Source organism: Coregonus clupeaformis, chromosome 29 (assembly GCF_020615455.1).
Source record: "Coregonus clupeaformis isolate EN_2021a chromosome 29, ASM2061545v1, whole genome shotgun sequence".
In the NCBI taxonomy this organism is placed as follows: Eukaryota; Metazoa; Chordata; class Actinopteri; order Salmoniformes; family Salmonidae; genus Coregonus; species Coregonus clupeaformis.
Window position 1 is genome coordinate 20,908,815 of NC_059220.1, and position 144,179 is coordinate 21,052,993.

At 45.4% G+C, this 144,179-nt stretch overlaps 2 protein-coding genes across 4 annotated transcripts; one reads left to right on the forward strand and one right to left on the reverse strand.

Annotated features, from left to right (window-relative positions):
* Positions 1-3,097: 3,097 nt before the first annotated feature.
* LOC121544829 (transcription factor IIIB 90 kDa subunit) lies at positions 3,098-59,059 on the forward strand. The gene is made up of 19 exons (XM_041855017.1): positions 3,098-3,373; positions 4,023-4,232; positions 9,947-10,027; positions 11,552-11,725; positions 15,858-15,889; positions 16,812-16,884; positions 25,312-25,461; positions 26,391-26,484; positions 26,602-26,728; positions 26,871-26,910; positions 27,025-27,117; positions 27,869-28,141; positions 35,365-35,426; positions 35,556-35,637; positions 37,418-37,473; positions 38,563-38,837; positions 54,571-54,622; positions 57,882-58,032; positions 58,206-59,059. Exons 2-19 carry the CDS (start codon positions 4,049-4,051, stop codon positions 58,235-58,237), a joined length of 2,031 nt encoding a protein of 676 aa, XP_041710951.1. The 5' UTR covers positions 3,098-3,373; positions 4,023-4,048; the 3' UTR covers positions 58,238-59,059.
* On the reverse strand, positions 17,187-23,069 carry LOC121544830 (BTB/POZ domain-containing protein 6-B-like). 3 transcript variants are annotated; one of them, XM_041855021.2, is made up of 5 exons: positions 22,982-23,069; positions 21,232-21,505; positions 19,216-19,306; positions 19,001-19,119; positions 17,187-18,556 (listed from the first exon to the last, which is right to left on the reverse strand). In XM_041855021.2, exons 2-5 carry the CDS (start codon positions 21,414-21,416, stop codon positions 17,524-17,526), a joined length of 1,428 nt encoding a protein of 475 aa, XP_041710955.1. In that variant the 5' UTR covers positions 21,417-21,505; positions 22,982-23,069; the 3' UTR covers positions 17,187-17,523. The 3 variants fall into 3 exon arrangements, with proteins under 3 accessions (XP_041710955.1, XP_041710954.1, XP_041710952.1); XM_041855020.2 differs by lacking the exon at positions 22,982-23,069 and adding an exon at positions 21,728-22,159; XM_041855018.2 differs by lacking the exon at positions 22,982-23,069 and having other exon boundaries at positions 21,232-22,161.
* Positions 59,060-144,179: the final 85,120 nt, after the last annotated feature.

Below are 144,179 nucleotides of genomic sequence, written 5' to 3' on the forward strand. Positions count from 1 at the left end.
ACAAAGTATTGAGAAACTTTTGTTATTGACCAAATACTTATTTTCCACCATAATTTGCAAATAAATTCATTAAAAATCCTACAATGTGATTTTCTGGATTTTTTTCTTCTCATTTTGTCTGTCATAGTTGACGTGTACCTATGATGAAAATTACAGGCCTCTCTCATCTTTTTAAGTGGGAGAACTTGCACAATTGGTGGCTGACTAAATACTTTTTTTCCCCACTGTATATATTTTTGTGACTGCTCACAAGTAGGCTATACTCTTTAATCAATTGTATTAATTTGGTAACAGGCATGTTGAAATGGTGTTTGCTGGATGTGTTTGTATGAGGAATTGTGTCCAAAAATGGCATGTTATGGCTATTCACTTTGAAGACCTTTGATAGTCCTTGCTTTAGTTCACAAGGATGTCCAATGCCCGATGTCCACCAGACGCATAGGCATATTAGTTTTTTCGCAAATTTTTTTTTTTGTGGTAGGTTCTACCCCTTTTTCTCCCCAATTTCGTGATTATCCAATTGGTAGTTACAGTCTTGTCCCATCGCTGCAAGTCCCGTACGGACTCGGGAGAGGCGAAGGTCGAGAGCTATGCTCCCGCCGAAACACGACCCCGCCAAGCCGCACTGCTTCTTGACACACTGCTCGCTTAACCCGGAAGCCAGCCACACCAACATGTCGTAGGAAACACCGTACAGCTGGCGATCAATGTCAGCGTGCATGCACCCGGCCGCCACAAGGAGTCGCTAGAGCGCGATGGGACAAGGACATCCCAGCCTGCCAAACCCTCTCCTAACCCGGACGATGCTGGGCCAATTGTGTGCCGCCTCATGGGTCGCGGCCAGCTGCGACACAGCCCGGGATCGAACCCGGATCTGTAGTGACACCCCACAGGGGGCCAGTATAAAAAATTAAAATAAATGTATGCACTCACTAACTGTAAGTCGCTCTGGTTAAGAGCGTCTGCTAAATGACAAAAATGTAAAATGTAGTACTACTGGTCTCACACCAGTGAGTTTAACATTCTTCATCAACAATATGGGCAAAGTGGAATTATTGACAATGATAAAGGTGGTACTGTTGTTCCCTTGTCATATAGGGGTCCCCTGTAGCTCAGCTGGTAGAGCATGGCGCTTGCAACGCCAGGGTTGTGGGTTTGTTTCCCACGGGGGGCCAGTATGAAAATGTATGCACTCACTAACTGTAAGTCGCTCTGGTTAAGAGCGTCTGCTAAATGACAAAAATGTAAAATGTAGTACTGCGATGCAGTGCATGCGTTTTTTTTGCCGCAATTACTGTTTTTGACGCACATGTACTTTGCTTTTCAGCTAGATAAAAGCTAGCTAGTTGGAGTCTGTGTACTTCCGTTTGTTCCACCGCACTGTAAAGCCACACACGAGTTGAAAATATTAAACGCATGCGGTACACGGAACGCACCGCAGCCTTGTGCAGCCTGCTCCATTGACAATGAATTACTTCTGCCGGATCTCAGTGGACATGAGGCGTAAGATGCATTACTATTTGAATTCATGCAATTTTGTATACATCCTTGCCCTACGATTCTGAAGTGATCTACAGGCTTATTTTAATGCCCTGATGCTGTACATAGAAACTGTTTCTGCATGATGCAGCAGTATTTGAGATGGCTAGACTCAATTATTTCTGTTATCTACATTCAGTGTTCACTCAAGTTGAAATTGGGAGTTTTGCACTAGATTTCTTTGTCAAATTTACACATTTAGCAGTTATGGTAAGTACCACTGCACTTTATGGTCTCCTTTATTACAGTCACTGTCCTAATAGTAATCCTATAACAATTTATAATTGTATGTGTCAAGAAATGTCCATTATTTTAACTCAATAAATGAAATAGTTTGTAACTGTCTTTTCTCATAAATTGTTTATTTACAAATCATGGAAACCATGACAATGAACATTGCATTATTAAATGAAAGGTCAATAATAATTTTAAAACGCCAATTTAAACAGCCCACAGGTAATTTGGACTACAGGTTAAAAGGTCAGAGCAATAAAGAAATGTAAACCACCCGTTGGACAAATACATTTGAGATTTTTTAGGATCCCCATTAGCCGATGAAAAAGACTACAGACAAAATACTTTACAATTTACATATATTTAAAAACATTAACATGTGTGTGTGTGTACATCTATCAGTTACACATACATGTCAGTACATACACACAACAAGTAGGTCACATGGGGGAGAGGCTTTCTGTCATGAGGTGTTGCTTTATTTGTTTTTTGAAACCAGGTTTGCTGTTCATTTGCCTGTATAAGATGGAAGGGAGGTCCATGCACTCATGGCTCTGTATAATACTGTACGTTTCCTTGAATTTGTTCTGGACCCGGGGACTGAAAAGACCCCTGGTGGCATGTCTGGTGGGGTAAGTGTGTGTGTCAGTGCTGTGTGTAAGTTGACTATGCAAACAATTCTGAATTTCCAAAACAATGTTTCTTATAAAAACAAAAAGTGACGCAGTCAGACTTTCCTCAACTCTTAGCCAAGAGAGACTGAAAAGCATAGTATTAATATTAGCCCTCTGATTACAATGAAGAGCAAGACTTGCGGCTCTGTTCTGGGCCAACTGCAGCTTAACTAGGACTATTCTTTGCAGCACTTGACCATATGACCGGACAATAATCAAGATAAGATAAAACTGGAGCCTGCAGGACTTGCTTTGTGGATTGTGGTGTCAAAAAAGTATATAATATGTTTAGAATTAGATTATGATGACACTGAAAAGCAAGATCACAAGACAATGATTTAGGGTCGTGTCTCTTTAAAAAGGTCAGTACATTGCATTCAGTGATATAACTGTGTATTAGGGGTCGCTATCATGTGGAGCTGAAAGCAGGGGTTTGCAGTAGCAGAGTTTTGTATCTTTTAGATTTGAGCATAACGAGTTTTTTTTTTGTTAATATACTGGGTCAACAAATATCTTGCCAATCACGTATAAGGTAGGAAGTACATTCTCTCGTGACATATTTATGTAATAAAGAGATAGAGAATTATCACTACTGGCCGTATCACCCTAGAAAATCAGTGGACCAATCCATTTCCCAAGCATGAAAACGCACATGTTGGCTGGGCAATGAGGTTAGAACAAGGATTACATGCATGGTAATCACTAACTAGCTACCTCATTACAGTTAATAACGTGTGGTTTAGAACCCAATTAACAGTACATTTAGACTAGATACATTATGTCCAGTCACTACAAAACATTTAAATAGATTTAGAGGACTTAAATAGATTTCGCTGACGCGCTGGCTTGGAAATCTGCTCGGGAAACTTGCTAGCTAAAGCTTGCTAGCCATATCGCTGTCAGCAGCATCGCCTCTGAATTGGCTGGTGCGTATTCATTATCCAGTATTTTCTCAACAATTCATCACCACCCTTTGGAAACCATGTTACCCATTATGCTACACATATGTATTTTTAGTACTAAAGCCTAACCTAGTGGATTCTAGCAAGTTTGCTGTCAGCTGTTCCAACCCTCACGGCTAGTGAAGACTTAAGACGGGGTTGTTTGTTTATTCAGCATCTAGGTAAGAAATTAAACTTGCGGTACAGTCATTGACGGAAATGGCAAGATCATTGGACCACTACCAGCGCATCCTATAGAAATGACACTTAAATGTACAGCAAGCTAGTTAGATAAATTACCACCAGGCTTTGCCACGTAACGTTAGCTAGGGGTGTAGTGCCGAAATTATGTCCCCCAAGCGCTCCAGGGTCAGGTGACAGAGGATTTAAGAAAGTGTTAGGCTAGCTTCTTCGGCATCATATTATTGTGATAGTAATTATTTCCAAACGTGATATGCAGTCACTCATGCAGTTTCAGTTTATGTAACTGTTGTGGCAGTAGGTTATGCCTGCTAGGCCACCACCTTTTGCCTGGAAGAATCAATGACATAATGTGTAATTGCAACCGTTTCATATGATGTCTACAAAATGTGTCATTCACAAAAATGTGGCCTGTCTCTTCTCTGTTGCCCAGGCTGAGCCGTGTGAGCAGACTTCACCATGAGTTCAAGAGTGTGTAAGAACTGTGGGGGCACGGACATCGATGTGGACCAGGCCAGGGGCGATGCCGTGTGCGTGGGCTGTGGCTCGGTCCTGGAGGACAACATTATCGTATCCGAGGTCCAGTTCATGGAGACAGGAGGGGGCGGCTCCTCTGCTGTGGGACAGTTTGTAGCTGGAGATGGTAGGTGCAGATGCACTGTAGTTCGGTTATAATGACAAGAGCTACGTTATTCTAAGAGAGACGTAGCCCATTCGTAGATGGTAACTACCTTTAGCGCCTATTGATGAAGGTATTTTATTTTGTTAAGAGCCCCGACGCTTGCTCTAAACGTTAACACGCATCGCTCGCGGTACGTTTTCAAATCAAATCAAATCAAAATTTGGAAACATATGGAACGTATCTTTCATATCGGCGCAAAATAATTACTTCATACCTCCATGGCCATATCTCCATGTTACAGCGCTTGTTTACGGAAAACAGGCAGTTACCACCTGTGCTAATGCTCTGAACACCTGTGTGTTAGCTTAACTCTGGGGGAAGTGTAGTTCGTCAATTGGAGGCACACATAGTGTATGGATCTGTGCAAATCAGATACAGTAAGCATATATTTTTGATTTAAAATATTATTTCTCGCAGATATGAAAGATAAGGGCCATATGTTTCGAAAAGCGTTTAGCAAGCGATTATTTAAGTTTCTAAATGTTGAAACATCGTTGGAATTGTAGTTAACACAGAGCCAGCCGTGGGCGAAGCTAACCGCTGAAAGGGTTTTCGAGAGCTAAGAGACATTGCTTATAAGAAGTATAACAAACTTTTATATCCCTTTATTCCTGCACATTTTCATGACATAATTAAGTTAGTCACTTTGATTCCAGAATGGTATATTTGCAGAGTGCATGGCCCTGGCTAGCCTTTTCAGTAGCGGTGCGTGGGTAATATCACTGAGGAAGCCAAGCCAGTAAGAAAGCCATATTACAACCTATGTTGTGATATTTGCATTGTTTGCGCTATAACCGATTAGTTCATACACCACGTGATATACAATAAGGCCGTGACAACAAAAAGACAATAGTCACATAGTGGTGGAATACATTTGTTTGTTTCCTCACAAGACCGAAGAGCAACATCTGTCCAGTGAAGTCCACAAAGCAAATATTGCATGTAACAAACAGTTATATGACCTGCAGCATGTTCAAGCAAGTTAATGTTTTTGACAGTTTACTAAACAACTACTGATTTAGAACCGCTGAGTTGGCTACTGCAAGTCAGCACAAAGACAACAGGAGCACTGCCTCCGCTATTCCAGCACCATTTCAACTTAAACATTTAAACATCATCAAATCAACAAGGCTATATATACACTGCTCAAAAAAATAAAGGGAACACTTAAACAACACAATGTAACTCCAAGTCAATCACACTTCTGTGAAATCAAACTGTCCACTTAGGAAGCAACACTGATTGACAATACATTTCACATGCTGTTGTGCAAATGGAATAGACAACAGGTGGAAATTATAGGCAATTAGCAAGACACCCCCAATAAAGGACTGGTTTTGCAGGTGGTGACCACAGACCACTTCTCAGTTCCTATGCTTCCTGGCTGATGTTTTGGTCACTTTTGAATGCTGGCGGTGCTTTCACTCTAGTGGTAGCATGAGACAGAGTCTACAACCCACACAAGTGGCTCAGGTAGTGCAGCTCATCCAGGATGGCACATCAATGCGAGCTGTGGCAAGAAGGTTTGCTGTGTCTGTCAGCGTAGTGTCCAGAGCATGGAGGCGCTACCAGGAGACAGGCCAGTACATCAGGAGACGTGGAGGAGGCCGTAGGAGGGCAACAACCCAGCAGCAGGACTGCTACCTCCGCCTTTGTGCAAGGAGGAGCAGGAGGAGCACTGCCAGAGCCCTGCAAAATGACCTCCAGCAGGCCACAAATGTGCATGTGTCTGCTCAAACGGTCAGAAACAGACTCCATGAGGGTGGTATGAGGGGCCCGACGTCCACAGGTGGGGGTTGTGCTTACAGCCCAACACCGTGCAGGATGTTTGGCATTTGCCAGAGAACACCAAGATTGGCAAATTCGCCACTGGCGCCCTGTGCTCTTCACAGATGAAAGCAGGTTCACACTGAGCACATGTGACCGACGTGACAGAGTCTGGAGACGCCGTGGAGAACGTTCTGCTGCCTGCAACATCCTCCAGCATGACCGGTTTGGCGGTGGGTCAGTCATGGTGTGGGGTGGCATTTCTTTGGGAGGCCGCACAGCCCTCCATGTGCTCGCCAGAGGTAGCCTGACTGCCATTAGGTACCGAGATGAGATCCTCAGACCCCTTGTGAGACCATATGCTGGTGCGGTTGGCCCTGGGTTCCTCCTAATGCAAGACAATGCTAGACCTCATGTGGCTGGAGTGTGTCAGCAGTTCCTGCAAGAGGAAGGCATTGATGCTATGGACTGGCCCGCCCGTTCCCCAGACCTGAATCCAATTGAGCACATCTGGGACATCATGTCTCGCTCCATCCACCAACGCCACATTGCACCACAGACTGTCCAGGAGTTGGCGGATGCTTTAGTCCAGGTCTGGGAGGAGATCCCTCAGGAGACCATCCGCCACCTCATCAGGAGCATGCCCAGGCGTTGTAGGGAGGTCATACAGGCACGTGGAGGCCACACACACTACTGAGCCTCATTTTGACTTGTTTTAAGGACATTACATAAAAGTTCGATCAGCCTGTAGTGTGGTTTTCCACTTTAATTTTGAGGGTGACTCCAAATCCAGACCTCCATGGGTTGATAAACTTGATTTCCATTGATCATTTTTGTGTGATTTTGTTATCAGCACATTCAACTATGTAAAGAAAAAAGTATTTAATAAGATTATTTCAGTCATTCAGATCTAGGATGTGTTATTTTAGTGTTCCCTTTATTTTCTTGAGCAGTGTACTTAGTTTAAAATACTGAAAACAAACTTAAACATGCCAATTACCAAAAACAGTTTAGTCCAATTAATTTAGCTAAATATCATGTGGCTGTCCATGGTACTTATTTCTGTGTGTGCGCAAGTAAAAATATTTTTTTCACTCACCCTACACCAATGCCATCCTCTTTCTTGTTGGCAAAAAGGTATATGGTTCTGTCATACAGTCCACTTTTAGTTTTTGTCATAGGCTACCTAGCTAAAATGCTTGCTAGCCTAACTTCCTCGCATGGGCAACAATGGACCAGCTGAGTTAGCTAGCTATACTGAACATAAATATAAACGCAACATGTAATGTTGGTCCCATGTTTCATGCGCTGAAATAAAAGATCCCAGAAATGTTCTCTACCATAAGCTGCCTCCAATGTCATTTTAGAGAATTTGGCAGTACGTCCAACCGGCCTCACAACCGCAGACCACGTGTAACCATGCCAGCCCAGGACCTCTACATCCGGCTTCTTAACCTGCAGGATCGTCTGTGGGGGACCTATGCCCTCCTAGACCCACCCATGGCTGCGCCCATGCCCAATCGTATGAAATCCATAAATTAGGGCCTAATGAATTTATTTCAATTGACTGATTTCCTTCTATGAACTGTAACTCAGAAAAATCTTTGAATTTGTTGGGTTTATATTTTTGTTCAGTATAGTTAACGTGAGCCTACTAGGCTACATCTAGGCTACATATTGAACTTCAATCTTCTCAGGTCAGTGGCGCAATATATGAATTTATGGTTAGATCAGAATCGTTGTCATAGTCATTGGCCTGTACAGAGACCACAAGTCCAAATCCTCATCTCCATCCATGACTTAGAAAAGGGCTGATTTAGCCAGCTAGATACTGCAGGACATCAACACAAGCAGACATGTTTTTCTGTCCATGATGATGTTTTGCTTAGGATGTGATTTGATTGGTGTGAAGCCAAATCCAAACTGGCCTCCCTTGGGGGTGATTGGCTAATTATTTTATTTAAAAAATGAATCAAGGGAGGACAAATGCAACAGCGGCAACATGTCATACTCTTTTGTTCCAGACATCATCAGATACATGGGCTACACATACTGAGACATTTGTGAATAGATGGAAAATTATGGAAAGATAAATATTTGTTATAATTGAAAATGTTTTATTGGTTAAATATTTGGGAAAGCCTGGCTTCCCTTGGCATCCATGAATACATGCCACTGAGCCTTTCAGCTGACTGTGCAGAAGGGACAATCGGCTGTAGACTGGCATTGTGGTTTGGTGGAATTTTTCCTGCACATCTGTTTAGTTCCCCTGTCTCCCCACTAGAGTGCAGTGTTGTATTAACGTGATTTTGAGGTGAGCGCCCTTGGTGAACGATTTGCTGTCACGCGAGGAAACAACACTCACATGTGCTAGCATTGTGTCCGCATTATATTATCTATCCTATATTTTATTACAGCAGCATTTGCCATTTTAGTAATTGAAACTATAGCAGACTTACCCCATTTGCTTAAAAATGTCCACCATTGTTCCTGTACCCAAGAAAGCGAAGGGAACTGACCTAAATGACTATTCCCCCCATTGATCTCACTTTTGTCATCATGAAGTGCTTTGAGAGGCTAGTTAATGATCATATCACCTCCACCTTACCTGACACCCTAGACCCACTACAATTTGCACACCGCCCCAACAGATCAACGGACGACACAATCGCCATTGCACTGCACACTGCGCTATCCCACCTGAACAAGAGGATGTAAGAATGCTGTTCATTGACTACAGCTCAGCCTTCAACACCATAGTGCCCTCCATCGCTAAGCTCAGGACCCTGGGTCTGAACCCTTCCCTGTGCAACTGGGTCCTAGACTTCCTGACGGGCCGACCCCAGGTGGTGAAGGTAGGCAACAACACCTCTGCCACGCTGATTCTCAACCCGGAGGCCCCACAAGGGTGTGTGCTGAGCCCCTTCCTGTAAACCCATGACTGCGTGGCCACGCACGTCTCCGACTAAATCATCAAGATTTTCTGACGGCACAACTGTAAATCGCTCTGGATAAGAGCGTCTGCTAAATGACTAAAATGTAAATGTAAACAGTGGTAGGCCTGATTACCAACAACAACGAGACAGCCTACAGGGAGGACATTAGAGCCCTGGTGGAGTGGTGCCAGGAAAATAACCTCTCCCTCAACATCAGCAAGACAAAGGAGCTGACCGTGGACTTCAGAAAATGTAGGGCCGAGCACGCCCCCTTCACATCGACGGTGCTGTAGTGGCGCGGGTCGAGCGCTTCAAGTTCCTCGGTGTCCACATCCCTAAGGATCTATCATGGTCCAAACACACCAACACAGTTGTGAAGAGGGCTCGACAATGCCTCTTCCCCCTCAGGAGGCTGAAAAGATTTGGCATGGGCCCTCAGATCCTCAAAAAGTTGTACAGCTGTACCATTGAGAGCATCTTGACTGGCTGCACACCGCTTGGTATGGCAACTGCTTGGCATCTGACCGCAAAGCGCTACAGAGGGTAGTGCTGACGGCCCAATAAATCACTGGGGACGAGCTCCCTGCCATCCAAAACCTTGATACCAGGCGGTGTCCGAGGAAAGTCATAAAAATGGTTGAAGACGCCAGTAACCCAAGTCATAGACTATTCTCTCTGCTACTGCACGGCAAGCGGTACCGATGCACCAAGTCTGGAACCAACAGGACCCTGAACAGCTTCTACCCCCAAGACATAAGACTGCTAAATAAAAGGCCACTCTAAAATGTGCAGTTTTGTCACACAACACAATGCCACAGATATCTCAGGTTTTGAGGGAGTGCGCAATTGGCATGCTGACTGCAGGAATGTCCACCAGAGCTTTTGTCAGAGAATTGAATGTTAATTTCTCTACAAAAAGCCACGTGATGTGTCATGTGATGTAACACTTCTCTTTTTCTCCTGTATTTATAGCCTCAGGAAGGAACCCCACTTTTGGGGATGGGTTCTGTACAGGCGTTGGAAGGGAGTCCCAGGCCCAGACCCTGCAGAACGGTGAGTCAACATTAGGGGTCACCACTTGCGTTCCTAAAGCATGGGTGTGCATGCATCATAAGAACTCATTACACTTACAGCAGGCCTAATCCTCAATAAATGTGGGTGCGCTAGGATATTAACCTTTGTTTTGAATGCTGTCTTTCATGATGTCTTGAAAGTAAAGCATTTTGCCTTATACTAGACAAACTAAACTGATACCATCTGCTTTACATGGTCCTCTTCCCCTGTTAAAGTGGCATCTGTATCGCCACCTTATTTCAGAAGCACAACAAACTTGGTAGGGACAACCCATTTCCTTTAATGTCCAATGAGAGATTAACAGGGTGTGTCTACAGCAGAGCTTGGTTGGCAAAGGCAAACATCCATCGCATGCTTGAATGCCTCAGGAAAGGGCTAACGTCATTCATTTCCTTTGTCTGGTCGGACACATTCAGTCAGTCTGTGTTGCCTAGTTTTGATGATTTCCTGTTTGTTTAGTCACGTTTATTTGGAAGTTACTTTTACTCAGCCATAACATTTCTTGTACTCAGTTATCTCCCAGTAACCTAATGTGAGTAATCGTCTGCTGCTCCCATGGTACTGATGATCAATACAGTGCTGGCTAACTGCTAAGCAGTAGAGTGTGTGTGGGGCTTGCAAACACAGCGCTGTCAGAGTGTGTGTGTAGAGGCGAGACAGACGTTAGTCAGACTTTGTGGACGATGACTAATATGTGTGTAAGAGGAACAGAGAGACATGGATACAGCTGTGTGTGAGTTTGTATGGGGTAATAGGTCTGTCATGCTGTGGGGAGATTTATAGTGTCTATGGCGCTCTGAGAGAGAGTGTGCTGTGAGGGAACTCTCTCCTCCATAAACATCCCAAGTGTCTGGCCAGGCCACCCTCTGCTCACCCACCCACCCACACTCTGATTAATGCCTGGAATCATTGGCACGCCCGTCCCCACCCCCGCCTTAACTCATCACGTCTCCTCACAATGTCCAACAGGGTGGTTAGATTTTATCCAGCTGTCACAAATGTACCAGTTGATAATGCTGGTTGGGGTTTGGAAGATGAATAGACAAGGCTGTATAGAAATCAGGATCTTTAGTTTGTCAGACAACTTGAGGAGGAGAGGGGAATGAGGAGGGAGTGGTATGAGTAATGCTGGTGATGTTCAGATGCCCTATAATCTGAAGACATCTGTTCAGCAAAGCAGGGGGGATATTTAATCACTGTAAGATGTTGCATTACCTCAGCAGCAGTAGTTTGCCACACACATCTCACGAGTACCTGTGTGTATTCACTGGGACATCTAATTGTGTGTAATGTCTGAGTGTTTTCATGCAAAGTTCATCAGGCGATCAAAGGACACACTGATCTCGAAACACCTGAACTGAACCTCAGGGTAATTACAATCTCTTTCAATAGTGTGGGTCTTTGTCTACTCTGTTTATTATATACCCTAAGTGCATATGAGGGTGCGTTTGAGTGTGTACGACTTCGACGTGTGTGTAATAACATGCCTGTGTTTGTCTCCAGGGAGACGTCAGATCAACACAGTGGGCCACCAGTTGCAGCTGAACCAGCACTGCATGGACACGGCATTCAACTTCTACAAGATGGCTGTGTGTAAACGCCTGACACGGGGCCGAAGGGTGACCCACGTGGTGGCTGCATGCCTCTACCTGGTCTGCAGGACGGAAGGGACACCTCGTATCCTTTCACACTGCAGAGAGCGGTGGGAGAGTAACAGAGGAAGGAGGGAAGGGGACGATTTAAAAAAAGGGGAATGGAGAATGCAAAATGTTTACGCTACAACCAAATAGTTTTTACCATAATACACTACATGATCAAAAATATGTGGACACCTGCTCGTCGAACATCACATTCCAAAATCATGGGCATTAATATGGAGTTGGTCCCCCCTTTGCTGGTATAGCAGCCTCCACTCTTCTGGGAAGGCTTTCCACTAGATGTTGGAACATTGCTGTGGAGACTTGCTTCTATTCAGCCACGAGCATTAGTGAGGTCGAGCACTGATGTTGGGCGATTAGGCCTGGCTGGTAGTTGCCGTTCCAATTCATCACAAAGGTGTTCGATGGGGTTGAGGTCAGGGCTCTGTGAGGCCAGTCAAGTTCTTCCACACCGATCTCAACAATCCATTTCTGTATGGACCTCGCTTTGTGCACAGGGGCATTGTCATGCTGAAACAGGAAATGGCCTTCCCCAAACTGTTGCCACCAAGTTGGAAGCACAGAATTGTCTAGAATGTCATTGTATGCTGTTGCGTTAATATTTCCCTTCACTGGAACTAAGGGGCCTAGCCCGAACCATGAAAAACAGCCCCAGACCATTATTCCTCCTCCACTAAACTTTACAGTTGGCACTATGCATTTGAGCAGGTAGCGTTCTCCTGGCATCCGCCAAACCCAGATTAATCTGTCTGACTCCCAGATGGTGAAGCGTGATTCATCACTCCAGAGAACACGTTTCCATAGCTCCAGAGTCCAATGGCGTCAAACTTTACGCTACTCCAGCCGACGCTTGACATTACGCATGGTGATCTTAGGCTTGTGTGCGGCTGCTTGGCCATGGAAACCCATTTCATGAAGCTCCCGACTAACAGTTATTGTGCTGACATTGCTTCCAGAGGCAGTTTGGAACTCGGTAGTGAGTGTTGCAACCGAGAACAGACAATTTTTACGTGCTATGTGCTTTAGCACTCAGTGGTCCCATTTTGTGAGCTTGTGTGGCCTACCACTTAGCAGCTGAGCCGTTGTTGCTCCTAGACGTAACCACTTCACAATAACAGCACTTACAGTTGACCGGGGCAGCTCTAGCAGGGCAGAAATTTCACGAACTGACTTGTTGGCAAGGTGGCGTCCTATGACGGTGCCACGTTGAATGTCACTGAGCTCTTCAGTAAGCCCATTCTCTGCCAATATTTGTCTATGGCGATTGCATGGATGTGTGCTCAATTTTATACACCTGTCAGCAACAGGTGTGGCTGAAATAGCCGAATCCACTAATTTGAAGGGGTGTCCACATACGTTTGTGTATATACAGTGCATTCAGACCCCTTCCCCTTTTCCACATTTTGTTACGTTACAGCCTTATTCCCCCCCAAAAAATGTCTCCTGATATTGCTTTGTCATTATGGGGTGTTGTGTGTACATTGATAAAGGAAAAAAACAATTGAATCAATTTTAGAATAAGGCTGTAACGTAACAAAATGTGGAAAAAGTAAAGGGGTCTGAAAACTTTCCGAATGCGCTAGGTAGGGCTGACCCCATTTAGTTGACTAGTCAACTGTTTGGTCGATAGGCTGTCGGTCGACTGAGATTTCTTTAGTCGAGCAGGAGCAAAAAATAATAATACAAAAATAAATCTATCTCATGGTGTACAAGACATCTGTCTGATCCGTGCTGCGTGGACTGAACCATTGTGGAGGCCGTGGGGATGGAACAGTCCATCAGTCTAAGATGGGCTACTGAAATTGTATATGGTTATATTACATAAGAACAATGGTGCAACACTAATAAAAATTATATTATTTTATAACATGCGCTTTTTCCCTCGTTTGATAGCGGTCGCTGTTCATGGTTCTGAAACACCTCAGTGCGCTGTTGAATTGGCGTCTAGACCATGTTGCTATGTGCATAATAGCAAAGTAAACCAGCTTATTGGAGTTGAGAACAATGCTGGAGGCAGCAGCAGAATGAGGAGATGGTGTGGTATGGTTTAGAAACTTGGGAACCAAGCTCGAGTTATCAGTGTGGCCCTATCACCTGGACATGTTGAAATACTATATCTTCACACCTAGAATAAAAACCTCCAGGCTTGTGTCATAACTGTCAATTTATTGGGAAGAAAATAAAGAATTACAGGGGCAGTTTGGAAAAAATGAATCCCGTCCAAATCATCCTCTGGAATAACTGACATTCTGGAGTAGTAATGACATAACCAACGTTCTCTAGTAATACTAGTCCCGTGCGAATAGGTCTTTGGTCACGTGCATGCGATGCATACATGTGTCACGTAAAGAGAGCAAGGGTTGAGGGAATAGGGAGTTTTTCCTAAACAAATAAGGGATTTCGTTAACAGAACCTTTCAGTCAGAAATGGCTGTAATTATGTTGCAGCTTCAGCAACACGGACAGCGCGATAAACACTTTGATGTTCTGTGGTGGTCGCTGCAGCAGGGAGGAGAGCGAGACAACGGGTGCTAGTCAGTCACTCGCTGTCTTTTTTTCTAACACAGCGCAGCAAGTCTGAGCCCGGCCCTGCACAATCAAATCAATTGAAGGTCGGACTCACTAGTCATTTGTGTCTTAATTATTTAATCAAACTTAAAGCATAAGACAAGCTCGGTGAATATAGTTGATTTGATTAAAACACATAGGATGTGTCAATATATGGAAAGATACACGTTTAAAAGTGTCAACCAATCAATTGGTCAAAAGAACAGACGACTCTTGATCTACCAATATTTTTTTTAGTCGGGGACAGCCCTAGAATGCACTGTACAGTGTATATGTAGCTGTAGCATCAATCTCCAGGAGTTGTAGTAGTTTTAGACATGAATTGTGTTAATGCCTGGTTGCGTTTCGCTCAATACCCCTTTCTGTACTGTCTTAATGTTAAGCAGATCAGCTTTTTATATCCCATCATTTTGCGGCTGTTGGTTTATCGTGACGTGGGTATGTAACAGCCAGTGGTTTCACAGGAAAGGCAGGGGACAGTTTTATCTGCTAGAAGAAGAGGGTGGAGGGAGCAGAGCAAAGCCTTTCCCATTACATTGTTTACGTGAGTGGGTCGGTGGGTGAGGGTTGGATAAAGTAAAAATGGCTCCACTCCACTTCCTTTTCCACAACTGGGGAAAACAATCTAGAACTGTCACAGAGGACTGGCATTATGAGGAGAGAACAAGGAAACGAGGCAAACCTTGTTCAGTGTATAGCAGCTGAAATGGCATGTAGCTCAGTAGAGGGACATCTGGATATTTGCAATGATTGCTCAGGGGACCCTCAATTAAATGCTAGTTAGTTAATACATTTAATGGGATCATTCTCACAGGTGCTATTGTTGGGAAGGGCCAGGTTATGGCCACATCCATGACCTTGATGAATGACAGCCAAGTATTCACGTCAAAATGAAACCTCCACACGTTTTACAGGCAGGGCTTGGAAGTAAGCTCCCTCCCTCCCCATACTACTGAAATGGCAAAACAGGATGCTTGTAGCAACCATTATTATCTCTTAGAAAATCAGCTGCACAGAGGGACTTGTTTTTATTATTATGATGACTTGTCTGTAATCTCATCTCCAGACTGTGGGATTATTTTTTCCATTTCAGTGGTGACCATAATCCCATTGTGAGGCTTTTTAAAAAGGGTTGTCGCTAATCCGCTTTGGCCGCCCGTGGACACATGCACCTGTCACCACGGAGACTGATGCAAGGGCTGTGTTGGTCGCCAGGAGACAGGTGTCTCCAGAGGCTGATGATTTGGGGGGGGTGGTTCAGAGGTCAAAGGGGGTGGCTGATCCCCCAGAAGCTGTTGCTCAGTAGAAATGCTGCTGGCCTGAGATCACATGACATTTTCAGATCACATTCAATTCATGTACACTGTTGGCTGCAAAAGAAATGATTCTGAAAATGTATTTGATATTCTAACATCTAATGTAATATTGTATTAATGAATGCTGGTTAGGAAGTGCGAAATACTTTTTCTTGAAAATAACAATCACACTTGGCTGTACCATTTGCGGAGAAAGGAAACCCAAATGATGCAATTGTGTACAGTGTACTATCCTGTGGTTTTATTGATTTAACCCACCCCTTTACAGACATGCTGCTTGACCTCAGTGACCTCTTGCAGGTGAGTTTCCAATGAGTAGGCCTACACTGTCATTTTTCTCCATCTTTCTTCAACTCTGTGATCGAGTGTTTGCGCTTCGCGACATTGACATTTATCCCTTTTTTCGAGAAATAAAAAGCTCTTCTGAATATAATTGAACAGTTGGATACATCAAGGATGTTTTTTTGTTTTGTTTAAGTATACATGATCCCATGCCCACACTGGCCATGATATAACAACCAACAAGATGGATGTTGGCCCATGCAGTATGTTGAGCTTTGTAACTAAAGCCAAGGACTGTATAAATATAGGCAGACATTGTTTATGCGTATATAGTTAGGGTGGAGGGACATTTCTCAGAGACACAGCTGGTCACTTTTATTTTTATGCTCCCAGCTGTCCTTGGGAGGGTCAGCTCTTCCACCCCCCGGTATTTGAAGGGTAGGAGTGGAGTGGGGTCTGTCCAGTATAGGATCAGTGTGCTATGGGTAGATACTCACCCAATCCCCAGTTTGTGGCGCCCCACCCAGGCCAGTGATCACTGCCCCCCTCTCCCATGGGAAGGCATTGTGACCCACCTCCCATCAAGCTTTGATTATTTGAATCAGCTGTGTAGTGCTAGGGCAAAAAACTAAACATGCACCCAGGGTGGGCTCCAGGACCTAGTTTGGGAAACACTGCCCTAAGGGAATGAGATGCTCGGAGATCATGGGCTAGAAACTAGAGCTTTAGTCTGCCCCTGTTCTGGAGAATCTATGGGCTTTCTAAATAGTACGCCAACTTAGCATTGAGTAACACTTACTAGACCAGATTTGATCATGGGCTACTCAAATGTTATGTAACTGGATCATGTTATGAGGACATTGTGGACTTGACAGGTTGGGTGTCAGTGGAAGTTGCACTACCCTCCTGTATTTCTGCTCTTCATTCTCTTTTCCCTCAGGTAAATGTTTACGTCCTGGGTAGAACCTTCCTGGTCCTGGCCAGAGAGCTCTGCATCAATGCCCCTGCCATAGGTACCTACCGTCTCCCTGCAATACTCCCTGTGTTGCTATTGTTAACAAAGAACCATACCGTTGAATGAGTCTTTTTTGGAGAAATGCTGTTGGTTTAAGTGTTGTCTTGCTACTGAGAATCCAACCTATTTACCACTCTTTGCTCCAACAAAGGTTGAAGTTTTGACCAACCTGCCTGTAGCACTCCTCGGTGTACCTAGAGGGTGCTCTAACACCAAAATAATCCCTCCAATAATAATCCCACCAAAACAAATTTCACACGTGCAAGCAAGTTATATAATGATGAGCAGCAACATATGTGGTTTATCTTGCATAACTTTTATGATTTTCTGCAGGTTCATAAGCTCTCGCACAGAACGTCAGGATTGATCAGCATCAAGCTGCAAACCATATAACCGTACTTTATGTACAAAAACAACAACGGTGCAATACGACTTTTTACAAGGGTGCTTTTTGCAGAGTTAACAATTAAAATAACCGTTTAAAAAATAAATAAGAAAACAACATTCCTTCACTTAAAAATAGTATTTTGTTTAGTGTGACATACCGTAGTGTCTTAATGCTACATTATTTATAAGGCTTGAACATATGGATGTACAGTCCATATGTCCTCTACTTGTCCTATATGACCAGTCCAGTTTATGCATAGAACACCAGCTCTGGGATCTGTCCCCCCTGCACCCCAGTCCCGTTGGTACTGTCCGAGGAGCACTGGAACTGAAATGTCACTTTTCCACACTGCACCTCTGTCATGCCCTCCTGGCCGAAATAGCTCAGCTCATTCCCGTCCAGCACGGCACTCACCGTATAGAAGACATCCTGCTCCACCTGAACCGGGTTTTCAAACCATACAGAAAATGTACTGCTTGATCCGTCCGATACAAACTTGGTCAGGTTCTGTGCTAGGGTCACCCGTTGACGCTTCAGTTCAATCTTGACACTGTACTCTGCCTTCCTGCCACTTGACCCGTACAGGCCCAGTCCAGCGATAAAGATCCGCTTGTCCACTGCAAACTGGATGCTGTCACAGCGGCCCCTGTAGCGCCACTGGTTGCTCCGGTAGGCTGATGACTGGAAGCGGTGGCACCTCTGGGGCGCCAGGCCCTGCCTCTGTGCCAGTGGGAAGACCAGTTTCGGCTTGGTGGCCGCTGTGTACCACAGGAAGACGTCATGCGTCTCCTCCAGTGTCAGGATGTCTGACTGGGCTGCACCATCGGCGAACTCTTCCAGGGTCATAGTGGGGATGCGCACCAGGTAGAGTGCCTTGCCCAGGACAGATCTCTTGTTGCGGGTGGTTGCCCCCAGTCCTTGCCTCTTACACTCTGCTGTGGCCCAACTCATGACAGCATCAAAGACCACCACCTCCTTGGTGTTGAGGGTCTCTCTCTGCAGGATGATATCCAGGGTCTGCAGGTCGATCTCACAGAAGCCCTCGGCGCCCAGGGCCAGCTTGGCCTGCGCGTCAATCACCTCCCAGCAGCGCCGCATCAGCTCAGGCTCCTCAAACAGACGGCTCTGGGACAGCAGCACACAGGCATTCTTGGCCTCCAGGCTGGTCTCCAGGAAGGTGACGCAGGCCTTTGCCAGTGCTGGTACAATGTACTTCTTGGCAGCGTACAGGGTGGCCAGCACGGTGTCTGCCTCCAGGTCTATCGCATCACTGTACATGTACCTGAAGGGGACAAAATGGAGGAGTAGAATGAGATTCTGGTTTAGTAAAGAAGGCAAATCAGCACGTGGAGAATTCATTCTGAGACGTTGCTATTCCTTCTAGGAAAATAGGATGAGGACTTGGCACAGCTTCCACTATTCTCCCAGGTGGATAAAAAGTAGCAACGTCTCATTGCATTTGCGTCGGATGACGATTGTTATAGTATCAACAAAAATAGTAATTATCCTCTAGACTGCCTATACCCTCTGGGTAAATCATTGGCTTTGAATTAGACATTTTTCAAGATGAACAAAGAAACCAGCAAATACAGTTCTCTACACTGCTCCCCGTGCCCTTTGGTGATCTAGCATTTTGTCACTTGTCTTGCTTTGGATGAGTAATAATTTATTTTGGCGTGACATTGTGCTGGTCATGGTTAATATGAGGAGTGAGTGAGTGGCTTACTTCAGCAGAATTAGAAAAGCAGCAGGTTCTACATCTGGGATATGGATTTCGGACTCCTCCTCTGCAAGATCCCCGTAAAACATGGCACAGAAGACCGAGCTACCCACTGCCAGCACATACTGGAGGGAAGGACAAACGGACACATGATTAGTCACTCATCATAGGCGTGATGTTTCCGAAAAGTCAACTTAATTCTCCTAATAGAGGGAGCTTACCTTGTGCGCTGGCACTTTCTGAGATTCACCAGAGGGACCAACAATGAAATGGATATCGGCCATGAGTTCATTGTTGAACATCAAGGCATTCCTAGAAGGGAGGAGATTTGTCAATTACAGTGCCTTCGGAAAATATTCAGACCCCTTGACTTTTTCCACATTTTGTTACGTTACAGCCTTATTCAAACATGGATTAAATGTTTTTTCCCTCACTAATCTACACACAATGCCCCATAATGACAGAGCGAAAACAGGTTTTTAGAAATGTTTGCAAATGTATTAAAAATAAATAAGATACCTTATTTACGTAAGTATTCAGACCCTTTGCTATGAGACTCGAAATTGAGCTCAGGTGCATCCTGTTTCCATTGATCATCCTTGATGTTTCTACAACTTGATTTACCTGTGGTAAATTCAATTGATTGGACATGATTTGGAAAGGCACACACCTGTCTATATAAGGTCCCACAGTTGACAGTGCATGTCAGAGCAAAACCCAAGCCATGAGGTCGAAGAAATTGTCCATAGAGCTCCGAGACAGGATTGTGTTGAGGCACAGATCTGGAGAAGGGTACCAAAAAAAGTATTCAGCATTGAAGGTCCCCAAGAACACAGTGGCCTCCATCATTCTTAAATGGAAGAAGGTCTTGGAACCACCAAGACTCTTCCTAGAGTTGGCAGCCGAGCCAAACTGAGTAATCGGGGGAGAAGGGCCTTGGTCAGGGAGGTGTCCAAGAACCCGATGGTCACTCTTGACAGAGCTCTAGAGTTCCTCTGTGGAGATGGGAGAACCTTCCAGAAGGACAACCATCTCTGCAGCACTCCACCAATCAGGCCTTTTTATGGTAGTGGCCAGACAGAAGCCACTCCTCAGTAAAAGGCACATGACAGCCCGCTTGGAGTTTGCCAAAAGGCACCTAAAGACTCTGACCATAAGAAACAAGATTCTCTGGTCTGATGAAACCAAGATTGAAATCTTTGGCCTGAATGCCAAGCGTCACGTCTGGAGGAAACCTGGCACCATCCCTACGGTGAAGCATGGTGGTGGCAGCATCATGCTATGGGGATGTTTTTCAGCGGCAGGGACTGGGAGACTAGTCAGGATTGAGGGAAAGATGAACAGAGCAAAGTACAGAGAGATCTTTGATGAAAACCTGCTCCAGAGCGCTCAGGACCTCAGACTGGGGCAGAGGTTCACCTTCCAACAGCACAAGAACCCTAAGCACACAGCCAAGACAACGCAGGAGTGGCTTCAGGACAAGTCTCTGAATGTCCTTGAGTGGCCCAGCCAGAGCCCGGACTTCAACCTGATCGAACATCTCTGGAGAGACCTGAAAATGACTGTGCAGCAACGCTCCTCATCCAACCTGGCAGAGCTTGAGAGGATCTGCAGAGAACAATGGGAGAAACTCCCGAAATACAGGTGTGCCAAGATTGTAGTGTCATACCCAAGATTCAATGCTGTAATCGCTGCCAAAGGTGCTTCAACAAAGTACTAAGTAAAGCAGGGTTCTTCAATTCCGGTCCTGGAGGGCCGAAACACCTCTGTTTTTCATCCTCTCCTTCTAATCAGGGGCTAATTCAGACCTGGGACACCAGGTGAGTGCAATTAACTACCAGGTAGAAATAAAAAACAGAAGTATTTCGGCCCTCCAGGACCGGAATTGAAGAACCCTGAAGTAAAGGGTCTGAATACTTATGTAAATGTGATATTTCTGTTTTTGCTTTGTCATTATGGGGTATTGGGGGGGGACAATTTAATCCATTTTAGAATAAGGCTGTAAGGTAACAAAATGTGGAAAAAGTCAAGGGGTCTGAATACTTTCCCGAAAGCACTGTAGATATGACAACTTTGGCTATTCCATAAAGGGCTTTTGCCAGACAATATTATAGCCTGCCCTACACAATGCAGCATTGTAAATTGTTATTCCAATTATGGACATTAGCTATTGTAAACCAAGTCAATCTTTTCACCAAATCGAAATAATGAAATACAAGTAAAGAATTAAAGACTACCTCTCCCGTAGCGTGGGGTGAGAGGACTGCCACCTCGGAGGATCGACGTTGTTGTTGTTTATGTTTTGCTGGGTGGTCGGTGTTGTTGCAGTGGTTTTTGACTGGGTGACCTGCACATTGCTTTTCTTGTCAGTACTGGTCACCGTAGTACTGTTGGTGGTCGCAGGGTACAGTTCTGCAGCCATATTCTTCTTAATGGTCAGGGTTAGAATATCATAGCATACTGGTAACCTGCTTGTGTGTTTCCCAGTTGTTTTAGACTTTTTCAGTGTTTCTGGAAGTAAGAGTAAAAAAGTCAGACACTTCATGATCCGACCATGATGGAGCAACCTGCAATCTGCCGTTGGCATTGGCACACAAAGCGTTGGTCCTTTCCCTATAAATAAACCACGAACTCCAGGATCTACTATTAATCTGCGTTGACAATTGATACACAAATCGTGTCCTTTATATGCAAATTGTGTATAAATTCAGCGATTATATGAAGTCTACGAACCCCGAATCAATTGTAAGAGCAACATAAAAAATATCCGTCCAGTGAGGGAGGTTGTATTCCAAATTCAAGCAGAATACTTTTTTCTCTTTCTCATGTTATCCTCTGTTGCCACTGAGCTCTCCCCGAAACGTATTGGGTTTCCCTTTTTTGTGCGGATGGTAAATACAGAAAGTCGTTGCTCGCTTGGAGTCCGCTGTTTTCCTGAGCAAATCCTGGCAGATGTTTATCTCCAAAAGCTACTTATCAACGAGGACAAGGCGCGGGTTCCTCCGTAGCTGTGTGTGGGTACGATGTGAATTGTAATTTGTCGGGTCTAGGGTTTTAGTTGCAGTCTATTTTTTTTAGTTGGTGTAATCCTCTCGGAAGCCCAGCTCGCTGCGGACAACAAATCAGATTTACGCATACGTCAACGTCAGAAGCGCCTCCCCCAAGCTCTGACCAGCTCTCTCTCTCTCTCTCTCTCTAATGCTGCGTTTGTAACTAAGTGGGAGGTGGAAATTTACCATTTGTGAAGTCGTAAATACCAGTTGGATGCATTCACGTGCTTTGAAGTAATTGATTAACGCTAATGGCCAACAAGCAATGTAAACTATAAACTAAAAGTACACATATCGTGCTTGTAAACAACTTATAGAGTTAAAATACCATATTAATAGATTGCTTTTTATAAATGTTTTGTTGTATTTAACCACCGAAAATGCTGTCATCAAGCTCATTTCCTTAGTAGGTGACGTCAGAGGTCAGCATGTAGGAGAAGTGGGAACTAGTTTCCCACTAGTAATTATCAGTTGGAGGGTGGTTCAAGTGAATTTTTCCTAGTCCTATATGGTCAATTCCCACTTGGTTACGAACGCCGCGTTAATTCAATGCGACATCCGAATATGGGCATTAAGAGTCCGACTGAGATCGCACAAACTCACAGTGAAAATATTGTTTCCATTTCCAACTCAAAATAATGATATCCACGTCCTTGTTTCAGATGTAATGATACATTTATTTAAATGACCGAGTATAGCCTATGCGTAATCACTGCGTAATTTGGATTTAAACCATTCATAATTTAATCTCCGATTGGTTTAGTTGTGTAATAGCTCCTCTCGTCAGAAGTGAGAAAGTTTGATGATGCTGAATTAGTTGAGCTTTGTTTGGTCCTGTTTTGCAGAGTTTAAGTAACATCAACTGCACCACTTTATTTCCACTGGATGCAAGCCACGTGCAAAAGCTTTGACAGCAGAAGACCACACTTCTGTTTACCTTGGCTGAATGTCGGCGCGTTAGATTAGAGAGGGGACCGTTCCTGAAGTTTGCTTCGTAGAGACTTGACTAGAGCCAGCCCAGGAGCCATGGTAGATTTGGAGATGGTGGTTAGGGACGGGGGTTGGGCTCTGGCCATATCCTATTACCAGCAGTCTGCTCTACCGGGGCGTGTTCAGCAGGATGCAACGTTTTGGAACGTTCAGATAACCTATATCTATGTAGAGAAAAAATAAAATAAAAAATAAAAAAAACATCCCTCTCTGACATGTAGAATAAGGAATCGCATCAGCTCTATTCATGGCATTTCTATATGCAACTGAATGTGGCCCAGCTTTCCAACAGAGGGCTCTGCCACTGCCAAGTGGGTCATTTTGATCCTACAGTCATAACTTAATAATAATAATTTAACTTGTATAGTGCTTTTCACTACAGAAAATAATCTCAAAGCGCACAAAAAGGAGACAAACAACACATTTAAATTGAGATGATTAAGATTGAATGTCTCTAGTTTGCTTTGGGTGATTGAAAGGCAGAGTTGGAGATATCCAATATTATTGACATTTTCATTAAAGAAGACCTAACACTTTCTGATCAATGTCTACAGTACAGTGTACACACACAGTTGTAAACAGTACCCTGCTGTATACCATTGAGACATCTGCAATTCATACAGTGGGGAAAAAAAGTATTTAGTCAGCCACCAATTGTGCAAGTTCTCCCACTTAAAAAGATGAGAGGCCTGTAATTTTCATCATAGGTACACGTCAACTATGACAGACAAATTGAGAAAAAAAAATCCAGAAAATCCCATTGTAGGATTTTTAATTAATTTATTTGCAAATTATGGTGGAAAATAAGTATTTGGTCACCTACAAACAAGCAAGATTTCTGGCTCTCACAGACCTGTAACTTCTTCTTTAAGAGGCTCCTCTGTCCTCCACTCGTTACCTGTATTAATGGCACCTGTTTGAACTTGTTATCAGTATAAAAGACACCTGTCCACAACCTCAAACAGTCACACTCCAAACTTCACAATGGCCAAGACCAAAGAGCTGTCAAAGGACACCAAAAACAAAATTGTAGACCTGCACCAGGCTGGGAAGACGGAATCTGCAATAGGTAAGCAGCTTGGTTTGAAGAAATCAACTGTGTGAGCAATTATTAGGAAATGGAAGACATACAAGACCACTGATAATCTCCCTCGATCTGGGGCTCCACGCAAGATCTCACCCCGTGGGGTCAAAATGATCACAAGAACGGTGAGCAAAAATCCCAGAACCACACGGGGGGGACCTAGTGAATGACCTGCAGAGAGCTGGGACCAAAGTAACAAAGCCAACCATCAGTAACACACTACGCCGCCAGGGACTCAAATCCTGCAGTGCGAGACGTGTCCCCCTGCTTAAGCCAGTACATGTCCAGGCCCGTCTGAAGTGCATTTGGATGATCCAGAAGAGGATTGGGAGAATGTCATATGGTCAGATGAAACCAAAATATAACTTTTTGGTAAAAACTCAACTCGTCATGTTTGGAGGACAAAGAATGCTGAGTTGCATCCAAAGAACACCATACCTACTGTGAAGCATGGGGTTGGAAACATCATGCTTTGGGGCTGTTTTTCTGCAAAGGGACCAGGACGACTGATCCGTGTAAAGGAAAGAATGAATGGGGCCATGTATCGTGAGATTTTGAGTGAAACCCTCCTTCCATCAGCAAGGGCATTGAAGATGAAACGTGGCTGGGTCTTTCAGCATGACAATGATCCCAAACACACCGCCCGGGCAACGAAGGAGTGGCTTCGTAAGAAGCATTTCAAGGTCCTGGAGTGGCCTAGCCAGTCTCCAGATCTCAACCCCATAGAAAATCTTTGGAGGGAGTTGAAAGTCTGTGTTGCCCAGCGACAGCCCCAAAACATCACTGCTCTAGAGGAGATCTGCATGGAGGAATGGGCCAAAATACCAGAAACAGTGTGTGAAAACCTTGTGAAGACTTACAGAAAACGTTTGACCTGTGTCATTGCCAACAAAGGGTATATAACAAAGTATTGAGAAACTTTTGTTATTGACCAAATACTTATTTTCCACCATCATATGCCAATAAATTCATTAAAAATCCTACAATGTGATTTTCTGGAATTTTTTTTCTCATTTTGTCTGTCATAGTTTACGTGTACCTATGATGAAAATTACAGGCCTCTGTCATCTTTTTAAGTGGGAGAACTTGCACAATTGGTGGCTGACTAAATACTTTTTTTCCCCACTGTATATTAGCACAATAATGTTGCTTGTCTGGGTTGGATCTCAAAGTTTCTCAATCTTTCATTCCAGACCCCTGCCTGTACATCCCTCGCTTTGCCCACATGCTGGAGTTTGGGGAGAAGAACCACGAGGTGTCCATGACAGCACTGAGACTGCTGCAGAGGATGAAAAGAGACTGGATGCACACAGGACGGAGACCCTCAGGACTGTGTGGTGCAGGTAACAATGAGCTCAGGTAAACCACACCACAGGTTACCACCACAATCACAGGTAGGCTAATCCTTATCATAAATAACAGAAACTGCAGGGGAACCATGTCCACTGGTATCGCTCACCACAGGGAGCTGTAATCATAGGTCAGATCAGGTGACCTTCGATCATAGGTGACCCCTAATCACAGGTAACACTCATAAGTAACCACATAGGCTCCAATCAGTGATATTGTACTGCAGTCTGTTCCCTACTTACTGGACTTGGAACAGAACACTCCCTGCTTAGATGTATTACTGGCAAGACATCCTGAAACTGAAGAACCAACTTCCCCAGGCATGTGGACATTTATGATCCTGGTTTCACTATTCTGCCTTTCTTGCTCTTCCTCAGCTGCAATATCAGAATAATTAATTGCTTATCATTAATCATTGAGAGGATTCACTTACATAGAGGAAAGAAAAGTTTAGATGAGCTTGTTACCCAATATGAAGTGAATGTGTGAGATCGACCATGGGATTTCTAAAAGTAGGCTACTAGAACAACGAAGGCGATTCAAACTATTTGCGTAAGAACTGAACCTTACATCCATCTTTAAACAGACCTTGTGTTATGTAACTGACTGCATGCACAGTAGCATGGGTTACTATACTACTGAATTGATAATTTATCTAGTGACTTAGAATATTTACATTTTAGTCATTTAGAAGACGCTCATCCAGAGCAACTTACATTTTCGCACTGTTCCCCCGATGGGAATTGAAACAACAAACCTGGCAATGCAAGCGCTACATGCTCTACCAACATTAACAGATTATTATAACTTGAATATTACAACATTTGGTGGGTAAATTGGAAAATATAAGTGGATATTAAACTTGTCGGCAAGGTGTGTGTGATGGCGTGTGTTTCACCTGTGCGTTTGTTTGTGTTCTCAGCCCTGTTGGTCGCTGCGCGCATGCACGAGTTCCGCCGGACCATCAAAGAAATCATTAGTGTAGTGAAGGTGTGCGAGGCCACACTAAGAAAGAGGTGAGCGCTGCTTGAAAAGCACATTACAGCATCCTCCAAATGAAATATAATTAGCCTTGCATGTTCTCAGTAATCTCTATGAGGAGTATGCTGACGCTTTTCTTTCTCATGGTTCAGGTTGAATGAGTTTGAGGACACGCCCACCAGCCAGCTGACCATTGAGGAATTCATGAAAGTGGATCTCGACCAGGAGTGTGACCCGCCCTCTTTCATTGCTGGCCAGAGGAAGAAAAGAATGAAGCTGGTGAGGAGGAACTGAAGAAAGGATACAACCGTACCAACCTTATTTATTTATCTTGTCCTATGTTTTAGCCAGTGTTTTGTCTCAATATGGTACTGCTGTTTTTTTCATTCACACCCTGGTCTTTTGTGTTTTTTCCTTCTAGCTTGAGGAAGAGTTGGAGAAGAAGATTGGCGATGTTCAAGGTACGGTTATGAAAAATGTCTAGTCAAGTGCTAACCAAAAAACTCTTCAAAAATATACAAAGATTGTAAAGTCAGAGTGGAGTCGTCAGAGTTGTCTGGGTTTTATCTCAACAGGTGAAATCCATGAGTACCAAGATGAGATTGAGATGGAGCTGGAGCAGAGCCGGCCCAAGTTGAGAGGGATGTACGCCTCCTGTTCAAAAGCCGGTACGACACAGAGGGGTCCTGCTGCGCTCAGCAGCCATGCAAGTTCTCTAGTTAGGACCCTCTGGGGAGGGGGAATTTCTCACTATGCTGCCAATCTACTGTCGCTAGAGCCTGAAACTCCTGTGGTTTGTCTAAATATACAGGGGGGAATGTGTTCACTCAGTGCAAATGAGAATGTGATGATGACGCACATTTGCAGTCCAACTGTGATGAGCTAAACCCCCTCCAACCATATGTGCCCCCCTAGCTGGTTGTGTTGCATTTCATTCTTCATCTCTGCACGGCCTCAGTAGAGGGGCCGCTGGCAGGCTGTCAGCGTCATGTAGGCCTGTTGCTCCTCTGCCTGGGCTGGGAAGCACAATTATAACACACACACTGGGCTTTTATCAACACTAAGAGGGCTGTCATCATGACGATACTTTGACAGCTTGATGGTACCGTATAATTAAACCAAGTGCTCCTTTTATAAGGTACGTTGTCTCAATAGCCAGGTTGATAGATTCACCCATAACTACATGAAGGACTCGATTGTAAACCCAGATGTCATAGAGTTTTAATTAGTTTCATAATGACCCACAACAACGACCTAAATGAATCTGCCTTGAAATGTAATGTCAGTCTCTTTACTTATTATCTGCATCATTTACTTTTTATCAGTTTCATGAAGAAATGTAATTGCATGTAGGATTTATAGGATTTTATTGGATCCCAGGGGTCCACATGTCTTGCTCTTTCTCTCCACCTCTCCTAGGCCCCCAGGAGGAAGAGGATGATGAAATATCTCTTCCTGATGGGGAGGAGAGGGAGGACGAAGAGCTGAAGGCTGTGGCCCAGCACCTCAATAAGGACCTGTGTGACCAGGTGATCTCTGGAGAGGAGGAGGAGGAGGATGGAGAGGGGCAGGAGGAGAGACCTCCACGCAGAGGCCCATCGCTGGCCTCCCTCCTGGGGCCCATGCCCACCGCAGCCAGCCTGGGCCTCCCAGAGTCTATCAGCAAGTGCATCGGAGAGGAGAAGGAGAACGGTTAGCAAACCTGTCGCTTACTCTAGATGCTTTTTTTTTTCTACTGTTGAATTGGAAATATTCCTTACTGCTCCTTCGTCATTTTGATATTCCACTGTCACTCACTTCTCCCTCTACTCCATATCTAGAAATGTCAAGGTGTGGGGGTTTTCAAAGGTGTGAGAGATGGGGAGTATGTTGACTGTGTCCTGATGTGGTGAAGGGGATTGGTCTTCATGGTAGTGGGCATCTAGGGAGTGTAGAGAGAAGGTGAAAGGTGAAGTTCTAGTCAAAGAAGGGAATGAGTTTCAAAACAAACCAAAAGTCAATCTCTATGGAAGGATTAGTGTGGCCACTAATATAATCACACAAAACATAATCGTGACCTTTTATTGTTAGAAGAATAGATTATTAGATGGGGTTGGTTTTAAAATTCCTACCATTCCGTGATTTAAAATGAGTCATCGGCTTGAATCCTATAATGCTTTCAAATTAATGGATCAAAAGGTTTTATTGACTGACGTGAGTTTGAGTTACCTCTATGTACATTTGTCATGTGGATCTCATCCTCCATGTCCGTGAAATGGAAAAATCTATATTGGCCTACATTTTGACTCATTCTAATAGAAGGCTTTTAATATGCTGCTCTTTTAACATGTGGCTGATCTCCTAGTGAGAGAGGATGATTAAACCAAGCCAGTGTTGGTGTGCGTGTACCTCTTGGGGCTGCTTTCATGGAGCTGTGTCTCTGCAATGGTTGTCATGGATGCAGGCTGCCAGTGGTCTCTCAGGCCTGGCTAATTGCAGTGTTGGGGAGTAGGGAACTACCTGTAGTTCAACTAGTAATTTAATTACATATTACAGTAACTTGGTGTGGTACAGCACACTTACTGTTGACGTTGAGACTGGTGTTTTGCGGGTACTATTTAATGAAGCTGCCAGTTGGGGACCTGTGAGGCGTCTGTTTCTCAAACTAGACACTCTAATGTATTTGTCCTCTTGCTCAGTTGTGCACCGGGGCCTCCCACTCCGCTTTCTATTCTGGATAGAGCCAGTTTGCGCTGTTCTGTGAAGGGAGTAGTACACAGCATTGGAAGAGATCTTCAGTTTCTTGGCAATTTCTCGCATGGAATAGCCTTCATTTCTCAGAACAAGAATAGACTGACGAGTTTCAGAAGAAAGTTATTTGTGTCTGGCCATTTTGAGCCTGTAATCGAACCCACAATTGCTGATGCTCCAGATACTCAACTAGTCTCAAGAAGGCCAGTTTTATTGCTTCTTTAATCAGCACAACAGTTTTCAGCTGTGCTAACATAATTGCAAAATGTTTTTCTAATGATCAATTAGCCTTTTAAAATGATAAACTTCGATTAGCAAACACAGCGTGCCATTGGAACACAGGACTGATGGTTGCTGATAATGGGCCTCTGTACACCTATGTAGATATTCCATTAAAAATCAGCCGTTTTCCAGCTACAATAGCCATTTACAACATTAACAATGTCTACACTGTATTTCTGATCAATGTGATGTTATTTTAATGGACGAAAAATGGCTTTTCTTTCGAATACAAGGACATTTCTAAGTGAGCCCAAACTTTTGAACGGTAGTGTAGCTTTAGTGTAGCTTAACTTCTTCCAGTGTGAAGTAATTGGGAGCTTGGTAAACTATATTTTCAGAGTAGCTTCCCCAACACTGGCTAATTATGGTGGGTTTGGGAAGGGCGGAGGTTCAAGGGTCCCCTGCTCAATCTTTGAAGCATTAAGTGGACAGAGTAGGACCTTGTCATTAGTACGGTGTCTTTCATCTGTGTGTGTGTTAGCAGTTATGTTTTCGTGCACTGTTGGTTTTGGCATGGCTTAGGAGGAAAGGGAGGAGGGGTCCTTTTTAGAGTCTGTTCATGTGTTTAAGACACTAAAGATGGAATTGGGTGGACTAAAACAATCTGTCATCCATCCGTAAAGCCTGTATTGAAGGTAGAGGTCTTCACGAGTCCAAAAAGTTGGACCTGTTCCGAAATGGACCTGGGTCTTTCCCACCCGGACCCGATATGCATAAATTCATTCTTAAAATATAGAGACCTGTTCCGAACAGACCTGAGGACAACAACACCAGTTCCGTATAGACCTGGCCGGATCTAGACCCGATCCGAGTGAGGTAAGTGGCAGAACATTTATTTTTGAAGCTACTTTATTAACTGGAGCTGATAAAGCGCGAGAGGGAGAGATAGGTGCCACTCTAGCAGGCGGGGAGGGGCCATACTGTGGACAGGTGACACAGAGAGTAGAGACCGCAACCAAACAAGCAGACTCACGCTATAGGAGACTAATAGATGCCATAGCTAGGTTATTTATCATCCAATATGATTATATAGTACCTGTCTTGACTGCATCAAACTGGGAGTTAACAAGCTAGGCTAATTGAGGCTGTAGTGCATGCGCTTTTTCATCCTACAGTTACGAATAACAACACCTCCATTCAGAATATTAAGTAGCAGCCTACCTGTTGGCTCTTGGTCATTGTAGCCTATCCTTCTCCTTTAACTTTTTAATTCTGTCATTTTAATTTCATCTTCCATTGATTAGATATCTCCTAACTTTTGCCACACACAGAGGCTCTATGACTGTAGCCTGTAGCCTATTGCCTCTTTGATTTATGATTGGCCAACAAGCTACTCGCTCCACTCTCGTGAAAAGCAAGAGCAGCAGCATGAATTATCAAATGTCTCTCTCTCTACTGCAGCAGTCGATCTGTACGGTAAGTCAGTTAAAATTGCACATACCTGAGACCCGTGACAGTCATATCGGATCCGACCCAGACCCGTGGCGTTATTTAGAATTCTGGATCGGGACCCGCTCTGGTCCCAGATTGGGTCTCTGGTACAGATTACCTCTAATTGAAGGGGGGAAACCAGAGACATGACTAGAGATTGTTACAGTAAGTGTGCTGTAGTTTAGATGCTTTAGTCTGAGTAATTGCATATTCATTTACACTTGATTCAGGGAGAGCGCAGCCAGCCTTGGCAAAGCTTTGTGACTCGGCAACCACAGGATGACTCTGTCACAAACGTCTATATAGTTTTGTCTTAAGGGAACATTCGCCTTTACCATTAGAGCAGGCATTGATTGAAGGCCAGTGTTTTCATCCAGGCACTTAGTCCAATCAATGACTTTGGGCCTGACCTTAACAGCCTCACTGAGCACAGTCAGCCTCTGGCACTTTTTAAACGGCTCTGCTTTTATGGGCTGAGAATGTCAGCACTCAGCAAGGGCCGTTTAAAGGTGTTGGGCTGCTGGATTTAGGTGAATCTTGGCACTTCCCTGAACCATTTCAGATGTTTGCCCAGAAAACAAACTTGTGCCTCATTTTCCACTACATACTGTATGTCAGGTGTTGATTTAAAAGGCAATCAATCATTGGACACCCAAGCTCTCAAGGACTGGAGTTGTCCACTGCCAGTACTTAAAGCCATTGGACTTTGCTCACCCAAGCAGCACAATTCTAAGACTACAGCTACTACTCTGGACACTTACAGCTAAACGTACCAATATAATTCAGAGAGCATAACGACCTCTGGTGTGTGAATGTCTTACGGCAGATCCAAGTGAACAGTGAAAGCAACTCTAGTTGCTAGTTTTGGACTGTTAAAAGGTCTATTTAGAAGCTATTCAAGGTGGAATAGAATCAAATGTTCCCTGCGTCAGCAGCAGCACCACTCTACCCATCTGACCTACCTACCTGGGCTAGCCTTTAAAAAATGTAATCTATTATAAACACCACAGTTTTTCTATCCTCCTTCCCATTTAACAAAAAGGCAATCATAGAGAGGTCAGATGGAGCTAACCACGTACGCACGCACATCACACACACCACACCAGTCCTCCAATCCGTCATTTACACTCTCTGCCTGACATCTGGAGATGCCTCAATTCCACAGTGAGGAGGCAGAGATGTGGGGTGTTTAACAATGCCTAGGGGCGGTACAGTCTGTAGGGCCGGGGCCAGCCTGACAGATGGCTGGATGGCCAGTCCCTTGGAGGAAGGTGGGGTAATGTGACTACTGATGACAACATAGAGATATGCATCTGCTGAAAGAGGTAAGAGGAAGATAAAAACATTGTTGTATTTATTTGAAGCCCATCTCTGCAAGCCTATTACACATTGTCAGGAAGTCTCACAAAGCCCATTTGTGATTCTGAATGTGAAACGAGGCTGATTGTGTGTTTCTCAAGAGCTGCAATAGTGTCCCCTAGGCTTGGTGAGATGCTGCATCATAGTCTGTGACACATGTCAGATGAGCGAGTCCTGACTGGACATGATCCGTCTCCGTGGACTGGGGAGGGAAGGGAGACTGTCTGCAGCTCCCAGCCTGAGTGGAGATGACAGCTGCCGTTTACCACGCAGGAGCAGGAAGTCCTGTGCCTCAGGCTGTTACGTCACACACACACACAGGGTTTTAACTCATTGTACGTGCATCAGAGCTTAAACCCGTTTATCGATTTAGCATGGTGGAAACCAGGCAGCAAAAACATAGGATTATGTCATAAGGACTCTGTCAAGGCACCAGATTGGTGGTTTTCAAGACATTCACCACAGGATAAACTTGATGCAGTCAAGTATCTAAAAAAAGTCACTCTTATCATGATAATATATCTGAATACTGTTTGCCATATGTGGTTATGTTAAAGGCTTGGAAAAGTTACAATCTATCTGCAATATTAAAGCTGATCTACCCCCTAAAAAAAAAAATATATATATATATATAATCTTTTATTTTTTTAACATAATGAAGTGGGCTGTAATGCCTGGTGGGTCCCTGTCTCCCAAGGTTGAGTGCTAGAGATGTGCTCAACATGGTGAACCAGCACAAAGCCCTGACCCCAGCAGCACTATGAAATCTCTCACCATCAATCTCTCGCTTACTCTCTTTCTATCCATCTGTCTCTTGCTTTCTCTCTCTCTCTCTCTCGCTCGCTTCCTCGCGCTCTCTCTCTCGCTCAGGACATGGGCCCAGGCATGAGGAGCAGGTGGCTGAGTGGGAGTAGGCTCTGTCTGGGCTCTGTCAAGGTTAGGGAGGTCATATTTTAATGGGCTCTCCTTGCCTCAGCCTGGCCTTGTCAGTCGGGGAGAATATTACTTTATTTATTTCCTCTGCTCTGTTTGGTTGTCTTCAGCGCAGAGCTGCCATGTAGTCTGTTTGATACCACTGGGCTGGTTTTGCGTGATGAGGCTTGTCATGTTCTCAGGTTAAGGGAAAGCCTTATGTTTGGAGCAGCTGCGTTGTTGGGGACATCAAGGGAGTCTTGAAGTTTGGGTAATAGTGATCCACCGTGAGCAGCACCATGTCACTAGCTGATTCATCCTGACGATCACACAAACTATTGAGAGTGTTTTCTGGGAAGAGAGCAGAGAGGGGAGGAGGACGCCGATGCTCCCTTCTAATTTGCTGAACCATACTTTTTTCTTTCTCCCCTGTCTTTTTCTCGCTCTCCTCTGAAGACTGAAATGAAATATGGGCTCAAGGAGATCAGCGAGTCTCTCTCTTGCTCTCGCTCGCTCTCTCTCTCTCTGGCTGTCTCCACCTGCTAGGGTTTGTTCCTGGGAGCACTTTTCTTTATTTATAAAAGTGAAGCTCTACGGTGTAGCATCTAATCTCTGACCACATCACAGGCAGGCCACCTGAGACCGAGCCATGCGGGGATGGGAAGAGCCTGGGCCAGGTAACCCATCTGAGGGTCTGGGCAGAATTGAGTGTTTTTTAGCTTGTGGACAGCCCACACAGTTGATGATCTGACAGTGGTCTACCCTCCATTCCTCCTCTCCGCCCTCATTCCTCCCCTCTGTGGCGGATTTGGAGGGCGTTCTAGAGTGCTCCAGGGGAGGGGAGGGGGATCTACTGGAAAATAAATTTTCCATGGGAAAGGAAAGGCCTAAGGAATCCTGGGGCTCATGGCATCGATACGCAGGGTGTGTGAACAAAAACGTTAGAAACCCATCTCCCACAGTGATGTCATTTTAGGAGGGTTTTATCAAAGGAGAATAGAATGTAAATTGCACTGCCTGTATACTGCTGCAATCAACTGTAATGTTTTGATAAAAGCAATATAATAGTTCTCATAGTTTAAGGAAATTCATTTAACTTGTCACCACCCCTGTTCTCATGCTCCTCTGGATGAATAGTGTGTTATCTCTCAGACACACACTGAGACACACACTGAGACGCACACTGTCTGTCTCCTTCTATCTATGGCCGTGTCTGTCTTCCCCTCAAACTTCACTGAAGGGAAGTTTTGAGAGGGCTGGTCCAGACAGATTGGGACCTGCTGAACACGACTGACTGACTGGATTGCACCTTCTGTAATATTGCAGGTGTGTCCTGTGCACCTGTCTCTCCTTAATTAACTGGGAAGCCTGCCTGTGGACACTTGTGGCACGGCTTTGACGTGTGCTCCTGTGGGGAGTGTGTTAACCTAGGGAAGCATGGCTCTCTAAACACGTCAGACAGAGGTGACAGAAGTTAAACGACTCCCATAAACCTGTCACGTATTGCCTCTTAAGACGTGACTCTCCTCTTCCCTTTGACTGAGACTGTGTCTGATGTCTTTAGGCAGGCGAAGGAGACTCCCCTTTATTGGATAATGGCTAATCAAGGAGAGGAAGCTGTGTGTGGAAGCTGTTGTATTTCTTTTTTTCTTGCCGAAGTCAAACCCTCAATCCTTTTGTCTCCGTTATCAAAGGTAATCAGATTTTTCCTTTGTGAGGAATCTTTTTTTCCAGTCCATCATTGAAGTGTTGAGTGCCCTGGGATTTGCGAACACTCTCCTGTCTTGTCTCGGCATAAAGGTGGCTATTGTTTCTTCTCTAACAACCTGAGCAATCACCAGAGGAAGGAGGGTAAAAATGGAAATGCGGCTCAGGCATCCATTGTCTCGCATCAAAATGCAAATTGACGTTTCAGCAACTCCATGAAAATAAAGCGTACCACAATCTTGAAAGCGTATTGTAATTGAAAAGAAACTCTATACAGGCAGATCTGCTTAAATCAGGGTTAAACATATCATTGTTTTTAGAATTTATGGCGCTTATTATTTACTGATAAACTCCAGGCACTATTTTTTTTTTTTACATAAACACAATTGCTGAATTTTGTAAAGTGTAATTGATCTCTCTTTCTCCCAGAGTGAGTTGGCGTACCTGAAAACCTACAATACATTTATAATAATAATGTTGAATTTCTTTTTCAGATGGGGATAATGAAAATGGAGAGCTGGACCTGAGTGGTATTGATGATGATGAGATTGAGATGGTATGTACTGTATTTTAATTTACATTGCGCTTCATATTGCACCATCTACTCATTCTGACTTTACAGGATTGCCAGCAAATAAAACCTGGAAATGTATAACTAAGGTAATTTATGTACTATTCTCTGCAGTATCTCTTGAATGACAAAGAGGTGAAAATCAAGACTGCGCTTTGGATGAAACAGAATGAAGACTACTTGAAAGAGCAGAAAGGTACAGTCACACCCAGGGGGTCTCTGTATTGCAAAATGAATGTGCCTAATAATAGACGTCATTTGAACTATACAAATTAATTACCTTTTAATGTGGCATGAATACAACCAGTCATGATGTTTTCATCTGATTGTCAAAGAAATCACTTCAAAAAGTAGGCTACCTGTGCATGTTCGTCAACTCCAAAATAATTCCAGCATCCAAACTGCATGTATAGCCTTCTCACGCTATTTGATTAATGGAAATAGACATCTGTTACAAAACACCAAAATGTGTGCCTAATGACATTCAGTGATTGCCATTGATTTGGCCTACATTAATTGCTGTGTCTTGCTGACAAATTGACCTTTTTTGTAGCCTGAAAAGTTGGGACACCTGAAATCGGGCTGAAACTGTCCCGGGAAAGATGGGATGGTCATCCTAACACACAGTGAACTTACTAGACTAGGCTACAATGTGTATTACAATTAACTTCAAATAGCCTTACCTGTAGCCAGTGTGTAGTTGTAAAATAAATAGGTGGGTAAACGGTGAAAAAAGTTAAGCCCCCTATACTTTCAATGCATTTTTCTGAAAAAGGTGGGTAAACAGTGTTTACTTGCCTTTACCTGCCACTAGGCCTACACCACTGCTGGTAGCCTACCCTCTCAGCCGAGGCAATTTTAAATGCATTAACACACGCAGAATAGGTAGCATTCAATATAATATATGCGTTGGTCAAAACATGTTTTACACCCTAGTTCGTGAGTTGTCCATAATTCATGAGTTAATGCTTGGAGTCTTCACAGATCGTGTGACATAAAACACTACCCTTTCTAACATTAATGACACAAGTTATTTGTCATTATTAAGCATTTAACAATTTAATTAGAACATTGAACTTAAACCCTGTATGAATCATGGATCTTGGAGATCTCGGGAAATGCACCGTAAGTGTAACTATGCCTACATAACTGTTCATAATGTTTCGCCGTGAAAACCGTTCTCATGGGCACACAAATCCCAGACAATGTAGACCTATGCCATTGCAAAATTGAATGCTTCTAACCAAATCTATAGGCATAGGGTCATTAACGTATACTTATTGGATGTGCATTGGTGTCTAGCTCTAGGCTAGTTGTCTAGTGATATTGTCGAACTTCATCAGCTGATCCAGGAAAGAAAACAAATATTGATAGATAATAATAAAGCTAAATAAATGGTCTACTACTTCTGGCCCTGGATGGCATGGAGAACACCAGCATCTGCACGCACCTGAAAAACAAAGCAATGTGCGCTCTAAACAGCTGACTGACAAAAGCAAACAATGAGAAATCAACGGATAAATCGAATGCATTGGAATAAAGGCAATTTTTATCACGAACGCATGGTGAAAATGAGGAAGTACAAAGGAAAATCTATGCGTGAAGGAGCTCAGCTGAGGCCGAAATTCAGCACCACTGAGTGGACAGCGCCACCACATAGAAATAAACCATGACAGAGAGGTGGGGGTGTTCGTTTCCTTGAAAGCTTTTATTTTCATATTTACCACTGCATTTGAAACAAATAAGAATGGTTAAATTAACATTATTTAGAGACCCCCCTCCAAAGTTTGACTTTTGTTGCATTTATGGGAGCTAACGTCTCATTCAGGGGAGCTGAGCCCCCCCTGGCTCCCCCGTAATTCGCACCATGGCCACACCACACCAGGCACATATTGTAATAAACTGTTTTGTCTTGACTCTCCTTACAAATAACTACATTTCTAATTGAATTCCCAATCCACATTTTATACTTTCAGAAAAGGAAGAGCGGATAGCGAAAGAGAAGGAGCTGGGGATTTACAAGGAAAAGAAGGTACATCCTGATAATCTAAAGCAGCAATTCTCAACTGAGTGTCTGAATAAAAACAGTACTGTATTTTTCTGTCTAAAGATACTCCAGTCTGAACTTAAACAACTAAAATCAGGTAGAAAGTGTGTATAAATGATAACAAACCTATTTTTCTTCAATCACAGTATTTTCAATATAGAATTATTAGCAGCGCTATTTAGTGGATTCGGTTGATTTTTGTGGTCTCACACCAGTGAGCTTAACATTCTTCATCAACAATATGGGCAAAGTGGAATTATTGACAATGATAAAGGTGGTACTGTTGTTCCCTTGTCATATAGGGGTCCCCTGTAGCTCAGCTGGTAGAGCATGGCGCTTGCAACGCCAGGGTTGTGGGTTTGTTTCCCACGTGGGGCCAGTATGAAAATGTATGCACTCACTAACTGTAAGTCGCTCTGGATAAGAGCGTCTGCTAAATGACTAAAATGTAAATGTATATATTTGGTACATTTACTGTCAATATAGCATTAAACATATTTTTCCAGATTGCATTTTGGCAACAACAAAAAATTGTGACACGATTATTGGATCGCGACTGAGACAACGTGGTTCAATTTGGGTCCCGAGGCTAAACCAGTTGAGAACCACTGGTCTAAAGAAGCAGTGAGCTTGGGGTGGCCTGGGTATGTTAAAGCCCTCTGAGCACTCTCATTGCTGAGAAGACAGACAGACACACTAAGCTCTGGTGTGTCAATGTGTGTGTGCATATTTTCCACTCTGGTGGGTTTCTCATTTCACGTCAGTATTTGGCAAGGCCCAGGCTCTTTGTTAGGTCCAACATCTGCTCTGTGGTTTTAACTAGCTGGATTAACTGCAGCGCAACAGATACCTAATGAGGTGTGGAGTCTTTGACAGCACTGATCCAACCACCTTATGCCATGCTGTCCAACTTCACAATCAGCCCCCTCCCATAATACTGCAGCATAGCTAGAGCATCCCTTTGTTATGCAAAGTATAGTTACAAATGTATATTAAGCTAAATCACCATTTTGCACAAGTAATTGCATTTGACTAGATACTGAGTGATTTGAAACCCCACTGTGTGCCCTGTAGCCCAAGAGCTCGGGCTCCAAGAAGCGGGCTCCGATCCATGCCAGCACGGCCAACGAGGCCATAGAGAAGATGCTGGAGCAGAAGAAGATCTCCACTAAGATCAACTACGACATCCTGAAGGAGCTGAACATCAAGCCCAGCGCCAGTCCAGCCCGCCAGACAGCAGAGTCCCCGAAAGGAGCCACCCCTGGAGCCCAGAGGCTGACTGGACGATACCGTAAACCTACCAACGTCCCTCTGAGCCTGGGCACACCACTCAGCACCCTGGGCAAGAGGTAGGTGGAGCAGAACCACAGTGTGACTCAGTCTATCTAATAATACCACTGCTGTTCACTGTCATATATTGTTCAATATATTCAATATTGGCTGATTTAAGCTTCAGGACTGACTGATGGCAGCAGTGTAGAATAAATGGGAGATGAATGGAAATGTGAGTGATGCAACAGTATTTTTGTCCTTCTCCGAGCCTCCTGTCTGTCACTAGGGGCAACATGCCCACTTCCCAGCCTGTTGAAGCGATGTTGCTGCTCTTCTCAATAATGATGAGGCTGCACTTTTCCCTAGCCTGGAATAATCACCAGCGACAAGCAGACAGATGCTTGAATTCCTTTCCCTTTTTCTCTGGAATGCTGTGGACTCTCTCAGCCCGCAACTCACTCCCACGGGACTCTGCTTCCGTGAGATTTACCTTCTCTCTCTGCCAGGATTTGCTTGATCTCATTCTCTCTTTTTTCTCTCCCTCTTTCTGTTATGATCCACTGTGAGGCTTTCTGCTGAATTTAATCAATTTCTTCAGTTTTGAGAAGTCGTTTGACTTTTCTGTTTGCTTGGTATTACTGAAATTGGTTTCCCAACTTTCCCTCTTAAACCCCCCCAAAAAAAACCCTCAATAAATCAAATTTGTGTGGAACCTTCTTGCAGGTGTTAGACCCAGCTCAGCCTAGACCCAGCCCTTTAGTGACATCCAGGGGAGGCTCCCCCCTCCCGTCCTGGTGCGGTCAATGTTACTGGGGTGATCTGGTTGCAGCTCCAATCGACCAGCCCAACCCTCTCAACCCATGTTTCATGAGCTGAAATAAAAGATCCCAGAAATGTTCCATACACACAAAAAGCTTATTTCTCAAATTTTGTGCACATATTTGTTTACATCCCTGTTAGTGAGCATTTCTCCTTTGCCAAGAGCTGTTGGCAGATAATTTTATATTAATTTCTCTACCATAAGCCACCTCATCGTCGTTTTAGAGAATTTGTCAGTACATCCAACCGGCCTCACTACCGCAGACCACGTGTAACCACACCAGCCCAGGACCTCCACATCCGGCTTCTTCACCTGTGGGATAATAATAAATAATAATATGCCATTTAGCAGACGCTTTTATCCAAAGCGACTTACAGTCATGCGTGCATACATTTTTTTGTGTATGGGTGGTCCCGGCGATCGAACCCACTACCTTGGCGTTACAAGCGCCGTGCTCTACCAGAGGACCAGCCACCTGGACAGCTGATGAGTATTTCTGTCTGTAATAAAGCCCTTTTGTGGGGAAATACTCATTTTGATTGGCTGGGCCTGACTCCTCAGTGGTTGGCCCTATGCCCACCCATGGCTGTGCCCCTGCGCCCACCCATGGCTGTGCCCCTGCCCAGTCATGTGAAATCCATAGATTAGGGCCTAATGAACTCATTTGAATTAACTGATTTCCTTATATGAACTGAAACTCAGTAGAATCGTTGAAATTATTGCATGTTGCGTTTAATATTTTTGTTCAGTATACAGTGGGGAAAAAAAGTATTTAGTCAGCCACCAATTGTGCAAGTTCTCCCACTTAAAAAGATGAGAGGCCTGTAATTTTCATCATAGGTACACGTCAACTATGACAGACAAATTGAGAATTTTTTTTCCAGAAAATCACATTGTAGGATTTTTAATGAATTTATTTGCAAATTATGGTGGAAAATAAGTATTTGGTCACCTACAAACAAGCAAGATTTCTGGCTCTCAAAGACCTGTAACTTCTTCTTTAAGAGGCTCCTCCGTCCTCCACTCGTTACCTATATTAATGGCACCTGTTTGAACTTGTTATCAGTATAAAAGACACCTGTCCACAACCTCAAACAGTCACACTCCAAACTCCACTATGGCCAAGACCAAAGAGCTGTCAAAGGACACCAGAAACAAAATTGTAGACCTGCACCAGGCTGGGAAGACTGAATCTGCAATAGGTAAGCAGCTTGGTTTGAAGAAATCAACTGTGGGAGCAATTATTAGGAAATGGAAGACATACAAGACCACTGATAATCTCCCTCGATCTGGGGCTCCACGCAAGATCTTACCCCGTGGGGTCAAAATGATCACAAGAACGGTGAGCAAAAATCCCAGAACCACACGGGGGGACCTAGTGAATGACCTGCAGAGAGCTGGGACCAAAGTAACAAAGCCTACCATCAGTAACACACTACGCCGCCAGGGACTCAAATCCTGCAGTGCGAGACGTGTCCCCCTGCTTAAGCCAGTACATGTCCAGGCCCGTCTGAAGTTTGCTAGAGTGCATTTGGATGATCCAGAAGAGGATTGGGAGAATGTCGTATGGTCAGATGAAACCAAAATAGAACTTTTTGGTAAAAACTCAACTCGTCGTGTTTGGAGGACAAAGAATGTTGAGTTGCATCCAAAGAACACCATACCTACTGTGAAGCATGGGGGTGGAAACATCATGCTTTAGGGCTGTTTTCTGCAAAGGGACCAGGACGACTGATCCGTGTAAAGGAAAGAATGAATGGGGCCATGTATTGTGAGATTTTGAGTGAAAACCTCCTTCCATCAGCAAGGGCATTGAAGATGAAACGTGGCTGGGTCTTTCAGCATGACAATGATCCCAAACACACCGCCCGGGCAACGAAGGAGTGGCTTCGTAAGAAGCATTTCAAGGTCCTGGAGTGGCCTAGCCAGTCTCCAGATCTCAACCCCATAGAAAATCTTTGGAGGGAGTTGAAAGTCTGTGTTGCCCAGCGACAGCCCCAAAACATCACTGCTCTAGAGGAGATCTGCATGGAGGAATGGGCCAAAATACCAGCAACAGTGTGTGAAAACCTTGTGTAGACTTACAGAAAACGTTTGACCTGTGTCATTGCCAACAAAGGGTATATAACAAAGTATTGAGAAACTTTTGTTATTGACCAAATACTTATTTTCCACCATAATTGCAAATAAATTCATTAAAAATCCTACAATGTGATTTTCTGGAAAAAAAATTCTCATTTTGTCTGTCATAGTTGACGTGTACCTATGATGAAAATTACAGGCCTCTCATCTTTTTAAGTGGGAGAACTTGCACAATTGGTGGCTGACTAAATACTTTTTTTCCCCACTGTAGTTGCTCCAGTCAGAGTAACCTAGCACTTCCTTGGAAAGCTGACGTTTACTGTAGGCCTACACTTTCAAGACATCTCCAGTTACGTGTTTTTTCTGCTATTAAAGAGGGCTTCATGGAAGAACCTTTTCCCCCTTTAAGAATGACAATTTTCCGTCCAACTGTCCGCCCGTAAAAGTTTTTAAAATGCATTCATGTCAAATGATTCATGTACGTTATGGTTATTGAATCATTCATTGTACACTTTCAACACTTGTTTTTCCTGAATGAAACAGTGCTTTTGCTAGCAGGTAGCTTTTAAGACTCACATCCACTTGCTGAGAAAAAGCAGAGCTTTGCACTTTAGTTTTGCTTGCTCAACAAAAAGTGTTTTAACCACAGGACGGGATCACACCATGGTTTATCCAAACAGCTACTTTTTCTATATCACTATGTTGATAATTTGACATCTTTGCTCACATTGTACCTCAGAAATTGTGACATTTAAATTAAAACATGACTTGACCATTGACTGCAGAAAGAGTCCTTTTCACTGTTTGTTTGATGAGGTGACTGTTACTGGAGGTCTGAAAAGGTTGCTGTGTGGTTATTTAAAAGGGGAGACATGGTGTCAGGGAGAACTAGGGAAGTGGAGGAGAGCGGTGGCTGACAATAAGTCCATTGTGCTGCCTGCTTCCAGGCCTTACTGACTGCTACACTGAAGCATTGTGCTCCTTCTCACCTTCCTCCAACCACAGCTCTGCTCCCCCACACCACTCCACTTAAGGGCTCTCCCCTGTAGGAACCGGTCCCTGACCCTGCACAGTCTCAGGCCTGCTTTGTACAGTGTCTCCCCTCCTCAGTCACGGCCAGCCTGGCCTCCAGGGAAGGCCCCTGAGCTCCCCCTTTCCCAGAGTCCTTCACCCAGTCACAAGCCTGTACTTTACAGGACCCCCACTCCCACCCACCAATCCTTCCATCCCTCTCCCTTCATATCGCTCCACGCCTCTCCAGCCAGCTGCCAAACAGGGCCTCCCAGTTCCCTTCATTCCGTCTGGAGGATGGAAAAGCACTCTTCCAGATAATTGCCCTCCAGTGCTTTTTTTTTCTTCCCTCTCCTCCTGCCTTAATCTGTTCCCCTCTTTTCCCATTCAAAGCTGGTTTTCTTTCTTCTCTCTTTTTAAAGCCCTTTTCCCATTCCATACTTTTTGGGGGGGAATTCTTGACTGCATATTTCACCAAGGGAGGGGGGTGGGTTGTATGGTTTCGGTCTGAGTTGGGTTTCAGAAGTGTAAATCTGACCCTAAAGTTCTAGTGGAAGCTCTGATCCACAGTCTGGTCTAATGGAGAGGGCTGTGGCAAGAGTTTCTGACTATCGATTTTTATCTCTGCTGCCTGTGTAGAATTAATACTTTTCTCTGCATTCCTATTCAGCCTCTCAGAGCAGGTGTCATCATCAGAGTAGAGACATTAGATCACCCCCACATGGACCACTACGCTTCACACTTTATTTCCAGTCCACTCAAAATAAGTGTTTTTCTAGGAATAGTAGCAGCTCTATTGGGAGAGTATAATCTCCTTCTGGTTTCCAGCCCCTCCCTGGACTCTCTCTGATCTCCCCCACTGCCCTGCAACCCCTGACTGACTGTGACCACTAAATGTTTCCTTGGGACGCCTCTTGATTTGCTTCTCACAGGAACCAACTCTTTGGGTGCCACTGCCAGGCAGGCTCCATCTGTTAAAATGCTACAGACTAGAGGGCATCCCATCCTACGTGAGGCATACGTTGGGCTGGACAGGAGGACTATAGACTGCTGGGAAATGGCATCTTTTTTTCTGTGGACATCCGGCTCCGCTATCAGCAGCTTTCTCTCCTCTCGGTTTTTCAAACCGTTGTCAACAGCCAAACCTTTGTTCTTCTAAAGCTTTCCCACAACTAATGGTACAATGAAGGTTGGAATTTTTCAGAAGAGAGCTCCAAAGTGGGCCGTTTGGACTCTATCCCACGGTATATCCATCCACAGCCCAAGAAGCACCATGGGAACCGTTGAGATGGGCAGAGTTGATATTACAGTCATAGTTCATTGCTCCGCAGCCTGAACCAGTCAAATAGTCTCTCTTGAGTAGTAACACAGGGACTGACTGATGCTCTTACAGTGCCTTTCTCACTGTACATTGTTTTATACTCACCACTCATGTATAAGCATCTGCCTTTGTGACAAAGCACTCAGACAATTATTCTTTCAGCTCTGTGAGCCCAGGGACATACTACACTGTGGAAGTGTCTGAACCAGAGTGGTCTGTCTGGAGATCCCAGAGGAGAAGGACTGTGACTGTTGGCACCAGCCAAATCCTTTTCTCGCTACTGCTGGTTTCTCACCCTTTGCCAGTGTGAAGTGCTCATCATCACATAGTGACAGAATTGGTTCAAATCAAATTGTATTTGTCACATGCACCGAATACAACAGGTGTAGACCTTACCGTGAAACGCTTAGAAGCCCTTAACCAACAATGCAGTTTTAAGAAAATAAGTTGTTTTACTAAATAAACTAAAGTAAAAAATAAGAGCAACAATAAAATAACAATAACGAGGCTATATACAGGGGGTACCGGTACCGAGTCAATGTGCGGTGGTCGAGGTTAGTAGAGGTAATTGAGATAATATGTACATGTAGGTAGGGGTCAAGTGACTATGCATAGATAATAAACAGTGAGTAGCAGCAGCATAAAAAAAAAGGGTGGGGGTCAATGCAAATAGTCTGGGTAGCCATTTGATTAGCTGTTCAGCAGTCTTATGGCTTGGGGGTAGAAGCTGTTCAGAAGCCTTTTGGACCTAGACTTGGAGCTCCGGTACCACTTGCCATGCGGTAGCAGAGAGAACAGTCTGACTTGGGTGGCTGGAGTCTTTGGCAATTTTTAGGGCCTTCCTCTGACACCGCCTGGTATAGAGGTCCTGGATGGTAGGAAGCTTGGCCCCAACGATGTACTGGGCCATACGCAAAAATCTCAGATTATACTTTCATATGTAGGGTAAATGCTTTCTCTTTGTTTCTCATTCACAGTAATCGTCTCCCCATTTCATTTGTTATATTACTGATTTAATGGAACCTTATCTTAACATTCCATCTCTTTTACACCTACATGGCGTCTTTTAGTCTCGCTCCTCTCACTCTTGGCTTGAAAGATTTTCTTATAATTTCATAGTTGCCATCCCCCAGCTCTAACCAGTTGCCAGCCTCTGGCTAAACACTCTCCGTCAATCGCCTTTTCAGCTCCGGCTTAGTCTCATTGGCAGTAAGCTGATTAGAAATGTGTTAAGCCCAGCAGAGACTAATAGTCTAACAGAGAGAGAGTTGGACAGCAGTGGTCGGGGGAAGTAAGAAAGAGAGGGGGAGTGAAAATGGGACAGGCAGAGTGATGGAGTCTCCCCAAGTGTCTCCTGTCTGACCTTTTAGAGAGGTGGAGGAGGCAGGCAGCATGTGGAGGGAGGCGTCACGCCAATAGAGGAGTGCTTCAGAAGTCCCATTGTCTTGGGAGAGGTGATTTATACACGTCACGTCTCCTCTATCCAAGGAGCCACTCCCCACTGCTGCTAACAATGTCCAGAGGGAAAGGGCTCCCTAGGAGGCTGTCGTCATTGGCTGCCGGCTCAATTTTGAACACCAGTTTGACCTCTGAACTTTAAGGCAATATCTGTCCCCTTGCAAGGACGAGGAGGATCTAGGATAGTGCTTGGATATTTTGGGTTAGTGAGGATTAAAAGTGATCAATGCTTAATCAGAATGAAGCTGCTTTATTTGGGATGTAGAATAATTACAGACTGCTACTATGGAAATATTGACACACTGGGGACCAACAAGAGTCGATAAGTAGTTTTTCTTTGGACATAAGCTTTTATGGAACATCTGTAGCCTTAGATTTGAGCGAGACAGATTTATTTTTCTGGTAAGTTTAGAAGCCACGACTACTATGTATAGTTTGTCCCTGTGACATCTGACAGTATGGAGGTGTGTGGTGGTGTGTTACAGCTCCCTAATGAAAGAGCAGTGTTACTGTGTGTCTCTCCCCAAAATGAGCTGAGCTGTGTTCATGCCTACTCCAGTCCAAGGTATGAGCTCATGGGGGACGAGGTGTGAGAGGGGACATGCCGTGGGAGGAAGGATGGAGCGGGACGGGACTGGTCTGGGCTGGCATCTCTGTCACTCCTGTCACACCTACACCACCCCTGCCCTCATTAGAGAGGAGACGTGTCAGACGTGTTTTCTTCTGCGAGGGAGAAGTTGACTTTTAGAACACGTCCACTGTTCTAGCTGAAGGGGTGTCGCAATAATGAGTAGTTGTCACGATACCAGAATTTTGACTTTGTTACCAGGTTGAGTATCATGATACTCGATACCCGATAACAAAACGATCCCACGGCAAAAAAAGAAGGCATATTAGCCAAAGTCACAGCATGGGACTTGATCCAGATATAAACTCAGCTACTGCTCTGTTCAATCGATGGGCATCTTTTGAGTTAAATATTATTACATTATTTTTTTTACGTCAAACATTTTCAGAGAGCCTGCATTAATGAATCAATTATACAATAATACAATCAATTTGACTTTGTTTTTACCAATCTAACTACATTTGAATGGTAGTCCCCTGTAGCTCAGTTGGTAGAGCATGGCCCTTGCAACGCCAGGGTTGTGGGTTCGTTTCCCACGGAGGACCAGTATGAAAAATGTATGCACTCACTTAACTGTATGTCGCTCTGGATAAGAGCGTCTGCTAAATGACTAAAATGTAAATGTAAATCTCTATTGATAAACTGGGTAAATCTAGATGTAGCCAAGGCCTATTCACAGTACAGGTGAATGCATATTCAATAGTGTGTGCATGCATTGAGTTATTGAGCTTGTTTGGCTGATTTCATGGGGCAAAAAAAAAAGGGTTTTAGAAATGTTTATTACAAATAAAATACTGAAATATCACATTTATATAAGTCTTCAGACACTTTACTCAGTACTTTGTTGAAGCACCTTTGGCAGCGTTTACAGCCTCAATTCTTCTTGGGTATGACACTACAAGCTTGGCACACCTGCATTTGGGGAGTTTCTCCCATTCTCTGCAGATCCTCTCAAGCTCTGTCAGGTTGGATAGGGAGCGTCGCTGCACAGCTATTTTCAGGTCTCTCCAGAGATGTTTAATCGGGTTCAAGTCTGGGCTCTGGCTGGGCCACTCAAGGACATTCAGTGACTTGTCCCGAAGCCACTCCTGCGTTGTCTTGGCTGTGTGCTTAGGGTCGTTGTCCTGTTGGAAGGTGAACCTCTTTCCCAGTCTGAGGTCCTGAGTGCTCTGGAGCAGGTTTTCATCAAGGATCTTTCTGTACTTTGTTCCGTTCATCTTTGCCTCGATCCTGATTAGTCTCCCAGTCCCTGCCGCTGAAAGACATCCCCACAGCATGATGCTGCCACCACCATGCTTCACCGTAGGGATGGTGCCTAGTTTCCTCCAGACGAGAAGCTTGGCATTCATGCCAAAGAGTTCAATCTAGGTTTCATCAGACCAGAGAATCTTGTTTTTCATGGTCTGAGAGTCCTTTAGGTGCGTTCTGGCAAACTCCAAGCGAGCTGTCATATGCCTTTTACTGAGGTGTGGCTTCCGTCTGGCCACTCTACCATAAAGGCCTGATTGGTGGAGTGCTGCAGAGATGGTTGTCTTTCTGGAAGGTTCTCCCATCTCCACAGGAACTCTGGAGCTCTGTCAGAGTGACCATCGAGTTCTTGGTCACCTCCCTGACCAAGGCCCTTCTCCCCCTATTGCTCAGTTTGGCCGGGCGGCCAGCTCTAGGAAGAGTCTTGGTGGTTCCAAACTTCTTGCATTTAAGAATGATGGAGGCCACTGTGTTCTTGGGGACCTTCAATGCTGCAGAAATGTTTTGGTACCCTTCCCCAGATCTGTGCCTCGACACAATCCTGTTTCTGAGCTCTACGAACAATTCCTTCGATCTCATGGCATGGTTTTTGCTCTGACATGCACTGTCAACTGTGGGACCTTTTTATAGACAGGTGTGTGCCTTTCCAAATCATGTCCAATCAATTGAATTTACCACAGGGGGACTCCAAGTTGTAGAAACATCTCAAGGATGATCAATGGAAACCAGATGCACCTGAGCTCAATTTCGAGTCTCATAGCAAAGGGTCTGAATACTTATGTAAATACATTTGCAAAAATGTATAACCTGTTTTTGCTTTGTCATTATAGGGTGTTGTGTATAGATAGATGAGGAAAAATAAATAATTTAATCAATTTTAGAATAAGGCTGTAACGTAACAATGTGGAAAAAGTCAAGGGGTCTGAATACTTTCCGAATGCACTCCATTTTATTGTACTGATCAACACTTGCATTGAAGTAGCTTATTTTATAAAGGTGTGCGCTGTCTCTTTAACCAGTAATGATGTCATTCACGAGGTTAGACTGGGGCAGCCCGTCGTCAGTTTGCTGCAATAATGTCCATCTTCAGACTGCGTTTTACTCCATGCCGCGCCCATTACGCGTCACTTATTACATGCTGTGCCCACTGCCATTGAGGCTGCTAGCGCTGTCTCTGGCCCACACTCCAGCACAGTAGGTGGAGGTAATGCACCAATAACGTTGGAAGACAACCACCAAAAACCCCCTCAATGAAGGAGGCTACTAGCTAGCTAGGGGACACCGTCCGGTATACAGTATCCTTCGCCCCTGCCTGTCGAGCACTGCTTTCCCGCAGTTCTGTTAACGTTACGGCAAGGGCTAGCTAGCTAGTGTAGCCAACCCAACTCTCGCATGGCACTACCTCAATGGCAGTGGGCGCAGCATATAGTGGGCGAGGCATGTAGTAATCATGGTCTGCAGATAGACCCTACACACACACACACACACATTGCACACACTTGTGCACACAAACACGTACACAGGCGCACACACACATACCCACAGGTCACACATTGAGAACCATTGGATTAGGCAAAATCACATTTTTATGACCTCATATTAGGCTACCCACTGTTTCATGTTATCTTTTTCTTAGCCTATCAGTCACTATAGTATAACCCTACCTGAAGACACTCTGAAATCTCCTGCTCTACCGCTGGACTCATCAATGTGCATCAATGCTCAGCTGCTCCTTCACTCTCTGCCTCAACGGCTTCCTGTCTACTCCATAATGTTTTGCCAGAAATGAGAGATTTTGCATTGTTCCCTCCCTGTAAAGACGGCATGCTTCTATCATGCGTGGGCATGAACTGTAGTTTTTTTTTGTTGTGTTTTAGTCATCTCATCCCAAAGTAGGCCTAAAGATAAAACAATTATTGTTAATGTTCGGATAGAATATAGGCCTATCCAGAATGAATTGACCTATGCAATATGACTGATATTTAAATATGGGTATTATCTGAATTATGGAGCTGATTTATCAGGTGAGGTCAAAATTAGGGAGGAAAATGGTTCAAAGGTCAAAAGGTAGAAAATCCTAATTGAAACACAGTCAAGTGGGCTTAATGGGAGCAGGTGGGCTTAAAGGGAACATCAGTGAATTTATGGTTAAAAGACAGAATATTTTATTCTACACACATGACATTAAGAAAAACAACTATATGAAATAAATCTATATATGGTGCACTAACATAACATGAAAAGTATAAATGTATCATGCAGGGAAGTGATTAGCTATAATCATTTACATCCACCCCAGACAGTGTGATATTTTTGCTAGCATCCCCTTTAAGCCCACCAGGTAAAAATGTTGATACAAAAATTAATAATATAAACATACACATGTATTGTCTATTTAACAGTATAATAATATAAACTGCATACAAAAATGTAAACTATACCTGCTTATCATGCTGTTTACTATGCAGCTACTGTATTGATGCAGCATGTGGTCTGTTTGCTAGCATGCTAAAACTCATTTTTTGATTTCAAAAGAAACAATATAATTCAAGTAATATTCTAACATATGTCTTATTCAAAACACGAATCACTTAAATTTTGATAGCAAATGAGTACTTACCAAAAACAGGAGTAGAAATATGCAAAAAATGTTATCTTCTGAGGGTACCAAAATCACAGCAGGCACATGTCACACATGCTTTGATAACGCAATATTGACATATCTGATTGGCTTACAATAATAAGTGTAATTTATGTAACAAGCAGTTTCATTGGAAGAAATATCACACAGCAAAATGATGTCGTTTTATTTTATTTGGCTCAGAAGTTGCAAGTGGGCTTATATGGATGTTTACCCTACATGGACTGTTCGTCAGAAATACCAAAGTGTCTCTGCCTGCCTTTTGTTGTGTGAGAGTCTGCTCATCTTTTTTGACCGCATTGTCTGTCTGCTTGTGTGATCCTCCATGTCAGGGTGGTATTAGTATGATATTAATGCGGAGGTAGTTTGTGTGATCCTCCCAGTCTTTGTGTGATCAGACTGAGCCTGTGATACTCCCATGCAGGGTGGTAGTAGTGAACCTGTAGTATAATGGTAGGACAGTAGTAGTAGTCTGATCCTCCCTGTCTGTGTGATCACCCTGTGATCCTCCCCCTGGTGGGCATGGTGTCAGACAGATGCTGTCAGTCTCCCGGCTAACGCCACCATCCTGAGCCCTGATAGACGGCATGTCGCCGGCCACACCACACCACACCACCCCAGCCCTCTGATGTGTGTCAGTCTAGCCCAGACCCAGAGGCATATGGGAACGCAGGGCCAATCTCAGGCCACATATGACTGACGTCTCCAAAATCCTCTTTAGAGGTCAGAGTTCCCAAGGGCCAGGCAGCATGATCTCCCTAGCCTTTCATAAAGCCCTGAAACACATCCTCATTGTCAAATGCCATGTCTGTTTTGTAACAAACAAGGCTAGTCCTCTAGCCTAAACAATCATAAACATTGGACCCTCATACACTGTAGGAGTTTGTTCTTACTCAAGCAGGTACTTTTGTGTGTGGGAGAGGTTTCTCTTTGAGTGTGTTGTAGTGAGATGCTATAGTAGAGTATGAATGGTGTCAGTGCCATGTGGAGCTCCTTTTGGCCCTATCAGTGTCTCACGCTGCCAAGCTCTGCCCTGTCTGTCCCAGAATGCACTGCAGGGTGAATGGAGCCCTGCCAAAGGAGAATCTGGATGAATAAGTGTGTGTGTACTGGAAACGAGCGAGTGGCCACCACAGTTTTGGTGGGTGGTTTATCTTTATGCATAGTTTGATTGTGAGGAGGGAGGAACTTTGCCTCAGACTTCAGGCCCAGCCTGGAAAATGTAGTTTGAAGCCCTGATTTATTATCATAATCATATATTTATACCATAACTTCCTCATACAACTAATTTAATTAAAATTTCATTTGCATTTTCCATCTCACAACAGTGAATAGATTACTGTATGTGTATAACTGTATGTGCTGGTGCCTCTAAGATCCTGTGTTTGTGATTGGAAACTAAAGTGAAAGGGACCCATTAGGGAACCCTGCTCCCCCAGTCCTGTCTAGTACAAGGTCTGTGGGCCAGCCCCACTAAGCCCAGAATAGGCTGGAGCTGCTGGATGCTTTTCTAATAAGCTCTGACAAAGAGAGTGAAGATGCCATGCTTGCTGAACAGTGAACACACACACCCTCTCCTCCTCCCTCCTCCTTGAAAAGCAGATTAATTAAAAGTGCTCTCTTTCCACTCTTATCAGTGTGAGTAAGGCACTTACAGTAAGCCCCCAGGGGAGCGCCTCTCACCAGGGCTGGCGGGCGGGCGGGCGGGGCAGAGAGCCTCCAGGAGAGATTCTAATTTCATCCACTGGAGATCTTCTTCCCCAGGAATTACTGCTGCTGTTGGTACCCTTCTGTCTGTCTGTTAGTCTCTTGCTCTCTCTCAATTCAATTCATAGGGCTTTATTGGCATGGGAAACATATGTTTACATTGCCAAAGCAAGTGAAATAGATAATAAACAAAAGTGAAATAAACAATAGAAAATGAACAGTAAACATTACAAAATTTCCAAAGGAATAGAGACATTTCAAATGTCATGTTATGGCTATGTACAGTGTTGTAAATATGTAAAAAAGGGAAAATAAATAAACATACAGTGGGGAAAAAAAGTATTTAGTCAGCCACCAATTGTGCAAGTTCTCCCACTTAAAAAGATGAGAGAGGCCTGTCATTTTCATCATAGGTACACGTCAACTATGACAGACAAAATTAGGAAAAAAAATCCAGAAAATCACATTGTAGGATTTTTAATGAATTTATTTGCAAATTATGGTGGAAAATAAGTATTTGGTCAATAACAAAAGTTTCTCAATACTTTGTTATATACCCTTTGTTGGCAATGACACAGGTCAAACGTTTTCTGTAAGTCTTCACAAGGTTTTCACACACTGTTGCTGGTATTTTGGCCCATTCCTCCATGCAGATCTCCTCTAGAGCAGTGATGTTTTGGGGCTGTCGCTGGGCAACACAGACTTTCAACTCCCTCCAAAGATTTTCTATAAGGTTGAGATCTGGAGACTGGCTAGGCCACTCCAGGACCTTGAAATGCTTCTTACGAAGCCACTCCTTCGTTGCCCGGGCGGTGTGTTTGGGATCATTGTCATGCTGAAAGACCCAGCCACGTTTCATCTTCAATGCCCTTGCTGATGGAAGGAGGTTTTCACTCAAAATCTCACGATACATGGCCCCATTCATTCTTTCCTTTACACGGATCAGTCGTCCTGGTCCCTTTGCAGAAAAACAGCCCCAAAGCATGATGTTTCCACCCCCATGCTTCACAGTAGGTATGGTGTTCTTTGGATGCAACTCAGCATTCTTTGTCCTCCAAACACGACGAGTTGAGTTTTTACCAAAGAGTTCTATTTTGGTTTCATCTGACCATATGACATTCTCCCAATCCTCTTCTGGATCATCCAAATGCACTCTAGCAAACTTCAGACGGGCCTGGACATGTACTGGCTTAAGCAGGGGGACACGTCTCGCACTGCAGGATTTGAGTCCCTGGCGGCGTAGTGTGTTACTGATGGTAGGCTTTGTTACTTTGGTCCCAGCTCTCTGCAGGTCATTCACTAGGTCCCCCCGTGTGGTTCTGGGATTTTTGCTCACCGTTCTTGTGATCATTTTGACCCCACAGGGTGAGATCTTGCGTGGAGCCCCAGATCGAGGGAGATTATCAGTGGTCTTGTATGTCTTCCATTTCCTAATAATTGCTCCCACAGTTGATTTCTTCAAACCAAGCTGCTTACCTATTGCAGATTCAGTCTTCCCAGCCTGGTGCAGTTCTACAATTTTGTTTCTGGTGTCCTTTGACAGCTCTTTGGTCTTGGCCATAGTGGAGTTTGGAGTGTGACTGTTTGAGGTTGTGGACAGGTGTCTTTTATACTGATAACAAGTTCAAACAGGTGCCATTAATACAGGTAACGAGTGGAGGACAGAGGAGCCTCTTAAAGAAGAAGTTACAGGTCTGTGAGAGCCAGAAATCTTGCTTGTTTGTAGGTGACCAAATACTTATTTTCCACCATAATTTGCAAATAAATTCATAAAAAATCCTACAATGTGATTTTCTGGATTTCTTTTTCTCAATTTGTCTGTGATAGTTGACGTGTATCTATGATGAAAATTACAGGCCTCTCTCATCTTTTTAAGTGGGAGAACTTGCACAATTGGTGGCTGACTAAATACTTTTTTTCCCCACTGTAAATATGGGTTGTATTTACAATGGTGTTTGTCCTTCACTGGTTGCCCTTTTCTTGTGGCAACAGGTCACAAATCTTGCTGCTGTGATCGCACACTGTCGTATTTCACCCAATAGATATGGATTGTTTTCTAATTCTTTGTGGGTCTGTGTAATCTGAGGGAAATATATCTCTAATATGGTCATACATTTGGCAGGAGGTTAGGAAGTGCAGCTCAGTTTCCACCTCATTTTGTGGGTAGTGTGCACATAGCCTGTCTTTTCTTGAGAGCCAGGTCTGCCTACGGCGGCCTCTCTCAATAGCAAGGCTATGGTCACGGAGTCTGTACATAGTCAAAGCTTTCCTTAATTTTGGGTCAGTCAGTGGTCAGGTATTCTGCCACTGTGTACTCTCTGTTTAGGGCCAAATAGCATTCTAGTTTGCCAGTTTTTTGTAATTTTTTTCCAATGTGTCAAGTAATTCTGCATGCATTATTTGGTGTTTTATGGATATTTTTGCAGGATTCTGCATGCAGAGTCTCAATTTGGTGTTTGTCCCATTTTGTGAATTCTTGGTTGGTGAGCAGACCCCAGACCTCACAATCATAAAGGGCAATGGGTTCTATAACTGATTTCAAGTATTTTTTAGCCAGATCCTAATTGGTATGTTGAATTTTATGTTCCTTTTGATGGCATAGAAGGCCCTTCTTGCCTTGTCTCTCAAATCGTTCACGGCTTTGTGGAAGTTACCTGTGGCTCTGATGTTTAGGGCAAGTTTTTTTTGTTAATTCTTTCCAATGTGTCGAGTAATAATATTTTTTCTGTCTGTGTTTTGTGTCTGTCTGTCTGTTAGAATATCTTTCTCTCTCTCTTTGTGTGCATGATGATATGTAGCTCCAGCCTTTGTGTCCTTGTTCTCAACGGCCATCTCTGCCATTCATTGCAGTTATGCCACGTGGTCTATTCTTCAAAGTTTTTTTTGTCTCTCAGGTTATGGCCCTTCATATCAGCACAGCCCCCTAAGAAGCTGGCTCTAGACCAGGTAAGATGTTACACCTGCTTCTGTCTCTTACTTACACACACACACACACGCACACTTTTACGATCGCTTAGGGTATCCAGATTTCCATACCTTCATACCGTGCCTGTGCCATCCAGGGATATACGGTATTACCGGTAGTGCACACAAGGGGCGCTTCTTTAAAAATGTTTTATTGTAAAAATAAACCTAACCCAAAAAACGTAACTTACCAGAATGCTAACAAAATGCTAACAAGTAATAAGAAATTCTCATAGCGGATGCTAGGTAAATGGTAACAAGTGCATGCAAACATTTACTACTAGGACAGACAACCCAGCTCATAAAGCCGGCCATTCCCTCCCCTACCCTGGACGACGCTGGGCCAATTGTGCGCCGCCCCATGGGTCTCCCGGTCGCGGCCGGCTACGACAGAGCCTGGATTCGAACCAGGATCTCTAGTGGCACAGCTAGCACTGCGATGCAGTGCCTTAGACCACTGCGCCAGTTTGCAGCACGCACAAAACAAATATTAGGCAGCAGGGATCTTAATCCAGGAGGGGATTGCCTCTGCTGCTGTTACCAAGAAGCTTGATCTTGCAAGCTTAGCTAACATTAGCAAGTTAGCAACATTAGCAAGTTAGCAAAACCCAGCTGGAGAGAATTTATTTGGCACATCTTAGCTAGATAGATAGTTAACTTAATAGGTATATAGCTGGCAAACATTAGTGAATTTCATACAAGTGTAACTTGATCACCTCACTTAGGTTGCGCTGCAGGAGTGACACCTTATGAAGCTCCCATTTTTGCTTGTTGTGCTTCTTTGTAAACAAACACGTGACTGGCTCAAACCGCTGTTTTGGGAAACTAGTACTGGTAAGCTTCATAATGAAAAATTATCTAACGGGTGAAATGATGAACACGATCTGCTTTATCTATTACCTAGTGCACAAGTTGACTGCAGGTATTTATTAAAAAAGTTATTATATTCAAAGGCCCAAAAAATGTCACTTACCAGAATGCTAACAAGTACTAAGGAATCCTCATAGAGAATGCTAACTAAGTGCTTACAAGCGCATTGCAAACATTTCGTACAGTTTCTGACCTAAACTATACAAGTAACTCAAAAACGCTACTAGGTTTGTTGCATGCACAAAACGATTATTAGCCAGCAAGACTCTTGATCCAGGAGGGGATTCTCTGCTGTTACCAAGCGGATGCTTGATTTTGGAAGAAGCTAACCACTTAGCTAGATGGCTACCAAGCTACTAAATTAGCAAACCACATACACAACTGCAGAGCATTTAGCACATTTTAGACAGTTAACTTAATAGTTATAAGATATCTAGATGGCAAACATTTTAGTTGTGAATTCCATACTGTAATTAGATCACCTGGCGCATGTTGCACTACAGTGAGTGACTCACAAGGCTCCGATCTCTCATTGTGTGCTTGTAAACAAACACCATGTGACTGGGGACTACCGCAAGCTACATAATAATGTGACAGGTGAAATGAAGAACGCAATGTTCTTTATCTCCTAACGTATTGCACAAGTTGACTGCAGGTATTTACTTAAAGTAGCTACAAATATTCAAATATATATTTTTAAAAACTTCAAATAAATAGTTTTGACTGTATTGAAAAACCATCCCGTGGCTTTTTCCAAATACCCTGGTATAGGTTGTATATACGGTATACCGCCCAAGCCTACTATCGCTAACAGACTATATCTTGAGAAAATAAGAATTAAGAAATCATGATTCTTTGTCACTACGTATGGTTTTCACCCATTTTGAATGTTATATCCTCATATGATGCAAAACCCATCATACAGGCTGTATTTCTGCCTGCTTGCACGGTGATTGCTCAGAAACACATGAAAACATGAAATGACCCCGGGTATCAATAGAACATCGCTCACAGATGCACAAATACGATATAATATTCAAATTGGGTGAGTATTTTCTTTAACCAACCCTTTAGTCTCCCAAGGACCAGGTGGGAGAGAGTGATTCTCCAGCAGCAGGCTCACTAATGGGAGAGGACTGCGGCCATGTCCCGCTGAGTTGTTCACATGCACTCAAGCGGTGTGGGCTGGAACGTACAGGAGGGAGCCTCTCTTTCTCCTGCACTCTTTCTCTCACCCACTCTTCATCCCTCTGCTGCTGTCACGCTCCACTCCCGCTTGCTCGCTCTCTCTCTCACTCATGTGGTGTTGGCAGCCATGAATGGAATCTCCCAGTGCAGGCTACAGCAACCAGGAAGAAAACATTGCCACGAGGGGCCGGGTCAACAAGGCTTGTTACTAAGCAACTCCTCACCACCCTCTGGGAACTGGCAACAAATGGCTTCTCTGATTGGTTGGGGCCGGGTTTGCTTGGAATTCATGTTATGTAATGTTGTCGTTCATTCCTGCAAGGAGCACAGGAGAGAGAAAGGAGATGTGTGCTTTGCTGTTGCCTGGCATCTTTTCTGGTTCTCTTTGTATTTCCAAAACAGATGTCCTAGGAGTAAATGGTACTTTGAGTTACCCAGCGCAGTGCAGTGCTTCCGCCTGACAGTTTTGGCAATAAATGTCTGTTTAAATGTCAAGCTCAGAGAAACTGGCAGGCTCCTGTGATAAACCTCTCTGCAATAGAATAGAGACTAGCCTAATTTCACTGTTCCAGGCTTTAAAGCTGAGTGACTAGTCGAGTTCATCCAGCCCTTCCCCCAGTGTAAGCTATGGCAGAGAACCACTGACTCATCACACTGTTATGACTGACCTGATTCCACCAATTAAAACTGTGTGATTGTTGAATGAGTATGTCTTCAACACTCCCTGCCTCCCATATCTCCTTCACAGGACTCACAGACCCTTCCTCACCATACAGTGACCAGGCAGTCACCCACCCTCTAATTAGTCTGGAGAATAATTGTATTATATTTTTTCTCCCTCCTTTTCATGGTAATTAATGAGACTTCCGGCTCCTATTATGTGGAGACATTTTCCGCACTGGGAGGCTGGGCCCAGCAGGGCGTCCATGGAGGGAGGGTATAGAGAGCCTAGCAGGGGCTCAGACATGCTGCTGCAGTGGGAGCTGAAATGTCTCTCCATCACACTGTGGATCCCCCACCTGCCTCATCCCCATACCCACATGCAGTAGGACCTGGATGGGAGATCAGGCTAGCTATAACCTCTGTATTGAGCATGTATTCAGGCTCAGGTTGCAGATAGTGTGCAGAATCAGATTACCAGTTGGGGACTGACTTGGTGGATTTTTCCTTATTGGTTCCTCAGAAAGCCAACCCCCTGCCGGTGGCCTCTGAGGTGGTGCCCCACTCTGTGCTGGTTGAGAGTGGGCCTGTGGTCTATGATGATGTGGCAGATGAGGAAGAGGAGGATGAGGAGGAGCCCTGCGTCAGCGCCATGGAGCTGCTGGGAGGCAACGGTCAGTAAGATACTTCAAATTAGCCTGGTAGCCAGATCTCTTGATCGGCTTTAGCCAACTCCTCTTGCATTGGTTGTCTTGCCATGTTGTCTGGCTACCAGGCTGTCTACATATGTTTGAAGACATGTATTTTGAGAGCAGTTGAGTAATCATTCTGTCTTCTTTTACTCCAGAGTATGGATGTGATGACGATGATGGATTCTAGCACTACTGGGTTTGGCCTGTTTGTCTGGACTGTTGTGCTACTCCAACCCCCTGTCCCATTTGGAGAGATTGACTCATTGATAGAGACGGTGGGGTCAACACACAGCTTTCATGCTCTCAGGATGGAGATTATGACAGGATCCATTTCTTCTCAGGATATCTCCTTTAACTAGGAAAGAGGTTATGGGTAGTATTGAGCTGGATCAAACAGAGACTAACCGTAATGTCTCATATCCTACTTTTCACGTCACTCAAGTATATGTGGTCTTTGCCTTAGCCTGTTAACCCCCCTCTCTATCATAGATAAGTCTGTGTCTGTAATCACATGAAAGTGAAGTACACTACCTAATGTGTTAGGAACAGTCATGACAGGTATTAGTCCAATCAGTATTTCAAAAATCATGACTACACATGAACAAAGAATGAAAGCTGCTGTTTGCGAGCTTGCGTCTGAAGCCAAAGTATTGCTATAATCATGCCTTGAATATGTAAAATCATATGGAGTGTGTTTCAGTTGAAATGCTCATGTTAATCGAGGTGATGATGTTACATTCAGCCAATTACATTAAGTCTTGAGACCTGTGTTATTGGATTATGTAAATTTGAACTGGTAGCATTTTGATTGAGTTTTGGGTTTATTTTTCAACAACTGTTATTTATTTCATTATGTGGTATGATTTCTCATTTGTTTTATGGAGGAAAATTCTGCAAACTATTTTGGACAGGATAATCACTAAAGTGTTAAAACTGGAATCCATAGCGGTGAAACTGCCATGTCCATTTGAGATATTACAACAACAAAGACGTTACTTCAAACAACGAACATTGTTTTGTTTTTTTCTACTTGGAGATCATTGCACATCATTGCACGTGCGATAGAACAGCATAGTATGTACTATGATTGATTTTTATTTATTTTTTACCACGATGCTGGATGCGCGTTATGCCTACTGCACGTTTCGCCTTTAATTAATTGTACATAAAGCTGCCAAATATATGAATTATTGTTGATGATGAGCTATGCAATGTTATCCATTCCAAATGAATGACATAATTGGGTTCTGGATTTATTTTGTAAATTAGCTTTTATGATTTTATTTGGGAAATTTTGACTGGGCGGATTACTGGTGGTTTGTTCAGTGTTGACACCACTTTTTTTGAGGTGGTGATGTTAGGATGTGGCTAATATTCACATCCCTCTCCCTCCACTTTGCTGCTACTGTATATAGATGGGTTGGTTGATTAGCAACAAAACCGACGTGTGCGCAACTATGGGGAAAAACAAGGTTGGCTTAGATTGTTGACATAAACTATATTTGGTCTCCAATGTTTATTGAAAACATAAATACATTTGCACAATGAGCACTTGTCTCTCAAATACATCATTACAGTTGTTGGTTAGCTAGCTAGCAAATGTTTTGCCATATTAGCATAGATGTGACATCAGTGAAAACACCTAAAAACAAGACATGGTATGAAGAACGAAATATAACTAGCTGAACAAGCCACCGTCGATTCCCCACATGGCAGCAGTCATTGTTGCTAGCTATATGGCCATTCAGAATCACAACACACGGACTTCTGCCAAGTGTGCATCGTTTTCGTGTCTTCAGCTAACCCGTCTGTTGGTGTTGAAGGTTACTTGTTTTGCATTGGCTGTCTCAGTAAAGCTCCTACCAACAGGAAACTTTTGTTCTTGTTCTCTTTTCTAATTGATTGGTTACTATCATCTTTCCGTCTTGGGTTGATTATAAGTGTTAACAGCTTTTGACATGAATACATAAAACAACAGGGTTTAGTCACCAGGCTTTTATTAGGGGAGAACAGTCACATCAGCAGAGGTAAGTGTTACAGTAACTTAGCTGCTGGCTAAAAGCCATCCTCAACCTAGCATCTCCAATTGGATAAAGCAAGGTTTAGAGAAGGTAAGGTGTCTTTTATTACATTTTTTCTATGAGCTTTTATGGTGGAGGTGTTGGTTTTCAATGCTATCAGATATCACCCTTGGCAGAGGTTTGTGTGTGTGGAGTTAACTCTATGGAGAGGTCTGGGTCTCCTCGCCCCCGCACATCAAACCCTGACACTGAGAGGGTCAGTCTGTCTGGGCTGCCATGTTAGAACATTACCACACCTCACCTCAGAGCCACGTCATCCTCCTCTTCTCTCTTCATTGCCAGCTGAACCCAGCCTCCCACTCGGATGGGGGCTTTACAACACCATTGTGTGAAGATATATCACATTTTACTCCTCCAGAGCCATCAAAGCCTGTAGCATAGGCTATTTTTCAGCTTTTTGCAGATGAATTTTAAGACCTCATCTGATATACCATTTTATGATATGTAAAATGACCGCCCTGTCAAATAATCTTTGTAAAACAGGTTTAGGATTAATATCACCCACTCCCCTTCTTACAGTGGCCCAAAGAGGCAAACCAGCTTTCAAAAGAATAGGCTACAAAGTTAGGTAAAAGGCTTCGAAATATGTCAGGCTCTGAAGTTTGGTCTGAAATAGGCCAAGGTCAAGTCATTGTTTTTTAAATTCATATGGTTGTTTTTCCCCCCATTTGATAAAGTTTTCACGCAAACACTTTGCTAGAAACTATAATTGCTCAACAAACTGGACTCAATGTATCGTGATAATAAAAAATACAAAAAAGTCCTGGATATCGCCCTGAAATGGTGTACATTTTAACGTAAACTTTGATCGCCTTAAATGGTTAAAGCATTTATTACAAATACATGTTACGGAACTCTGTGCTTTTTATTGAAGCGCTACCCGCATAGCTTCAACGTGGGCTGTGGTGGGTTTTACTTCCCCACTAAATTCCAACACCGGGCCAATGTGTGGTCATGTTTGCAATTATGCCAGCTTCATAATGTATATGACATTAACACATTTGCCTAGCTAACGATGTAGCGAACCAGCTAGCGCTGCTAACACCGTACCTAACTAGCTTGCGTTGCTAATGACCTAGCTAACTAGATAGTGCTGCTAACGTCGTAGCTAACTTTTTAGCACTGCTAACGATTAAACTAAGTAGCTAGCGCTGCTAGTGTTCCTAACGACGTAGCATTTTAACAAACTTCGAAGGCAAAAATATTTCTCAGTTTTTTTATGAACTTTGCAGCCTGAAATATTTTGATGGCCATTGTAATATTTTGCAGGTCTTTGACATTTTTTTATCGTCTTTGAAATATTTTCATTGCTTTTGAAATATTTTTATGGCCTTTTAAATATTTTGCAGGTCTTTGAAATATTCTGCTGGTTTTTACCAAACTTCACAACCTGAAATATTTCGCAGCCTATTATTTTGAAAGCTGATTTGCCCCTTAGAGCCACCGTACCTTCTTCCCATGTCATCTAAATCTTAATCTTCTACACAAAACTTTGACATTGGCATTTTCCTGTAAGTTACTGTAGAGAAGTTCAACATTAATCATTCTTTCAGTCTGGTAACTCCATTCACCTTTACTGTCTGTTGAAGGAAAAATGTGTTGGTTGTGTAGTTTTGTAGTATTATGTGACCTTAATGCGCTTTCACAGTGCTAACAGGCAAGAAGGCCGTGTGGATTCATTCTTCAGCATGTTTTTATGCTAGTTGACTAAACTGCAATTTTTCTAATGCCGATGAGAATTTTGGAGAGGGCCTCTGGCAGTGCTGTGAGGTAGATTCAGAGATGAAGAGAGAAAGCCCTCTCCTCCTTTCCTCCCCCTCTTGTTTCCTGCTCTCCATACTCATAGCCCAGGCAGATGAACATACAGTACATGAAGGCAGCTGCAGCATGACCCCCTCTCCTACTTCCCAGTTGGTTCCCTCTCTTTGACAGCTGCAGTTTAGCCGCAGCGCTAACTTTATCCCATGGCAGCCAGCTCAAAGGCACCTTGCTGGGCTCGGCCCTCCCCATCCCTCCCCTGCCTGCCTGCTCAGACTCTGCTGCTGCTCTGCCAGAATAATTTCCCTAATAATCCCACTTGCCTTGAACTCCCTCCACTCCACTCTAGCTTTCTCTGCATCAGCACTTTGATTCTCCCTCCTGGCTCCCTCACCCCAATTATTTCCTAGGACCTTAGCTTAAAGGGATTCCTTTACCCTCTCTCTTTGTAATCTCATTGTACACCAACCTCCATACTGTAGGCTATGCTGTCCGCTGTGGAATATAGATGTGGGTGTATTATGTTGCTCTGAATACCTATTATAGGCATCATTTTAGAAGATAAAGATTGTCATGGACAGATGCTGTCAGGTTTTTGCTGACATCTTCATACAGGTACAGTGGGGGAAAAAAGTATTTAGTCAGCCACCAATTGTGCAAGTTATCCCACTTAAAAAGATGAGAGAGGCCTGTAATTTTCATCATAGGTACACGTCAACTATGACAGACAAAATGAGAAATAAAATCCAGAAAATCACATTGTAGGATTTTTTATGAATTTATTTGCAAATTATGGTGGAAAATAAGTATTTGGTCAATAACAAAAGTTTCTCAATACTTTGTTATATACCCTTTGTTGGCAATGACACAGGTCAAACGTTTTCTGTAAGTCTTCACAAGGTTTTCACACACTGTTGCTGGTATTTTGGCCCATTCCTCCATGCAGATCTCCTCTAGAGCAGTGATGTTTTGGGGCTGTTGCTGGGCAACACAGACTTTCAACTCCCTCCAAAGATTTTCTATGGGGTTGAGATCTGGAGACTGGCTAGGCCACTCCAGGACCTTGAAATGCTTCTTACGAAGCCACTCCTTCGTTGCCCGGGCGGTGTGTTTGGGATCATTGTCATGCTGAAAGACCCAGCCATGTTTCATCTTCAATGCCCTTGCTGATGGAAGGAGGTTTCACTCAAAATCTCACGATACATGGCCCCATTCATTCTTTCCTTTACACGGATCAGTCGTCCTGGTCCCTTTGCAGAAAAACTGCCCCAAAGCATGATGTTTCCACCCCCATGCTTCACAGTAGGTATGGTGTTCTTTGGATGCAACTCAGCATTCTTTGTCCTCCAAACACGACGAGTTGAGTTTTTACCAAAAAGTTATATTTTGGTTTCATCTGACCATATGACATTCTCCCAATCCTCTTCTGGATCATCCAAATGCACTCTAGCAAACTTCAGACGGGCTGGACATGTACTGGCTTAAGCAGGGGGACACGTCTGGCACTGCAGGATTTGAGTCCCTGGCGGCGTAGTGTGTTACTGATGGTAGGCTTTGTTACTTTGGTCCCAGCTCTCTGCAGGTCATTCACTAGGTCCCCCCGTGTGGTTCTGGGATTTTTGCTCACGGTTCTTGTGATCATTTTGACCCCACGGGGTGAGATCTTGCGTGGAGCCCCAGATCGAGGGAGATTATCAGTGGTCTTGTATGTCTTCCATTTCCTAATAATTGCTCCCACAGTTGATTTCTTCAAACCAAGCTGCTTACCAATTGCAGATTCAGTCTTCCCAGCCTGGTGCAGGTCTACAATTTTGTTTCTGGTGTCCTTTACAGCTCTTTGGTCTTGGCCATAGTGGAGTTTGGAGTGTGACTCTTTGAAGTTGTGGACAGGTGTCTTTTATACTGATAACAAGTTCAAACAGGTGCCATTAATACAGGTAACGAGTGGAGGACAGAGGAGCCTCTTAAAGAAGAAGTTACAGGTCTGTGAGAGCCAGAAATCTTGCTTGTTTGTAGGTGACCAAATACTTATTTTCCAGCATAATTGAAAGTCCGAGTTGAAAGTCCGTGTTGCCCAGCGATAGCCCCAAAACATCACTGCTCTAGAGGAGATCTGCATGGAGGAATGGGCCAAAATACCAGCAACAGTGTGTGAAAACCTTGTGAAGACTTACAGAAAACGTTTGACCTGTGTCATTGCCAACAAAGGGTATATAACAAAGTATTGAGAAACTTTTGTTATTGACCAAATACTTATTTTCCACCATAATTTGCAAATACATTCATAAAAAATTCTACAATGTGATTTTCTGGAATTTTTTCCTCATTTTGTCTGTCATAGTTGACGTGTACCTATGATGCAAATTACAGGCCTCTCATCTTTTTAAGTGGGAGAACTTGCACAATTGGTGGCTGACTAAATAAAAAAATTTCCCCACTGTATGACTGTGACATATTGGATGGGAGTGACCTTTGAAGGACAGGAACGTGTTAAGAGTAGCCTTACATTTACATTTTAGTCATTTAGCAGACGCTCTTATCCAGAGCGACTTACAGTTAGTAATGTGCATACTTTTTTTATTATTTATTATACTGGCCCCCCCATGGGAATCGAACCCACAACCCTGGCGTTACAAACGCCATGCTCTAGCAACTGAGCTACATCCCTGCCGGCCATTCCCTCCCCTACCCTGGACGACGCTGGGCCAATTGTGCGCCGCCCCATGGGTCTCCTGGTCGCGGCCGGCTACGACAGAGCCTGGATTCAAACCAGGATCTCTAGTGGCACAGCTAGCACTGCAATGCAGTGCCTTAGACCACTGCGCCACTCGGGAGAAAACATTATGTAATGAGTTTAACACCAAGTTATGTTTTATTTTTGCATAACACATACAGGTCTTGTTTCACTTCTATAATACCAGTGGAATAGTTAAGGGAGTAGAGAACTGCTGCTTGGCTTTGGGAAGTATAGCAGAGTCCAAGCAACAGCTACAGCAAGAGTGTCTAATTCACAACCATAAATCAACCTTTTGGCCTCATCTCTGTAAACAACATGTGGAGCAGGAGGAGGAGGGCTAAATTGTTTCTCTGAGGCAACAGATGAGTTTGCCTTCAGCTCTGGGCTCAGTTTTGATTTATGGTCCCATCTTTGTAATTGAATTCATTAAGGGATTACTGAACCCCATCTGTGGAGACTACTCCCATGGCAGCCCCTCGCTATCACACACACACACCAAACTCCTCCGTCAGATACCCCCCATCACAGAGAGAAATTAGATCTAACACCCTCCCTAGACCTCCAGCTGTGTGTGTACGTGCATATATGAGTGTGTGTACCTGTCTGTTCCAACATACAGCTCCCTCTGATCTGTGAGCCCACTAATGCCTCCACCTCCCCCTGAGTGCACCCACACAACAGGGTCTCAGTGTGGGGTCAGAGCCTGGTGCCCTGGGGCTTATTGACTCCCCTGTGTTCCTCTGTTCTGTTTTGTTGCAGCTAGCCTAGCAGCCTTACAATGATCTCAAGTCAGATCTGATTCGATAGCGCAGGTGGATGACACTGTTTAATTACAGTGTTGGAGCCATGCACAAACCCACCTGTGAGAGGGAGGGATGGGAGGAGGAGAGACACAAATATGCTGAGACAGATTGAAAGAGACAGAGGGGTAGACAGAGAGGGGGTGAGGGAACTGACTAGCGCATGTTGAACACCTGGCTCTTGATTAGAGGGTTGGAACAGAGGGAGGGAGGGAGAGAGAGAGAGAGGGATGATTCTGATTAAACAGACCATGTGGGCTCTGTCCTCTCTCGGTAGGGGCTTCATCAATCTCTCTCTCTCGTCCGCTCGTGGGTGCAGAGGGGTCTATATAACCCAGTTATTTCCAGAGGTAGTGTCGCATCTTGTCTACAGAGCATCCCCATTTATATACTGTGTGCAGTGTTATCTTCGACTGAGTCCCGGACACTGGTACATGGGCAGGTGTTGACTGTGGATCATTCAGCAGGGTTTGGCTCATGAGACTGCAGTGTGAGGGCTAGAGATAGACCAACCTCTGTACAGCTGCCAGACTCCATCCCCCTCTCCTCTCCTCTCCTCCCTCCATCCAGGCCAGACCAGGCTTCATCAGGGTGCCCTTGGGAACCAAGCCAGAAAACATCCAGCCTCACACAGCTGCATGTCCACACACTCTAATACAAGCACACACACACATTGTCTGGCGGATCTGGGCTGAGAGCCACCCAGACAGACAGGCCCTGAGACCTCGGACGAGGATAGGAGCTGAGAGCCCTGGTCCCTGCCAGACCACAGGTTCTCCTCATCACAGCTGCATCCAGACTCCATCAGACACGCGCCCGCCCATCCCCGACATCCTCAGCAGATAAATCATTTATCCCAGACCAGGCGGTGAACAACAACAATCTATCATTTGTATGACTGTTCACACATAACATTATATTACACAGAATATTCACTGACTATGTGTATGAATGTATCCATATTACCTTATTTTTCCTGTCTTTTGTGGGGCATTTAGTTTTTCCACTCTGAATGGCTACACGGATAACATCACGTAACTGCATGTATATTGCTATGATGATACCTGATGTTCCGTTACTTTGACATCCAGCGAGGATCTCAGTTCCCTGGATAATTTCTTGTCATCTGGGCCACCTGTTATGTGAAGTACTGGGATTTGTCCTCTGGCACGGTGCCTACAGGCGCAGAGTGAGAAAGTGGACATTAGCCAACCAGCTGTGGTCTTGTCTCAGCCAGCTCTGCTCTGCCTTGGCTGGTCAGTGTATCTCCTGCCCAGTATCCTGTGTCTGTGTCTGACCAGCCTCATCTCCATCCACCATCTAACCACCTCTCCCACCAGTCCCCAGTCCTCTCTTAGGACACTGTTACCCTGCTCGGGGGGGGGGTTGTTGTTGTTGTTTTGCTACCCTGCAGTGGAGATCAGGTGCCTATTCAGCCCTCTGATTCTCTGCTCCACAAGCCCCTGCCTTGTCACGGCATGTCCCTGAGTGGAGGGAGGAAGATGAGATGAGGAGGTTGTAGGAGGACGTTTGTGCCTGTGGTCTTTACTCTAATTGCCTATGAGGGTGTGTGTTTATTAAGTGTTATCCTACAGACAGGCAGGCACTGGGATGCGCTCATGCTGTAACAGCCAGTACAGAAGAACAGAGGAGTCAGAGGAGAGAGTAACGATTAGCCTTTTCAAAACCTCACCCCCCCCCAAATCACACCTCTAAGTGGCAATCAGGGAAGATGAGTCATCTGTGAAACAAAGAGAAAAGGACTCTCACTGGAGACACTAAGGGCCCAGAATGCACCAGAAGAACGCCCATGCTCCAGTTGACATGATAATGATATCCATCCAGGGAGCGTGGTGATTAGCCATGGAGAGCGATACAGCATTGCACTAGCGTTTTTATATCTCCCAACTACAGTCCTGTTGTAAGCACTTTATGTTAATTTAGTTGATTATGGCTCCTTTCAGTGAAAAAACACCACAGCAAGTCACTCTAAATGAATTCCCATTCCTTGCACAAATATTGCTTTCTCACACACTCATCTATACACTCACAACAAGACCAACCAACTACACCAGCCAAGACAACAATAGAAACCTCCTTCAGAGGAATGTAGCATGTAAGACAATCTTCTAAATCCTCCATGTTCTGCTTTGCAATTTAAAGAACGTGAGGAAATCAGAACACCATGAACACCTCTGGCTCCCACTGTGTTGTGTGCGTGTTTGTTCTATGTTTGGTGTTATCGACTGGTGAGCGGGTTTGTCCTCCCTGCGTGGAGGTTATGTAAAATTTTTTTTTTACGAGTAAAGTACGTTGTCTACTAGCTCTGTGTCCTGTGCCTGACTCCGTCCTACCGCTACACACTGACGCCTGACAGAAACACACACCTCAAATGGAGTCAGCAGGTACATTCATTCCTTCCGGATCAGTGGAGGAACGCGTCCAACAGCAGGCGACCATGATACAGACTCTCGGCACAGCCATGGAGCGCGTGTTGAACACCATGGAGCGATGGAAAAGAAGGGGGTTTTCCTACACCACCTCCAACTACACAGCAACCCACACCGCTGTCCACCCCTTCGTCACCTGGGTCCAGTGGGATTCGGCTCTCGCTCCCGAGGGCATATGACAGTACAGCTGCCGGGTGCCAGGGTTTTCTGCTCCAGGTAGAGCTCTACCTGGCTACCATCCACCCGGCTCCATCGGGATACGAGAGCGTGTCCGCCCTCATCTCCTGTCTGTCGGGGAGAGCGCTCGAGTGGGCCAATGCCGAGTGGGGCGGAATAGACGCGGCGTCGGTGCGCTATGAAGATTTCACCCGTCTGTTCCACCTCAGACAGGGGAAGAGGAGCACACAGGACTTCGCACTGGACTTCAGGACCCTGGCTGCCAGCGCGGGATGGAATGAGAGGGCCCTGATTGACCACTACAGATGCAGCCTACGGGAGGACGTTCGTCGGGAGCTGGCCTGCAGGGACACCACCCTTAACCTGGACCAGCTGATGGATATGTCGATCAGGCTGGATAACCTGTTGGCGACCCTCGGACGTTGGATCAGGGTCCGTCCATTCCGTCCCCCAGCACCTCCGACCCTACACCGATGGAGCTCGGAGGTGCTGCTCTCAGGGAGACCGGAACCAACTGTGGCCGCAGAGGACACACTACTGGTCGGTGCTGGGGAGGTTTCTCAGGGAGTCGAGGCAGCAGGCAGAGCACTGGTAGATCGTCCCAGGTGAGTAGGCTACCGACTCACCCAGAGCTCCCTGTTGCGCACATGTGTATTGACATCGAATTTCCGGAGTTTTCCCCGCATTCCCAGCATAAGGTGCTCGTAGATTCAGGCGCAGCTGGGCTCTCAAGGGATGGTCACGTCAGTGCTCAGGGAGGTGTGTAGGTGTTTCCATAGGTGCAACTACGGTGGAAAGTCCAAACCAGGTCTCCACTATGCACATTCCCCCCGACTATGCCGATTTGGCTCTCGCCTTCTGTAAAAAGAAGGCGGCTCAATTACCACCCCATCGACAGGGGGATTGTGCGATAAACCTCCAGGTAGGCGCTGCACTTCCCCGGAGTCACGTGTATCCTCTGTCACAGGAAGAGACGGTTGCTATGGAAACATATGTCTCAGAATCTCTGAGACAGGGATACATTCGGCCTTCCACTTCACCTGTCTCCTCAAGTTTCTTTTTTGTGAAGAAGAAGGATGGAGGTTTACGCCCGTGCATTGACTACCGTGGTCTCAATCAGATCACTGTTAAGTACAGTTATTCACTACCTCTCATTGCTAATATGACGGAGTCATTGCACGGGGCGCGCTTCTTCACTAAATTGGATCTCAGGAGCGTGTACAACCTGGTGCGTATCCGGGAGGGAGATGAGTGGAAGACGGCATTTAGCACCACATCTGGGCACTATGTGTACCTCGTCATGCCGTACGGGTTGATGAATGCTCCATCAGTCTTCCAATCCTTTGTTGATGAGATTTTCAGGGACCTGCACGGACAGGGTGTAGTGGTGTACATAGATGACATTCTCATATACTCTGCTACACGAGCCGAACATGTGTCCCTGGTGCGCAAGGTGCTTGGTCGACTGTTGGAACATGACCTGTACGTCAAGGCGGAGAAATGCATGTTCTTTCAAAAGTCCTTCCTAGGGCACCACCTGTCCGCGTCAGGGGTGGAGATGGAGATTGACCGCATTTCGTCCGTGCATTATTGGCCGACTCCAACCACGGTCAAGGAGGCGCAGCGATTCTTAGGGTTTGCCAACTACTACTGGAGGTGTATCAGGGGCTTTGGTCAGGTAGCGGCTCCCATTACCTCCTTGCTGAGGCGGACAGGGCTTTTGGTCACCTGAAGGACCTGTTTACCTCGGCTCCAGTGCTGGCTCATCCGGATCCCTCCTTGGCATTCACAGTAGAGGTGGACGCGTCCGAGGCTGGGATAGGAGCTGTACTGTCTCAGCGCTCGGGTACGCCACCAAAGCTCCACCCCTGTGCTTTCTTTTCGAAGAAGCTCAGCCCGGCGGAGCGCAACTATGATGTGGGGGACCGGGAGCTGCTAGCTGTGGTTAAGGCTCTGAAAGCATGGAGGCATTGGGGGGGCTAAACACCCTTTCCTCATTTTGACTGACCACCACAATCTGGAGTACATCCGGGCGGCGAGGAGACTGAACCCTCGCCAGGCAAGGTGGGCCATGTTTTTCACCCGTTTTGTGTTCACCCTTTTTTACAGACCAGGTTCCCAGAACGCTAAGGCAGACGCTCTGTCCCGACTGTATGACACAGAGGAGAGGTCTATGGAGCCCACTCCCATACTTCCGGCTTCGTGTCTGGTGGCACCAGTGGTGTGGGAGGTTTACGCGGACATCGAGCGGGCGTTACATACAGAGCCCACTCCCCCCAGTGTCCAGAGGGTCGTATGTACGTGCCGTTAGATGTCCGCGATCTATTGGGCTCACACGTCACCCTCCTCTGGTCATCCTGGCATCGGTCGGACAGTGCACTGTCTTAGTGGGAAGTACTGGTGGCCCACTTTAGCTAAGGACGTGAGGGTTTATGTTTCCTCCTGCTCGGTGTGAGCCTAGTGTAAGGCACCTAGACACCTGCCCAGAGGGAAATTACAACCCCTCCCCGTTCCACAACGGTCGTGGTCCAACCTATCGGTGGATTTCGTTACGGACCTTCCCCCGTCACAAGGGAACACCACAATCCTGGTCGTTGTGGATCGGTTTTCTAAGTCCTGCCGTCTCATTCCTCTGCCCGGTCTCCATACGGCCCTACAGACTGCTGAGGCCCTATTTACACACGTCTTCCGACACTACGGGGTACCTGAGGATATAGTGTCTGATCGGGGTTCACCTCAAGGGTCTGGAGGGCGTTCATGGAACGTCTGGGGGTCTCGGTCAGCCTGACCTCAGGGTTTCACCCCATGAGTAATGGGAAGGTGGAAAGAGTAAACCAGGATGTGGGTAGGTTTCTGCGGTCCTATTGCCAGGATCGGCCGGGGGAGTGGTCGGTTTTCATCCCCTGGGAAGAGATGGCCCAAAACTCCCTCCGCCACTCCTCCACTAACCTGTCTCCGATTCAGTGTGTATTAGGTTATCAGCCGGTCCTGGCACCGTGGCATCAGAGCCAGATCGAGGCACCTGCGGTGGATGAATGGTTTCGGCGCTCGGAGGAGACCTGGAACGCTGCCCATGTACGCCTGCAACGGGCCATCAGGCGACAAAAGGCGAGCGCCGACCGCAACCGCAGTGAGGCCCCGGTGTATGCACCAGGGGACCGGGTCTGGCTCTCAACCCGAAAACCTGACCCTTCGCCTGCCCTGTCGGAAGTTGGGTCGGCGGTTTGTGGGGCCATTTAAAGTCCTGAGGAGATTGAACAAGGTTTGTTATAGGTTACAGCTTCCTCCTGTGTATCGTATTAACCCCTCGTTCCATGTGTCTCTCCTCAGGCCGGTGGTAGCTGGTCCACTCCAGGAGTCTGAGATACGGGAGGTTCCTCCGCCCCCACTTGACATCGAGGGGGCACCGGCGTACTCGGTCCGTTCCATCCTGGATTCGAGGCGTCGGGTGGGGGGCCTGCAGTATCTCGTGGAGTGGGAGGGGTACGGTCCGGAGGAACGGTGCTGGGTCCCTAGGAGGGACATCCTCGATCCCTCCATGTTGAGGGATTTCCACCGTCGTCATCCGACTCGCCCTGCGCCGCGTCCTCCTGGCCGTCCCTGAGGCCGGTGTCGGCGCATGTCAAGGGGGGGGTACTGTCACGGATTCAGCCAAGGCTGCTCCTCCTCCTTGCTCAGGCAGGCTTCGGCGTTCGTCGTCACCGGAGTAGTAGCTGCCACTGATCTATGTTTCTGTGTTCTACTTGTTTTGTCTTCATTGTACACACCTGGTTCCCATTATGTCTATGATTTGTTTCCTATTTAACCCTCTGGCTCCCACTGTGTGCGTGTTTGTTCTATGTTTGGTGTTATCGACTGGTGAGCGGGTTTGTCCTCCCTGCGTGGAGGTTATGTTTATTTATTATTTACGAGTAAAGTACGTTGTCTACTAGCTCTGTGTCCTGCGCCTGACTCCATCCTACCGCTACACACTGACGCCTGACAGATCCAAATTCTGAATATTTCAATATTGACAGGCTGGAAATACTGTAGCAGAGATCCGATACTCCATTATTGGTTTATGTGCTACTGGAATACAGTTAGTTTGATAGGCTACAGTAATCATTTTCATCTGCTTGTAGGATGGGCTTTTCCTCAAGGACGTGCTCATAAACCCACACTCAGCGCAACAGCATATTAATCCATATCAGCTATAATAACTAATGATATTTATTTTTAGCATCTAATTAGCAGGTATCCCATGTCGGTCCCACACACTGCTAGAATTATGGTAATATTTAAATGAGACTTATTGTGGATAATGCCACACGCCCTATTTGATTTGAATGTTTGCATTCTGTATACGCAGTCACTGTGCCGCTTATTGCATTTCATACCATTAATCAAGCTCTTCTGTAGGGGCCAATCAAATGGTTTCGAATCATCAAAGTGTGGATATGTTTACAATGCCTTCAGAGTATTCACACCCCTTGACATTTTCCACATTTTGTCGTGTTACAGCCTGAATTTAAACAGATTAAATTTAGATTTTGTGAAACTGATCTACACACATGTCAAAGTGGAATTATATTTTCTGAAATGTTTACAAATTAATTAAAAATGAAAAGCTGAAATGTCTTGAGTCAATAAGTATTCAACCCTTTTCTTGTGGCAAGCCTAAATAAGTTCAGGAGTAAAAATGTCACATAAGTTGCATGGACTCACTCTGTGTGCAATAATAGTGTTTAACGTGATTTTTGAATGACTACCTCATCTCTGTACCCCACACATACAATTATCTATAAGGTCCCTCAGTCGAGCAGTGAATTTCAAACACAGATTCAACCACAAAGACCAGGGAGGTTCTCAAATGCCTTACAAAGAAGGGCACCTATTGGTAGATGGGTATAAAACAAACATGAGGCCAACAGTGATTTTTTAAAACAGTTACAGAGCGTAATGGCTGTGATAGGAGATAACTGAGGATGGATCAACAACATTGTAGTTACTCCACAATACCAACATAAATGACAGAGTGAAAAGGAGGAAGCCTGTACAAAATATAAATAAACATGCATGCTGTTGCAAAATGTGGCAAAGAAATTAACTTTTTGTCCTGAATACAAACGTTATGTTTGGGGCAAATCAAACACAACACATCACTAAGTACCACTCTTTTCAATCATGGTGGTGTGCTTGTCATCGGTAAGGATTTGTTTTAGGATAAAAATAAACGGAATAAAGCTAAGCACGGGTTCAGTCTGCTTTCCAACACACACTGGGAGAAACATTAACCTTTCAGCAGGACAATTACCTAAAACACAAGGCCAAATATTCACTATAGTTGCTTACCAAGACGACGTTGAATGTTCCTGAGTGGCCTAGTTATAGTTTTGACTTAAATCAGTTTGAAAATCTATGGCAAGATGTGAATATGGCTGTCTAGCAATGATCAACAACCAACTTGACAGAGCTTGAAGGATTTTTAAAAGAATAATGGGCAAATACTGTACAATCCAGGTGTGCAAAGCTTTTAGAGACTTTTAGAGAGGCTTTTAGAAAGACGGCTGTAATTAATAAAAAATAGAAAAAGTTCGAATTTTTCTTCCATTATGACATTGCAGAGTATTTTGTGTAGATCGTTGAATAACAAAAGACAATTAAATCAATTTTAATCCCACTTTGTAACACAACAAAATGTGGAAAAAGTCAAGGGGTGTGAATACTTTCTGATGGCACTGTACGCCTGTGGGAAGGGTGTGTGGGTATGCCTGTGGGAATGCCCGTTCAGTCTCTGCAGTGAGGGACTAGGTAAGGGTTGACCCTGTCCTAACATCACTGCCGTCCACTTTCTGCTGTTCCCCCATCAGCTCAGCTCGCTTTCATTATTAACACCATTAATGTGGAGACAGTCATGCAGGCATCTTCTCATTTTGTTGGGAACACTGTGGAAGTAAACACATTTGCTGGTGACCATCTGTCAAAGCTCAGATCTGCATGGGAGCTGGCATACATAACATTGCAGAGAGAAAGAGGAAGACAGAAAGCAGAGGGATAGATAAACAAAAAGAGGAAAGACTGAGATGGGAGAGAATAATGGGAGCTGGGCGACACACACAGAGCCTGTCCAACACAATGTCTGCCAGGGCTGTATTGCCTAGTAGTTGTCTGTTTATATAATCTGTCTGTCTGTCTGTCTGCCTGCATACTCGTTTATGTGATTGTTTATTTGTTCGTTCTAGCCATGCGCTGGCATGTGAGGATGTGAGTCTGAGCTGAATCATGGTCTCTCTGTGGTTGGATCAAACTCAGTAGTCCCAGCCCCAGCTGTAGCTCTCCTCAGTGAATCCAGGCAGCAGCCTGCAGCACCATGCTTTACCGTGGGAGGGGCATGCACAAACAGCTCTCTTGTAAATACGCAGGTACTCTTTTTTTCTCTTCATTGGAAGAGGCAGTAATTAATTAGAACACGCTGGATTTGGCTGGGTAAATGTTATTCTCTGTGTGCACAGCTGCTGGAACCGGGAGGGTGGGTGTCTGCACACGCTACTCCCCTGAGATGGAACGTCTGATTTCTGAATCTGTCGGCTTGGTCGGGTCTCTGTCAGGCTCACATGTTCAGTTCCAGTCAACCCAACACCTCTCAACCACTGTGATGTATGTCATAGTAGAATGAAAACCTTACACAATCCTCACCAAATGTAATACAGTATCTCTGCTTCGCTGTTTTGGAAAGAGATTGTGGTCTTGTTCTATTTCCAGGTGAAATCCTCCCCTCCAACTACTCCTTATAGTCAGCTTCCACGACTGTTCAGGGAATCTCAACATACCTCATCCTTCGTCCTCACACACAGCATCCTGGGAGCTGAGGGAGGAGGGTGAATAAAGGTAAGTATAGGGGAAGGGGTTCATCATGTTTCTGTAGATAGCATGTGCCAGAGGCTGTTTGGGCCAGGCTTCTCTCTGCTCTCCCTACAGACAGGACCCAGAGACAAGACCCCACGCCCACTCAGCCCTCCCACATCTGTCTGTCTATTGGCAGGGAGTTCTGGATCACCTGGACTGGAGGGGATAGCCAAATGTTTAAAAACACAACGGCTGGAAATGTGTTTGTTTCTTTAATGTGGCTTGTGGATTAAATTCAGCTGGAAGCTACTTTCATCAACATTCCCTCTACTAAGTGTTTTCCCAGCTAACTAGCGCATTAGTCAGTTATGCCCTGGGCACAGTATCTTACTGTACATTACTGGTCATAATCTAGATGTATTTCACAGTTATTAGGCAGGTAGGATGTATTCTCTGAAGTTATGTTTATGTGACAGGGTAGGAAACAATGTTTTGATCAGTGTTTCTCAGGGAACCCTAAATAGTGTGGGACATGTATAAACAGAGAGAAAGAGGCAAAGCGAGAGGCTCCACTCCCGTCAATCTGTCCAAGCAGACCAAGTGAGTATTTTTTTGTATGGAGGTTGTGATGTCACGAGAGGCTACACAGCTTTCAGCGGGATTGCTCAAGTAGTGCAAGGAGACCAGGTTCAACCAAAACAAGGATTTTATTAAAGGTCTTGGGAAACTAACGAAAGTATAACACAATTCTGTTCTCTGGTGGCTCTTAAGGGTTAACAGTTCAGGGATGTCTCTTCCACATCCAAAATCATAACTCTCCCTTGCTCAAATAACTTTTCCCCAGTCTTACTGTCTTCCACGTTGCAGCTTAGTGGCCAACCCAGCAAAACGTCCTTCCAAATGTCCCACACGTATTTCCACAGGTGCATATATCCAAAGGTGAGTATTTCCCAAAGGTAAGTATCTCCAAATCCTTATATTCCTCATGGAAGTGGACGTGCAGCACTCTTGTCCTCCAGAGAGCCCAGCTTGAGACTGTGTCTCTTCACCCCCCACACACTTCCAGCTCATCAGCTCCTCATTTGTTTCAGCTGCGTGGGAAGATTGGCCAGAGGGGTGGAGTTCCCGACCATACCAGCAGATGGAGCCATAGCTGTCTGGGTTTGCAGCCACCTCAGGGGATGTAACGTCCCTCCAGGACACAGCCTCTCGTGACATCACACATCCCCTCCTCGGGACCGACGTCCTCGCTGGGTAAAGGCAGCGAAGAAGGCATCACGCCGGGAGAGGGCGTCCGCATTGCCGTGGTGCTTGCCAGACTGCTCTCTCTTCAACTCCTCCAACTCTAGGACCAGGGACTCAGCCTCCTGTTGTCTCTCCTTGAGTTTCTTACTGAACGCATCAGCCTTGGTTTTAGCAGAGTTTAGCTTCTGTTGAGCAGCTTTCAGTTCCTTCTCTCTCTCTGCCTCCGCATTCTTCATCTTGTTCTCCAACACCTTGTACTTCTCCTCTGCCTTCTTCTGGACCTCCTTACTACTGCGCAGGATCTCCTCACACTCCTCGATGGTCCTGCGCAGCCTCTCCAGCTCCTCCTGTTGCTTAGGGAAGGAGCTCTGTTGGAGTTTAGCCTGGAGGATATCTAACTCTTCTGTCTTCATGTCTAACTGTTGCTTTAACAAACGATACCTCTCAGCGGTCCCCTTCAGACCAGACAGTTCTTTGTCCAGATTCTGTAGCTCCGTCTCTGTGTCGGTCTGAACACCTGCCATCCCTATCAGCGCCCGGGCGGGAGTGAGTAACTCGGAGGATTGCACCGGAGCCTTCCCAGGATGAGTCTTGCCTCTCCGTTTCCGAGGTACTCGGGTTATCCTCTCTCCTGAGACTCTCTCCAGAGTGGGTAAAAGGCTGGGGCAGTCTCGTCCAATTAGGACAGGGACGGGGAGGGAATCAACCACCCCCGTGCCGTGTGTATGGTTCCCGTGGTGCTGGTCATTGTAAGTTCAGTAATGGGGTATTCTCTGGTGTCCCCATGGACACAGGAAACTGGGAGGACTTTCCCCGGGGTCAGACACGTTGGGCCCACCAAATCCTTACGCACCAGGGTGGCCCGGCTACCAGAATCCAGTAAGGCCTCCACATCATGGTGATTCACAGTTACCGGGCAGGTGGGGGGGTCGATCTGGGCCGCCATCTCGACTCCCAAGAGCGAGGCAAAACGGTGTGTGGGTGCTGAGCTGGAGGACTCCGCAGTGGGCATAGGTTCCTGGCTGGTTTCCCACACTGCCAGGAGATATGTCCCATCTCCCCACACCGGTAACACTGTCGAGGGTTCCCCCTCCTGGTGTACTCTTCTTGGACCCGCCTGGTTTCTGGCTCCCCCTGGAGCCGGGATAAGTCCTGACGTGGCTGGGTTCGAGACCTCGGGGTCCTTTGGACGGGTTCTTCCCATTTGTGGTGGGGCCGCACTCCTGGGGTCTTTTCGGGAAGCATTCAGCATCTCCGCTGTGGCCTGGTACTTTTCCACAGCTTCCCACGGTCAGATCAGCCGTGGTCAAGGCCTGTTGACTGATGAACCGTTTTGCCTCATAAGGCAGGGCGCGTAGGTAACGATCCACCACAACGGCCTCCACCACCGCCGCTGCTGTATTCCTCTGCGGATCCAGCCATTTCCTTGCGATTCGGACAAGTTCATGCATCTGCGCCCGAGGAGGTTGGTCTAGTTGGAAGGTCCAGCTGTGAAAGCGCTGGGCCATACCAAACTTTGTGAGTCCATATCTGCTGAGGATCTCAGACTTCAGGGCATCATAGTCAGTAACCTGGTCAGGGCCCAGGTCCCGACAGCATTCAGCGCTCCCCGGTTAGAAAGGGGGGCTAACAGACCAACCCACTGTTGCTTGGGCCAGGCTTCCCTAGTGGCCGTGGCCTCAAATGCATGCAGGTATGCCTCAATGTCATCGGTAGCTCCCATCTTAGATATAAAGTCACTTGCCTTTATTGGGCGGGTATTTTGGACCACCCTCTGTCTCTGCAACTGCAATTCCTCTGCCTTCAGAAGGTTGGCTTTCTTTTGCTCCTCCAAGAGAGCCACGTTTGCTTGCATCTGGGCTTGCTGGCCAGCAACAAGGGCTTTCAATATGTCCTCCATTTCAGTCGGGCGGGGAGCCTACGGCCAACTTGGAAAACTGGGTGATCAAACCTTCGGTATCCTCCTCTGACATGCACTATTAACGCTTGAGCGTGCCCGTATTCTCCACCATCTGTGATGTCACGAGAGGCTACACAGCTTTCAGCGGGATTGCTCAAGTAGTGCAAGGAGACCAGGTTCAACCAAAACAAGGATTTTATTAAAGGTCTTGGGAAACTAACGAAAGTATAACACAATTCTGTTCTCTGGTGGCTCTTAAGGGTTAACAGTTCAGGGATGTCTCTTCCACATCCAAAATCATAACTCTCCCTTGCTCAAATAACTTTTCCCCAGTCTTACTGTCTTCCACGTTGCAGCTAGTGGCCAACCCAGCAAAACGTCCTTCCAAATGTCCCACACGTATTTCCACAGGTGCATATATCCAAAGGTGAGTATTTCCCAAAGGTAAGTATCTCCAAATCCTTATATTCCTCATGGAAGTGGACGTGCAGCACTCTTGTCCTCCAGAGAGCCCAGCTTGGAGACTGTGTCTCTTCACCCCCCACACACTTCAGCTCATCAGCTCCTCATTTGTTTCAGCTGCGTGGGAAGATTGGCCATAGAGGGGTGGAGTTCCCGACCATACCAGCAGATGGAGCCATAGCTGTCTGGGTTTGCAGCCACCTCAGGGGGATGTAACGTCCCTCCAGGACACAGCCTCTCGTGACATCACAAGGTCTATGAGAGAGTGTCGGATTTGGTCAACACGTAATTTTATTGCTAATTTGCTAAGATAGGCTTATTTGATCTAATAGAAGTTCCGTAGTGTTTAGGTTGTTACGAATGTATTGACATAAGTGGACGCACGTGGCATCTTGGCAACTTTAAGAAAAACGATTTTATATCGGAGTTGTCTGTCGTTCACGCGCGTATCTGCCCTCTCATTGGCTAGAATGTTCCCCCCTGATCTCGCTTCCTCCCGCCTGCCTTTATGCCTTTGCTACAACAACTCCCATTGTTAGTGCGGAGACAAGACCAGTCATTACATAGAGTATTTCTGGTATAAAGCACCCCTCAATTCTCTTCAGGTGAGAGCTTTTGTACGTGTAGAGATTATGTGGCATTGTTTCTGTGCACTCTGTTTGTTTGAGGACAACCATTATAGGGAACAAGCTGTCTTGAGCAGTTGTTTGGGGTGTGGTCAAATCTGTTCAGGAGGTATGTTTGTTTCACTGTATCAGTGTTTGTTTATTCAAATTTGACAGAATATTTATAGCTGGTTGGAACATTGGTTCCTACCCTGTCACATTTATCTGTATAATGTAGGATAGGGGGTATTCTCTTCAGTTATGTTTGGTTTGATGAATGGTTTGTACTCTGTACAGGCAGGGAGAATGATGGAAGTTGCCTCTGTAACAGTAATGTGATGGCCAGTCTGTCTGGTACAGTTTGGAGAGAGGGATGTAAGGGAGGGATGTGAAGAGAGGGATGTGGGGGGGTGATCCAGCCTCCGGGGGACATCTGGGAGTGGGGCTGCGCTCCACACTGATCAGCCCGGCTTCCCAGAGCTCCCAGGGATCGTGAGAAAGGTGGCGTGGCTTGAGCTCAACCATCCAGAGTGTGGGCTAATTGATTTGAGCTGTTTCTGTGGGGGATTTACCTTTGTACTAATTAGCCATGATTCCTACAGTGTTCCAGCTCTGTAGTCTAAGCTGCTATCAGAGCAGACAGGAGCAGGTTGACTGTGAATACACACAGCCAGGCTTCGGTGAGAGGGAGGCTATTGTGGTGCCACTCAGCTACCTACAGTAGAATGCCACTGTTATCCATGTTAATAGCATGTGGATAACTCTGGTGGCCAAATTTCCAGTTACAGCGCTGCTAAATGAAGCTTGTTACTTTCTCAACAGGTGGATTAATGTGTCGGTGTGGATGTGTGGGAAAGTAATGGCTTGGTATTAACTGTGGCGCAGGCTGTCAGTGTTGTCAGCTGTTAAATGGCGCTCTCAAAAGCATCTGTGTCACAGTCACCCTTTCCTCCTCTCACCCTCCAGTACCACGATCAGTGTTGGCATGCCATACCAGCCTGGGGCTGCATGCATAGGCTCACACGCTTTCCCATGAATACAAGATGATATGTTAAATCCACCCACCTCTAATGTCCATGACCTCTGACCTCTTATAGAACAGACAGTGAAATATAATAAGTGACAATAAGTTAATTCAGTTGAGGGTTAAGTGTAATTCAGTCCACAGACGCAGAGACGCGGTAGTCCAGTGTCCCATTGTGACATACCTACGCTGCTCTGAGACCACCATCTGCGGGGGAAGCACAGCCTGAATGCGCACTTCGCGAAAATTCCCAACCAACGCGGCTCCTAGTATGCAACCTCTATTAATTTGACTGTGTTGACAGTTGGAGAAATTGCTTGAGTATGAAAGCCAACGTTCCGATATTCTAGAACACTGCTGTGCGTACGCATACACATTTAAGACTATAGACTACAGACGATTTATGTGAGGATTTTACTTAATGTAGGTGTTTAGGACAGCTCTTTCAACTAGATGACAATCTATCGCAGCAGCCTGGTCTCATAGACTAGACATAACATAGTTAACATAAATCCGGGACACTCAAATGTGTATATGTTAGGTTTGGTTTGGTTACATAAGACAGAAGGTTACTTAACCTCTAAAAGTCTAAGCTGTTGGGGTGGGCAAAACTTTCTATAGAGTGGTCATATTAGTTTGTAGGCCAAACTGTTCAGACGCTACAGAAGTTTTCGGGAGAACCGATTTTCGGGACGTCTCATGGTCTGACAAACACCGCTGTAGCTCGGCCACCTTCCACCGCAGATCAAGAAGGCCGACATAGGTAGATGTAGTGGATTGAGACACAGCCCATGCAAAAAACCGACAGATTTCGATGGGGATTTTTTTGGTACTTAGATTGATGCAAAAAGAAAGGAGGTTGGTTGGTCGAGGTGGATCGTGGGCATATAATGCGAATGTCTAGCAACCCAAACGTTGCGTGTTCGAATCTCATCACAGAGAACTTTAGCATTTTAGCTCATTAGCAACTTTTCAACTACTTACTACTTTTTTAGCTACTTTGCAACTACTTAACATGTTAGCTAACCTTTCCCCTAACCTTAACCCTTTTAGCTAACCCTAACCTTAACCCTTTAACCTAACTCCTACCTTAAACCTAACCTTAGCCCTAACCCCTAGCCTAGCTAACGTTAGGCACCAAGCTTACGGAATTCATAATATATAATACGTTTCGCAAATTCTTAACATATTATACATTTTGCAAATTCGTAACATATTGTTTGTTTTTCAGATTCGTAACATATCATACGAATTGTAATTCGTAAACAATCATACAAAATGGATGTTGGACATCCACAAATTAATACATACCATATGGAACACAACATATCATACGAAATGAGGTGTCTCGAATTTACATAAAGAAAAATACGAAATGCTCTGAGACCAGGTTGATCCCAGAGGCATCATGTCCATAGGAGGCACAGGGGCACGTACCCCCTCAGATTTGTCCTGTTTAAAAAAATATATAATAAAAAAAAACAATGGTTGTTTCTCTGTAATACTACTAGCCAAATGCAATTGTATGAAGTTAGCTTTAGCTAGCCCAGATAGGTTCCCAACCTCATAACTAGCTAACAAGAAGCCATTTCAGGCTATCAATCAAGTAGCTAGCTTGTCTAATTATCTTAGCTGGCATGCCTGCTGGCAAGGTCGGTAGACTTTAAAAAAGAAAGCTATAACTAAATGTACTGAATAAGACTCACATTCCTTTCAATCTTTTACCCAGATTTTAGCAGAGATGCAGAAAAGCATATTTCCTTTCTTTAAAAAAAAGAACAACCAATCAGGAGGATACAGACAGCTCAGGAGGTATGCTTAGATATGCAGAAAAATATACATATTTTTTTTACATAGAATTAAGCATAATGATTATACCACAACAAGAAAATAGCTTCAAGGGTTTTGTCTAAATTCTGGTGGAGTCAACTAATACAATAATGGACGACCTGACCAGAGAGGTCCAGGACCTGAAGAACAGTTTGCACTTCTCCCAGGGTCAGCTCGGTGAGTTCAAACAGGAGAACAGCAAGATGACAGCAATCTGTAAGTCATTGAGAGAGGACAAAAATTCTGTATGTGAATTCATGATAACAATGAAGGAGGGACAATCAAGGCAGAACAACATGGTTGTGAATGGAATTTCAGAATCTTCACATGAGACTGAGGACAAAGTGAGGAAGGTAGATTGAGGTTGAGTGCGCCCACATTGCTTACATCCGCTATGACAAGCTCATTGTCCACCCAAGAGTGGTAAAGCGGCCTTTACGGGTTCTAACAGCAGACCTATCAGCTTGCTGCCAGCTCTTAGCAAACTGTTGGAAAAAAGTGTTTGACCAAATACAATGCTATTTCTCTGTAAACAAATTAATAAGACTTTCAGCATGCCTGTAGAGAAGGGCACTGAACATGTACTGCACTGACACAAATGACTGTTGATTGATTGAAATAAATTGATAGTAAGAAGATTGTGGGAGCTGTACTGTTAGATTTCAGTGAAGCCTTTGATATGACTTTTCAACCTCTGCCATATTGTGGATTCAGAGCTATCTATCTAATAGAACTCAAAGGGTTTTCTTTAATGGAAGCTTCTCTAATGTCAAACATGTAAAGTGTGGTGTACTGCAGGGGAGCTTTCTAGGTCCTCTACTATTTTCTATTTTTTATCAATGACCTGCCACTGGCATTAAATCAAGTACCTGCCACCAGTGGCTACCTGCCGCCAGTAGCTTAGTGGTTAAGAGTGTTGTGCTAGTAACCGAAAGGTCGCTGGTTCTAATCCCCGAGCCGACTAGGTGAAAAATCTGTCGATGTGCCCTTGAGCAAGGCACTTAACCCTAATTGCTCCTGTAAGTCGCTCTGGATAAGAGCGTCTGCTAAATGACAAAAAAAAAAAACACACACGCATCAGCAACCACAGCTAATGAAGTCACTGAAACCCTTAAAGAGTTGCAGTCTGTTTTGGAATGGGTGGCCAGTAATAAACTGGTCCTGAACATCTCTAAAACTAAGAGCATTGTATTTGGTACAAATCATTCGCTAAGTTCTAGATCTCAGCTGAATCTGGTAATGAATGGTGTGGCTGTTGAACAAGTTGAGGAGACTAAATTACTTGGTGTTACCTTAGATGGTAAACTGTTATGGTCAAAACATATAGATTCAATGGTTGTCAAGATGGGGAGAGGTTTGTCCGTAATAAAGAGATGCTCTACTTTTTTGACACCGCACTCCAAAAAGCAAGTCCTGCAGGCTCTAGTTTTGTCTTATGTTGATTATTGGCCAGTCTCGTGGTCAAGTGCTGCAAGGCAAGACCTAGTTAAGCTGCAGCTGGCCCAGAACCGAGCGGCAATATAAATACTACTTGAGGAGAGACTGACTGTATCACTTGTTCTTTTTACAAGAAACATTATTTTGTTGAAAATTCCAAATTGTTTGCATAGTCAACTTACACACAGCTCTGACACACACATTTATCCCACCAGACATTCCACCAGGGGTCTTTTCACAGTCTCCAAATCCAGAACAAATTCAAGAAAGCGTACAGTATTATATAGAGCCATTATTGCATGGAACTCCTTTCCATCTCTATTGCTGAAATGAACAGCAAAGTTTCAAAAACCAGATAAAGCAACACCTCATGGCACAACGCCTCTCCCGTATTTGACCTAGATAGTTTGTGTGTATGTATTGATAAGTAGGCTACGTGTGCCTTTTTAAAATTGTAGTTCTGTCCTTGGGCTGTTCTTGTCTATTAATGTTCTGTATTATGTAATGTTTCATGTTTTGTGTTGACCCCAGGAAGAGTAGCTGCTGCTTTCGCAACAGCTAATGGGGATCCTAATAAAATACCAAATACCAAAATCTATCCCACAGCAGGAGAGTGAGAACATTGTCTGTTTGGAAAGATCGCTGGCAAAAAGCTAATTTAACCACCCAAACCAGACTGCTTAGTTCTAAAGCTCTCCATCCCCCCGTCGTTGATATGAAATATTCATATCAGGCTTATTTGAATGTAAATGTGTGTAGAGAAAGCTTTTGAATATCCCCCATTACGGCAAAACAAAACACATAAACTCCCCTCCTGGTTCACATAAGACAAAGAATATATTCAGTAAAAGTTCCTGCTGAATTTTGCCAATCGCTGAGCAGATTCAGACTCTCCCATGTGTGCTGTCTTCATGAATACCCTGATGGGATTCAATATCCATCTTGTCTTTTTCCTGTCTGTTATGGGTGACAAACTACCAATCCGGGCTCATATTGCAATGTAGCAAACGTCGGAGTTGTGCTGCAGACAGCGCTTCGGGATGATGTTTCTGACATGTTCATTTGTCTCGGCCCGCTCACTCTCACACCCCTGAGGGGGACTACTTCTCAGTACGCCCCGTTCCCTGTGTGCAGTAGTGCCCTGAGGTTCTGAGAACCCCAGTCTCTGTGTGAACGATGCAGCTGCAGCATTTCTGCAGACAGTGCACAACGATCCAAAAGTTCACACTCAGAATGTGTGAACAATTAAAGATGGCGGATGTTCATTTCTCCCCTTCCGATCTCCTTTCTCCCTCTTTCCCTCTTTCTGCATTGTTACCTTTCTCCTAAATTGGAGGTGCCCTCATGCTGGGTGACTACAGGAAGTTGCATCCAATATTTCCTGTGGATGTCATGACTCACACAAACAACAACCATGCTGAAAAACACATTGAGTGGCTTCCTGTGGGTCCAGTGTCTCTGTGAGAGGAAGTAATGATGATCTATTCTACACACTGACTTGTCTCTGGAGACACACTAGGTAAACTGCTGCACATATACCTGCATTGTCTCGCTCCCCCAGGGGACGGCACATTGGGACTATCTGATGTTGTGCCAATGCTGCGTTGATGTCTTCTCCATCCTCCTGCTTGTTTCTCCCTCAGCCCAGTTACAGGAAGTCTCCAGGAGAACCATGATGAAGACGGGGGATATAGGTCTTCAATTGTCACAGCCACCTGGGACACAGTCATTGTGTTTGATTGATTCTTCTATAATAACACAACCTGTTTCTGTCCCATAGCTGTCATAGCAGCTATTCTAATGTTAATGTGATCTGAGGTTGTCTGCTCTCATGGGGGTTGCAGCATTATTCTGAGATGTGATTTTGCTGCTGAATAACACATTGAAACAAAATACATTCTGACACAGATTCACAGGGATAAAATAACCCATGTTATGGAATGTGTGTGTTGAAGTCTTGCAGTGCAGTGCTTCCGGCTGATGAGAGCTGGAGTGGGAGCCGGGCATCCTCCGTGTACCTGCCTTGGATCAGTGCAGTATGATCCTCTTCCGGGGCCTGTAGATCAGAGAAGTGGCACTAATGCCTACTAGCTAACAAGCATACACTCTCTCAAATACAGTCTCCCCATTCAAAAATAAACAATATTTTCCCCTAATAATTAAGACATTGGCACTGGGGAAATTGAGAACTCTGAAAATGTCTTAATTCTTATTCTGTGTGCAAATGTTTCCTGTAGAGAAACAAGACATACAGTAGATGGGCAGCAAGCAAATACACGCCCCTGTCAGGTTTAACACTAGCTGTGCTACAGGGCGAGTGATATCATGCAAGAGAGACGGCATTAATTATTAATGTGTGTTACTTCACCAGGCTGGATAAATAATTCAGAGGGTGTGGAGAGTACAGAGAGCATGGTGATCAGGCTGGATGACTGTAGGCCTACTGTATATTACACATTATTGTCATTGTAAATAGTGTTCTCAATGACCTACCTGGCTAAATAGAGGTTAGATGAAACACACAGACACAGAGATACTGTGTACAGCCCACTGTTTTAGGACATACACCACAGAACTGGTGGGCCAAAGGTTGGATGATCAGACATGTCCGATATTAAATGAGTAGGTGTTGAGCATTGCAAATATGCATGTAAGAACGTTATGATGTTGCTTCAGACAATTATCTCTAATCGGATGACTAAATCCCACAGTGAGAGTCTGGACCAGTGTGTGTTTAGGATTTGAAAGGATGAAATCTAATTTTGACAGTGGAACATCCCACTCAGTTAAGTCAGAAGTCGTGGGAATTTCACCCTTCCTTTGATTGCACATGCCCAAATCACAAATATTCTCCCCCCTTCCAACAGCCCCATACTAATCCCTAACCCCCCAACCAAAATACCCAGCCTGGTCGTAATATCATACACACTTTAATTCGTAACATATCATACTAAATGGATGATGGACATCCACAAATTAATACATACCATACGAAATGTAACATATCATCCTAATTGTAGTGTCCCGGATGTACATTTACTATGTTATGTCTACCCCTGAGTCCAGGTTGAAATACCCTCTAACAGGGCTTACAATCAAGACAAAACACTGAATGACCAACTCATCTGCTTCATTTGAGCTGTTTTGGAATCCCCCCAATTGGTTGAAGAAAATTATAGATGCGTCTCTAATCTATTCTCTTTTGTGCTAGGCCAAAGACTCTTTATATTTTGAACATGGCCACTAAACTCTCTCCTATCACCCTTCTCCAATTCTACCTCTAATTGTCTTCTACCTCAAAGCTTCTTCTCTCTTTCTCCTTCTCACCCCTTTCACATCGCTGTTTTTCTGTCTCTCTTTTCCTAACCAAGCGTTGTATCATTGATAATCTGACATGTTTCCCACTTCAGTACGTTGAAGATACTCTCCATCCCTTCCCTAGTCTAACTTCCTCCAGCCGTTTGTCTGTCAGGGTTGATACGAGGTTTCATGAATTGCTGAAGGACTTTTAACCTGGGATACCTACAAGAGAGGGGTTTTATGTGGTTTAGCTTTGTTTTCTCAGCTACTTCACTACTTCTATGTCTAATAATAATAATTAGTTGGATTTATACTGAACAAAAATATAAGTGGAACATGTAAAGTGTTGGTCCCATTTTTCTTGAGCTGAAATAAAAGATCCCAGAAATGTTCCTTATGCACAAAACGCTTATTTCTCTCAGATTTTGTGCATACATTTGTTTACATCCCTGTTAGTGAGAATTTCTCCTTTGCGAAGATAATCCATCCACCTGACAAGTGCGGCATATCAAGAAGCTGATTTTAAAAGCATGATCATTACACAGGTGCACCTTGTGCTGAGGACAATAAAAGGCCACTCTAAAATTTGCAGTTTTATCACACAACACAATGCCACAGATGTCTCAAGTTTAGGGAGCGTGCAATTGGCATGCTGACTGCAGTAATGTCCACCAGAGCTGTTGCCAGAGAATTGATTGTTCATTTCTCTACCATAAGCCGCCTCCAACGTCATTTTAGAGAATTTGGCAGTACGTCTAACCGGCCTCACAACCGCAGACCACATATAACCATGCCAGCTCAGGACCTCCACATCTGGCTTCTTCACTTCTGAGACCAGCCACCTGGACAGCTGATGAAACTGTGGGTTTGCACAACAGAAGAATTTCTGCACCAACTGTCAGAAACCGTCTCAGGGAAGCCCATCTGCATGCTCGTCATCCTCACCAGGGTCTTGAACTGACTGCAGTTCGGCGTCGTGACCGACTTCAGTGGGCAAATGCTAACCTTCGATAGCCACTGGCACGCTGGAGAAGTGTGCTCTTCACGGATTAATCCCGGATGAATATGGCGTTGTGTGGGCGAGCGGTTTGCTGATGTCAACATTGTGAACAGAGTGCCCCATGGTAGTGGTGGAGTTATGGTAAAGGCAGGCATAAGCTATGGACAACGAGCACAATTGCATTTTATCGATGGCAATTTGAATGCACAGAGATACTGTGACGAGATCCTGAGGCCCATTGTCGTGCCATTCATCCGCTGCCATCACCTCATGTTTCAGCATGATAATATACGGCCCCAATGTCGCACGGATCTGTACACAATTCCTGGAATCTGAAAATGTCCCAGCTCTTCCATGGCCTACATACTCACCAGACCAATTGAGCATGTTTGGGATGCTCTGGATCGACGTGTAAGACAGCTTGTTCCAGTTCCTGCCAATATCCAGCAACTTCGCACAGCCATTGAAGAGGAGTGGGACAACATTCCACAGGCCACAATCAACAGCCTGATCAACTCTATGCGAAGGAGATGTCGCTCTGCATGAGGCTAATGGTGGTCACACCAGATACTGACTGGTTCTCTGATCCATGCCCCTACCTTTTTTGTAAAGGTATCTGTAACCAACAGATGCATATCTTTATTCCCAGTCATGTGAAATTAATAGATTAGGGCCTAATTTATTTATTTCAATTGACTGATTTCCTTATATGAACTGTAACTCAGTAAAATCTTAAAAATTGTTGCATTTTTATATTTTTGTTCAGTATATGTAGTGCTTTTCTACCAACTGAGGTACTCAAAGCACTTTACATAGTAGGGGGAAACTCACCTCATCCACCACCAATGTGTAGCACCCACCTCGGTGATGCACGGCAACCATTTCTGTGCCAGACCGCTCACCACACAATTAGGGGGATGATTAGGTAGCCATGATGGAATGGGGCCAGGTTGGGAATTTAGCCATGACACCGGGGTTAACACCCCTACTCTTACAATAAGTGCCATGGGTTTTTTAATGACCACAGAGAGTCACGCCACCCGTTTAACGTCCATCTGCAAGACAGAACCCTACACAGGGAAATGTCCCCTGGTTTCCCATCCAGGGACCGACCAGGACCGACCCTGCTTAGCTTCAGAGGCAAGCCAGCAGTGGGATGCAGGGTGGTATGCTGCTGCCGCTATGAAACAGCTGTCTCCCATCATTGTCAACTGGGAGGGAATTTAATCTCCATACAACACCCTCATCCTTCAAACCTGTCCACAAAAACACTCATCAGCACATCCTGATATTACACCTCTTTGTTTTTCTCTCTCTCTCATCCTCTCATCCATGAAGGTCATGTGAAGATTAACGAGCAGATCCACACAGGGAAATGTGTCTGACACACCATGTTCCTCCTCACCCACTCTTCACCAGACACCTTCAGTAATGACCAGACTGTTGTTATCTACAGATCCCATCCCAGAGTGGCTATCTCAGCCTGGAGGAGAAGAACACTTTATTCCCATGTAACCCTCTTCTTTCCTCCTCCTCTTCTCCTCTTTCCTCCTCTCTTGCTCTGGGTCTCACTGAGATGGCTGATTAATTAGCCACAGATTTCCTTTGAATTCCACATAAAATATATCTCTCTGAGCTTTTTTTTTTTGAATCTGCAAATTAGCATTCTGCACCCAGAGGTGGGGGCTCGGTCATGTTGTTGTGTATGTTTGGGTTAGGATGGGGAGAGGTGCTGTGTTGTGGGGTGAGATGGAAGAGTTGAACTGTAACAGCATTCTGTATTGTCCTGGTCCAAGTCCACAGCCCACACTAGAGGTTGACACGGGAGTAAAAATTAATTAATTCCTGTCCCGTCTTGTCCTGTTAATTTTTGTTGTGTACTGTCCCAATCCTACAACAGTTCTATAACCCTGACAACTTTCCTGTCCTATCCCAATAAAAATCACTCCGGTAGGAGTCCTGTTCCCATGTCAACCTCTAACCCACACTCTGTCAAACTTCCTAATGTCTCCCACAGACACAGATGCAGACAGACACAAAAACAGATGCGTAAACACACAAACACATGTGCAGAAACACATACACACACACACAAACAGAGAGAGAACAACACCTACAACAACAACATCGCTGCAGGTAACATTTCATGTCCCCAGATCATTAGTGACTTGTGAGTTTGCATCACACATGGTTATCATGTTGAAATCCTCCCATCTGCTCTGATCTGATCTGCCTCCATCCAGCCCATCCTCATTATCTTGGGTTCCCGTTGATAACAGTCTGCTTTTTAAAAGCTGAATAAATTATTCAGTAATTTAAGTTTATTTGCTGGGTGTATGTGGGACACTGTGCTGGGAAACAAACCCAGCCACCTCCTCTGTAGACTAGAGTCTACATGCATTTGGAAAAGACTGCGGTCCTCCATGGACAGCATTGCTGCAAAGGAGATGTACAAATGTAAAACAGATACATATGTAAAAAATATTGGTGACGCTTGGCCTCAGCTTGGCCTCATTGAGCTCTCCATTCCCCCTCCACTGGCTCTCCATCTCTATCCCTCTGTGCACTGCAGCAGCAATCACTGACATAAATATGACTGAGCTTCTCTCTCTCCCCCTCTCTTTCTCCTCTGTTTTAGGGCAGTATTCTCTCTCCCTCTCCCCCTCTCACCCCACCGTAGCTGTGATCAGTACTGACAGTGATAGCTGAGCTGGGGTTAGCCTCTAAGCAGAGGTTTCTCCCCTAGTGGGGAGTGGGGAGAGAGCTTTAACCCCTGTGACAGAGCCTGGTCATCACCCTGCCTGCTGCCGTGCACTTGGGTCAGGATGAGGCGAGAGGTGTGGAGGGGGAGGAGAGGGTTGTTCCCTAGAGTGGATGTTATGTAACCCGTTTGTGCAGTCAGTGATGTGATGCATGGTGAAGTGTTTAGACCACCATGCTGCTAAGCCTAGCCCCCTCTGAGACTGAGGAGAGGCAGCTTGTGTTATTACACACATGCATACATACACATGGGCGCATGCATGCACACACGCACTAACACACGCACACACACATATTTGTGGGGGGCGACTTAAACTTGTATGAGTAGGACCGCAATTACAATCTCTTATTGGAATGAAGAGATGCTAGACATGAAAAGGGGGTGCCAGACAGCCCCCTCCCACCCTCCCTCCCTGCCAAAGAGCAAACATTGTAAACCATGACTGTGTCTGCTCTGGTACCATACGCCTGTTCTCCACCAGTAATGAGCCTATTAGTTATGTAGAAACAGATTGTGAGTGATTACCAGCAACTCAACTGTACAGACCTCTCTGGAAAAGGAGGTGGGGTGGAGAGGAGGGGGGGGGGGTGGCTGAGGTGGGTCCCAGAAGTGTTCTAATTGGTCTGTTGAGAAAGGTTAATTAAGTCATTAAGACAGAACAAACTGACAGCACAATGTATCTCAGCCTGCCAATACATAATCTAAATACAATCAGCTCAATGTATGTATTTATAAAGGGACAATGCTGATCGTCTGTTAGGGGCGACGGGTAAAGAACCTAATTTGTCAACATCAGAGCAACACAGGAAAGTAGATCCATCTTACACACAGAGGGAATAGAGTGGGTTATCCCTGCTATGGATACCTTATCAAAATAAGGTATCCATAGCAACTGTGTGTGTGTGCACCTGCAGCTGTTCCTGGGGTACGATGGAGACTCTTGAGGTCGTTGATTCTCCTTAATGAGTTAATTATCCTTGATGAAAATATTTTCTCCTTCAGAAAGGTCAAAGTTGTGGGCCTCCCGAGTGGCGCAGCAGTCTAAGGCACTGCATAGCAGTGCTAGGGACGTTACTACAGACCCGGGTTAATTCCCGGGCTGTGCCACAACCGGCCGTGAACGGTAGTCCAATAGGACGGCGCACAATTGGTCCAGCATCGTCCGGGTTAAGGGAGGGTTTGGCCGGGGGGGGCTTTACTTGGCTCATCGCGCTCTAGCGACTCCTTGTGGCGGGCCGGGTGCCTGCAGTCTGACCCCGGTCGGCAGTTGAATGGTGTTTCCTCCGACACATTTGTGCGGCTGGCTTCCGGGTTAAGCTGGCGGGTGTTAAGGAGCGTGGTTAGGCGGGTCATGTTTCGGAGGATGCATAACTTCGGCTGTTGGGTAGTTGCAGCGATCAGACAAGATCAAAATTGGGGAGAAAAAAAAAAGAAACAATTGGTAAAAGTTAACTAGGTAGACACAGTGCCGCAAAGTCTATTAATTTTACTGTCTTTCCTTTTCTGTCTTTCTTTTAGATACATTTTATCTCATCTTCGGTCACCATATAGTGGTTCATATTACATTTAAATAAAAATGTGTATTATCCATTATCTAGTCAAAGATCCTTTATCCCTTAATATATTTTTGCCCTCAATCTAAAATGTGGCATTTCAAATGAATTTCCAAATGGCAACATGACAGAGAAATGTGCAGTTTCATACTGAGGCAATAAGCGAGAGAGGTCTGATAAACATAATGATAATTCCCTGTCTAGAGCCTCCTGTTTGTTTTCTGATCCCTTTTCACAGGACTCATTTGGTTTAATGGGCAACATTAAAACAAACCTCCTGTGTGTTCTCTCTCTCTCTCTCTCTCTCTCTCTCTCTCTCTCTCTCTCTCTCTAATACTAAAAGGGGATAATATAAGTGGTTGTTAGAGTGTATAAAAGCCCCATTAAGGGGAAAGAGGGTAATTGAGTGGTCGAGATTAGAGCGTCATCTGTCTCAGTCACACTATTTACACTTTGAATAATCATAATTATGATAATGCTCATCCTTTCCCGTCTGTTTTGATTTATTTTTGCATGAACACTTAGAAGATTCAATTTCTGCTAAATATCACGTGGCTACTACATGTTGCAAGTTCTACATAGGCCAAGCTACTGCGCTGTTATCTCAATGTGTGAAATGCATAATGCGGTGCAGGGAACAGGCAGAAATCTGTGCTGTTTTGCTCAAAGTGGTCCATTAATGACGGGCAATTTGCAGTCAGGGTCCTGCTGGACAAGTTTACTTTTGTATCAGAGTTGACTTGACCAAGTGTGATTTGATAAATTAAGGTCAACCAGTTTATAACCATATAATCCCCCAACAAATAGATCCTTGGTGTCTGAGACTCTGAGCTGGCCCACGGAGGCCAGTGGTCTGGCAGCATGATTCACTCCTGCCTCTGGAGGAAAGCCACCTCTGTCTAATTGAATCCTCCCTCATAATTTGTTTATCTTCCTCTTTATCTCTCTCTGTGTGTTTTGCTGAGCCTGCAATACACCCTGGGCCTCAGTCTTGCCATGGGAACTGCAAAAATGGCACAGCTTTGTCACAAACGGAATAGCGGGCACATCTGAGAACATCATGGTCTACTGAGGAAGCGGAAAATTGAATTTTCTGAGGGAAAACAGGTGCTTTGTGGGAAATTGTGCATCAGAATCGCCTGGGCTTCAATCGGTTACACACACAGACAAAGCTAAACCAAAGACAGTACAGTATGAAGATAGACAGACACTTCTCCAATAGAAATCCCTGATCACACTTGTAGGCGATGTCATGGCGACGGTTGGCTAGCTTACACGCAGAAACAAGTCATCGGGTCTAACGGTCGTCTGGCGCCGAACTGCGCATGTGCAGGCCGTCAAATCAAATGCACTCCTTCGATATAAAGTAGTTTTTGACTTCTTTCTTATCTCATTCTCGTTGGCACCAAAAGTTTAAAAAGTGTTGATAGGGGACAGAATGCAGTCGGACCATCATATAATTGGCATATACAGTGAGGGGAAAAAAGTATTTGATCCCCTGCTGATTTTGTACGTTTGCCCACTGACAAAGACATGATCAGTCTATAATTTTAATGGTAGGTTTATTTGAACAGTGAGAGACAGAATAACAACAAAAAAATCCAGAAAAACGCATGTCAAAAATATTATAAATTGATTTGCATTTTAATGAGGGAAATAAGTATTTGACCCCTCTGCAAAACATGACTTAGTACTTGGTGGCAAAACTCTTATTGGCAATCACAGAGGTCAGACGTTTCTTGTAGTTGGCCACCAGGTTTGCACACATCTCAGGAGGGATTTTGTTCCACTCCTCTTTGCAGATCTTCTCCAAGTCATTAAGGTTTCGAGGCTGATGTTTGGCAACTCGAACCTTCAGCTCCCTCCACAGATTTTCTATGGGATTAAGGTCTGGAGACTGGCTAGGCCACTCCAGGACCTTAATGTGCTTCTTCTTGAGCCACTCCTTTGTTGCCTTGGCCGTGTGTTTTGGGTCATTGTCATGCTGGAATACCCATCCACGACCCATTTTCAATGCCCTGGCTGAGGGAAGGAGGTTCTCATCCAAGATTTGACGGTACATGGCTCCGTCCATCGTCCCTTTGATGCGGTGAAGTTGTCCTGTCCTCTTAGCAAAAAAACACCCCCAAAGCATAATGTTTCCACCTCCATGTTTGACGGTGGGGATGGTGTTCTTGGGGTCATAAGCAGCATTCCTCCTCCTCCAAACCCGGTGAGTTGAGTTGATGCCAAAGAGCTCGATTTTGGTCTCATCTGACCACAACACTTTCATCCAGTTCTCCTCTGAATCATTCAGATGTTCATTGGCAAATTTCAGACGGCCCTGTATATGTGCTTTCTTGAGCAGGGGGACCTTGCGGGCGCTGCAGGATTTCAGTCCTTCACGGCGTAGTGTGTTACCAATTGTTTTCTTTGTGACTATGGTCCCAGCTGCCTTGAGATCATTGACAAGATCCTCCTGTCACACTCTGGCTCCAAGGACTGTGTGTTAGAGCCAGGGTGTATTTCATTTGGTGGTGTTGGGTTGGGTGAGTTTCATTTGTTTGTGTTTTTGGTGATTGGTTAATGACTCCCAATCGGAGGTAACGAGTGTCAGCTGTCGGCTCGTTATCTCTGATTGGGAGCCATATATATTCTGTGTGTTTTCTCCTGTGTTTTGTGGGTTATTGTTCCATGTTCCGTGTTCAGTCGTGTCACTGAGGACTTCATTTTCGTCATTTGTTGTTTTGTCGTGGTTGCTTTATAAATAAAGTCATCATGTTCACTCCACGCGCTGCGTATTGGTCCGCTCCTTTCGACGATCGTGACAGAAAAACCCACCACAACGAGACCAAGCAGCAGTTGGATAACGAGTGGTGGAGCCAGAAGAGCGAAGGTTGGGAGAGGACTATGGAGGCCTGGTCCACCGAGAGGAGAGACCCCCAGAAATTTTTTAGGGGGGCTCACGACGTCGGGGCAGAAGGTGTACGGCCCGGAGGAGTGCAAGAGGTTGGCAGATATGGCCGCCAGTTTAAAGGGGCCACTGGTTACGAAGGGGATGGAAAGTGTGGAGGCACGGCGAGAGGTACTGGGGGGTGTTTCCAGTCCGGTCCGGCCCGTTCCTGATCCCCGTGTAGGGCCAGGGGTGTGTGTCCCCAGTGTGGTTCTGTCTGTCCCTGCTCAACGCACCAAGCCTACGGGGTGCGTCGCCAGCCCAGCTCGGCCTGTTCCTGCGCCCCGCACCAAGTCTGTGGTGCGTTTTGCCAGCCCAGCCCGGCCTGTCCCTGCTCCACGCACCAAGGATACGGTGTGCGTCGACAGCCCAGCCCGGCCTGTCCCTGCTCCACGCACCAAGGATACGGTGTGCGTCGACAGCCCTGCCCGGCCTGTTCCTGCCATACGCACCAAGTGTACGGTGCGCGTCGCCAGCTCAGCCCGGCCTGTTCCTACTCCACGCACCAGGGATACGGTGCGCTTCGCCAGCCCAGCCCGGCCTGTTCCTACTCCACGCACCAGGGATACGGTGCGCTTCGCCAGCCCAGCCCGGCCTGTTCCTACTCCACGCACCAGGGATACGGTGCGCTCGCCAGCCCGGCCCGGCCTGTTCCGGCCACTCGCACCAGGGATACGGTGCGCGTCGCCAGCCCCGCCCGGCCTGTCCCTGCTCTCCGCACTAGGGCGTGAGGTGAGTCCCCAGGGTCCAACATGCTCTGTTCCGGCTCCCCGCACTAGGAGTTATGGGAGTCCCCAGGGTCCAGCATGCCCTGTTCCGACTCCCGCACTAGCCCTGAGATGCGTGTCCTCAGCCCGGTACCTCCAGTTCCGGCACCACGCATCAGGCCTACGGTGCGTCCCCAGGGCCAAGCATGCCCTGTTGCTGCTTCCCGCACTAGCCCTGAGATGCGTGTCCTCAGCCCGGTACCTCCAGTTCCGGCACCACGCATCAGGCCTACGGTGCGTCCCCAGGGTCCAGCATGCCCTGTTGCTTCTCCCCGCACTAGCCCTGAGATGCGTGTCCTCAGCCCGGTACCTCCTGTTCCGGCACCACGCACCAGGCCTACGATGCGCCTCAGACGGCCAGAGTCTGCCGTCTGCCCAACGGGGCCTGAACTGTCCGTCTGCCCAACGCCCGTCTGAACTGCCCGTCTGCCCAACGCCGTCAGAGCCTTCCGCCAGACAGGATCAGCCAGAGCCGTCTGCCAGACAGGATCAGCCAGAGCCTTCCGCCAGACAGGATCAGCCAGAGCCTTCCGCCAGACAGGATCAGCCAGAGCCTTCTGCCAGACAGGATCAGCCAGAGCCTTCTGCCAGACAGGATCAGCCAGAGCCTTCTGCCAGACAGGATCAGCCAGAGCCTTCTGCCAGACAGGATCAGCCAGATCCGTCAGTCGGCCATGAGCAGCCAGATCCGTCAGCCAGCCATGAGCAGCCAGATCCGTCAGCCAGCCATGAGCAGCCAGATCCGTCCAGCCAGCCATGAGCCAGCCAGCCAGGATCCACCATTTAGTCAGGTGCTGCCCCTTAGCTCGGTGTTGCTCCTTATCCTGGTGCTGTCCCTTATCATGGTGCTGTCCCTTAGCCTGGTACTGCCCCTTAGTCCGGTACTGCCCCTTAGTCCGGTACTGCCCCGTAGTCCGGTACTGCCCCTTAGTCCGATGCTACCCCTTAGTCCGGTGTTGCCCCTTAGTCCAGGTGGGGTTAGTTGGAGGGTGGTCATTGGGAGGAGGCTACCGAGCAGGTTGTGACTGCGGTGGGGTGGGGATCACGACCGGGGCCAGAGCCGCCACCGGGGACAGACGCCCACCCAGACCCTCCCCTAGACTGTATGCTGGTGCGCCCGGAGTGCGCACCTTTAGGGGGGGGTACTGTCACACTCTGGCTCCAAGGACTGTGTGTTAGAGCCAGGGTGTATTTCATTTGGTGGTGTTGGGTTGGGTGAGTTTCATTTGTTTGTGTTTTTGGTGATTGGTTAATGACTCCCAATCGGAGGTAGCGAGTGTCAGCTGTCGGCTCGTTATCTCTGATTGGGAGCCATATATATTCTGTGTGTTTTCTCCTGTGTTTTGTGGGTTATTGTTCCATGTTCCGTGTTCAGTCGTGTCACTGAGGACTTCATTTTCGTCATTTGTTGTTTTGTCGTGGTTGCTTTATAAATAAAGTCATCATGTTCACTCCACGCGCTGCGTATTGGTCCGCTCCTTTCGACGATCGTGACACCTCCAGTGTAGTTCTGGGCTGATTCCTCACCGTTCTCATGATCATTGCAATTCCACAAGGTGAGATCTTGCATGGAGCCCCAGTCCGAGGGAGATTGACAGTTATTTTGTGTTTCTTCCATTTGCGAATAATCGCACCAACTGTTGTCACCTTCTCAGCAAGCTGCTTGGCGATGGTCTTGTAGCCCATTCCAGCCTTGTGTAGGTCTACAATCTTGTCCCTGACATCCTTGGAGAGCTCTTTGGTCTTGGCCATGGTGGAGAGTTTGGAATCTGATTGATTGATTGATTGCTTCTGTGGACAGGTGTCTTTTATACAGGTAACAAGCTGAGATTAGGAGCACTCCCTTTAAGAGTGTGCTCCTAATCTCAGCTCGTTACCTGTATAAAAGACACCTGGGAGCCAGAAATCTTTCTGATTGAGAGGGGGTCAAATACTTATTTCCCTCATTAAAATGCAAATCAATTTATAACATTTTTGACATGCGTTTTTCTGGATTGTTTTGTTGTTATTCTGTCTCTCACTGTTCAAATAAACCTACCATTAAAATTATAGACTGATCATTTCTTTGTCAGTGGGCAAACGTACAAAATCAGCAGGGGATCAAATACTTTTTTCCCTCACTGTACATTACTCTTACTGAATTTCCACGTGGGCGAGGATATTGGAAATTTAATCAAAGCCTATTGGATGATAATTTATTTTGAACTAGGACAAAGGAATTTATAACTGAATAACATAGGTACAGCAAATCCCTTTTTTGTATGGGACACCTTTAAATGTGCCTTTAGAGGCCATGTAATTCAGTACTCATCTCGAAAACAAAAGCAATTTAGGTCAAAAGAGTTTATATGTCACGATCGTCTGGGTAAGGAGTAGTAGACCAAGGCGCAGCGTGTGAAAGAAACATGACTTTATTTAATTAAAGTTTCTAAATACAAACAAAACACGACTCGTGAAGTCCAACGGTTAACATACCGACACGGAACAAAAACCCACAACACCCAAGAGAAAACACACAGTTTAAATATGGCTCCCAATCAGAGACAACCAGCCGACAGCTGACACTCGTTGCCTCTGATTGGGAGTCACACATGCAAACATAGACATAGACAACCTAGAACACCCAACATAGAAAATGAACACATAGAATGCACACACCCTGGCTCAACATATAGAGTCCCAGAGCCAGGGTGTGACAGTACCCCCCCCTAAAGGCGCGGACTGCGACCGCGTCTTAACAAAACCCCAAACAGGGGAGGGTTGGGTGGGCATTCCTCCTTGGAGGCGGCTCCGGCTCCGGCCTTGACCACCACCCCTCCATAATACCCCCGTAGCGCCCCTGGTCCGGTCTGACCCCGCTGGCTGGATCTGGACTGGACATTGACGGAGCGGATTGCTTACGCTCCGTTGTGGAGCAGCTGACCGGTCTTACCAGGCTGACGACTCGCACCCCGGGCTTGGTGCGAGTAGCAGGAACGGGCTGAACCAGGCTGACGACTCGCACCCCTGGCTTGGTGCGAGTGGCAGGAACGGGCTGGACCAGGCTGACGACTCGCACCCCTGGCTTGGTGCGTGGAGCAGGGACAGGCCGGGCTGGGCTGGCGACGCACCCCGTAGGCTTAGTGCGTGGAGCAGGGACAGGCCGGGCTGGGCTGGCGACGCACACCGTAGGTTTGGTGCGTGGAGCAGGGACAGGCCGGGCTGGGCTGGCGACGCACACCGTAGGTTTGGTGCGTGGAGCAGGGACAGGCCGGGCTGGGCTGGCGACGCACCCCGTAGGCTTAGTGCGTGGAGCAGGGACAGGCCGGGCTGGGCTGGCGATGCACACCGTAGGTTTGGTGCGTGGAGCAGGGACAGGCCGGGCTGGGCTGGCGACGCACCCCGTAGGCTTAGTGCGTGGAGCAGGGACAGGCCGGGCTGGGCTGGCGACGCACCCCGTAGGCTTGGTGCGTGGAGCAGGGACAGGCCGGGCTGGGCTGGCGACGCACCCCGTAGGCTTAGTGCGTGGAGCAGGGACAGGCCGGGCAGGGCTGGCGACGCACACCGTAGGTTTGGTGCGTGGAGCAGGAACAGGCCGGGCAGGACAGTCGACGCACACCGTAGACTTGGTGCGTGGAGCAGGAACAGGCCGGGCAGGGCTGTCGACGCACACCGTAGGTTTGGTGCGTGGAGCAGGAACAGGCCGGGCAGGACTGGCGACGCACACCGTAGGCTTGGTGCGAGAGGCAGGAACAGGCCGGACCGGGCTGGAGACGCGCACCGTCCATTTGGTGCGAGGGGCCGTAACAGGCCGGACCGTACTGGGGACACACACCACTGGCTCTACTCCGGGAACTGGAACGGGCCGGACCGGACTGGTAACACACCCCAGTACCTCTCGCCGTGCCTCTAAACCTCCTTTCCCTACTTTGACCAGTGGCCCCCGTAACCTGGTGGCCTTTTGAATACGCCCCTTCTCTGCCTCCGTCAGCCCCGTCGTCCATGCCCTGTGCCCCCCCCTAAAAAATTCTTGGGGGTGCCTCTCGTCCGTCCGACGATGGCACTGCTGACGCCGCTTTTCCTCTCTCGCCAGGGCCTTGATCCTACCCCAAGGTCCCTTGCCCCCGAGCATGTCCTCCCAGGACCACACTTTGCCCACCTGGGCCATCGCCAGCCTCTCCATCTCCTTTCCCGGCGCTTCCTCCCATGTCCAGTCTGCCTGCTCCTGGACACGCTGCTTGGTCGTTGTATGGTGCGTTTTTCTGTCACGATCGTCGTAGGAGTGAGTAGACCAAGGCGCAGCGTGTGAAACAAACATTACTTTAATTAGTTAAAGTTATCAACACAAAACACGACTCGTGAAGTCCACGGTGACAAAATTCCGACACGGAACAAAAACCCACAAACACAAAGTGAAACACAGACAGTTAAATATGGCTCCCAATCAGAGACAACCAGCCGACAGCTGACACTCGTTGCCTCTGATTGGGAGTCACACAGGCAAACATAGAAACAGACAACCTAGAACACCCAACATAGAAACCGAAAACATAGAATGAACACACCCTGGCTCAACATAATGAGTCCCAGAGCCAGGGTGTGACATTATACTAACAAAGGAAATAGAAAGTCTAACAGAACAGATAGATGGCAATAAAAACTGTAACATAGAGGCTCAGAATAAATTAGAGGAAAAACTAAAAGAAATGGAGAAACTTATTCAAGAAAGATCAAGTGTAATATATTATAAAAATAAAGCAAACTGGATGGAATATGGGGAAAAATGAACCAAATTCTTTTTTAATCTTCAACATAGGAATGCTACCAAAAATAATTTCATGAAACTGGTTACAATTGACGGAGTAACCCATGATTCACCAAATTATATTTTGAAGGAGGAAACCAAGTACTTTAAGCATATTTTTTTGTTTCAGTCACCTCCATCTCCTCTAACTGAAGCTAATTGTAGAGATGTTTTTTCTATTGATAATGTAAAATTAACAGCCATACAGAAAGACTCATGTGAAGGTGAAATTACAGAGGAGGAACTTCTGGATTCAATTAAAGACTTTAAGTCCGGGAAAACTCCAGGGTTGGATGGCATACCAGTCGAGGTATACCAAACCTTTTTTGATATATTAAGAGGACCGTTATTAGCATGTTTTAACCACTCCTATGTAAATGGTAGATTATCTGACACTCAAGAAGGTCTGATCTCATTATTACTGAAACAGGATACAAGTGGAAAATATAAAAATCCAGTCCATTTAAAAAATTGGAGGCCCCTAACACTTCAGTGTTGTGATGCAAATATTCTAGCAAAATGTATAGCGCATAGAATTAAAAAGGTATTGTCTTATATTATTCATTCTAATCAGACAGGTTTTTTACATGGAAGATACATTGGAGATAATATAAGGCAAGTATTGGAAACAATAGAACACTATGGAAAATCTGGGAAACCAGGCCTGCTATTCATAGCAGACTTTGAAAAGGCATTTGATAAAGTACGACTGGGGTTTATATATAAATGCCTGGAGCATTTACATTTTGGAGAATCTCTTATAAAATGGGTCAAAATCATGTATAGTAACCCTAGGTGTAAAATAGTAAATAATGGCTATTTCTCAAAAAGTTTTAAACTGTCAAGAGGAGTGAAACAAGGTTGTCCACTATCGGCATATCTATTTATTGTGGCAATCGAGATGTTAGCTATTAAAATCAGATCCAACAATAATATCAGGGGATTAGAAATCCAGGGCTTAAAAACAAAGGTGTCATTGTACACTGATGATTAATGTTTTCTTTTAAATCCACAACTAGAATCCCTCCACAGCCTCATAGAGGATCTAGATACATTTTCTAACCTCTCTGGATTACAACCAAATTATGACAAATGTACTATATTACGTATTGGATCACTAAAAAATACAATTTTTACATTACCATGTAGTTTACCAATAAAATGGTCTGATGGTGATGTATATATACTCGGAATACATATCCCAAAGGAAATAAATGATCTCACTCCAATACATTTTAATAGAAAGTTAGCAAAAATAGATAAGATCTTGCTACCATGGAAAGGTAAATACCTGTAAATTTGTGGAAAAATCACCCTGATTAACTCTTTAGTATTATCCCAGTTTACCTATTTGCTTATGGTCTTGCCTACGCCTAGCGAACAGTTTTTTAAATTATATGAGAAAAAAATATTCAATTTTATTTGGAACGGCAAGCCAGACAAAATTAAACGGGCCTATTTATATAATAAATATGAATTCGGAGGACAGAAATGATTAAATATTAAAACATTAGACCTATCACTAAAAGCTTCAGTCATACACAAGTTATACTTAAATCCGAACAGGTTCTCTAGCAAATTAGTAATATTGTCTCACCCAATGTTCAAGAATGGCCTTTTTCCCTTTATTCAGATTACAACCACTCACTTTCAGTTATTTGAAAAGGAAATAATCTCCCAAATTCACTATTTCTAAAACAAGCCATAGAAAGTTGGTTGCAATTTCAATTTAATCCTCCAGAAACTACAGAACAAATAATGAAACAAATATTGTGGTTAAACTCAAATATACTAATTGACAAAAAAACTTTTTTTTTTGACAAAAAAAAAAAAAAAGGTATGATCTTCGTAAATTATATCATCGGTAGGACTGGTGGAGTTATGTCGCACATGCAGCTAACAAAAACATATGGAAATGTCTGCTCTACCCAAAATTACAACCAAATAATTGCAGCCTTACCGCAAAAATGGAAGAGGAAAGTGGAAGGGGGAGAAAGTAAGGAACTTGTCTGTCGGCCTTTCATTAAAGAACATAATTGGTTAAGGAAAACTGTGATAAATAAAAAAGTATATCACTTTCATTTAAGGACCAAAGGATTGACAGCCGTCCCATATACAGTGGGGAAAAAAAGTATTTAGTCAACCACCAATTGTGCAAGTTCTCCCACTTAAAAAGATGAGAGGCCTGTAATTTTCATCATAGATACACGTCAACTATGACAGACAAATTGAGAATTTTTTTCTCCAGAAAATCACATTGTAGGATTTTTTATGAATTTATTTGCAAATTATGGTGGAAAATAAGTATTTGGTCACCTACAAACAAGCAAGATTTCTGGCTCTCACAGACCTGTAACTTCTTCTTTAAGAGGCTCCTCTGTCCTCCACTCGTTACCTGTATTAATGGCACCTGTTTGAACTTGTTATCAGTATAAAAGACACCTGTCCACAACCTCAAACAGTCACACTCCAAACTCCACTATGGCCAAGACCAAAGAGCTGTCAAAGGACACCAGAAACAAAATTGTAGACCTGCACCAGGCTGGGAAGACTGAATCTGCAATAGGTAAGCAGCTTGGTTTGAAGAAATCAACTGTGGGAGCAATTATTAGGAAATGGAAGACATACAAGACCACTGATAATCTCCCTCGATCTGGGGCTCCACGCAAGATCTCACCCATGGGGTCAAAATGATCACTAGAACGGTGAGCAAAAATCCCAGAACCACACGGGGGGACCTAGTGAATGACCTGCAGAGAGCTGGGACCAAAGTAACAAAGCCTACCATCAGTAACACACTACGCCGCCAGGGACTCAAATCCTGCAGTGCCAGACGTGTCCCCCTGCTTAAGCCAGTACATGTCCAGGCCCGTCTGAAGTTTGCTAGAGTGCATTTGGATAATCCAGAAGAGGATTGGGAGAATGTCATATGGTCAGATGAAACCAAAATATAACTTTTTGGTAAAAACTCAACTCGTCGTGTTTGGAGGACAAAGATTGCTGAGTTGCATCCAAAGAACACCATACCTGCTGTGAAGCATGGGGGTGGAAACATCATGCTTTGGGGCTGTTTTTCTGCAAAGGGACCAGGACGACTGATCCGTGTAAAGGAAAGAATGAATGGGGCCATGTATCGTGAGATTTTGAGTGAAAACCTCCTTCCATCAGCAAGGGCATTGAAGATGAAATGTGGCTGGGTCTTTCAGCATGACAATGATCCCAAACACACAGCCAGGGCAACTAAGGAGTGGCTCCATAAGAAGCATCTCAAGGTCCTGGAGTGGCCTAGCCAGTCTTCAGACCTGAACCCAATAGAACATCTTTGGAGGGAGCTGAAAGTCCGTATTGCCCAGCGACAGCCCCGAAACCTGAAGGATCTGGAGAAGGTCTGTATGGAGGAGTGGGCCAAAATCCCTGCTGCAGTGTGTGCAAACCTGGTCAAGACCTACAGGAAACGTATGATCTCTGTAATTGCAAACAAAGGTTTCTGTACCAAATATTAAGTTCTGCTTTTCTGATGTATCAAATACTTATGTCATGCAATAAAATGCTAATTAATTACTTAAAAATCATACAATGTGAGTTTCTGGATTTTTGTTTTAGATTCCGTCTCTCACAGTTGAAGTGTACCTATGATAAAAATTACAGACCTCTACATGCTTTGTAAGTAGGAAAACCTGTAAAATCGGCAGTGTATCAAATCCTTGTTCTTCCCACTGTATATATAGAAGAAGAAAAAAAAAATTCAACTACTTAAGACATTGGCTTGAATCTAGGTTGTGCCTTTAGATTTACACAACTAAGGAATCATTTTTCACTTCTTTCATTGACTTCTCAAACCCCAAACCCCGGCCTGGTCTGTTTGGTCTGCTTCGCAAGCGTTCCCGTAAGTCTCGCGATGTTGCGCATCTGGGAAACTCTGTGGCTAAACCAAGAAAGCTAATAATAAACTCTATTAAAGTTACTAAAATTCATACAAAACTATAATTTCCCCCCATGATTTGACATATCACCCTGAACCTCATTTATCTAAATATTTCTTAATAGATCAACATTTTTATGTTTCTAGTCAAGTTAGTATCCCCCAAACCGTACCAATATGAATCTACTCCCCGTCCTTTTAAGTCTTCTCAAACACATTCCCAACAGCTTTGCACACACCACCTTTTAATATGGGGGATGAACATCAAATTTCAACGGTTAAGTTTAGGCATTCATGAATAAGTTTAGGGGTTAAAACAACTCATTATTAGGAAGGTATATATATATATACATATACACAGTGGGGAAAAAAAGTATTTAGTCAGCCACCATTTGTGCAAGTTCTCCCACTTAAAAAGATGAGAGAGGCCTGTCATTTTCATCATAGGTACACATCAACTATGACAGGCAAAATGAGAAAGAAAAATCCAGAAAATCACATTGTAGGATTTTTAATGAATTTATTTGCAAATTATGGTGGAAAATAAGTATTTGGTCAATAACAAAAGTTTCTCAATACTTTGTTATATACCCTTTGTTGGCAATGACACAGGTCAAACGTTTTCTGTAAGTCTTCACAAGGTTTTCACACACTGTTGCTGGTATTTTGGCCCATTACTCCATGCAGATCTCCTCTAGAGCAGTGATGTTTTGGGGCTGTCGCTGGGCAACACAGACTTTCAACTCCCTCCAAAGATTTTCTATGGGGTTGAGATCTGGAGACTGGCTAGGCCACTCCAGGACCTTGAAATGCTTCTTACGAAGCCACTCCTTCGTTGCCCGGGCGGTGTGTTTGGGATCATTGTCATGCTGAAAGACCCAGCCACGTTTCATCTTCAATGCCCTTGCTGATGGAAGGAGGTTTTCACTCAAAATCTCACGATACATGGCCCCATTCATTCTTTCCTTTACACGGATCAGTCGTCCTGGTCCCTTTGCAGAAAAACAGCCCCAAAGCATGATGTTTCCACCCCCATGCTTTTTGGTGTTCTTTGGATGCAACTCAGCAATCTTTGTCCTCCAAACACGACGTGTTGAGTTTTTACCAAAAAGTTATATTTTGGTTTCATCTGACCTTTCTCCCAATCCTCTTCTGGATCATCCAAATGCACTCTAGCAAACTTCAGATGGGCCTGGACATGTACTGGCTTAAGCAGGGGGACACGTCTGGCACTGCAGGATTTGAGTCCCTGGCGGCGTAGTGTGTTACTGATGGTAGGCTTTGTTACTTTGGTCCCAGCTCTCTGCAGGTCATTCACTAGGTCCTCCCGTGTGGTTCTGGGATTTTTGCTCACGGTTCTAGTGATCATTTTGACCCCACGGGGTGAGATCTTGCGTGGAGCCCCAGATCGAGGGAGATTATCAGTGGTCTTGTATGTCTTCCATTTCCTAATAATTGCTCCACAGTTGATTTCTTCAAACCAAGCTGCTTACCTATTGCAGATTCAGTCTTCCCAGCCTGGTGCAGGTCTACAATTTTGTTTCTGGTGTCCTTTGACAGCTCTTTGGTCTTGGCCATAGTGGAGTTTGGAGTGTGACTGTTTGAGGTTGTGGACAGGTGTCTTTTATACTGATAACAAGTTTAAACAGGTGCCATTAATACAGGTAACGAGTGGAGGACAGAGGAGCCTCTTAAAGAAGAAGTTACAGGTCTGTGAGAGCCAGAAATCTTGCTTGTTTGTAGGTGACCAAATACTTATTTTCCACCATAATTTGCAAATAAATTCATAAAAAATCCTACAATGTGATTTTCTGGAGAAAAAAAATCTCAATTTGTTTGTCATAGTTGACGTGTACCTATGATGAAAATTACAGGCCTCTCTCATCTTTTTAAGTGGGAGAACTTGCACAATTGGTGGCTGACTAAATACTTTTTTTTCCCCACTGTACATACATCTGAAGTCGGAAGTTTACATACACTTAGGTTGGAGTCATTAAAACTTGTTTTTCAACCACTCCACAAATTTCTTGTTAACAAACTATAGTTTTGGCAAGTCGGTTAGGACATCTACTTTGTGCATGACACAAGTAATTTTTTCCAACAATTGTTTACAGACAGATTATTTCACTTATAATTCACTGTGGGTCAGAAGTTTACATACACTAAATTGACTGTGCCTTTAAACAGCTTGGAAAATTCCAGAAAATGATGTCATGGCTTTAGAAGCTTCTGATAGGCTAATTTACACATTTGAGTCAATTGGAGGTGTACCTGTGGATGTATTTCAAGGCCTACCTTCAAACTCACTGCCTCTTTGCTTGACATCATGGGAAAATCAAAAGAAATCAGCCAAGACTTCAGAAAGTCTGGTTCATCCTTGGGAGCAATTTCCAAGCACCTGAAGGTACCATGTTCATCTGTACAAACAATAGTACGCAAGTATAAACACCATGGGACCACGCAGCCGTCATACCGCTCAGGAAGGAGACGCGTTCTGTCTCCTAGAGATTAACGTACTTTGGTGTGAAAAGTGCAAATCAATTCCTCCACACCTTGTGAAGATGCTGGAGGAAAGAGGTCAAAAGTATCTATATCCACAGTAAAACAAGTCCTATATCGACATAACCTGAAAGGCCGCTCAGCAAGGAAGAAGCCACTGCTCCAAAACCGCCATAAAAAAGCCAGACTACGGTTTGCAGCTGCACATGGGGACAAAGATCGTACTTTTTGGAGAAATGTCCTCTGGTCTGATGAAACAAAAATAGAACTGTTTGGCCATAATGACCATCGTTATGTTTGGAGGAAAAAGGGGGACGCTTGCAAGCCAAATAACACCATCCCAACCGTGAAGCACGGGGGTGGCAGCATCATGCTGTGGGGGTGCTTTGCTGCAGGAGAGACTGGTGCACTTCACAAAATAGATGGCATCATGAGGAAGGAAAATTATGTGGATATATTGAAAAAACATCTCAAGATATCAGTCAGGAAGTTAAAGCTTGATCGCAAATGGGTCTTCCAAATGGACAATGACCCCAAGCATACTTCAAAAGTTGTGGCAAAATGGCTTAAGAACAACAAAGTCAAGGTATTGGAGTGGCCATCACAAAGCCCTGACCTCAATCCTATAGAAAATGTATGGGCAGAACTGAAAAAGCGTGTGCGAGCAAGGAGGCCTACAAACCTGACTCAGTTACACCAGCTCTGTCAGGAGGAATGGGCCAAAATTCACCCAACTTATTGTGGGAAGCTTGTGGAAGGCTACCCGAAACGTTTGACCCAAGTTAAACAATTTAAAGGCCTTGCTACCAAATACTAATTGAGTGTATGTAAACTTCTGACCCACTGGGAATGTGATGAAAGAAATAAAAGCTGAAATAAATCACTCTACTATTATTCTGACATTTCACATTCTTAAAATAAAGTGGTGATCCTAACTGACCTAAGACAGGGAATTTTTACAATAATTAAATGTCAGGAATTGTGAAAAACTGAGTTTAAATGTATTTGACTAAAGTGTATGTAAACTTCCGACTTCAACTGTGTGTGTATATATATATATATATATATATATATAACTGAACAAAAATATAAATGCAACATGTGAAGTGCTGGTCCCATGTTTGATGGGGTGAACTAAAAGATCCCAGAAATGTTCCATACGCACAAAAAGCTTATTTCTCTCAAATATTGTGCACAAATTTGTTTGCATCACTGATAGTTAGCATTTCTCCTTTGCCAAGATAATTAATCCACCTGACAGGTGTGGCATATCAAGAAGCTGATTAAACAGCATGATCATTACACAGGTGCACCTTGTGCTGGGGACAATAAAAAGGCCATTCTAAAATGTGGTATGGTATGGGCAGGCATAAGCTACCGACAACAAACACAATTGCATTTTATTGATGGCAATTTGAATGCACAGAGATATCGTGACAAGATCCTAAGGCCCATTGTCGTGGCATTCATCCACCGCCATCACCTCATGTTTCAGCATGATAATGTCACAAGGATCTGTACACAATTCCTTGAAGCTGAAAATGTCTCAGTTCTTCCATGGCCTGCATACTCACCAGACATATCACCCATTGAGCATGTTTGGGATGCTCTGGATCAACGTGTACAACAGCGTGTTCCAGTTCCCACCAATATCCAGCAACTTCGCACAGCCATTGAAGAGGAGTGGGACAACATTCCACTGGCCACAATCAACAGCCTGATCAACTCTATGCGAAGGAAAGGTGTCGAGCTGCATGAGGCAAATGATGGTCACACCAGATACTGACTGGTTTTCTGATCCATGCCCCTAATAAAAAATAAAAAAAAGTATCTGTGACCAACAGACGCATATCTGTATTCCCAGTCATGTGAAATCCATAGATTAGGGCCTAATCATTTTATGTCAATTCACTGATTTCCTTCTATGAACTTTAACTCAGTAAAATCTTTGAAATTGTTTCATGTTGCGTTTTATATTTTTGTTCAGTGTACATATATATTTCTTAATTCCTTTCTTTAAATGTTTGGGATTTGCGTGTATTAATATGGAGTTGGTCCCCCCTTTGCTGCTATAACAGCATCCACTCTTCTGGGAAGGCTTTCCAGTAGATGTCAGGACATTGCTGCAAGGACTTGCTTCCATTCAGCCACAAGAGCATTAGTGAGGTCGGGCACTGATGTTGGGCGATTAGGCCTGGCTCGCAGTCGGCGTTCCAATTCATCCCAAAGGTGTTTGATGAGGTTGAGGTCAGGGCTCTGTGCAGGCCAGTCAAGTTCTTCCACACCGATCTCGACAAACCATTTCTGTATGGACCTCGCTTTGTGCATGGGGGCATTGTCATGCTAAAACAGGAAAGGGCCTTCCTCAAACAGTTGCCACAAAATTGGAATGTCGTTGTATGCTGTAGCGTTTTCCATTCAGTGGAACTAAGGGGCCTAGCCCGAACCATGAAAAACAGCCCCATACCATTATTCCTGCTCCACCAAACTTTACAGTTGGCACTATGCATTGAGGCAGATAGCGTTCTCCTGGCGTCCGCTAAACCCAGATTCGTCCGTCGGACTGCAAGATGTTGAAGCATGATCCAGAGTCCAATTGCGGCGAGCTTTACACCACTCCAGCCGACGCTTGGCATTGCGCAAAGTGACCTTAGGCTTGTGTGCAGCTGCTCGGCCATGGAAACCCACTTCATGAAGCTCCCGACAAACAGTTATTGTGGGGACGTTGCTTCTAGAGGCAGTTTGGAACTCTGTAGTGAGTGTTGCAACCGAGACAGACGGTTTTTACACGCTATGCGCTTCAGCACTCTGCGGTCCCGTTCTGTGAGCTTGTGTAGCCTACCACTTCGCGGCTGAGCTGTTGTTGCTCCTAGACGTTTCCACTTCACAATAACAGCACTTACAGTTGACCGGGGCAGAAATTTGATGAACTGGCTTGTTGGAAAGGTGGCATCCTATGACGGTGTCATGCTGAAAGTCACTGAGCTCTTCAGTAAGGCCATTCTACTGCCAATGTTTGTCAATGGAGATTGCATGGCTGTGTGCACAATTGTATACACCTGTCAGCAACGGGTGTGGCTGAAATAGCCTAATCCACTATATTGAAGGGGTGTCCACATACTTCTGTATATATAGTGTTGTTTTTTTGAAGGCATCTTCCGACGTCCTTTGGATCTGGACAAACGTTGAATATCGCCTTGGATCTCGAGTGACTTGGCTCTGCCCTATGAATACTCTCTCTACGAAGTAGTGATCCATCATTCATAAACATTCTCTACCATAGTTTCTACATCACTCCACATTCTACATCACACACACTAACGTGTTCAGCATTAGACTAGTTGCTGTTCCATCTTCATTATTTCAATTTTCCTGAGGAGTGTATATCCTGATTTGATTTACAAGTTGAGGATGAGGACATCCTGATTTGATAAACAGTGCTTCATCAGTGGAGAGGGGAAAAGAGAGAGACAGATTCAATTTAAATTCAATAACACTTTGTTCCTCTAGGGCCTAGGCAAAGCAGTAGAGATGTTATATTGTGGTGAATTGTAGTCTGTCCTGGACTAAGACAGTTTGAGCGTGACTGAGAAGGCTCCTGTCCTGTCCTGTTTTTGGGCTGTGTGTGACTTGGCCTGGCACTGTGTTTGGAGAGGAGCTTTGTGTGTGAGGGAGGCGAGGGGGCATGTGGTGACATGGATGGCTCGTGACAGCACACAGAGACCTGGCACACGGCTGCCTTCTCCTCCACCCACTCCCCTGTCTGAGACGGTAAATCTCCACTACGTCTCTATGGGCCCCGATGAGATTCACGGTTAACAGGCGAGGGATGCATGTAACATTATGTGCCCTTGCTCTGTTCAGACAGTTCTGGAGCCAAAATGAGCTGTGTGAGCAGTGAAAGGGTGTGTGCTATAGATTCCGCTGTCCCATGTTATTCTCACATCATAATCAAACTGTGATATAATTGCTTTAAGGAGAGAAGGTAGTCTCGAAAACACACATCTGACTTACATTTTGTGGACGGTCCTATACCCAGGGAAGTTCTGAAATAATTGTTTTGTGAGTCAAAAGTAATGCACTGAAGAGTTTCAACTACGTCTGAAATCCACAACGAGAGACAGACTAACTAGAGGCATCTAGTGAAATGAATAATGGTATAAAACCATTCACCATAACTCTGTTATTGGGATGTATGATGTGGTTGAAGCTCAATGTCAACTGAATAAATACTGTATCAGCAGTACTATTCTTACAGCTACTGAAATACTTATGAGGCCAGTTTGGTGACAGCATGTAATCCTCTCTAGATGAAAACCAATCACTCACCTTGTAAAAACCAGTGCCTTTAATTTCTCCTCCACGGGCGAGGCTTGCCTCAACATGCAGACTGAGCGGGAGGGAGGGACTGCTACTTAACCATGAAAGCTTCCCTCTGGAGTGGAACCCCCAACATCAAGTATAGGCAATGGAAACCTGCCTGATAATGACAAAGCCATGCCTCATAAAAAATACACAGTGCTCTGGCTAAGTGGAGCTGCTGCTAGCTGCTGGGCCTCCCTCTACCCCATTAACCCCCCAAACTCCATAACACCCAAACCCTGCCCTGCTCCCCCATGCCATGCACCCCTTGACATCTGCATTGAGTAAAAGGCTCTGCGTGGTCAATCCGCGGTCTGCAGTGGCCGTACTGCATTTACTGTGATTCAGCCTCCTCAGAAGCCAGCAAAATGGGCCTACATGTAGGCTATTGTTTATATGTGTATTTCACACTATGTTGAGGTAAAAATGTGAATATAATGCTTGTATGGATGTCAACACCGATACATGTTCATGTCATCGTCATCAATCAACTGTATTACCATTAAAAAAGACTGACTACTACCACTGATTTCTGTATACTAGCTGTGCTACCAGCTTATACGAATGGGAGTTAGCATTTAGCAGTCACTTTTTCTAAGCCTGAAAAGGGACAACTTCCAAATGTTATGCAGTGAAAACAGCCAAATATATCCAAATCAGATTTTAGTAATCACATTGTGGGCATGTTACAATCCATCAATCATGACGGATTTGACAAATATCCACTTTGTTAGATCAGATTTGTTGAATGTGTGCCAATCCTGTGTCCTATCCCCCACGGTCTGCATTCCATTGACCTCTTTACCGTATCTAAACCCCATTACCTCCCCGATCTCTTTCCAGGAGTTCAAACGAATTTACGTGTCTTTGAAATCCCTACACAAGGTATCATAAAGACACAAAAATTAGTTTGAACTCCTGAACTTGTTCTGATAACCTTTCATCAAAGTTCTCCATGTTTGTTGTCAAGGAAGTCTTCTTCTTCTTCTTCTTCTTCAGGTTTAACGGCGGTTGGCATCCAATAAATGTTGCATTACCGCCACCAACTAGACTGGAGTATAACTCCCTTATACTTTGCTTGAAAAAGGAAAATAAATCAAAAAATACCTTCCCATCTAACCCTACACTCATTAAAAACCCACCACCCAACTCCACTATTTAAACCTGTCTAGTCCTACCTCAGGCCAACAGCCTGAATGGACGAGACACCACCACGCAACACACCCTGTAACTCTTCTGACGCCAACTCTCATACACCCAAATACATATCTGCAGCTGCCACCACAACCTCCATCCCTGCAGTACAGTTAATAACCATTGGTATGAAAGCTAAAAAAAAAAATCTTACTGAAGCATATATCCCTTATTTGGCCTATCCCTCTGTTCTAATACAGATCTACTACTCACACGAATCCTCTCAGGATCCCTCCCCCTTGACCTATCTTCCTCAACTTTCTTCACTGCCTCAGCATACGACACCCTCTGCTCTACTCTAACCCTGGTAACCTCAACCTGCCTCTCTCACACCAGACATTTCTGATCCCCAGCCCCATGGGCACCCCTACAATTAACACATACCGCTTCTTTCCCCAATGCTACATGTTCCTTTGTCTCATGCACTTCTGCCCACTTCTCACACCTAGGAACCTCCCTCCTACACACTGCTGCCACGTGCCCATAAGCTTGACACCTGTAACAACGTAATGTATTCGGCACATAAGCTCGTACGGGATAACTGAAATATCCTAACATCACTTTTTTGGGCAGAGACTCAACATCAAAACTCAAAAGAACAGACAATGACTCTTCTATTTCACCACTCACACCACCGTCTGCGTCGTATCAAAAGACGAGCATCACAAACACCGGGAATCTTTCCCTTCAGCTGGTCCACTTTCACATTAACTGCTACCCCATTAATCACTCTTTTCAATGGCACCCTTTTCTTGAGCAAAACCAGTCACATCTCTTGTCCCAATTTGTTTGGCACAAAGCGTATGCTCCCTCTGACCAGCAGAAACACAAACAATTATCACAAGACCACTTCAGGTTACCTAACACCGATTCCACAGCACCCAAATGGATCAGCCAAAAGGCAGGGGTCCACTTTCTCCAAAAATGTCACTCCTACCGTCACAGACTCATCTTTATCCTGACCATCGGTGCAAGCCTCGGGCTCCAAGGACTTCACCATGCCTGCCACCTCCGATAATTCGCCCTCACTCACTTCCATTTCTCCTCCAGACCTCGATCCTGCGTACAGCTCACTCTGCTTACACTTTCTACCATTCTTCTTTGACAAACCATTTCCCTTTTAACCCGATTAAATCTCACCCTCTTCCTCCCTCTCTCTCTTCGACCTCCTCTAAGGAAGATGTCAAGGAAGTGAGTTTGTGTTTATACAGGATGTACCGCCCCCACCTACCGTCAACCATTCATGTCAATGCGGAGCTATACGGAGCTATGTGGAGCCCTTGTTACAAAATTTGGGAGGCTTACGGCATCGCAGCACAGAGCTCGATTTGGCCTCCAGAGGCTCTGCAATTCCGTCACACACTCCATACGGAGTCTCCGGATCGCATAGCCAGATCAAACATAAATTGCCTTTTAGGCCTGGAAACCTTTTTAGGAAGGTGGACTGGTGTTGAGGAGGGTGTTAAGATATAATGGGATCCAGCAGTCTAGGTAGGAGGGTTTGAGCACACAGAGCAAACCAGAGACTTAAAATATGGTGCAACAAAGCTTTCATTTACAGTGCAGTCCGGTAATAACAGTGCAAAAAGGGAGTGTTCAAAATGTTCAATGAAGTCCAATAATAATTCCAAGGAGTAAAAAAAAATTACGGAAGGACAAGGTGTAAAAAATACAAACCTGAAAAATTGTCTGTCTTGGACACAAAATGCAAAACGCCTGGGATAGCTTTAAACAGGCCTATCACTCACACAGCTACGTGTATAACAAGAGAGCTTAACAACACACGCGTTATATCATCAAGCAGTTCTCCAGAACAATGAATAGGGCAAGGCATTGTATACCTGAACTTGACTCTCCCAAAATGGGCTAAACCATTAACACCTAAACAAACAGGTAGGTTCTTACATGGCTGGTCAAAATGTGCATAACAAAGGAAATAAACACGTAAGACAAAATTAATAAAGACAATTGCAGTCACTGACTGTAGCTGACATTAATATATACTGAACAAAAATATAAACGCAACATGTAACAATATCAAAGATTTTACTGAGTTACAGTTCATATAAGGAAATCAGTCAATTGAAATACATGAATTAGGCCCTAATCTATGGATTTTACATGACTGGGAATACAGATATGCATCTGTTGGTCACAGATACCTTAAAAAAACCAGGTAGGGACGTAGATCAGAAAACCAGCCATTATCTGGTGTGACCACCATTTGCCTGATGCAGCACGACACATTTCCTTCGCATAGAGTTGATCAGGCTGTTGATTGTGGCCTGTGGAATGTTGTCCCACTCCTCTTCAATGGCTGTGCGAAGTTGCTGGATATTGGCGGGAACTGGAACACGCTGTTGTGCACGTTGATCCAGAGCATCCCAAACATGCTTAATGGGTGACATGTCTGGTGAGCTTTAAACAGGCCTATCACTCACACAGCTACGTGTATAACAAGAGAGCTAAACAACACACGCGTTATATCATCAAGCAGTTCTCCAGAACAATGAATAGGGCAAGGCATTGTATACCTGAACTTGACTCTCCCAAGCTGAAAGATGAGGTGATGGCAGCGGACGAATGGCACGACAATGGGCCTCACGATCTCATCACAGTATCTCTGTGCATTCAAATTGCCATAGAAAAAATGCAATTGTGTTCATTGTCCGTAGCTTATGCCTGCCCATACCATAACACCACCGCCACCATGGGGCACTCTGTTCACAACGTTGACATCAGCAACCTGCTCGCCCACACAACACCATACACATGGTCTGCGGTTGTGAGGCTGGTTGGACGTACTGCCAAATTCTCTAAAACGAAGTTGGAAGCGGCTTATGGTAGAGAAATGAACATTCAATTCTCTGGCAACAGCTCTGGTGGACATTCCTGCAGTCAGCATGCCAATTGTACGCTCCCTCAAAACTTGAGACATCTGTGGCATTGTGTTGTGTGACAAAACTGCACATTTGAGTGGCCTTTTATTGTCCCCAGCAGAAGGTGCACCTGTGTAATGATCATGCCATTTGATGAACTTCTTAATATGCCACACCTGTCAGGTGGATGGATTATTTTGGCAAAGGAGAAATGCTCACCAACAGGGATGTACATTTGTGTACATAATTTGAGAGAAATACGTTTTTTGTGCGTGTGGAAAATTTCTGGGATCTTTTATTTCAGCTCATGAAACATGGGACCAACATTTTACATGTTGTGTTTATATTTCGGTTCAGTGTACAAAAATTAGATTAGATATACATTTAGGCCTATGTGTCTGTTCCTGAAATATTCAAACAAAGTCATGTACTCTCTGGTCTGAGCTGTTCTGTATGTATGTATGAAAACTGATCACGTGTACTGTCGCTGTTGATTTATTGACTTTATTGCCAGTTAAAAATCACATACATTTAAAAAATGTGACAGGGATATCACAAAATAGTCCGACTTATTTCCATTGTGGTCCCTAAAAAAGTCTCTATTGCTCAAGTTGCCTGCATCTGTCATTCCGTACAGATCAGGTAGCCATATCTGATTGGTCAGCAACACAACCCAGGCAGGAAGGTCAAAGGTCAAACAAAACGTATGAAGTTGTGTTCTGTATCAGACCCAGTACATGCAATAGGATTATTATAATGACATAGGATGTGCTTGTGGACCTCTAGACTAAAGACTTAAAAGAAAACGATTTATTGTGAACAGTGAACTATGTTGAGGAAGAGGACATGTTACATTGAAGAGCCATTTAAAGATAGTGTTTTGATAAAGGAGGCAAGAGGTTAACTGAGGCACAGCATTGTATGCACAGGGCTGGATTACCAAACTGGCACGCAGGCCACGTGCCCCGACCTCCAGGGGCCCCCAACCCCAAAAAAGATAGCACATGATAAAAACATTTGTAGAATTGCAGGAAATGTGCTTTAAATCTGCGGGGGCAGAGGCTGGGGGGCCCATGGATGTTTGTGCCCCTGGGGCCCAAATGTGCTTGTCCGGCCCTGTGTATGCAGTGAGGATCACAACATGTGCATCATAGCTTATGACCCTCTCTCCTGCCCCCGACTTGTCAGAAGAGTTCATAGCTGTTGTGTGAGTGCATGTGTGTGTGTTTGCTTGGAGAACTCCAGACGGTCTGGTAGAGTGAGAGGCAGTGAGCAGCACAGAGAGTAAGTATACAGATACACTATCTCTGTTGATGTTAATTTCTCCTGGGATTGACAATATTACATTTCTCATACAGTTTGGCCTAATAGGTGGGGTACGGTACAATGGAAACGTACTCAGTTCTTACAACCATTCTCTTGACCAACCAGGTCATTATTGTGAAAAGAAGTGTGTTCTCAATGACTAACCTGGTCATAAAAGTTTAATTAAAGTTGAAAATAAACAAGACCTTCATAAGTTTACCGGTACATCAGTGGGGATACATCACTGGGAAGAAACACCTGTCCCTCCTATTTCCTGGTTTATGACAAGTGGTCTAAGATGAAAGATAAATAGTATTGTTTATTTAACTTTTACATGACCAGGTTAGTCATTGAGAACATACTTTCTTTCACAATAATGACCTGGTTGGTCAAGAGAATGGTTGTAAGAACTGAGTAAGTTTCCATTGTACCGTACCCCACCTATTAGGCCAAACTGTATGAGAAATGTAATATTGTCAATCCCAGGAGAAATGAACATCAACAGAGATAGTGTATCTGTAGACTTACTCTCTGTGCTGCTCACTGCCTCTCCCTCTACCAGACCGTCTGGAGTTCTCAAAGCAAACACACAACTGACCCTGTATATAGCTCACTTACTTTCTCATGTTCTTATTTCTACTTCTTGTGTGTTTTTGTTCTGCTTAACTTTTTATTATAGTACTACTGATATTAATTACTGTATTGTTGGGAAAGAGAAAGAAAGAAAGAAAGAACTTTGACTGTCCTTGTGCACGTGACAATAGAAAGACATACACAAAGTATATAATGTACTATTGAAGAACTGGGACAAGGCCACAGAACTTGGATCTCTCTCTCTCTCCCTCTCTCTCTCTGTCTCTGTCTCTGTCTCTGTCTCTGTATGTCTGTCTGTCTCTCTCTCTCTCTGTCTCTGTCTCTGTCTCTGTCTGTCATTAGTAGCTATATGATTATAAACAGACACCTCACAGGTCCTCAACTGGCAGCTTCAATAAATAGTACCCGCAAAACACCAGTCTCAACGTCAACAGTGAAGAGGCGACTCCGGGATGCTGACCTTCTAGGCAGAGTTGCAAAGAAAAAGCCATATCTCACAGACTGGCCAATAAAAAGAAAAGATTAAGATGGGCAGTCTGAGATATGGCTTTTTCTTTGCAACTCTGCCTAGAAGGTCAGCATCCCGGAGTCGCCTCTTCACTGTTGACGTTGAGACTGGTGTTTTGCGGGTACTATTTAATGAAGCTGCCAGTTGAGGATCTGTGAGGCGCATGTTTCTCAAACTAGACACTCTAATGTATTTGTCCTCTTGCTCAGTTGTGCACCGGGGCCTCCCACTCCTCTTTCTATTCTGGTTAGAGCCAATTTGCGCTGTTCTGTGAAGGGAGTAGTACACAGCGTTGTACGAGATCTTCAGTTTCTTGGCAATTTCTCGCATGGAATAGCCTTCATTTCTCAGAACAAGAATAGACTGACGAGTTTCAGAAGAAAGTTATTTGTTTCTGGCCATTTTGAGCCTGTAATCGAACCCACAATTGCTGATGCTCCAGATACTCAACTAGTCTCAAGAAGGCCAGTTTTATTGCTTATTTAATCAGCACAACAGTTTTCAGCTGTGCTAACATAATTGCAAAATGGTTTTCTAATGATCAATTAGCCTTTTAAAATGATAAACTTGGATTAGCAAACACAACCATTGGAACTGATGGTTGCTGATAATGGGCCTCTGTACGCCTATGTAGATATTCCATTAAAAATCAGCCGTTTCCAGCTACAATAGCCATTTACAACATTAACAGTGTCTACACTGTATTTCTGATCAATTTGATGTTATTTTAATGGACCAAAAATGTGCTTTTCTTTAGAAAACAAGGACATTTCTAAGTGACCCCAAACTTTTGAACGGTAGTGTGTATATATATATATATATATATATATATATATATATATATATTTTTTTTAAAATCACATTTACATAAGTATTCAGACCCTTTGGCAGCGATTACATCCTCAAGTCTTTTTGGGTATGACGCTACAAGCTTGGCACACCTGTATTTGGGGAGTTTCTCCCATTCTTCTCTGCAGATCCTCTCAAGCTCTGTCAGGTTGGATGGGGAGCGTCGCTGCACAGCTATTTTCAGGTCTCTCCAGTGATGTTCGATGAGGTTCAAGTCCTGGCTCTGGCTGGGCCATTCGAGGACATTAAGAGACTTGTCCCGAAGCCACACATGCGTTGTCTTGGCTGTATGCTTAGGGTCGTTGTCCTGTTGGAAGGTGAACCTTCGCCCCAGTCTGAGGTCCTGAGCGTTCTGGAGCAGGTTTTCATCAAGGATCTCTCTGTACTTTGCTCCGTTCATCTTTCCCTCGATCCTAACTTCCACCTGTCACCAGAGGGCAGCAGAGACCGCCCTAGAGACTATTATGACACTCAGGTGTTTTATATGACTCATTATTGATTCCCTTTTAAGATAGGTATGTTTCTGTTACCCTTTGCAGAAGCTTGATTCATTTGCCGTGTCTCCTGAGTAGTTTTGGTGTCCTCGTGTTTGTTGTTTTCCCAGTGTTACTTTGTACCTTCTGTTATACTTTTTCCCAGTAAAGTATTTATGTTTATCCTAAACTACTGGTTCCTCGTCTGGTTCCCTTCTCTGCTCCTGGGTCTGACTTCATCATGTCACAGCAAGCTTCTGCCACCAACATGGACCCAGCAGAGATCAAACAGATCAAGAACATTATAACCCACCAAAAAGCACTGCTGGGGCGGCAGCAAGAACAACTCTCCCAGATATCAGAGACTCTCCGGGCACTTACCGACTCCCTCCAACCACTGCACACCCCCAACCCAGCAGGAGCCAATGCCCAAGTCTCAGTGCCCAGTGCTCCAGGTGTCGCCATAGATCCTCCAGGGAACCTATACCGGGAACCCAAGATCCCAGCCCCCAGCGGCATGATGGCCACCCGGGAAGATACAAGGGGTACCTCACTCAATGCTCTCTGGTGTTCGAGCTACAGTCCTCCATGTTCCACACCAATCTGGCCAAGATCGCCTACATCATCTCTCTACTCTCGGGCAAAGCCCTGGCATGGGCAATGGCAGTGTGCGAACTACAGCCACCATTCTGCAGCTCCATATCAGCCTTCACTTCAGAGTTGCGACGAGTCTTCAACCACCCAGTAGGCGGACGAGAAGCGACGAGCTGGCTATTCAACCTCTGCCAAGGGGCCAGACCAGTGGCAGAATTCGCCATTGAGATCCGCACCCTCGCCGCCGAGAGTGGGTGGAATACTGAGGCACTGGTTACTGCCTTCCACCAGGGTCTGTCTAGCTCCATCAAGGATGAACTGGCCTCTTGGGAACTGGGAGAGGACCTCGAGTCCCTGATAACGCTGGCAATCAAGATCGACAACCGCATCCGAGAACGTCTGAGACAGCGCCCCTTTGACACCACCCCAGTATCCTGGTTTCCCGAGCACCCCAAAACCCCTGAGCCCAGCACTGAGGAGCCCATGCAGCTGGGATGCACACGTCTGAGCCCACAGGAACACGACAGGCATATGCGTGAAGGCTGCTGTCTCTACTGCGAAGGTCTCGGCCATCTGCGTTCTAAATGCCCAGAGCTGACGGGAGATGCCGGGGAGCCAGGACAAGGGGAGACCCTGACGAGCTGTGCAGTGACTCCCAGATTACCCAGTCAACGTCTGTCACTACCTGCGACCCTCCACTGGGACAACCGTCAGCACAACATTCAAGCCTTCGTGGACTCCGGGGCCGCGGATAATTTCATCGATCAGGACCTCGCCAGAGAATTACAAATCCCCTGTGTGAAATGCCCCATCCCTCTGCAGATTCAAGCCCTCGATGGACGCCCCATCGGCTCCGGCCAGGTGGAATATCCGACCAAGTCCATTATACTCCAGGTCGGGGTGAACCACTCAGAGTTTTATTTTGATCACTGCTCCCGAGAACCCCTTTATCCTAGGGTACCCCTGGCTAGCGCAACATAACCCACTATTCTCCTGGTCCACGGGACACCTACTAGATTGGGCTAAGAACTGCCAGACGAAATGCCTAAGACCCCCACCAAGAGCCTTGCCGCGTCCCCCTGCATCCATTCTCCGCTCTCCCTCCTGAATACCTTGACCTCCGGGAAGACTTCAGTAATTGGCAAGCTGCCACCCTCCCTCCTCATCAACCATACGACTGCGCCATAGAGCTCCTACTCGGCTCCACCCCTCCCTGGGGCCGTATTTACTCCCTTTCGGCCCCTGAAGCAGCAGCCATGGACGACTATATCCGGGAGTAGCTGGAGGCAGGCTTTATTCGTTCCTTAACATCCCCAGCAGGCGCAGGCTTCTTCTTTGTGTGAAAGAAGGATGGGGGTCTGTGTCCCTGCATCGATTACTGAGGGCTAAACAGGATTACGATTAAGAACCGTTATCCCCTACCCCTGATGTCCTCCACCTTGGAGCTGGCCCAAGGGGCCCAATTCTTCACCAAACTGGACCTCCATTCCAAGGGCTTACCACTATCATGGTGGTCGTCGATCGGTTCTCCAAGGCAGCCCATTTCATCGCCTTACCCAAGTTGCCCTCGGCTAAGGGGACAGCCGACCTCATGATTAACCATCTCTTTCGACTACACAGACTCCCCCAGGACATTGTCTTGGACAGTGGCCCCCAGTTCGTCGCGCAGTATTGGAAAGCCTTCTGTTCCCTGTTGGGGGCATCGGTGAGTCTTTCCTCTGGGTTCCACCCACAGTCGAATGGGCAAACTGAGTGGGTCAACCAGCAGCTGGAGAACTTCCTCTGCTGTTTTGTCTCCACTCAGGCCACCAACTGGAGCAAGTTTCTCGTCTGGGCCGAATATGCTCACAACACACTGCCGAACTCGTCCATCAACCCGGTCACCTATCGTCTCCAGCTCCGCAGGTCAATGAGTCTGTCCATCCTTCCATGTCTCCAATCTCAAGCTGGTAAGGACCAGTCCCTTCTCCCCCCCACACCTGCCCTCCATCCCCTCGACTTGTTGACGGCTTCCCGGCCTACACTGTCCGGCGTCTGTTGGAGGCTTGTCGGGTCCGGAGCACCCTGCAGTACCTGGTGGACTTGGAGGGCTACGGCCTCGAGGTGCGAGCGTGGGTGCGAGCGTGGGACATCTTGGACCTGGGACTTGCTAGCGACTTCAACCAACTACGTGGTGGTCGCCCAGGCTCCGCGGCTGGAGCCGCTCCCGAGTGGCGCAGTGGTCTAAGGCACTGCATCGCAGTGCTAGCTGTGCCACTAGAGATCCTGGTTCGAATCCAGGCTCTGTCGTAGCCGGCCGTGACCGGGAGACCCATGGGGCGGCGCACAATTGGCCCAGCGTCGTCTAGGGTAGGGGAGGGAATGGCCGGCAGGGATGTAGCTCAGTTGGTAGAGCATGGCGTTTGCAACGCCAGGGTTGTGGGTTCGATTCCCACCGGGGTATGAAAAATAGTATGAAAATTTTTTTTTTTCATGTATGCACTCACTAACTGTAAGTCGCTCTGGATAAGAGCGTCTGCTAAATGACTAAAATGTAAATGTAAATGTAAGGGGGGGTACTGTCATGGTTCCACCTGTCACCAGAGGGCGGCAGAGACCTGCCAGGGTTCCACCTGTCACCAGATGGTGGCAGAGACTGCCCTAGAGACTATTATGACACTCAGGTGTTTTCTATTACTAATTATTGATTCCCTTTTAAGAGAGGTGTGTTTCTGTTACCCTTTGTAGAAGCTTGATTAGTTTGCAGTGTGCGATTGTCTACTGAGTAGTTTTCAAGTCCTAGTGTTTGTTGTTTTCCCAGTGTTACTTTGTACCTTCTGTTATACTTTTACGTTTATCCTAAACCACTGGTTCCTTGTCTGGTTCCCTTCTCTTGTCCTGGGTCCGACCTCATCATGTCACACTCCTAGTTTCTGCTGCTGAAAAACATCCCCACAGCATGATGCTGCCACCACCATGCTTCACCGTAGGGATGGTATTGGCAAGGTGATGAGCGGTGCCTGGTTTCCTCCAGACGTGACGCTTGGCATTCAGGTCAAAGAGTTCAATCCTGGTTTCATCAGACCAAAGAATCTTGTTTCTCATGGTCTGAGAGTCCTTTAGGTGCCCTTTGGCAAACTCCAAGCGGGATGTCATGTGCCTTTTACTGAGGAGTGGCTTCCGTCTGGCCACTCTACCATAAAGGCCTGTTTGGTGGAGCGCTGCAGAGATGGTTGTCCTTCTGGAAGGTTCTCCCATCTCCACAGATGAACTCTGGAGATCTGTCAGATTGACCATAGGGCTCTTGATCACCTCCCTGACCAAGGCCCTTCTCCCCTGATTGCTCAGTTTGGCCGAGCGGCCAGCTCTAGGAAGAGTCTTGGTGGTTCCAAACTTCTTCCATTGAAGAATGATGGAGGCCACTGTGTTCTTGGGGACCTTCAATGCTGCAGACATTTTTTGGTACCCTTCCCCAGATCTGTGCCTCGACACAATCCTGTCTCGGAGCTCTACGGACAATTCCTTTGACCTCATGGCTTGATTTTTACACTAACATGCACTGTCAACTGTGGGACATTATATAGACAGGTGTATGCCTTTCCAAATCATGTCCAATCAATTGAATTTACCACAGGTGGACTCCAAGTTGTAGAAACATCTCAATGATGATCAATGGAAACAGGATGCAACTGAGCTCAATTTCGAGTCTCATAGCAAAGGGTCTGAATACTTATGTAAATAAGGTATTTATGTTTTTTATTTTTAATATATTTGCAAAAATGTCATTATGGGGTATTGTGTGTAGATTGAGGATTTTTATTTATTTAATCCATTTTAGAATAAGGCTGTAACGTAACAAAATGGAAAAAGTGAAGGGGTCTGAATACTTTCCGAATGCACTGTATAGTTTCCCATGCTAACTGCCACAGATAACGTACTGCCATCTACTGTATCAGTTAAGTAGAGGAGAGTGGTGGGACACTGTGTCCTGTTTCTCTACGCTTTCCACTGTTTCACTGTCCTCTCTATGAGTTAAAGGCTAGGGGAAACTAAAGTACATTTAGGCCTACATTTTTAGTCATTTAGCAGACGCTCCTATCCAGAGCGACTTACAGTTAGTGCGTGCATAAATTTTTCATAAATTGAATTACATTTCCAAAATTATATAGCGTATAGGCTATTAGCCTACTCCTGTCTATACATAAATAAATAAAATAATTCAAAAAAGGCTACTAAAGCATGATTTTGCCACAGAGGATCATTAGCTTCCAAAAAATAAGTTGTGGATTGTTTTAAATCGCATTGCCTACACTCTGAAGGAAAGACAGCTCACGTAGCAAATACTGAATAATGATGGTTGAGTTGTGACTGTCAGTGAAAAGTAGAGATATCGCAATATTTAAATTGCCGGAAAACATACTTTGGAAAGCAAATGGCTATTGCTGTAAAGAGAACACAATGAAAATACTAATCTGTCTTTTAGTTATCAAAATGCTCAACTTAATTGAGCAAACAACAGTATAGCCTATCTTATTGCCACCAGCAGAGAGCATTGTCCATATCCCAGGTGAGTGCGCACTGCGCATATTCACTCTTTATCATTGTTGGGTCAGTGCCACTTAAGTTTGTTTTTGGACAATAATTTACTCCTCCAGTTTAGATGGACGTCATATTCCATTTGTGTTTCCCCATCTCGTAGGCCTATTATATTATAAGGTTGTTTTTTATTGAGCTGTTTGTCAGCAGAGTAGGCTACCCTGTAATTTGTCGTATTAAAAGATAGTCTGCGGTAACACTTCCTTTTAAGGGGTCCTTTTTACAGTGTAATTACATGTGTAATTACACTGTAACAAGTATTGTAGTTAACTGTAACGACTCAGTTACACTGTAATAACAACATGTACCTAGTAGTAATTGCGGTCTGTAATTACAGAAGTGTAATAATGAATGCTTGTTACAAATGGGCAGGTTTCCACTAAATTCACCAAGTTAGTGTTTCGCTTCTTCTCAGCTGCATCCGATTGATTAACAACTGTGACAAAGGTTGGGATCCCTTGTGGATGCGCTGGGTGTCTGAGAGATTATAGGCTATGCTCAATAGGCTCTAATTACTTAACCATGAATGTGCACTGTTCAAAATATATCTCCAGTCAATGTTGTTGCTAGCACTTGCCCCCAAAATAAAGTGTACCATCTGGGTTAACTTGGTTGAGTTTACGAAAACAGATTTAATACTAGTGTCATCCCAGATGAGGAATAAGACACTATTTCAAAGCACATGTAATATTTGCCTAAGTACATTAAGCAAACCAGACGGCACAATTACATTTGTGTTTAGTGAGTCCGCCAGGTCAGAGGTAGTAGGGATAACTAGGGATGTTCTCTTGATAAGTGTGTGAATTTGACAATTTTCCTGTCCTGCTAAGCATTTGAAATGTAATGAGTACTTTTCAGGGTCAGTCTAAAAAGTAGATTATTTTCTTTAGAACTGTAGTGGAGTAAAAGTAAAAGTAGTAAAGTACAGATTTCAGGCAGTATAATTTCAGGCAGTAGTTTTTAAAGTAGTGCTAACGAGCCAAAAGTGGTCCCCGTTGTTTGTGTACTACGTCATCAAATTATGTACTATGTCATTCATTTTGTATGCTATGTTAGGTCCTGCCCAAAAAATTTAAATTATCTATTTTATGTGCAATTCGTATGATATGTTACAAATCCAATTCGTACTTTATGTTACAAATTTGTTGTGTTTAAGATCCTGGAGTGCATCTATAAGTACCAGTACTTTAGTTTACACCACTGCCGATAGCATCTCAACACACCATATTTCAGCTTGCACAATTCTGCTTAGATCGCCAGGTAGTAAGTTAACTTAGATTGTTTTGTTGACTAATTTAGCTAGCTAGCTAACACTGTCGCTGCTGGCAAGTACTGAGCTAGCCTAACTAGCTAGCTAGCTTGATTTGCATTTTAATGAGGGAAATAAGTATTTGACCCCCTCTCAATCAGAAAGATTTCTGGCTCCCAGGTGTCTTTTATACAGGTAACGAGCTGAGATTAGGAGCACACTCTTAAAGGGAGTGCTCCTAATCTCAGTTTGTTACCTCTGTATAAAAGACACCTGTCCACAGAAGCAATCAATCAATCAGATTCCAAACTCTCCACCATGGCCAAGACCAAAGAGCTCTCCAAGGATGTCTGGGACAAGATTGTAGACCTACACAAGGGTGGAATGGGCTACAAGACCATCGCCAAGCAGCTTGGTGAGAAGGTGACAACAGTTGGTGCGATTATTCGCAAATGGAAGAAACACAAAGTAACTGTCAATCTCCCTCGGCCTGGAGCTCCATGCAAGATCTCACCTCGTGGAGTTTCAATGATCATGAGAACGGTGAGGAATCAGCCCAGAACTACATTTTACATTTACATTTTAGTCATTTAGTAGACGCTCTTATCCAGAGCGACTTACAGTTAGTTACACAGGAGGATCTTGTCAATGATCTCAAGGCAGCTGGGACCATAGTCACCAATAAAACAATTGGTAACACACTACGCCGTGAAGGACTGAAATCCTGCAGCGCCCGCAAGCTCCCCCTGCTCAAGAAAGCACATATACAAGCCCGTCTGAAGTTTGCCAATGAACATCTGAATGATTCAGAGGAGAACTGGGTGAAAGTGTTGTGGTCAGATGAGACCAAAATCGAGCTCTTTGGCATCAACTCAACTCGCCGTGTTTGGAGGAGAAGGAATGCTGCCTATGACCCCAAGAACACCATCCCCACCATCAAACATGGAGGTGGAAACATGCTTTGGCGGTGTTTTTCTGCTAAGGGGACAGAACAACTTCACCGCATCAAAGGGACGATGGACGGGGGGCCTTGTACCGTCAAATCTTGGGTGAGAACCTCCTTCCCTCAGCCAGGGCATTGAAAATGGGTCGTGGATGGGTATTCCAGCATGACAATGACCCAAAACACACTGCCAAGGCAACAAAGGAGTGGCTCAAGAAGAAGCACATTAAGGTCCTGGAGTGGCCTAGCCAGTCTCCAGACCTTAATCCCATAGAAAATCTGTGGAGGGAGCTGAAGGTTTGAGTTGCCAAAATCCCTCCTGAGATGTGTGCAAACCTGGTGGCCAACTACAAGAAACGTCTGACCTCTGTGATTGCCAAAAAGGGTTTTGCCACCAAGTACTAAGTCATGTTTTGCATTGGAGTCAAATATTTATTTCCCTCATTAAAATACAAATAAATTTATAACATTTTTGACGTGCGTTTTTCCGTGCTGCTGTGCTGTGCTGTGCTGTGCTGTGCTCTTTGCTGCTACTTGGCTACCTGACAAACTTTACGTTTTTTACTTTTTTCAAACCGTTGAATCAATCTTCATTTAACACATTTTACCAACGTCTTAGTTATTCTTTTGTAATTTTTTTCCTCGCTCAACTTTTTTCATTAAACTTTTTCACCCCGGACGCTTTCTCTGGACATGGTTCTACAGGACCTCCACCAGCCGAAGCTAAGTAATAACATTAACACTATGCCATCTAATTGCAGTCGCTGTCCTCATAATATACAGGAAAACTATTGCCTTATGGTGAGGATAGTCGTGCTGCAAGCCCAGCTTCAGATGAAATCGTTAGGCAAGGACAATTTAAGTGTAGGAAAGGATGAAACAGCGTCTGTGCCACCAGTAAGTACAGATAGTAGTATAAATCCCCTCGCACAGTCCCCGGAGCCGGACTATTTTCTCAAGGCTTCTGGAAACAAATGCTGTCGGCATGCTCAACCGGTGTCGCTCATTCAGCCGACATAAACTTTCAACCGGTTCTCCCAATTAAGCAACGAGTCGGAGTCAGAGGCCGAGCCTCCTCAGGTCTCTCCTTCACCCGTTTCGGGGTCTGAGCCACCGAAGCCTCCCACCATTAGCTCTGACAAATTGAAAAACCTAGACTTAGACTTACAAATAATCATCCAGCGATCATACACTGTTTACCAGGGGGCAGGGCTACCGACATAAACGCTAATCTGAAGATGGTGCTGGCTAAGGCAAAAACTGGCGAGTGTAGAGAGTATAGGGATATTGTTATCCACGTCGGCACCAACGATGTTAGGATGAATCTGTCAGAGGTCACCAAGAGCAACATAGCTTCAGTGTGTAAATTCGCTAGAAAGATGTGTCGAATCGAGTAATTGTCGCTGGCCCCCTCCCAGTTAGGGGGAGTGATGAGCTCTACAGCAGTCTCACAACTCAATCGCTGGTTGAAAACTGTTTTCTGCCCCTCACAAAAGATAGAATTTGTAGATAATTGTCCCTCTTTCTGGGACTCACCCACAAACAGAACCAAGCCTGGCCTGCTGAGGAGTGTTGGACTCCATCCTAGCTGGAGGGGTGCTCTCATCTTATCTACCAACATAGACAGGGCTCTAACTCGTCTAGCTCCACAATGAGATAGGGTGCAGGCCAGGCAGCAGGCTGTTAGCCAGCCTGCCAGCTTAGTGGAGTCTGCCACTAGCACAGTCAGTGTAGTCAGCTCAGCAATTCCATCGAAACCATGTCTGTGCCTCGATCTAGGTTGAGCAAAACTAAATATGGCGGTGTTCGCCTTAGCAATCTCACTGGAATAAAGACCTCCTCCATTCTTGTCATTATTGAAAGAGATTGTGATATCTCACATCTCAAAATAGGGGTACTTAATGTTAGATCCCTCACTTCCAAAGAAGTTATGGTCAATGAACTAATCACTGATCATAATCTTGATGTGATTGGCCTGACTGAAACATGGCTTAAGCCTGATGAACATACTGTGTTAAATGAGGCCTCTCCTCCTGGTTACCATATCCCCCGTGCATCCCGCAAAGGCGGAGGTGTTGCTAACATTTACGATAGCAAATTTAAATTTACCACCACAAAAATGACTGCATTTTCGTCTTTTGAGCTTCGAGTCATGAAATCTATGCAGCCTACTCAATCACTTTTTATAGCTACTGTTTACAGCCCTCCTGGGCCGTATACAGGGTTCCTCATTGAGTTCCTATCGGACCTTGTAGTCATGGCAGATAATATTCACATTTTTGGTGACTTTAATATTCACATGGAAAAGTCCACAGACCCCCGTGGAATACATATTGTAGATCTTAATGTTTTTCCACATAATCCTGGACTATCGGACCACCATCTTATTACATTTGCAATCGCAACAAATAATCTGCTCAGACCGCAACCAAGGATCATCAAAAGCCGTGCTATAAATCCTCAGACAACCCAAAGATCCCTAGATGCCCTTCCAGACTCCCTCCACCTAATCAAGGACGTTGGAGTACAAAAATCTGTTAACGACCTAACTGAGGATCTAAATTTAACCTTGCGCGGAATACCCTAGATGCAGTCACACCACTAAAAACTAAAAACATTTGTCACAAGAAACTAGCTCCCTGGTATACAGAAAATACCTGAGCCCTAAAGCAAGCTTCCACAAAATTGGAACGGAAATGGTGCTCCACCAAACTGGAAGTCTTCCTACTAGCTTGGAAAGAAAGTACAGTGCAATATCGAAGAGCCCTCACTTCTGCTCGATCATCCTATTTTTCCAACCTAATTGAAGAGAATAAGAATAATCCAACATTTCTATTTGAAACTGTCGCAGAGCTAACTAAAAAGCAGCATTCCCCAAGAGAGGATGCCTTTCACTTGAATTCATGAATTCATTTTTTAATCCTAGATCTCTTGACACATTCCTGAAAATAGTCATGGCCTCTAAACCTTCAAGCTGCATACTGGACCCTATTCCAACTAAACTACTGAAAGAGCTACTTCCTGTGCTTGGCCCTCCTATGTTGAACAATATAAATAGCTCCCTATCCACTGGATGTGTACCAAACTCACTAAAAGTGGCAGTAATAAAGCCTCTCTTGAAAAAGCCAAACCATGACCCAGAAAATTAAAAAAACTATTGGCATATATCGAATCTCCCATTCCTCTCCATTTTTTTGGGGAAAAAGCTGTTGTGCAGCAACTCACTGCCTTCCTGAAGACAAAAAATGTATACGAAATGCTTCAGTCTGGTTTTAGACCCAATCATAGCACTGAGACTGCACTCATGAAGGTGGTAAATTACCTTTTAATGGCGTCAGACCTAGGCTCTGCATCTGTCCTCGGGCTCCTAGACCTTAATGTTGCTTTTGACACCATCGATCATCACATTCTTTTGGAGAGATTGGAAACCTTAATTGGTCTACACGGATAAGTTCTTGCCTGGTTTAGATCTTATCTGTCGGAAAGGTATCAGTTTGTCTCTGTGGATGTTTTGTCCTCTGACAAATCAATTGTATGTTTCGGCGTTCCTCAAGGTTCCGTTTTAGGACCACTATTGTTTTCACTATATATTTTACCTCTTGGTGATGTCATTCGGAAACACAATGTTAACTTTCATTGCTATGCGGACGACACACAGCTGTACATTTCGATGAAACATGGTGAAGCCCCTGTGTTTCAGACATAAGGAAGTGGATGGCGGCAAATGTTTTACTTTTAAACTCAGACAAAACAGATATGCTAGTTCTATGTCCCAAGAAACAAAGAGATCTACTGTTGGATCTGACAATTAATATTGATGGTTGTACAGTCGTCTCTCTTTTGACGAACATATCAAGAATATTTAAAGGACAGCTTTTTTCCATCTTCAGAAACCTTTTGTCAAAAAATTATGCAGAAAAGCTAATCCATGCTTTTGTCACTTCTAGATTAGACTACTGCAATGTTCTACTCTCCGGCTACCTGGATGACGCACTAAATAAACTTCAGTTAGTGCTAAACATGGCTGCTAGAATCTTGACTAGAACCAACATTTTTCATCATATTACTCCAGTGCTAGCCTCTCTACACTTGCTTCCTGTTAAGGCTAGGGCTGATTTTCAAGGTTTTACTTACTGCTAACCTACAAAGCATTACATGGGCTTGCTCCTACCTATCTCTCCGATTTGGTCCTGCCGTACATACCTACACGTACGCTACTGTCACAAGACGCAGGCCTCCTAATTGTCCCTAGAATTTCTAAGCAAACAGCTGGAGGCAGGGCTTTCTCCTATAGAGCTCAATTTTTATGGAATGGTCTGCCTATCCATGTGAGAGACGCAGACTCGGTCTCGACCTTGAAGTCTTTACTGAAGACTCATCTCTTCAGTAGGTCCTATGATTGAGTGTAGTCTGGCCCAGGGGTGCGAAGGTGAACGGAAAGGCACTGGAGCGATGACCCACCCTTGCTGTCTCTGCCTGGCCATTTCCCGTCTCTCCATTGGGATTCTCTGCCTCTGAACCTATTACGGGGGCTGAGTCACTGGCTTACTGGTGCTTTCCATGCTGTCCCTAGGAGGGGTGCATCACTTGAGTGGGTTGAGTCACTGACGTGATCTTCCTGTCCGGTTTGTCGCCCCCTCTGGCTCGTGCAGTGGAGGAGATCTTCGTGGGCTATACTCAGCCTTGTCTCAGGGTAGTAGGTTGGTGGTCTGTTGATATCCCTCTGGTGGTGTGGGGGCTGTGCTTTGGCAAAGTAGTTGGGGTTATATCCTGCCTGGTTGGCCCTGTCCGGGGCTATCGTCGGACGGGGCCACAGTGTCTCCCGACCCCCCCTGTCTCAGCCTCCAGTATCTATGCTGCAACAGTCTATGTGCCGGGGGGCTAGGGTCAGTCTGTTATATCTGGTGTTATTCTCCTGTCTTATCTGGTGACATTTACTCCTAATGTACTGACCTGTTGCAACCTTTACAACCACTGTGATTAATATTTGACCCTGCTGGTCATCTATGAATGTTTGAACATCTTGGAGAAAAATCTGGCCTTAATGGCCATGTGCTGTTATAATCTCCACCCGACACAGCCAGAAGGGGACTGGCCACCCCTCAGAGCCTGGTTCTTCTCTAGGTTTCTTCCTTGGTTTCTGCCTTTCTAGGGAGTTTTTCCTAGCCACCGTGCTTCTACATCTGCATTGCTTGCTGTTTGGGGTTTTAGACTGGGTTTTTGTATAGCACTTTGTGACATCTGCTGATGTAAAAAGGGATTTATAAATACAGTTGATTGATTGATTAAATCATTTAACGGTGTATTTGACAATGGGTCAATTTCTTTAACCATCAATTAAACATTTTTAGACACATTAATAAACAGTTATGGTTAAACCTGTGAGATAGTTATTATGCTTGCCAAATTGTAAGCTTGGTTGAAAAATGGTTTATAAATGCACTTAAAATGGTCATAAGACAAACTCTTATTCCATCATGTAACCTTGCACTGTTGAAGAACATTCTCACTTTTGGATGTGATGCATTGGTGCAATTATTTATTTATCGCAGGAATTAAGGCATGTCAAGGAATGTGCAACACGCTCAAAATAATGATGACCTTGTAAAAGAATGGGGTTGAAAAGAAGTTCAGTGAGCAAAATCCAGACATGATAGATTGCCGTGAAAAAAAAAAAAGGGTTGTAGACAGGAGAGAGAGAATGTACAGTAGGCCTGATACATTTTTCATCTTCATCTGTACTGTTACTTAAGGTTGTACTATCAGTAGCTAATTAGCTAACTTGCTTTGGCTAACGTTAGCTAGCTAGCTATTAGCTGTGTATAAGGGGATTGTTTGAAAGAGAAACTCACATCTACTACTATGAGAGATAGTACTCCCTTATTTCTGCTTATCATCACCTGTTATAAAATGACAACAATGGCTTGCTAGCTGACTTACTCTTCCACTGTCGAAGCACTATTTCCTGAAGCATTCTGCCCTGTTTTGAAAGAACTCCCTGGGTTTACCGTCATGCTGTGGATGTTTGGTCAGGATGTGTCGTTTTAATTTGTTAGTTTTGAGAGACTCATTACTAAGCACTTCCCCGCACAAAACACATTGCGCTTCTCGTTATTTCTCAAAGTCTGTATAAAACCAAGAGAGAGAAACTCATCATTTTATTTGCATTTCATGACGATTGAACTAGGTCAGAACTTGTGGCTAGCTTGAGTCCATTCGATGTCAGCGGTGAGTGATGGCGAGTCGAAATAACAAATCAGTGGCTGACAGCGCATCAACTGTTGCTGAAAGACAGCGCTGCAGCGTGTAGGTCGCGGAGTGATCTTCAAGAAAACCGGCGAAAAAAGATCCTGTAAACGGCGAATCACACGGGCATCTCCCTCATCCCTACCACTTGCGTAGCTGCCAAATTGAGCAGAGACACCGCTGCTAAACAAAGAGTGCACTGAACAGAATGCACAGTTGCACTAGGCCAAATCAATTCCGGTGATTAATTAAATAATTATAAATTTACTCTGACACGTCGCATCCCACTTTAAGGAAGGCTGGTCTAGACATGTACACATGTTCATGGAATACAATAGGTGGCCATAATCACCCCCAGAAACACCTGGCTGACTTGATGGGTCATGTAATCATCTGGCGAAGTGGAGTCTTTGTTTAGCTAACTAAACAATGAACCGGCATAATCCCAACTCTACTACCACCAATACAAACTGATTGTCATAGCTGTAGTATGAATCTGCATGTAGCTAAAGCTAACCAATTAGGTTCAATGTTAGTTAGCTAGCTAACATTAGGCTATAACTAGCAATGCAAATGAGTTTCTGATTCGAATAATATTACTACACAGATCATACACGTAATGTTAGCTAGCGAGCCAGCAAGCTAATGTTCGCTAGCTAGCGAACAGTACGCTTTAACTTGCAAGGAAAATTACTTTCTGACAAAATTATTAACTTATAATATCTGAAAACATAGCTAGACTCTTACCCGTATACATGGATGAACACTTCACATTTTGTTTGTAGCTACATCTCCAGAGTCCAATGGCGGCTAGCTTTACACCACTCCAGCCGACGTTTGGCATTGCACATGGTGATCTTAGGCTTGTGTGTGCCTGCTCGGCCATGGAAACCCATTTCATGAAGCTCCCGACGAACAGTTCTTGTGCTGACGTTGCTTCCAGAGGCAGTTTGCAACCGAGGCCAGACAATTGTTACGCGCTACGCGCTTCAGCAGTCGTTCTGTGAGCTTGTGTGGCCTAACACTTCGCGGCTGAGCCATTGTTGCTCCTAGACATTTCCACTTTACAATAACAGCACTTACAGTTGACCAGGGCAGCTCAAGCAGGGCAGAAATTTGACAAACTGACTTGTTGGAAAGGTGGCATCCTATGACGGTGCCACGTTGAAAGTCACTGAGCTCTTCAGTACGGACCATTCTACTGCCAATGTTTGTCTATGGAGATTACATGGCTGTGTGCTCAATTGTATTCACTTGTCAGCAACGGGTGTGGCTGAAATAGCCGAGTCCACTAATTCGAAGGGGTGTCCAAATACTTTTGGTCATGTAGTGTATATATAATTCCTTCTTGCATCTACGCTCTCTCCTCCTATCATCTTTCCCTTCGCTTGTGGACTTCAGTGCACAATACAACAGCTGTCTGTGATCAGGCGAAAATTTTTTTAACAATTTTTATTAGGAAATTCACTGAGGAGGATGGTACTCCCTTTCCTCCTCTGAGGAGCCTCCACTGGTGTCAACACACACTATGAGTAACATTAGTTCCTTTTCAATGTAGCTAAACACTAGCTAACATACTGTATTAATGTTATCACAAATAGAACAATGGCCCAGTTGTTTTACTGGAAGTGTAAATGTGAAGCATCCGGTTGAAGTTTTGTCTCCCAGCCAAATATGCTGGGGAGAGGAAGCGCAAAGGCTGAGTGTGGGAGAGAATGGAGTGAGATGGAACTGGCCTGACGTTCTGATGATTTTATCATTGATGAAACATTTGATCTCAATACAGTTTTCTGTTCCTAAAACTAGAATATTTTACGAACAGAGTGGACTCCCTTTGCTACAGTTTCAAAAATGAATTTTTTTGAAGGAGTGCAAGGGCGAATTGGTTATTGCACATGTGCACTTCACAGACTAGGTGTTCCCTAACGGAAATATGCAAATACATGCTAAAATATGCCAATAGGATCTTGCTAGCTCATGCTTGGCTCTGCCCACCTCCTTGCCTGTTCTGCCCACTCGACTTGCTAGCTTCCCATTGGAAACAACAGTGTGGTCTATCTTCGGTTAGTTATACAAACCTTTGGGGTTAGCATGCACTTTTATAGCTAGCTAGATAACACAGGAACTAGCTAGGTAGCTTGCTAGGCCTAGCTAGCTATAGGCCTAAACTATAGAAAGCATGATGATGATAACTACTATAGTATAGGGTAACGTAGTGTCTAATGCTAAATTGTCATACAGTCTTCTTCTCTACCGCAGATTTCCACAAGGTCTCAGACTCCAGGATGGGAAAAAGCTTACAAGAAATAAACATATGAAGACAGAGACAGAGTTGTTGATTTCCATTGTTAATTGTAACGTTAAAAATATGAGAAATTGACAATCCCATTTTTCTAAATTAGCTATCTAGGCTACTCACCATTCCATAGGTGTCATGACTTCCTCCGAAGCTGCCTCCTCTCCTTGTTCGGGCAGGCTTCGGCGTTCGCCTGACTCCTTCTAAATCACTCACCACAGAATCACACACCTCAACATGGAGTCAGCAGGAGCGGAGAACATGCCTGGAATTGTGGAGCATGTCCGGGAGCACTCCAACATGCTAGCCAGCTTGGGAGAAGCGATGGATCGGGTTCTCCAGGTCGTCCAATGCCTGGAGAGGAGAGGACCGGATCCAGCCACCCACACTCCAGCGCCCAGAGGGATTCACCTATCACGACCGAGGGAGTACGACGGGACAGCCCGGCTCCATCGGAGAGGGAGAAGGTGTCCGCCCTCGTCTCCTGCCTCTCGGGGAAAGCCCTGGAGTGGGCCAACGCGGTCTGGAGTGACAACTATGGGGCGTTCGCTCGCCTCTTCCTGGCAGTCTTCGATCACCCCCCGAAGAAAGAGAGGCTGACGACGGCTAGTCTACATGAGGCAGGGGACGAGGACCGCGCAGGACTTTGCCTTGGAGTTTCGAACTCTAGCGGCTGGGTCCGGGTGGAACGAGCGGCCCTCATTTACCACTTCCGGCGCAGCCTGCGAGAGGACGTCCGTAGGGAGCTAGCCTGCTGGGACACGACGTTGACTTTCGACCAGCTGGTGGACATGGCCATCCGGTTGGACAACCTGCTAGCTTTGAAAGGACGTCCTGGAAGTGGCCTGCCTGTTTCACCCCCCTTCAACCCGGATTCCGTTCCGATGGAGCTGGGTGGTGCAGTGATCCGGGAGAACGGAGGACGACAGCTCCAGCGTCACTCTTGTGGCAGGTAGCGCAAACCCACACTCGTTCAGAGCTTCCCTGATAACACGGTAGTTCCCCAGTGTAAGGTCCTGGTCGATTCAGGCGCAGCTGGGAACTTTATGGACAGATCGTTAGCTCATAGTCTAGGTATTACATTGGTTCCCCTATCCATTCCACTGCCCATCAAAGCACTTGACAGTCCACCATTAGGGTCAGGGTTCGTTAGGGAGATTACAGCACCAGTCAAGATGGTTACGCAAGAGACCCATAGAGAGCAAGTCACCTTTTTTATTATTGAGTCTCCTGATTTCCCTGTTGTGTTGGGTCTTCCCTGGTTAGCACTACACAACCCCAACTTTTCATGGCCGCAGAGGGTTCTCACGGGGTGGTCGAGAGAGTGTCAGGGTAGGTGTCTAGCTGTTTACGTTGGTGCAACCACGGTGGAAAATCCAGACACTACCTCCACCGTGCGCATTCCCCCCCAAATTACCACCTCATCGGGCGGGGGATTGCGCGATAAACCTCCGGGTAGCAGCTGTGCCTCCCAGGAGTCACGTATGTATCCCCTGTCGCAGGCTGAAACGGAGGCGAGGGAGACATACGTCTCAGAGTCCCTGCGGCAGGGGTTCATACTTCCCTCCACTTCGGCCGCCTCCTCAAGTTTCCTTTTTGTGAAGAAGAAAGACGGAGGTCTGCGCCCTTGCATTGATTACCAAGCACTTAACAAGGGGACAATTCGTTATAGTTATCCTCTACCCCTCATTCCATCTGTAATCGAGTCAATGCATGGGGCGCGCTTCTTCACAAAATTAGATCTCCGGAGTGCGTACAACCTGGTGCGTGTCCGAGAAGGGGATGAGTAGAAGACAACATTCAGCACAACCATGGGGCATTACGAATACCTGGTGATGCCGTACGGTTGGATGAATGCTCCATCAGTCTTCCAGTCCTTTGTGAACAAGGTGTTTCGGGACATGCTTGGTCGCGGTGTAGTGGTCTACATCGATGGCATTCTGGTGTTTTTGGCTACGCACGCCGAGCATGTGTCCCTGGTTCGCAAAGTGCTGGGCCGACTGTTGGAACATGACCTTTATGCCAAAGCAGAAAAGTGTCTGTTTTCCAACAGTCCGTCTCCTTCCTCGGATACCGCATCACCACCTCAAGTGTGGAGATGGAGGGAGACAGCATTTCAGCCGTGCGTAATGGGCCGACTCCAACCCCGGTAAAGGAGGTGCAGCGCTTTGGTCGCAGCTCCCATCACCTCTCTGTTGAAGGGTGGGCCGTCCCGGCTCTGCTGGTCTGCTGAGGCTGACAGGGCTTTCAGTAACCTGAGGGCTCTGTTCACCTCAGCCCCGGTACTGGACCATCCCGATCCATCATTACCATTCGTAGTGGAGGTGGATGCATCCGAGGTAGGACAGCGCCTATCCCTATCTCAATGCTCGGGCACGCCACCCAAGGTCCGCCCCTGTGCCTTCTTCTCCAAGAAGCTCAGCCCGGCGGAGCAGAACTACGACGTTGGTGATCGGGAGCTGTTGACTGTTGTCAGAGCCCTAACCGTGTGGAGGCACTGGCACGAGGGGGTGAAACACCCTTTCCTCGTCTGGACTGACCACCATAACCTGGAGTACATCTGGGCAGCAAGGAGGCTGAACCCTCGCCAGGCCAGGTGGGCCCTGTTCTTCACCCAGTTTGATTTTACACTGTCCTACATACCGGGTACAAAGAATGTGAAGGCAGACGCACTGTCATGGCTGTACGACACAGAGGAGAGGCCCATAGACAACACCCCCATACTCCCAGCCTCCTGCATTGTGGCGCCGGTAGTGTGGGCGGTGGACGCGGACATAGAGCGGGCGTTACGCACAGAGCCATCTCCACCTCAGTGCCCAGCTGGGCTGCGGTACGTGCCGTCTCTTGTCCGTGACCGTCTGATCTATTGGGCACACACGTCCCCCTCCTCTGGTCACCCAGGTATCGGCCGTACAGTGTGCTGCGTGACCGGAAAGTACTGGTGGCCTACCTTGGCTAAGGACATGAGGGTGTATGTCTCCTCCTGCTCGGTGTGCGCCCAGAGTAAGGCACCTAGGCACCTCCCAGTGGGTAAGTTACATCCCACTTGTGTATTGACTTTCTCACTGATCTTCCCCTCTCTCAGGGTAACACCACCATCCTGGTCGTTGTGGACCGCTTTTCTAAAGCCTGCCGCCTCCTTCCTCTGCCCAGTCTCCCCACGGCCCTGCAGACTGCGGAGGCCCTGTTTACTCACGTCTTCCGGCACTACGGGGTGCCAGAGGACATAGTGTCTGACCGGGGTCCCCAGTTTACATCCAGGGTCTGGAAGGCGTTCATGGAACGTCTGGGGGTCTCGTCAGCCTGACCTCTGGGTTTCACCCCGAGTCTAATGGGCAGGTGGAACGGGTGAATCAGGATGTCGGTAGGTTCCTGCGGTCCTACTGCCAGGACCGGCCGGGGGAGTGGTCGGTGTTCTTGCCATGGGCCGAATATGCCCAGAACTCTCTCCGCCACTCCTCCACTAACTTATCGCCATTTCAATGTGTTTTAGGTTATCAGACGGTTCTGGCACCGTGGCATCAGAGCCAGACCGAAGCTCCTGCGGTGGATGACTGGTTTCGGCGCTCGGAGGAGACGTGGAACGCTGCTCATTTCCACCTCCAGCACGCTGTGCATCGTCAGAAGGCCAACGCTGACCGCCACCGCAGTGAGGCCCCGGTCTTTGTACCGGGTGATCGTGTCTGGCTCTCGACCCGGAATCTGCCCCTCCGCCTGCCCTGCTGGAAGCTGAGCCTGCGCTTTGTGGGGCCGTTCAAAGTCCTGAGGAGAATAAACAAGGTTACCTATAGGTTACTACCCCCTCCAGATTATCGTATTAACCCCACGTTCCATGTGTCTCTCCTCAGGCCAGGGGTGGCTGGTCCACTCCAGGAGTCTGAGGTGCGGGAGGTCCCTCTGCCCCCTCTGGACATCAAGGGGGCCCCGGCGTACTCCGTCCGTTCCATCCTGGATTCGAGGCATCGGGTGGGGGGCCTTCATTACCTTGTGAGTGGGAGGGGTACGGTCCGGAGGAGTGGTGCTGTGTCCCGGTGAGGGATATCCTCGATCCCTCCCTGTTGCGGGATTTCCACTGTCACCATCCGGCGCATCCGGCTCGCCCTGCTACGCGTCCTCCTGGCCGTCCCCGAGGCCTGTGTCGGCGCGCTGCTGGAGCTGCGCGTCAAGTGGGGGGTACTGTCACGACTTCCTCCGAAGCTGCCTCCTCTCCTTGTTCGGGCAGGCTTCGGCGTTCGTCGTCACCGGCCTTCTAGCCACTGCCGCTCTCATCATTCCATTTGTTTTGTCTTGTTTATTACACACACCTGGTTCATATCCCCTCATCAGTACCTGTATAAGTGTTCCCTCTGCCCCCTTGTCTTTGTGTGTGATTGTTTATTGTGGAGGTTACATTATCTCGGTGGAGCCATATTGTATTTTGTATCGCCGGGATATTCACCCCTGTGCCTTGTTGTTTTCCAGGAGTGTTTTCCACATTGCGGTGTACCGCTGTGTTACGGAATAAACCATTTATTCTGTGATTTACCCTCCTTCGCCTGACTCCTTCTAAATCACTCACCACAATAGGCTACAGATTTGAGTTGCCACTAGAATAGTTATTTTTATGTTATATCTTCGTTTAATCTAATTAATCTAATTCTTAATCTAACATTAAAAATCCTTATTATTTTGTAAGAAATGTAAGGTATTTTTACATCTTGCAATAAAGTTGACTAAAGTAGAAGCTCATCTATTGTTTGTAGGTATTTTCACTTGGTAATGAGTAGTATACCTAAGTAATTATATAGAATTTTCTAAATCATGTGTAACACCTAGTAACTACATTGTATTTATGCAAATATTACATGTACTCTGTGGTGTACTATTATTCATGGTTAAGTAATTAGAGCCTATTGAGCATAGCCTATAATCTCTCAGACACCCAGCGCATCCACAAGGGATCCCAACTTTTGTCACAGTTGTTAATCAATCGGATGCAGCTGAATTGAAGCAAAACAATAAGTTGGGTGAATTTAGTGGAAACCTGCCCATTTGTAACAAGCATGGTAACAAGCATTTGTTCTTACACTTCTGAAATTACAGACCGCAATTACTACCAGTTACATGTTATTACACTGTAACTATGAGTTGTTACAGTTAACAACAATACTTGTTACAGTGTAATTGTACATGTAATTACACTGTAATAAGGACCCCTTAAAAGGAAGTGTTACTGATTCGGCTAATGTCTCCAGTCATATAAAGTGAAGTAGAATAGCATGAAATGTGTTTATAAAATACCAAAACAATTCTGTGCAAAGAAAGAAGAAACATATCTGATATAGACTTTGCATTTTAGCAGATGCTCTTATCGAGAGCAACTTACAAGAGCAATTAGGGTTAAGTGCCTTGCTCAAGGGCACATTGACAGATTTTTCACCTAGTCAGCTCGGAGATTCGTACCAGCAACCCTTTGCCTACTACACTACACGTGCCCAGCCATGCATTGAACAGTCTTTTTTGCTAACAGTGATTGAGTTATATTATTAGCCTAAATTATGATTATCCAATCTACTCATCACATTCCGAATATAGGCTCTTACATAACTCTGCAAATTTGATGAGGCATGGAATGCTTTATTATAAAGGTGTATGTTTATGGTGAAAATTTGCTTCCCCAAACTTGAAACTCACGCACCGCCTATGGAGCCGCCCACAACACAGAGAGAGAGAGCCCAGTGCGTCTATCTCCAGTGTTTATGGTGAACAGAAGTTACACAGCACACACCATGTGATGCGTACAAGCTCTCTTCCACATACACACAGATTTGCTCTAGAGGGTGAGTCGGAGGAAGAGATCATGAGTACAAAACCAACCTGATGTAATTTAATGTTATCAGTTAGCCTACTCTACACCAACCAGCCTCCATTACAATGTCATTGTAGGGCAAAGCAGTGTCATTGGGGCTCTAGGAGGGGGGTGTATGTATCTACAGTGGGGAGAACAAGTATTTGACACACTGCCGATTTTGCAGGTTTTCCTACTTACAAAGCATGTAGAGGTCTGTAATTGTTATCATAGGTACACTTCAACTGTGAGAGACGGAATCTAAAACAAAAATCCAGAAAATCACATTGTATGATTTTTAAATAATTAATTTGCATTTTATTGCATGACATAAGTATTTGATACAACAGAAAAGCAGAACTTAATATTTGGTACAGAAACCTTTGTTTGCAATTACAGAGATCATACGTTTCCTGTAGGTCTTGACCAGGTTTGCACACACTGCAGCAGGGATTTTGGCCCACTCCTCCATACAGACCTTCTCCAGATCCTTCAGGTTTCAGGGCTGTCGCTGGGCAATACGGACTTTCAGCTCCCTCCAAAGATTTTCTATTGGGTTCAGGTCTGGAGACTGGCTAGGCCAATCCAGGACCTTGAGATGCTTCTTACGGAGCCACTCCTTAGTTGCCCTGGCTGTGTGTTTCGGGTCGTTGTCATGCTGGAAGACCCAGCCACGACCCATCTTCAATGCTCTTACTGAAGGAAGAAGGTTGTTGGCCAAGATCTCGCGATACATGGCCCCATCCATCCTCCCCTCAATACGGTGCAGTCGTCCTGTCCCCTTTGCAGAAAAGCATCCCCAAAGAATGATGTTTCCACCTCCATGCTTCACGGTTGGGATGGTGTTCTTGGGGTTGTACTCATCCTTCTTCTTCCTCCTAACACGGCGAGTGGAGTTTAGACCAAAAAGCTCTATTTTTGTCTCATCAGACCACATGACCTTCTCCCATTCCTCCTCTGGATCATCCAGATGGTCATTGGCAAACTTCAGATGGGCCTGGACATGCGCTGGCTTGAGCAGGGGGACCTTGTGTGCGCTGCAGGATTTTAATCCATGACGGCGTAATGTGTTACTAATGGTTTTCTTTGAAACTGTGGTCCCAGCTCTCTTCAGGTCATTGACCAGGTCCTGCCGTGTAGTTCTGGGCTGATCCCTCACCTTCCTCATGATCATTGATGCCCCACGAGGTGAGATCTTGCATGGAGCCCCAGACCGAGGGTGATTGACCGTCATCTTGAACTTCTTCCATTTTCTAATAATTGCGCCAACAGTTGTTGCCTTCTCACCAAGCTGCTTGCCTATTGTCCTGTAGCCCATCCCAGCCTTGTGCAGGTCTACAATTTTATCCCTGATGTCCTTACAATGGTCTTGGCCATTGTGGAGAGGTTGGAGTCTGTTTGATTGAGTGTGTGGACAGGTGTCTTTTTTATACAGGTAACGAGTTCAAACAGGTGCAGTTAATACAGGTAATGAGTGGAGAACAGGAGGGATTCTTAAAGAAAAACTAACAGGTTGTCACGCCCTGGCTCTGGGGACTCTTATATGTTGAGCCAGGGTGTTAGTTTCTATGTGTAGTGTCTATGTTTTGTTTTCTATGTGTTCTTTTCTAGATCGTGTATTTCTGTGTTGGCCGGGGTGGTTCCCAATCGGAGGCAGCTGTGTCTTGTTGTCTCTGATTGGAACCATACTTAGGCAGCCTGTTGTGCACTTGTCATTTGTGGGATCTTGTTCCGTAAGGTTTGTTTTGGATTAACCTAGGACTTCACGTATCGTTTGGTTTATTGTTTTGTTCGTGTGTGTACTAAATAAAAGATGTACGCATATCACGCTGCGCCTTGGTCCGCTTCCTCTAACGATCGTGACAGAAGATCCCACCAAAGGAGGACCAAGCAGCGTGTCCAGGAACAGACAGCCTGGACTTGGGAGGAGATCCTGGACGGGAAGGGATCCTGGACTTGGGAAGAGATCCAGGCCGGAATGGATCGCCGTCCTTGGGAGGAGACTGTGGAGGCGCGCTACAGAGAGGAGCAGCGGCAACGCAGTGGGTACTGGCCGAGGAGGAAGCCCGAGAGACAGCCCCAATAATTTTTTTTTGGGGGGGGCTAAAAGGGCAGGCTCCGTGTTATGCGGAGCCACGTACTGTGCCGCGAGTGTTCCGGCACAGTCCTGTACGTCCTGTGCTAGCACCACGCACGTGTCGTGCTAAGGTGGGCATGCAGCCAGGACGGAGTGTGCCGGCTCAACGCTCGTGGCCTCCAGTACCCCTCCTCGGTCCCGTATATCCTGCGCCAGTGCCACGTGCTGTAGCGCCAGTACGAGTGCACAGCCCTGTACGTCCTGTGCTGATGCCTCACACATATTGTGTGGAAGTAGGCATTCAGCCAGGACGGGTTGTGTCAGCTCTCCGCTCCAGACCTCCAGTCCGCCTCCACAGTCCGGCCTGGCCCGTTCCGGCTCCCCGCACCAAGCCTATGGTGCGTGTTCCCAGTCCAGCCCGGCCCGTTCCGGCTCCCCGCACCAAGCCTATGGTGCGTGTTCCCAGTCCAGCCCGGCCTGTTCCTGCTCCCCGCACCAAGCCAATGGTGCGTGTTCCCAACCCGGTCCGGCCTGTTCCTGTCCCTCGCACCAAGCCTGTGGTGCGCGTCGCCAGCCCGGTCCGGCCTGTTCCTGCCCCTCGCACCAAGCCAGTGGTGCGCGTCGCCAGCCCGGTCCAGCCTGTTCCTGCTCCCCGCACCAAGCTAGTGGTGCGCGTCGTCAGCCCGGTCCGGCCCGTTCCTGCTCCCGCACCAAGCCAGTGGTGCGCGTCGTCAGCCCGGTCCGGCCCATTCCTGCTCCCCGCACCAAGCCAGTAGTGCGCGTCGTCAGTCCGGCACAGCCCGTGCCTGTTTCACCGGGTGCCTGGTCAGGTACCGGTCAGCTGCTCCACACCGGAGCCCTAAGCAATCCGCTCCACCGATGTCCAGTCCAGCTCCAGCCAGCGGGACCAGACCAGGGGCACTACGGGGGTAGTTAGAGAGTGGTGGTCACGCCCGAGCCGGATCCGCCTCCGAGGCGGAATGCCCACCCAGCCCCTCCCCTGTTGGGTTTAGTTGGCGCGGTCGCAGTCCGCGCCTTTGGGGGGGGGTACTGTCACGCCCTGGCTCTGGGGACTCTTATATGTTGAGCCAGGGTGTTCGTTTCTATGTGTAGTGTCTATGTTTTGTTTTCTATGTGTTCTTTTCTAGATCGTGTATTTCTGTGTTGGCGGGGGTGGTTCCCAATCGGAGGCAGCTGTGTCTTGTTGTCTCTGATTGGGAACCATACTTAGGCAGCCTGTTGTGCACTTGTCATTTGTGGGATCTTGTTCCGTAAGTTTGTTTTGGATTAACCTAGGACTTCACGTATCG

What these genes read in the sequence shown, in the direction of transcription:
- LOC121544830 (XM_041855018.2), bottom strand. Translation starts at nt 21,581, where the DNA reads ATGCCAACGGCAGATTGCAGGTTGCTCCATCATGGTCGGATCATGAAG. An exon ending in CACCCCACGCTACGGGAGAG is followed by an intron (nt 19,307 to 21,231) that starts GTAGTCTTTAAT and finishes CCTCCCTTCTAG; the next exon opens with GAATGCCTTGATGTTCAACA. An exon ending in GCTTTTCTAATTCTGCTGAA is followed by an intron (nt 18,557 to 19,000) that starts GTAAGCCACTCA and finishes TGTCCCCTTCAG; the next exon opens with GTACATGTACAGTGATGCGA.
- LOC121544829 (XM_041855017.1), top strand. Translation starts at nt 4,049, where the DNA reads ATGAGTTCAAGAGTGTGTAAGAACTGTGGGGGCACGGACATCGATGTG. An exon ending in CATCAATGCCCCTGCCATAG is followed by an intron (nt 16,885 to 25,311) that starts GTACCTACCGTC and finishes CTTTCATTCCAG; the next exon opens with ACCCCTGCCTGTACATCCCT. An exon ending in GGAAGAAAAGAATGAAGCTG is followed by an intron (nt 26,729 to 26,870) that starts GTGAGGAGGAAC and finishes TTTTCCTTCTAG; the next exon opens with CTTGAGGAAGAGTTGGAGAA.